The sequence below is a fragment of the Rosa chinensis genome, chromosome 5 (genome assembly GCF_002994745.2).
Source record: "Rosa chinensis cultivar Old Blush chromosome 5, RchiOBHm-V2, whole genome shotgun sequence".
NCBI lineage: Eukaryota > Viridiplantae > Streptophyta > Magnoliopsida > Rosales > Rosaceae > Rosa > Rosa chinensis.
Genome location: NC_037092.1, coordinates 36,283,791 through 36,389,362, shown reverse-complemented (window position 1 = coordinate 36,389,362; position 105,572 = coordinate 36,283,791). Strand labels below are relative to the sequence as shown.

General features: G+C 37.6%; 8 protein-coding genes, 1 long non-coding RNA gene and 1 pseudogene across 22 annotated transcripts; 5 read left to right on the top strand and 5 right to left on the bottom strand.

Annotated features, from left to right (window-relative positions):
- Window positions 1–14,865: 14,865 nt before the first annotated feature.
- On the bottom strand, window positions 14,866–20,971 carry LOC112201633 (trigger factor-like protein TIG, Chloroplastic). The gene is made up of 13 exons (XM_024342537.2): window positions 20,646–20,971; window positions 20,478–20,561; window positions 20,250–20,378; window positions 19,916–20,004; window positions 19,542–19,725; window positions 18,758–18,848; window positions 18,514–18,668; window positions 17,952–18,044; window positions 17,766–17,858; window positions 15,962–16,042; window positions 15,689–15,838; window positions 15,439–15,534; window positions 14,866–15,220 (listed from the first exon to the last, which is right to left on the bottom strand). The coding sequence occupies exons 1-13, from the start codon at window positions 20,907–20,909 to the stop codon at window positions 15,143–15,145; spliced, it is 1,587 nt and encodes a 528-aa protein (XP_024198305.1). The 5' UTR covers window positions 20,910–20,971; the 3' UTR covers window positions 14,866–15,142.
- LOC112201634 (40S ribosomal protein S25-3-like) lies at window positions 16,049–17,110 on the top strand. The gene has a single exon (XM_024342538.2). The coding sequence runs from the start codon at window positions 16,621–16,623 to the stop codon at window positions 16,942–16,944; it is 324 nt and encodes a 107-aa protein (XP_024198306.1). The 5' UTR covers window positions 16,049–16,620; the 3' UTR covers window positions 16,945–17,110.
- A 3,450-nt stretch (window positions 20,972–24,421) lies between the features above and the next one.
- LOC112165557 lies at window positions 24,422–26,677 on the top strand. Its single transcript, XM_024302110.2, has 3 exons — window positions 24,422–24,763; window positions 25,310–25,465; window positions 26,239–26,677. The coding sequence occupies exons 1-3, from the start codon at window positions 24,482–24,484 to the stop codon at window positions 26,389–26,391; spliced, it is 591 nt and encodes a 196-aa protein (XP_024157878.1). The 5' UTR covers window positions 24,422–24,481; the 3' UTR covers window positions 26,392–26,677.
- Window positions 26,678–27,712: 1,035 nt separating this feature from the next.
- On the bottom strand, window positions 27,713–30,962 carry LOC112167635 (grpE protein homolog 2, mitochondrial). Of its 5 annotated transcripts, none has more exons than XM_040507422.1 (6): window positions 30,682–30,962; window positions 29,739–29,991; window positions 29,497–29,636; window positions 29,194–29,361; window positions 28,724–28,852; window positions 27,713–28,082 (listed from the first exon to the last, which is right to left on the bottom strand). In XM_040507422.1, the coding sequence occupies exons 1-6, from the start codon at window positions 30,817–30,819 to the stop codon at window positions 27,984–27,986; spliced, it is 927 nt and encodes a 308-aa protein (XP_040363356.1). In that variant the 5' UTR covers window positions 30,820–30,962; the 3' UTR covers window positions 27,713–27,983. The 5 variants fall into 5 exon arrangements, with proteins under 5 accessions (XP_040363356.1, XP_024160446.1, XP_024160444.1 ...); XM_024304678.2 differs by having other exon boundaries at window positions 29,497–29,690; window positions 29,796–29,991; window positions 30,682–30,961; XM_024304676.2 differs by having other exon boundaries at window positions 29,497–29,702; window positions 29,796–29,991; window positions 30,682–30,960.
- A 399-nt stretch (window positions 30,963–31,361) lies between these two features.
- Window positions 31,362–35,349, bottom strand: LOC112168364. Of its 2 annotated transcripts, none has more exons than XM_024305485.2 (5): window positions 35,049–35,349; window positions 33,724–34,422; window positions 33,510–33,641; window positions 33,303–33,408; window positions 31,362–32,306 (listed from the first exon to the last, which is right to left on the bottom strand). In XM_024305485.2, exons 2-5 carry the CDS (start codon window positions 34,411–34,413, stop codon window positions 31,531–31,533), a joined length of 1,704 nt encoding a protein of 567 aa, XP_024161253.1. In that variant the 5' UTR covers window positions 34,414–34,422; window positions 35,049–35,349; the 3' UTR covers window positions 31,362–31,530. The 2 variants fall into 2 exon arrangements, with proteins under 2 accessions (XP_024161253.1, XP_024161254.1); XM_024305486.2 differs by having other exon boundaries at window positions 33,306–33,408.
- Window positions 35,350–35,528: 179 nt separating this feature from the next.
- On the bottom strand, window positions 35,529–39,267 carry LOC121049493 (MATH domain and coiled-coil domain-containing protein At3g58270-like). Its single transcript, XM_040507005.1, has 4 exons — window positions 38,983–39,267; window positions 38,021–38,821; window positions 37,665–37,822; window positions 35,529–36,575 (listed from the first exon to the last, which is right to left on the bottom strand). The coding sequence occupies exons 1-4, from the start codon at window positions 38,988–38,990 to the stop codon at window positions 35,734–35,736; spliced, it is 1,809 nt and encodes a 602-aa protein (XP_040362939.1). The 5' UTR covers window positions 38,991–39,267; the 3' UTR covers window positions 35,529–35,733.
- A 1,539-nt stretch (window positions 39,268–40,806) lies between these two features.
- On the top strand, window positions 40,807–45,829 carry LOC112167794. Of its 2 annotated transcripts, XR_002923943.2 has the most exons (4): window positions 40,807–41,045; window positions 41,174–41,273; window positions 41,363–41,546; window positions 41,662–45,829. It is a non-coding gene; the product is annotated as an uncharacterized LOC112167794 (long non-coding RNA). The 2 variants fall into 2 exon arrangements; XR_005799315.1 differs by having other exon boundaries at window positions 41,174–41,546.
- Window positions 45,830–48,665: 2,836 nt separating this feature from the next.
- LOC112167024 lies at window positions 48,666–51,557 on the bottom strand. 2 transcript variants are annotated; one of them, XM_024303978.2, is made up of 5 exons: window positions 51,403–51,557; window positions 50,562–51,146; window positions 50,262–50,435; window positions 50,016–50,173; window positions 48,666–49,064 (listed from the first exon to the last, which is right to left on the bottom strand). In XM_024303978.2, the coding sequence occupies exons 1-5, from the start codon at window positions 51,408–51,410 to the stop codon at window positions 48,856–48,858; spliced, it is 1,134 nt and encodes a 377-aa protein (XP_024159746.1). In that variant the 5' UTR covers window positions 51,411–51,557; the 3' UTR covers window positions 48,666–48,855. The 2 variants fall into 2 exon arrangements, with proteins under 2 accessions (XP_024159746.1, XP_024159747.1); XM_024303979.2 differs by having other exon boundaries at window positions 50,262–50,432.
- A 2,291-nt stretch (window positions 51,558–53,848) lies between these two features.
- On the top strand, window positions 53,849–104,945 carry LOC112167022 (ankyrin repeat-containing protein At5g02620). 7 transcript variants are annotated; one of them, XM_040505519.1, is made up of 7 exons: window positions 53,849–54,356; window positions 54,459–55,045; window positions 55,232–55,427; window positions 66,673–67,146; window positions 67,247–67,402; window positions 67,488–67,936; window positions 68,108–68,896. In XM_040505519.1, the coding sequence occupies exons 3-7, from the start codon at window positions 55,274–55,276 to the stop codon at window positions 68,720–68,722; spliced, it is 1,848 nt and encodes a 615-aa protein (XP_040361453.1). In that variant the 5' UTR covers window positions 53,849–54,356; window positions 54,459–55,045; window positions 55,232–55,273; the 3' UTR covers window positions 68,723–68,896. The 7 variants fall into 7 exon arrangements, with proteins under 7 accessions (XP_040361453.1, XP_040361456.1, XP_040361455.1 ...); XM_040505522.1 differs by lacking the exons at window positions 67,247–67,402; window positions 67,488–67,936; window positions 68,108–68,896 and adding exons at window positions 103,364–103,519; window positions 103,612–104,051; window positions 104,217–104,931 and having other exon boundaries at window positions 53,849–55,045; XM_040505521.1 differs by lacking the exons at window positions 67,247–67,402; window positions 67,488–67,936; window positions 68,108–68,896 and adding exons at window positions 103,364–103,519; window positions 103,603–104,051; window positions 104,217–104,931 and having other exon boundaries at window positions 53,849–55,045.
- LOC112203730 lies at window positions 81,813–88,790 on the top strand (annotated as a pseudogene).
- Window positions 104,946–105,572: the final 627 nt, after the last annotated feature.

The window sequence follows — 105,572 nt, the reverse complement described above, 5'->3', positions numbered from 1 at the left end:
ACCATATTTGAGACTTCCCAAAGTCTCCGGAATACTTCCACGATCGATATGTCCAAACCACAAGTCGATTGGATGCTCGGATCCTCACGGATCGAATAAATCGACCGGTATGAAACCGTAAAAATCATAACAAATCCATACGAACTCCAAAATTTGCATATTATATATCGAAACGCTCGTATAAATGAGTAGAACATATATAATACCAAAAACAGTTCCTTACATAGCCGAAACATAGCCGGAACTCCGCCACAGGAGGTGGCGCACCGCTGCCGGCCAAAATTCAATATTTCACAAAACTCCCAACATCAAAGATGTTCATCTCAGCATGCTTGTGAATTTTCATAACTAGCTCGAAGTCAGAAAACAAGCATAAAGGGTCGAAAACTACCTTACAAGCCGTGGATTACTGTTCAATTCGAGTTGAACCAAGTTTCACGTGAATCGATCCAAACAACCACCAAGGATCGATTAAGGAGGTTGTTGCGAGCTCCCCAAGCTAAGTTTGAAGCCCCACCGACGTCGGAGATCGGAGAACCGATCGGGTTCGATTTCTCCAAAAAGTCGTCGCCTTGCTGCACTTCCTCCGCCGAAAATCACCGCTAGAGGCTGCCACAGAGATGACCGCACAAGGGAGGCGAATCGTTCTGTGCATATTTCAAGGCCGGAGGTCGCCCGAGAATGGAGTTCCGACCGGGTCGAAATATCGGGTTCGGGTTGGGTCGATCAAGGGTGAGGAGAGAGAACGGAGTGTTTTTCTGATTTTTCTGGAAAGGCAAAAGTAAAATAGAAATAGTAAATTTCCAAAAGTGGAAACTCCTATTTATAGAACTTTCCCAAAACTTCCGCAGACCATAACTTTTTTATATGAACTCCGATTGACGCGAACCACATGTCCACGAACTGGAATCGACGCGCTCTACAAATTTTGTGAATGAAGTTTTCAGAGAATCCCATCGTAAAAAAAGTCAACCTTGAACCCCCCCTTAAAGTCATACTTTTCGAATAAAAATTTGTCCGAAACACTTCCGCTCCATTCACGAGCCACGAAACCATCTAATAACTATAAATTAGATTCTGGAAAATCCTCGGAAAATAAATACGAATTTCCGGGGCATCACAAGCAAGCAATGCTAGTGTCGTTTACCCTAAAGCGGAGAGCGGACGATTTGATGTGACATTCGAGTTGGTGTCTCCGGATCGGAGGTCACCTGGTGGTGTTGACAGTGTGGTGATATCGCTAGGATCCATTGCGTTGATAACGGATCGGTTGGATCTGATCTGGTTGGGGCAATTTAGACCCGATCTAGGTAGGGGAGCAATTCTTCCAACGTAATGGGGATGACGGTGGGATGACTCGAGATCGCACAATGTTAAGTAGGAGGCAATGGTGAGGTTGCCGGTGGTGGAATGACAAGGGTGGCGCAAGCAGGATAGGGGCGATGTGTATAAACACTGCAGAAACCTAGACTTGGGCTTGGTGGTATTTGGGCATGAGCTTGGGCTCTGAACCCATGCTATTTTTCTTTCTTAATTTACTATCTTTTACTTTTAGTTAGATGTGACTTTATGGCGGCAATAAGTTCCTACCATTTTTGGATAGGGCAACATGGGCATTGTCCTGAGACTGCACACTCAATGTGTTTTATTTGGCCTAGCGAGGCGACGAGTTATTTACTTGATCAAATGGATATAACCTCCTAGTGACAAGATGAAACAGAGCATCACTAGATTAATTTTCATGTAATAACATAGTAGGAAAGTTGTGCTATTTGTAATAAGGCTTCTTCGTGATTGAGTTATTTTTAAATTATGTCACCGTTTTGTTAAAGCAAATAAAGTAACCAGTCGAACACTCTTGGGTAATTGGTGCATGTTAGAGTATCTTTAGCAGACTCTATTTTAGCTCCTCAGCTATTTTGGAGAGTCTGTTTAGCTTTTTATATATTTTAGCAGCTGCACCAGACTCCTAAGTGACTTCTATTATAACTTTTAGCTATCTCGCTCCAAAATATAGAGAGTGAGATGAGGCTCTCTATAATTTAGAACATTCATTTTAAATTATTTTATGTAATTTATAAATATATTTAAACTATTTAATATTCTTTTAAAAAAATAATATAAATTCAAAACTAGCTAAAATAGAGAGCACTGATGCACATGTATTTCTAAAGTGGCTAGCCAAAATGATTTTTAGTTACTTTAACTAAAATTTGACTCAAAAATGGCTAGCATTGCTAAAGATGCTCTTAGAATACATAAATTTTGTGGAGACTCCTGATATTATTTCACAATGTATTCTTGATGCTTATTATAATATGGGGTTCAGGCTCTATGTCTTTCTTTGTATTTTATAGTTTGGTTGATCAGTGTTTGAAGGCAGCCGTACCAGCCCTATTTCAAAAAAAAAAAATATATATATATATATATATATATAATGGTATTAATTTTTTGAGGACTTTAAATGTGGATTTAACAATACTTTTGACTTCATCAAAGTGCTTAACATCACCAAAATTTTAATTTCTTAGTTTTTGTTAGAGAAATCAAGCATAATTAAGAAGGACGACATTGGTCATATTTTATCTTCAATATGAGTGATCCATCCCCATACGTAGTAACACAAGAAGCAGATATGATATTAGCCTATTGAAATTTTTGACGCAATTATAATTATAATATGTGTAAGAAAATAAAATTAGTTAATTATAATAGATAATAAAATGCCTACAATGCGTACAAATCGTGATTACGACATTTGGACTATTAACCAAAACTTTATTGACACTGCAGAAGTACGCGTCCATTGTTAATAGTTGATACCGATCGTTGATACTGATAGTTGATACCACCTACAGACTCGGACAAGAGCTAATTATCTGTCTCTCTGTCTCATGCTCAAGCACCAAACCTCTCCAAGTCCTCCACTTCCTCCATTTTCACCACGCCCTCCAATTCTTTTGTACATCAACAAACTAAAATCTCTCATGTCTTTTGTATTGTTTGATTTTGCAATGCCATGCATCACATCCTCATCGTACATATTCTTTTATACGTACCAAATGCTTGACATTAGTGAAAAACTAGTACTTGTTAGTCAAAACCTCAATGTCTTTGGAAGCTATATATGGGCGATATTCCACTTCTTACTTTCTTAGCACTATGCTTGCGTAATTAGAATGTGTGTGTATTCAATTTGATAAGTAATTTCGTACAGATTAAGGGAAGAAACTGACCATTTGTTAGTGTTGCCGTGGGCCGGAGATTGACGTGCACTTGCATCAACATGCATGGATGAGTGATTACATCAAATACAATTTTTGATTATTTTTTTTAAAAAAGGATTGATTAAAAATATTAAGAATTGAAATCATCTTATAAATATTGGGTCACTTATACTGTCAGTACATAAAAAAATTTATAATTGCCAAAACATCATAAGAGAATAGAATAACAATAAATGCAAAACAGAAAACTAGACAGAGGCTTTGAGAATGTCATTTCTACGTTGTCTTACAACACAATAATGAAATGAGCTAGTTGCCTAGTTGAGTTTTGAGTGAGGTTAATGTACGTGTCGCACCTCTCCTATATAGATGCATCACTTTACTTATTTTCTTCATGAGAGATCAGTTTATTCTCACATTCTCCCCTTTTTGTTTTTATTTTAATAGTTGTTCATAATGATACAATGACATACATCACAGGAATTTTTTATTAGCATATAAATCTTTTCAATTACAAAATAAAAATTAAAGAATATAAAGAGCCACCCCTAATAAGAGTATGAGCAGCTTGAAAACAAAACACGATCGATTAAGAATAAATAGTTTGGCTTGTAGATAAAACATATAGGTGTTGAATTTACAAAAAAAGTCTCCGCAGAAATTAATAATAAACTATTAACTTACAAATCAAATATATATATATATATATATATTTTTTTTTTTTCATTTTGTTTGAGATGGAATTCTCCAATCTCCAACGTCATCGTCCCTCACGGAGATATCATGTAGCGAAACAACTGGCAACGACATATGTTTGGTTTCTAAATTATCTTTCACGGGTTTGATTTGTTCAAAATATACAAAGGGTTTGGTTCCTTTAGTTGCTTAATTAATTACTTAGGTTGACTATGCATGGTTTTGTTTGATAATAATCATAATATATTGAAAATCAAGGTTTGAGACTTTGAGTAGTATTGAAGTTGAATCCCCTTTGGACATATAGTTTCACTTCAATGATGATTATGATTGGGCCAAATAAAAACAAGAGCTTTGTAGGGTTTTGCTTCATGTGGCTTGGACAGGGAATATATGGGACTTGTTTGGGTGAATTGTACATGACAAAAATTTTCATGTGCTCTTTGGACGATTCTGTTATTACATGCTTTGAGCTTTTTTTATTTTTATTTTCATTTTGATTTTTGATTTTTAGAGTTGAATAATACATTAAAAAGCAATAAGCATGCATGTTTAGCATTTAGCTCTTGAATTCTAGATGCAATTCAAAATCTTAGATCTAAATGTAAAACTTAAAACGGTGAATTTGATGATGTTGCACATAAGTTTGTACACTTGCTTCACCCCGAGCTTGCCATCACCAACTTAATTTGTATGATAAAATTCTTGTTGCAACATTTTCTCATTTTATCAAAAAAAAAATAATTTCTCACGGAGTGTGCTTCTTATATTCCGTGGGAACATTGAAGTTTCATTCAGAGATAACGAAAGGCAGTTGCTGTGAGTCTCATTCATGGAAGTGATTGATGACCTCCACTCTCCAGTTATATTAAACACGATGTCCAGAGTTGTTTAGTCCCAGCAAGAATTTGTTCGGTCTCTGCAACATTTGGTGTTCCTAATTATTGCTACAAAACATTTTTGCGGAAAGTAGTTGCTGCAATGTATGATGTAGAGTAGGTCCAAACCAGAGCTCCATAAGTAAAAACACATTGCTGTCATCCACATGCCAAGGTACAATCTTATCATCACCTGTATGACCTTTCTAGGCACAATGTGACTTGCAAGTTGCCATGTGTTTGACCTTGACAAGAGGTTTGGTAACACATGCCTTGTCGTTTTAATCAATGTTATGGAAGTTAAAACACAAGTTCTTCGTACATGAATGTATTTATATATTAAGTAGATTTAGATTGGTATAAAAGTTGACTACTTCGATACGGAAGTGGAGTAGTATTGTAGGTATATTGGACTATTACCATTCAATGCATGATTTCCCATTCTCACAAGGAAACCGGAGCTTCAAGGAAACAAAGAGGAAGTTAAGATCAAGCAGAATTGATTCACTGATCTTAAGTTTAATATGGCATTCATTCCAAATCATGTTGCATAATTTAAATTGATTTACATGTCTATTAAATTGATTTGGTGTATTTTACATTAAAGACGCTTTGCATGCATAACAAATAAATAGGAAACATTGATTTCAGTTTTGATATCTTTCCATATCTATCTTATTTGATGATTAAAGAAAAGATTTGTTTGAGGGGGAGTTTTCCTCCCTTATAAAAGGTTTCGAAACTGATACTTGTAATTGAGTTTTTTTTCTTTTACATAAAATTGTTCACTCTTGAACCATTAGGTTTTGTTAAAACCATTTTTCTGAAAATTCTCATTACTTGTTCCTTGTTTCTCTTGCATAGTCTATCACGTTCATAATTCTTTCTCAAAGATCAGTGAGACGTTGAGAACAAGGAAGATCAGTTGATTGATTAGAATTGATAGATTGATAATCAAGCAAACGTTAGATCAGTTGTAAATCAAGTTAGCATTTGTTGCTAAGTGAATGTGTTTGTTATGAACAACACAACTTGTATACTGTAAACTTATTTGATTCAAATTGGATTTTTTTTCGTGTTGGCTACGTTAAAAGCCACGCAGTGAAGTTTCCTCAGTGGAGAGGTTTACACTGCGTTAGCAATTTCTGTGTCCTTCTTAATACAGTGATTTCTTAGTTAAGTTGTTCTATTGATTATAACTCAATATTGTTCTGTTTGGTATTTTCATTTGGCATCAGAGCGGGTTCTAGAATATTCTAGTAGATCGCAGGGACGATGGAACAACATCGAGATAGGGCTGCTGGTGGATCTGTTAATAGTCCTCCATGGTTTGATGGAGGATGTGAAAAGTACACTCAATGGAAGATATACATGAAATCATACTTGTATGCGCAAGATGAACATGTATGGAACATTGTAGAAAATGGCTGGAAGACACCAATAATTCCAGCTAAAGGTGAGGGCTTATCAGTCTCTATTCCTAAGCCACGGAAGGACTGGACTGACGTAGAAGTACGTGATCTTCAAGCTGACTTCAAAGCAAAAAATAGCATTTTCACTGCTCTCTCTGAACGTGAAAAGCTGAGGATTAGTCACTGCGACACTGCAAAACAAGCTTGGGATCTACTGCAGACTACATATGAAGGAAACAAAAAGGTACGTGCACAAAAACTGCAAGGTCTGATATATGAATTTGAAACTATGACCATGGAAGATGATGAAACAGTGGATGACTTCCACGGTAGAATTCTAAAGATTACTGGTCAATGTCGTAGTCTAGGTGCCCCTTTTGATGAAGATAAGGTTGTAAAGAAAATACTTAGAGCCTTACCAGAAAAGTTTCACTCTAAAGTCACTAGTATTGAGGATTCTTTTGACATTGATGAATACCCTTTGGATGAACTCATTGGAAATCTAAAAACTTATGAACTAAGACTAAAACCTGAAAAGAAATCCAAAAGTGTGGCTTTCAAGGCTGTAAAAGGGAAAGAAGAGGAAGATGAACCACTTGATCTTGCTCTTCTAACCAAAGAGTTCAAAAAGTTCCTTAGAAATAAATCCTCCTCTCAAAATTCCAATGCTCCCAGGAAAAATTTTGTTAACAATGATAACAACATTAAGGGGAACTTTAGAGCAAATAAATCTGGAAAAATAAAATGCTATGAATGTGGTGGCTCTAGCCATATTTCTACTGATTGTGGTAACAGGAAGCATGGAAATAGCAACAATAAATCCCTCCTCTCGACATGGAGTGATGATGAACATCAGGAGGTCGAAAATGTTGCCTTCGTGTCGTCTCTTTCACTTGAATCTGAAAGTGATGAAGAATTCTCATATGATGAGACTAATGTCCGCTGCAAACAACTCTATAAAGCGTCAAAAGCCACATTAATCAAAAATGCAGGTTTGGAAGATGAAATTGTGATGCTAAAGGCTAAGAATGAGAAGTTGAAGCTTATATGGAGGACTTCTCAAAACACTTGGGAACAAGAAAGGAATAAACTCATAGAAGAGCTGCAGAACTCACAAAGTGACAAAAGTTCGCAGACTTGGAAGATACAATGTGCTGAACTGAAAAACAAAATCAAGATTCTTGAACTTGAGGTAAAAGGACAACATGCTCTAAACTTAAATCTGCTAACTGAAAATGAATCATTGCAGAAAGAGCTGAAGTCCACTCAAGAGAAGTTCACAAAGTTTGAGATAAGCTCTGCAACAGCATCTAGGTTGTTCAGCTCCGGAAAAGCCCACCATGATACATTCGGACTTGGATATTTTGGAGAAAGCTCCAAAGGCACACACTTTGTGAGAGAGTCAAATTCAGAAGTGAAGAAAAGTGATCCAATCAACCAAGTCATCAAGGACACTATCACAAAGGTTGACAAGGAACCAAAACCTTCTCAGAATATCACTTAGGTAAGGATGAATCAGATGCTTTCGACTGATCATAACAGGTACGCAACTTTTAAGTCTTTTATTCCTACTTGTCATTACTGTGGTAAATTAGGACATATCAGACCGAGATGTAATGAGAGACATAAGTCAGTTCCATCTAGTGAGGAAAATCTATCTGTAAAATCTTTACATTGTGAGCTTAAAGAGCAGAAAGATCTTATCAACAAATTGGCTAACCTGATTACTAAAGCAAACATGGAAAATAGAGATAAACCTGTCTGGATTAGAAAGGATTTGAAAAATCATCATTCTAATTACTCTGATTCTACTGACTCTATTAGTGATATCTGTCTTATGACAAGTATAAGTACAGATAATCCTTCAACATATATTGAGGCAACCTGCCTGGTAGCACTCACTGCATTGGCAGACAAGCGAAGGAATTTCTGGTATGTGGACAGTGGTTGCTCCAGACACATGACTAGAGATAAAGCTTGGTTCAACTCGTTCGAAGATGAAAACACGACTGGTTCAGTTACCTTTGGTGATGGAAGAAAAGCCAAAATTCTCGTACGAGGAACAGTCAATACTCCTGGAATTCCTAATCTAAAAAATGTTTTGTATGTTGAGGGTTTAACTGCCAATCTAATAAGTGTCGGTCACTTGGCTGATGATTATGAAGAAGTTTGGTTCAACAAGCAAAGATGTGTGATTCTTGATAAAAAGGGAGAAAATATTATGAGAGGTAAGAGATCTTCAGATAATTGTTATCACATTCAATCTAATGAACCTCTAAATGTACAGGATTGCTTGTCTATGAGATCTGCCGAAGAAACCTTCAAAATATGGCACAGAAGATTGGGACATGTAAACTATCAGGATCTACTCAAATTATCCACTAAGCAGTGTGTCAGAGGTCTACCAACACTAAGTGGTAAAACTGACAAGATATGTGGAGGATGCAAAACCGGAAAGCAAGCCAGATCTCCTCATAAAATAATAAACTCTGCCACTACCACAAGAGTATTGGAACTGCTGCATATGGACCTTATGGGACCAGCTCAAACAGAAAGCATTGGAGGTAAGAAATACATACTTGTGATAGTTGATGACTTCTCCAGGTACACTTGGGTTAATTTCCTAAAAGACAAAGCTGAAACTTTTGAATCATTCAAGGGTTTAAACCAAAGAATGATAATTGAAAAACAGTCCACAAACATGTGCTTAGTAAGAGTAAGGTCAGATAATGGAACTGAGTTTAAAAATGCTGCTTATGCTAACTACTTTCATGAGTTAGGTATTTCCCATGAGTTTTCAGCCCCTATCACTCCACAGCAAAATGGAATAGTTGAGCGCAAAAATAGAGTGTTGTTAGACATGGCAAGGGTAATGCTGCATTCTGCTGGTCTAAGCTCGAACTTCTGAGCTGAGGCAATCAGTACTGCATGTTACACCATCAATAGAGTCTTTTTGAGACCTGGAACTGACTAAACAGCTTATGAGCTGTGGAAAGGTAAGAAACCAAACATAAACCACCTTCGTGTGTTCGAAGCCCTTGCTACATATTAAGAGATCGAGAGCAACTCGGAAAATTTGATGCTCGAAGTGATGATGGTATCTTCCTTGGATATTCTATTAATAGTCAGGCATATAGAGTCTATAACAAACGAACTAGGATTGTTATGGAGTCTATTAATGTGTCTATTGATGATTACTACATTAGACAAGAGGAAACTTTACAGAAATATCACCTACTCTCAGATCAGAATCAGAAGACACATCAACTACTGATAAACAGGAAGAGAATGCTGACAACATCTACGAGCCAGCCCCTCAAGTGAAAAGAGGGTTCAAGCAAGTCCAAAAAGATCATTCTCGTCAAGATATTCTTGGACAAATCTCAGATGGTCTCAAAACCCGAAGCCAAACTGCTCCACAGGTAAGTGTAGATGAGGTAAGTCGAGGTAATGCTTTACTTTGTTATATCACAGAAAATCAAATAGCGATGAATGTCATATCTCAGTGTGGGTTTGTTTCCCTAATTGAAGCAAAGAACATCAAGGAAGCTCTACTAGATGATGATTGGATTAGTGCTATGCAGGAAGAATTAAATCAATTCACTAGGAATGATGTGTGGTACTTAGTACCAAGACCTAGAAACTGTAATATAATAGGCACTAAGTGGATTTTCAGAAATAAAAGTGATGAAAAAGGGAATGTCATCAGAAACAAAGCTAGACTAGTGGCACAAGGTTATTCACAGATTGAAGGTCTCGATTTTGATGAAACTTTTGCCCATGTTGCAAGATTAGAATCAGTGAGATTGCTTTTGTCTGTTGCTTGTCACCTAAGATTCAAACTGTTTCAAATGGATGTCAAAACTGCCTTTCTGAATGGTGTGTTGCAGGAAGAAGTCTATGTGGAACAACCTCAAGGTTTCAAAGATCCACATAATCTGAATCATGTTTATAGACTCAAGAAAGCCTTGTATGGTTTAAAGCAGGCTCCACGAGCCTGGTATGAAAGGCTATCCACCCATCTGGTGGAAAAAGGGTACTCAAGAGGATCAATTGATAAAACATTCTTTGTAAAACATGTGAAAAATGATCTTATCATAGCTCAGGTGTATGTTGATGACATTGTCTTTGGCTCTACGTCTAAATATCTTGTCAATGAATTTCAATCGGTCATGGAAAGTGAATTTGAAATGAGCATGTGTGGTGAGCTAACCTTTTTCCTTGGATTGCAAGTAAAGCAACTTGATGCAGGTATCTTTCTCTCTTAAACCAAATATGCTGAGAATCTCATCAAGAAATTTGGACTTGAATCTAAGAAAGTGGTTACAAATCCCATGAGCACCACTACAAAACTGAGCGAGGATCCAAATGGAAAATCAATCGACTCCACTCTCTATAGAAGCATGATTGGAAGCTTACTGTATCTAACTGCTAGTAGACCTGATATTTCATATAGTGTGGGAGTGTGTGCTCGATTTCAAGCAAATCCCAAAGAATCACACTTAGAAGCCGTCAAAAGAATCATCCGATATATCTCAGGTACAATTAACTGCGGCATTTTTTATACCTTTGACACTAACGTGGAAATTGCAGGCTATTCTGATGCTGACTGGGGTGGAAACTTAAAAGATAGAAAAAGCACTTCTGGAGGTTGTTTCTTCATTGGGAACAATCTTGTTGCTTGGCACAGCAAGAAACAAAACTGCATTTCTCTATCTATTGCTGAAGATGAATATGTCGCAGCTGGGAGTTGCTGCACACTAATGCTCTGGATGAAGCAAATGCTTCATGATTATGGCATCTCTCAAGGTAAGTTGTCTATTTTCTGTGATAATACAAGTGCTATCAACATCACAAAAAATTCTGTTCAACACTCTCGAACAAACCACATTGATCTTCGCTATCACTTTATTAGAGATTTGGTTGAGCAGAATATACTTGAGTTAAGTTTTGTGCCCACTGAAAGTCAACTTGCAGATTTGTTTACTAAGCCTCTTGACACTGCTAGGTTTGAGATGTTAAGAAATGCTTTGGGGATATGTTCTAAGTATTAAGGCACTCTAATGTCTGTCCACTGTTGAAAGAGAACATTGTGATCTTAGTGTACCTTGACCACTGTCATTAGTAACTTGTACATATATTCAGTTATTTCCATTGTTGTCATGTCTTATTCTAGACAAAAAATTGCGTACTCATGTTTAGTATCTTATTCAGTTAATTCTCATATGCACTTTCACTTATGGCCTATGTGGTGGCATGCTCCTTATTTACTGTCAAAAGAGATTCTGTGAAATAGGCAAACTGCTTAAAATGCTCAAATGATTCATTCCCTCTTCTCAAAGTAATCAGGTCCTAGTTGTGGTGAACTTTCTAGGATTTGTAAGAAACGAGAATGGATAATTCTATACCATCTCTCCTAGTAATCAGGCCTTATTTGTGGTGAACTTTCTAAGGTTTGCAAGAAACGAGTTGGTGAGTGATGTTTGCACGTAAAATAAAACTTGCAGACAACTACTCGAGACTCTCTCCATGGAGCATCCTTGTTATGTTTAGTACCCTAAGAACATCTGTTCTGGGAGTTGTTGAGAGTCTTGTTACATGAGTTCTAATTGTCACTAAATAAAAGAGGTCTATGACTCAAATACAACACGTGCTTGGGAACAATGTCTCCTACTCCTTCTAAGGAGATATCATGAGCTTAATTCACATGTTTAGTTCTCTTACTTCACTCCTTCTCTATTTCACTAAACTTGTTTCTAAGCCCCATATACTGGTTCTACTCACTTTTATCACAGGTTTACTCCCTAAGGTCTGAATATGAGTACCAATTCATTTTGTTGATAGAATACATCATACTTCGTGCTCTGAACTATATTCCTTTCACTACTTGATTTGTGCTCTCTGTGATTAAACTATGCTCTATTTTCTCTCTTCGATATGACAACTGTATTCATTGCCTTGATACTTAGCAAAGGAAACGATCGTGTGATATAATTGCAGATTATGGGAATATTTTTGTCTCTTCGTTTCCTTCCTTGTTTGCCATCTGGTTGCACTTAAATTCCTTATTGATTAAGCCTAAGTTGAGGGGGAGTAATAATTTGCATGCGTGTATCTCAGAGAACTAAATTGTCATAATCCTCTTCTCTTTGAGACGCTATCCCAATCGGTGCGTTCTTTGGTTTTCCCTAAACCTACTGCTTCAATATATATAGCATCTCTTGTCTCCCACGGATTTTACTCTTGGTTGTCTCTGTGTGCAGGCTCTTTCCACAACTGTTTCTATCAACATGGTTCGCACAAAGATCACTACTCGCCTTGGTGGACACCGGCGACTTCCTCCTCTAGAGGAAGGCCGTCAGGCCTCTGCGCGGGCTGGCATTCTCCATCCTGGCATGCACCGTGACCGAAGTCGCACTCCTCCTCCTCCTCGTCGATCTCCATCCCCTGATCCCTCTCGCTCCTCCTCTCTTCGGGATGCTATCCTAGTGGCTGAATGGAGAATAGCCTGTCTCACAACTGACATGGATGACATGCACTCTCTCCTCGTTCGCACCAACCATACTCTCAGGGAAGTCCTCAAGGAAATTCGAAACATGCAGCGCCACCCTCTAGGGTTTGACGCTCCTGGTCCGTCCATGGACACTGAGGAGTATTAGGACACAGTGACCAAACTGCTGGAGGAGTTTGATGTTCCTTCCCATTCAAAAGGGGAGAAGTAATTTCCATCTTCTTATTTTCTGTTTTTGCATTTAAATTTTTCATGAACAATAGTTGCTTTGGTTTTGGGTTTGTAAGTGCATAAGCACAGATATTTTTGGGATGCCTTTTCTTTGTTATTAAGTAATTTTATTAAAAGGATGGAAATTGATTCCTTAATCCAAGTAGCACCCTTTGTTTAGTGATTAGTGATTATCTGTGAAAACTAACATGCAGGACAAAAAGATGGAAAATCATGTGTTGAATGGGAATGCCCAAAGGGGGAGATTGTAGGTATATTGGACTATTACCATTCAATGCATGATTTCCCATTCTCACAAGGAAACCGGAGCTTCAAGGAAACAAAGAGGAAGTTAAGATCAAGCAGAATTGATTCACTGATCTTAAGTTTAATATGGCATTCATTCCAAATCATGTTGCATAATTTAAATTGATTTACATGTCTATTAAATTGATTTGGTGTATTTTACATTAAAGACGTTTTGCATGCGTAACAAATAAATAGGAAACATTGATTTCAGTTTTGATATCTTTCCATATCTATCTTATTTGATGATTAAAGAAAAGATTTGTTTGAGGGGGAGTTTTCCTCCCTTATAAAAGGTTTCGAAACTGATACTTGTAATTGAGTTTTTTTTCTTTTACATAAAATTGTTCACTCTTGAACCATTAGGTTTTGTTAAAACCATTTTTCTGAAAACTCTCATTACTTGTTCCTTGTTTCTCTTGCATAGTCTATCACGTTCATAATTCTTTCTCAAAGATCAGTGAGACTTTGAGAACAAGGAAGATCAGTTGATTGATTAGAATTGATAGATTGATAATCAAGCAAACGTTAGATCAGTTGTAAATCAAGTTAGCATTTGTTGCTAAGTGAATGTGTTTGTTATGAACAACACAACTTGTATACTGTAAACTTATTTAATTCATATTGGATTGTTTTTTTCGTGTTGGCTACGTTAAAAGCTACGCAGTGAAGTTTCCTCAGTGGAGAGGTTTACACTGCGTTAGCAATTTTTGTGTCCTTCTTAATACAGTGATTTCTTAGTTAAGTTGTTCTATTGATTATAACTCAATATTGTTCTGTTTGGTATTTTCAAGTATCAATTAGTTTACTAATGCATGAAACCAATCTATCTCTGCATCAAATCAGTCTCCTTGATATATCAATACACCCTAAAACTATAGAAAGTCTCAAGTCTGTAAAGAAGCAGCCACAATGATATTAGAGAACAAGGAGTATGAAACAAAACTCTGTCAATTTCAATAACATTCAAGGGTGAATCAACTATTTATTGAGCAATGTTTGTGTTAGAAGGGGTGTAGTGTGTAGCAAATAAATAACAAAGTTGTGTAGCCAAACAATGGTGAACACTATAAGGGGAGAGTCCCCTGACCGCAAGACATGACGGGCTCTTATCTCTTTTTGATGAAAATAAAAGAACTCGGAAAAGTCGGGTTAGGCGCCGTTTGGGATTATTTCGCTTTTAAAAAAAAAAATCAGCTTTTGTTCAAAATTTTAGATTTTATTGTGTTTGGTAAATAAATAAAAGCAGTTTTAATTGAAAGTTATATGTCACTGACAACAGATTTTAGAAGCAGCCTAGAGATCGTTTTTAGAAGCTGCTGTGGATCAAAACACATTTTGCAGTTGTTTTATATACTGACAGCACTTTTAAAAATATTATTTACCAAACACAAAACTGTTTTAATTCACAGCTGATTATTCTCATAACACAACATCAACAGTTTTTTTTTTTAAGTCACAGCAATTCCAAACTAGCCCTTAGTTTGGAGAATGAAAATTGATTCAATTGGGTGTGTTCTCAGTTGCATACACCTTGCAGCTGCATGGAGGATTGCAGTTATCGTATATATTATAACTCTCTGTATTTGCTTATTTTGATGATTTTTTTTTTTTGTACAAAGCAATTGAGAACTTCAAAGCTGGGCATTCTATTGAATAGGATTGAGTTTATAAAGTAACTTCTTGATGTTTCAACATCGCAGTGGTTTCGTTTATCAAACAAACAAAAACAAAGGTAAAGGCTCTAAACCCAAGAAACCAGGAAAAAATAGGCATGCTTCAAACTTTGTCAGCTCTCCCGAAACGTCACTAAACATATGAGTAGCCTCCTGTACCATCGTGCCCAAAACTTTGGAACCTACCAGGCTACCACGCGGATGCAGACATGCTTTCTCCACTCTGTCATCTAGTTATGTACTGAATCTCTGTATGTTCTCTTAACCATTCAAGCACCTTTGCTCCCTCTAAAATTTCTTGGACCTGCACAAATATTGGAAGAGATGCTGTAATTGTCACTAATCAAATACTAGTAAAGAACAATAATGGAAAACTGCTCCTAGTATATTCGGCAGAAGTCAAAACACTGAAGAACCGGTCCAAATAAAGTAAAGCAGAGCAAGTCCAAGTGGTGAGACAGAGTGGGAGATTCGGAAATTAGGTCCAAGGCAATTGAAACTTAAAATATGGCATATGCTAACCTGTCCCTTAACACGTTCCTCATCATAATCCTGTTTTTGACGTTTGAATTCAGCAATGGAATTTTCGACCTCTTTCACAAGATCGTCGGTTGAGAACTGCAAAAGCAACAAACCACATTTTATTTGTGAATGAGTGATAGGTTTGCAGTTAAATATGTAAATTTCGAAAGACCGTGCTATGAAGCATATTACAAAAAGGCTCCAGACAGAAAAATCTTGATAGTTAATCTGATCATACAAATTTATATACCTGCAACTTTTCCCGTTTAAATATGTCTCCGACAGCCATACCCTGTTTTATCATATTCATGATATTCTCCTTCTGGTGTAGAAGGTACTCATCCACTGCCTTCTTACCTGACAGTGTAGCCAATTGCTCTTCATTTAATTTTACATTTGCCTGCGCAAACACAACAACCAAAAGATGAAAGATTATAATAGAGAAATACACACAAATTCATGCCAACTCATACATGCACAATTCAATCCGCAATACCAAATAAAAGTACATGGTATCTACTACCTGTATCTCTAAAAGTTTGCCTCCATAAAGCTGCCTGCCTTGTTCCTCAAACAAGGATTGAGGAATATCAACCTCTACCATCTGCAAGCAACAAGACACAGTTACTACAAAAGAAGTTTCCTGTATCAGGGAGAAATTTAAAACTTTTGACATGCCAACAGGCCCAACACTTAAAAAAATGTCTTAATAGGCGTACATATGTATCTCCTTTGTGGATTCAATAGAAAGATAAGGAATTAGTTTATGTTGTACATATGTATTGCTGTCTTATAATATGTTTGCTAAATAAGAATTAATATTAGTGAGCAGAATACAGGATTCACTAGCTGCTCTCACCTCCATTACCCTCTCTCTTTGTGCCTAGCGATTCTTAAATATGGAGTAGAGTTCGAGTCTACCAAGTACAAGGGGTAATAATACTTAAGAGGTGCTTTGACTGATGATATCCTTGTAGGATCAACTTCCTACTTGCTGGAAAAAAAAAAAAAAAAATCTCCCAATTGGTGTAGGCTTTCTATGCTTATTGTTTAGTTGCATATTGCAATACATGCATAGACTGCTATAACTAGGACGCAGTGGTGCAGCGACAAAGACATATAGATACCAAACGAACAGAGAGCAATAGAGAATAATCTGAGAGTTTGAGAGAAAATTCTTCAATGCCTCTGAAGAAGGAAAATGCTCCCCAAGCCTCATTGAAGCCCACCAAGAAGAAGAACAAGAAGAACAAGAAGAAGTGGAGCAAAGGAAAGCAACTAGAGAAGGCCAACAGCATGGTGCTCTTTGACCAGGCCACCTACGACAAGCTCCTGTTTGAGGTTCCCAAGTTCAAGCTCAACATACCATTCATTCTATCCGATAGTCTCAGGATCACTGGGTCTCTGGCAAGGAGAGCAACCAAGGAGTTGATGGCTCGTGGCTCAATCAGGATGGTGTCTGCTCATGTGAACCGGCAGATCTACACCAGGGCAACCAACTCCTAAATCTCCCCTTTGACTTTATGAACATGGTTTTTATTTACTGTTATGTCGTTTTAGGATTTAAATTAGCTTGGCCTAACTTTCTAAAAGGGATTTCTAGGCTATATCTGTTTCTAATGGAGTTAGTTTCTACTTGTACATGCATTACTTTTTTTGGCATTCTAAATTTTTTTTTTTTAAAAAAAAAAAACGACAACAACAACAACAACAGAATTAACTGTCTAATATTTACCAGCTGGAAGCTAGCTGCAAAGAAACATTGTTGTACACAAACTCAAGATACATATTTTGTGGATCTTGAGATAATAACTTGGGTTTGCAGTCAATTAAGCCTTGATTTTGAAAAATATCCAGAAGGACTCAAGTTTTGATTGAAAAGTCATTCCAATGTAATCAAGTTTTGTTCGAAAATTGAAATAATTAATTTAGTCCTCGGTGAATATGTACATTTTAAAAATAAGAAACCAAACACGGCTATTTCTACTTTAGCTCTTCCCTTAGCCATCTTCCGATATTGCACCGCAATGTAACTACGTTAAGATGGCTGGAAGAAAAAGAAAAAAAAAAGGTACAACGAACAATGGCACAAAGGTACACACACATCCACCACGTCACAAAAGATACTGTGCTTAACAGTCTACTAACTTGTCAAACCTTTAGGGTCCTACTCCAGTCAACTTAAGGTTTATGCTTATGTGTATATCAAACACTTTAACTGTATGCGCGCTCCCACAGATGAAAAGGGTATGCACTGCCTTGTTTGAAAAGGTAAAGACCAACAAAAGGTTGCAAAAATTGAATATAATCTTAGAAATTAAAATCACCTTGCAAAGCTGATCTAGAATGGCATTATCTGCTGCTTGCTCTCTAGCTGTTTGCTCTACTTCCTGGCATTTTTGCAAGAGTGATTCCTTGACCTACAGATGTGCAGAAAATTTCATTCATATTTGAACACAGTACAATTTGAAGCAGCAGTCCAGAGAGAGTATTCAAAAGTTCATAGAGGCCACCTGTTCCAGGGTGGTGCATCCAGGAAGAAGCTTAGGAGCAAGGGAGTCATCCAATTCGGGTAAATCTCTGTAAAATAACTCCTTGCATTCAACCTAAAGGAGACCCAAAAAGAAACAAAAAGTTTATTTAGTATCTTTGATGCATAAAACATCTTCTCAAGATAATTGTGTAGCCTGTTACAAAAAGTCAAAAACTTAAAAGCTGTTGCATAGCGACTGGGTACCTGGACGGTGGCAATTGAATGAAGTCAATTTTTAGTGTATTAAGAGTATAAAACACTATTACACCTTTTTCAAACTCATCAAATTTAAGAAAAATGACCTTAACTTTATTCTGGAAAAAAATCCAGACGAAAATAAATTACATAATAAATTCAATGAAAAGACTTGCTTAAACTTCAACTATTGATTAATCATATTTCGATTTAACTGAGCTGAGCTGGACGGTTAAAAGAAGAAAACAGTGATAAGTTCTTTCTTAAAGACATGCAGATGCCTATTGTTTCTTATGATGTTCTTTTGGTGAACAAAATGCAGGTCCTTAATACAGAAAAGCACTCACATTGAATTGAGCATGAATTCCTCGGAGATTTTCCTGTGCCCATGATTCAGGAAATACAAGAGGAAAAGACTTTGTTTCACCTCGTTGAATTCCAATTATCGAATCAAGGAAACCGGGAATTAGTTCATCACCATCTTCTGTATCAAAATGATAACCTGCAAGTAGAAATTAGAGTTGAGATATCCCTCTGCAAGAGTAATTCACATTAAAACAGAAGGGGAGAAACAGAAGAATCTTGACAAACCTTTACTCTCTGCAGATGGAATATTTTGAACATTTGATTCGTCTTGATTTATTGTTGTTGCAGATATATCAAGGACAACAAGATCGCCAACCTGTAGGAGTATTTGCTTTGTTTGTTACAAACATCCTACAACTTGCTGAAGAAGATTTTCTAATGCAAGTATATTTGTTTCTTTTGAAAATTCAACAAAAACTCAATGAATATTATTCTTTAATCCAAGTGAGATCAGCAACATTATATGGAAGTATCTGAATATATTTCAAGTAGGACTTCCACTGCATCTCAGAAGATGCAGTCGAAAACTACTCAGATGTGGTTAATAATCTTCTAAATCTCTTCTCTGTTGGACAAATAAAGCTTATGTAGTATAGGGAGTGTCCATTTATTTGGACAATTGAAATACATATATAAAAATTTAATGACCTATCATTTGAAGATTTAATCATCAGAACAAATCCCTACAAGCCCAACCTACCACTGTAAAGTAGTATGTAACTGATACACATAAGATTTATTAACTGATTCCCTGATGTTGCGTGATCAGCTTCCGAGTATCTCAAGTATGACATGAATCCCATAAAGAAACTTGAGCAACATATGCTAATCTAACTGTTTTCATGCAATCTTGGACAAAATTTACTCCAAGAGTAGTCCTTTAAGGTGCATATCACATGAACGTGCAAAATAGTGCCAATCATGAATATTACCCGAAGAAAAGAAAAAACAAAAAAGAGAGGAGAGCATATCCATATTTGAATATTTGAGTAACTTGAACATTAGTTACCTGTAGTCCTCTGTCAGTTACAATTCTTAAAGCCCCTAGGGACTTGTGACGGCGTCTTAATTCTTGTTCAGAAACCTTTTGAGCATCTATGTCACTGTCTATCTCAACGGCGACCTTCAAATTCTTGTATCCATTCTCAGGAATCCATTTCACTTCTGGTGCTACATCAACAATCACATCATATCTGGAGCACAAGATGAACTAGTGAGTATGATCAATCTAATCGAACATGAAGACGAATACTGGTCAAAATGATCCAATTAAACATGCCTCCCCTTTCTTAAATGTGAGTATGTCATGATATTTTGAGGTGGAACTAAGTACGAATATCAAAAAAGTGAAACAGTGACTTAAAACATGTCTCTTTTAAGAACCTGAGAGAGGTGCCAGAAGAATAGGCCTGCTCTAGCTCAGAAAATTTGGTCAGAATGCTGACTGAGTCTGTCAAAGCCGTGCCGGTCATCTGTAAAACAAGAGCAGGCCAACCTTCAATTGAGAACTCTAGAATCTTAAGAGGGGTTTTACTAGAAACATGTAGCAGATGTTGCAACATTATAACTCTTAAATTCTTAATCCATTCCCAATAAGCTAAATATTAAATAACATTACTTGACAACACTACTAAGCAATCAAATACCCACATTAACTCGCAATTACAAAAATCTAAGCAACCAAAATAAAAATATTTACTATGAACTTAAAACATACTGAAGACATGGCATGTGGAAGGGTCCTCCTCAGAATAGACTCAATGGCAGCCTTGTCTACACTTTTCTTCCCTACATAACTCACAAGAATACTCTCCGGCACCCTCTTTCCAGGCCGGAACCCCGGAACCTGAGCACATTAAACCCATATAAATAAACAAACTCACAATTCAACTTTCTTTCCTGACAAGCTAGTTCAAAACCATGAGAAATGAAATAGAGGCAGAACCTTTGCTTGCTTCGTGAACTCGACTATAACCTTTTTGTAACAGTCATCGCAGACCTCCGGCGGCACTTGTATGCTCAACTTCACCTGCATTCAGATCACATAGACGAGTGCTAAGTATTTAACCAAAAAAACAAAAAGATGAGAGTTTGGGAAATTGAGCAAAGTTACTCTGGAATTGGGTTGTTGGGTCTCTGTGACGCTGATGTCGGCCGGAAGTTGGTCTATCTCGGAGGTGGTAGCGGTGGAAGAAGAGGACGAGACCGCGAATTGGAGAGGGTGGAATTGGCGGGAAAGAGAGGGGGGTCTGCGAGAAGTGTAGAGTTGGAGAGAAGAAGGGTTTTTGGGGAGAAGAAGGGAGGGTGAGGAGCGTGATGGGTTTGAGTTGAGGACCGCTGTGGAGCCACCATTGATGGCAGTGAGGCAGAGCTCCATTGCTTCCCTTTGTTGTTTTTGCTTGCACTGGAATGCAGAGCAAAGACTGAAGCTCAGAGCCTGGCAGTTTTAGCTGCAAAGATAGAGGGCAAAACGGGGATTATCCAACAAAAGGAAAAACATGCGGCGTCGTTTTGCTCCGGTAATGTTGGGCTCACTCCTTCAACAGCTCTTGTTCGGGTTCACTTTCATGCTCTCTTTCTTGCACTAATCGATTAATTTTCACTCTCCTCTTCGACCCCTCTTACCTTCTTCTTCGTCTATCTACTATAATTTGTTTTATTAAAGGTGATTTGTTTATGGGTTGTAATCTTCACTATTTTTTGCATAGTTCATCAAGGCTTGATTAATTGTTAATCATCAGTTGGTTCTCCTATGTTCTTTTTCATCTCCACCAATCAGGCTTCTTCTAGTGTTCTTCTTTCTTCTGTTGTTATTCTTTCTTATTAATACTTCTTTTTTTTATCGTAGTCCTTAGTCATAGGAGCACCAAACATGGGTCATATATTAGTATAGCATAAGTTAGGTTAGAAGAGTCCAGGACTGTTATAGAAATTAAGGTGAAGCATGATAATCTTGTGAAACAAACTTGCCCTATGAGTGTTTGAATTCTTTTGTCCAAGCACATTGTTACAAATTTTTTTGTTGAAGCAGTTTCTATCAAAAGCAGTTTTGTTAGAAACATAGAGATTTTATTACCTTGTAGTTGATAATGTTTCCTAGTTTCTTGTCGTGCATTTAATTATCTTACATGATACTCCTCACTCTAGGAGTCATCATGGGCTGGGCTAGGGCCGGCTCTACCCTAAATTTTAGGGCTTAGGGTCGGGCCGGACCTAGTCAAAGTCAACAAAATTTAGAGCCGGGTAGGGTCGGGTCGGGGCTTAAATATGCCAACCTTTACCCACCCGAAAGGCCCGAGCCACTAAGGCCAAAAGGGCAGGGTCGGGTCGGCCTTCCGAATAGAGCCAAATAGGGTCGAAATGGGCCTAAAATGGCCTTAATTTGTTTAACAAAAAGAAATATATTATTTCCTTTTATTTTTTATCTCAAAATGTGGCTCAATGGTTATATAGGTAATATAAGACTCATTGTTTTTTGTTGATCATATTTAATATATATATATATATATATATATATTGGAATTAACTTATAAATTATGACATTTATAAATATTAGTTAAGATGGTTATATTCAATTAACTATCTCTCTAAATCTCCCAAAATTAATTGTTGTTTAACAAAGGAAACAAAAATTAAAGAAAATAAAGTTTAGGAAATCAATTACAAAAATTAGGGGTGGGCGCGGTTCGGTTTGAGGCCCAAACCGCTTTTTTTCGGTTGATCTATATATCAAACCGCAACCGCATTACAAAAGGGTTGAACCGATTATTTTGGTTACACCATTTTTCAGTGCGGTGCGGGTCGGTTTCGGTTTGGAGCGATTTATTAATTTCAACTAGAAAGAGAGAGCCAAAATTAGGTTTATTTGTACCTAACGATTTCAATAAGGCATAAATAAATTTTGAATGCATTTAGAGTCCACACAAATCGGCAAATATCACCCAAATATCAAGCAACTTGCAGAAAGACCATAGCAACTTATTACACACACACACACACACATATATGTATATATCAATGATCAATCAAACATAGCAACTTATTACAAACCGAGAACTTAATCAAAAATGGATTTCTTTTATATTGAAAACCAACATTTCCATCAATAAAGAAATAATAAATAAATAAAATATAATTAAAATAAATTAGGTGTGGGTCGGTTTAAATCGGGCGGTTTATGACCCGAAACCGCAACCAAACCGCTTTTATACGGTTCGGTGTGATCATAAAACGAAACCGTTTTAGTTCGGTGCGGTTACCGAACCGTTTTTTCGGTGCGGTTCGGGTCGGTAACCCCATTTTCGGTTCAAAATGCCCACCCCTACAAAAAATAAATAAGTTGTATGTTATAGACTAAAGAGAAACATATTTAAAAAATAGAAAATTATTAGGGCTTAATTGGGCGGGCTTAAAGGGTCGGGCCGGGCTAGGCTGTAGGGTAGGTCCGGCCTTCATTTGCATGACCCTACCCTACCCTATTTGAGAAAGGGTAAGGCCGGCCCGCCCTAATGCAAGGGCCGGGCGGGCTTAGAGCGGATTTAGAGCCGAATGGCTAAATGATGAGGCCTACCTCACTCCATGGTATGATACCTTTCATGAATCAATTATCTTGATGTGACAATCATTTGATTCATTTATATCCTCCTACCTATTCACGCATGAAGACCATCGTATATATATATTTGACTTTGGTTGTCGGTGCTATAGGAGTACAAAAGTTTCAAGTTTTATACATTGATTTACTTCTTCTAAGAAGCACTTCATAAAGAGTATCAAAAAGAGTTTATGTAACTCAGAAACTCATTTTTATAATTTTTTGCAATTGTTAAAATTAGACAATATAATTGAAGGTATTTCTACTGAGATTTGATCTAAAATCTTTCTGTTTCTTTAACTTTTCTCATTCTTTTTACACTTCTAGTCTCTTTGCAAATAGTATGTAGTTCTACTATGCTAAGAATTGAAATTATGAATAATAAAAATTAACTATTTACCCTTGAATATAGATGATGAATTCTAGCCGTAATAAATGCTTAAAATCATAAATTTAAGATATGGACTTATCACGCTCAGTCAGAAAAGAAATTTTTTTTATACTATTCACATTAAAAGTAAAAGTGAAACGATAAAAGTTAAAAAGATAAATATGAGTAAAAATGGCACAAATGAAAACATGAAAATAACTTGGAATGTTTTATCATTCCCTAATCCAAAGTGGAGTTTTTCATCATTTCCCTATAAATCATTATGTGCATTTGATGTTGGGGTTGAAAAGAGTATACTATCGAAATCCAATCAATGTTAAACTATAAGACACAATACTAAACGGTGCAGGTTGATTTTGATATGTTTAGTTCCTTCTAACATCTCAAGTATTTATGATACATTTTTTTTTTAATGGTCATACATTTTACTTCTGATAATGTAGACAACAATTTGCACATACATATGGATTTGCATCATACTAAAACTACTTATAGTCCCGGTTCTTTTCGAATGATCTCAATACTTCATCAGACATGCAACATAAATGCCATAAAGGATCATGCAATTCTCATACAATAAAAATGTGTAAAATTTTTGTGTCCACTTCATAAACAAAAACACACTGATGGAAATGATGTTAGACCAAAGATTGTCCAATCTATAATTTTTCTTATCTGGAATACAATTTTTTTTTTTTTTTTTTTTTTAACATTTTCGTCGAATTTTATTAACGTGACAATATTTAAATGATAATTCCCTTTTTCACACCAACAGCGAGTCCTGCATTGATGTGTTGAGCATTAAAAGGGTAAGCGGTGCGTTTCGTCCCAGGAGCTAAACGGCGTCGTCGCGTTCTTTACCAAACAAACTATGCTTTTAAACCTTGAGAATAGTCACTCACTTCTTCACTCTACACAAAACCCAAAAGCTGAGAGAGCAGAAAAGCGAAGAGAGCACTAGAAGATGGAGGGAGCCGGGTCCAGACTGAGCCGAGCGTCCTCCAGGTACGGCCCAACAACCACCGTCTTCAGCGGCCCCGTCAGGAGGTGGAAGAAGAAGTGGGTCCACGTGCCGCCGTCACCGTCCTCCTTCAGCTCTCGCTCCCAATCCAACGCCCGAAACAACGACAACAGCTCTCGCCTCCTCCTTTGCCGCTGGACCCCAATTTCTTCTGCACCTAACTCCGCAGCCGCCGAGCCCGGCTCCGGCGACGAGCGGCCCCGCCGGAAGTTCCGCTACACGCCTGTAAGTGAAGTAGCATAGGTATCTGTGTGTTTGTATTCACTGTATATGAAGGTCAGAGTAGTTAGGGTTTATGGAAATTTAGGGTTTTGTTGCAGAAGTGATTAAATTATGTGGATTTCTTTGTAATTTGAAGTTTTGTATACTGTACACTTTGAGCTTGTACTTTGTTAGTCAGATTTTTTTTTTTATAATAATAATTTAAAAAAAAAAAAAAATTGTCTGCTTATATTCATTTAGGTTTGAATTGCATCTGTTAGGTTTGAAGTTTCTGTTCTTTGTTAGGTATGAATTGTATCAGTTCCAATTTTGATTTGTATGAACACTTGCGAAATCTTTCAGAGCTAAAGAAATTTGATAGAAATAACGAATTCAGGACAAACACTTATGCTTTTGACTTTGAGAGATGTCGAGAATAGAAAAGATGCTTCAGGGTTGGGCTTTGCTTGAGATTTTGACTTTGAAGGATGAAAACTGCTGCTTGAGATTCCAAGTTACTTTGTTTTGTCATTATCAGCAGGGCTTATCTGCTTATGATTCATTGTGTAGGTTGTTTTGCTAGAGGAGCAGAGGAAGGCGGTTGAGAAAAGGATTGAGGACATGGAGGATGCGGAGAACGCTAGTGAGGGAGACCAATCTACTGTGCTGAGTGATAAGATGTATGGGAAGTCAAACGCTGATCAATTCAAGGAGCAAGAAGCTGAGGTAAGACCTTTAAACTCCTACTCAACTATCATTTGCATTTGTGCTTTTTGTTTGTGGTGTAGACTCTGCATTCCTCTGTGTTTAGGAACTGCTGTGGCCCCTCCCTGTCCAATAGCATCTTATAGGGTTATTGGTCACAGCTATTTAATTCATTCTATTTGAACCCAAAATACACTTGGTTCCCACGAAATTTCTATTTCCTCATTGTCAAATGTGAAATGTCAACCAATTGGAAAATTGTCTGAATATTTAACTTGGTGCTAGAACCTAGGGAACCATTGTGCTTCAACCAAATTCTTGATCTTATGGTCATAGCTCTGCAACACCCGCCCGCCGAAAAAAAAAAAAAATCATGTCAAATTTCCTTGCAATTCATGGGCATATGAACTTTATTACCATGACTCTTGCACACTGATCAGCTTCTTTTTACTGTTCTGAAAGAGAAAATAAAGTTCAGTTAGTTGATACTGTTGTTTGCTGTGAAATATACAGTTGAGTACTTGAGTCTTGAGTTATTAGATTCAATATTTTTTTCTAGTATGCTATTTTAAGTCTATGTATTTACTGCAAGTATGTTAGGTTATAAGGGAACTCTGGAAACTAACAGCATTTGCAATGATAATCACTTGTAGAAATGTGAAAATTAAATTTTCTTTTGTCGTGTTCTCCATCCAGTGGATAAGTTCTTTGGTGCTTGAGTTGTAATAGATTGAAATTTTGTAATATCATTAACAATGCTGGAAGTTATTAAACATATTTTGTCTGCATTGCAGGAATTGGATAATAATGGTTCACAGGCCTCAAGTATAAACAATCTGAATTTAGATCTGGGCTTGCAAGGTCACAGTGCCAACCTGGAATTAATGAACAAAATGAAAGAGGCTCAGACGAAAACTGCAAGCTCAGGTGGGTTTTGGTTGCAGTGATGTGTAGCATTTGTCAAGACAAAGCTAGAGAGGCCTAGAAAGTAAGGTAGTAACATGAAGTCAACACCCACTGTGGATGTCGTGTGTTTTCTATATTAGTCTGATACTACTTATGATGTATGTAACTAAGCATTAGGATGGATTCTGTAGGGTTAGTAAGGATTAGTAAGGACCAAGTGCTATGTTGTGGTAGTACATAATGAAATAGCAGCTGATGTTTGACTGTTTGTATAATGATTAGTGAGTTGAGCTGTGGGCACTTCTTTGTAAGGGGTCACAATTCCTGTTTCTGGGTGTGTTTCCAACGGACACCTAAAACCAAATTAAGAGAAGAACATAACATCTAGTTTGTCACATTAACCTTGAAACAATAATTTTCTCAAACCTTTTGCTGCATCACGTCAGTCAAAACCTTTTTTCTTTCTTTTCCGGCGGGCAGTTCAAATGGTTGTGCTAAGTGTCTAACCATTCAGAGCAGAATGAAAATTGATCCTGCCGCACGATAGAGCTTTCGGGTCACTGATATAACCATTTCGACCATAACCAAAGTTGATTTACTTGCGAGCTGATGGAGCTAGTTGGGGAAGTCAATTTGGTCAGGCTGGACCTGGGTTGTAGAGTGCTCTAAAATCAAGGAAAGAGGATAAGATTTTTTTTTTTTTGACTTTGTCAAGTGAAACTCAAAGGCTTCCTATGCCTAAGATAAACCCTTTTAGCACATGTGAAATGCTTCAACTATGTATTGCAGCACAATGCTTGTCCACTTTGACAGCTTCGGGGTTCGAACCTAGGTTGGAGAGCACACTCAATTAGGCAAGAACCACTAGGCCACTTGCAGTGGTTGGAAAGAGGATAAGATAGAAATTCTTGCTATTAGAGATGGGGCACAATATCACAATCACATATCGTTACATTAATATCAATTAGAGATGTAGTTTGGCCACGTCCCTTACTGTCGTTTACTACAATGACCAAAGACGTTACATTAATATTACAAGATAAGATCACGCGTTCTTTACGGGGTCGGGGGGTCCTTCTCTATGTAGTCGTTTTCTACAATGACCAATGACGTTGCATTAATATTACAAGATAGAATGCGTGTAAGAAATGACTTGTCCCTTCGTTTTGCTCACTTTCCATGCATGATTGTTGGCTTGTTGCTCATCATTTGGAAAAATAAAGCGCTCCATGACATGGTTTCCAGCCAAAGCTTCAATTTGCTTCCAGTGACGCACAAAATAAGTTTGCAGACCCTTGGCTCAGAGCAAGCACCAGCATCCATATTTATTAAGGTACTGCAATGGAGCCAAGAGTTGGGTGTATGAACTAACACCATGCTCCATGTAATCAGGCCATAATAGAACTAGAACTACTTACAAGCAAGGCACAGATAGGTCCCTAATGATCTGTCATTCAGAGACTCAAAACTCATACAAAACATGGAAAAACAACTTCACTGGAAATAAAGTTGGACCTCAAGTCATGGAATAACATTAAATCTCATTCAAGTTTCTTGAACCCATGGAAAAATTTGGTCATGTAATTCAGTACACTGGAATGCCGTAGTGAAATCTGTTATAGCAGCAAAAACTTCAATTGCCAGCATCTTCCTCAGTTGCATTGTTTTCCGCTTCTTGAGTTACACCAACGTCAGCCGGCCTAATAACTCGATCATGTAGCATGTATCCAGGCTGCAATACACAAATGCAGGAAGGTCTTTATTCATGTTCTTAATGCTATAAGTCACAAGATCAGTAAATCAAACCATAAAATGAATTCTTCCCACAGGTTTGAATTAAAACCCCACATTGTTGAACAGAAGGAAAAAAAAGGTAGGATTATTTGATGAAAGATTGCAGAAGCCATTTGGGATTGGGGGCATCCTTATGGCAGTAACACGTATGCAAACAATTAATGGTCCTTGTCATTCACATGGGTCTTTCTCAATTGCAATATAATCCATATATAAAAAACCAGAACCAATACTTGGTTTTGTAAAATCCAAAAGCAAAGGTGCAAAAGCGTCGCAAAAACCTGTTATCTGGTAATTAATCTATAATGCCTTTACATTTCTGACAAAATCAAAATCATACTTTTTGATTTTTTTTTCCTAGTATTTATGTAAGTGAAGATAAACAGACTGCTTATGCAATTCTAAATTTCTTCATGTCAAGATGTCCAAATGCTCAATCAAATCTCAGCACATAAACTGTGTCCCCAAGGCTTGCACACTGATAAGTAAATTATACTATTGATGCCAAGCAGTGGTAAAACAGTAAATCTCTTTCTGACATGTATAAACATACAAAAAAATTTATTACATTAAGCATACCTTGAGAACTTGAGCAACAGTGCCAGGAGGCTTGGAAGGATCTGATATTTGGAACATTGCATTATGCCTATGTGGGTCAAATGGTTCATTTGTAGGATCATATTTTTCAACACCGTACTTTTTGAACACCTGAAATGAGATTAATTGTGTTAAGAGTACTGGAGGTAATACCAGTCAGTGTAAAAAAAACCATAACTTGATACACCAGTAGTTGCAACGTGGCATGTGAAATATAAATTTGAACTTTTAAGAATGAGCCTAACTGACAACATAGGTGTTCATATATGAGATGAATGAAAAAGATCATGTATCTAATTTTATGTTTTGAATGATTATGTGAGACAACCAACCATATTATATAACATCCAACAAACACAAGTATCTACAAGCGAGTACAAGCTGTTTATGGCCAACTTATTCAGTCAACATTTCTGGGTGAGTGATTAGAATTCCTGATAAGAAAAGCTTACCTCTGAAAGTTGTTTCTCAGTCATTTCAACTCCCTCAAGAAGAGTTTTCAGAAGTGGCAGTGTTCCAGTCGAATCCTTAGACTGATCAATTTTTGCGAAACCGGTTTTGGTAACTGAAGCAGCTCTACCCAAATTGTCTGCAACATCTAGTAAACTCTTTGCAAAATTCTGCATTATAATTCCAAGCACTTGTCAGAATATAACTTCAGATTTTTTTTTTGTTTGTTTGTTGGAACTGTGAATAGAAATTGTCCTACGAGAATTATGTAAATACAAACACAACAACTTGAATCTGAGGACGACCTGTATGGAAAACTTTTTCGTATTCTCTGCTTCGCGCCTTGTTCTATCCATGACATTTTCCATTTCTGCATAACTGCGGAGGACTTTCTCTTGCATCTTCTCAATCTCTTTATGCTTTTGTTTCAGAAGTTCTTCCTTCTCTGTGAGAAGTTTCACCAGATCCTCAGTAGACAAGTCACCATCTGAATCTGAATCTGAATCTGAATCTGAATCAGAATCAGAAAATGCAGTTCGTTTAGTACCTCCTCTTAGAGTACGTTGTCTCCTAACATTGGTAGACTGGGAATCTGGAATAGAACCTGATTCTTTGGTTTGATCAGCCACTTTTGTATCCCCACTATCAGAAACTTTAGCATCACTCTTCTCAGCACCTCCATTTCCAACCCTTTCAGAAGGCTCCGGAGATGCAGATGAAGAGAATCCGAATAGTTGAGATATAGATATAGAAGAACTGGAGGCTGAATGATGCAACAGTGACACCTGACTCGGAATCAACTGTTATTTGAGTAAATAATGAAAATAAACATAAACTTAATGAGTAAATGTGCATCCATCATGTCCTTACACTCTCAAAAGAAACAAACTTATAGAGATTGACAAAAAATCCAACATCTTTGAGTAAAGTGAAAAGATTGAAGATCAAAGCTAATAACCAACGAACTTTATATCATAGGAAAAATAAAATTACAGATAACCCCATCACGGCTTAAAGTTGACAGTGGATATTATGGTTTGCAACATAAAAGTCCTGGGTGAAATTTTAACCAAGCAGACACATGAGCCTTCAATCATCATTTGAAGCAAGGTTAGCTTATGCCAAGGACACAATAAATTACTTTATTTTTATTTTTTGTAGACCAGGCTACCGTAATGATTAACATACCAAATATTTTAGAACTCTATCAAACAAACCCAAGATTCAAAATCTAAAAATACGAAGTCCCAGACAGCCAATTGAAGAATTGCCATACGATCCAACACAATTATTATCCAAAATTTGTTGGACACAAAACCAAAACTTTCTCAACTAAACCAATGAGTAGCAGTAAACCACATCTTCAAGAGTGCGAGAAATCGAAATCGGAGTTCATAAAGCATAGGAAATTGGTAAAATTTGCAGAAAGGCCTTAAACCCTAGCAAAACCCTAGTGAGGAAACAAGCAAAATTAGGGGGGGTATTGGCACCTTATTGGGCAAGTCCTGAATCAGAGGCTGCGGCTGATTGGAAATGATTGGGAATCGGTGATTGGGTAGAGCGGCGAAGGACACCGTGCTCCTGGGGATGGCCCTCGAAGCGCGAGCTAAAACCCTAGACACGAACATGGCTGAGGAGGAGAAACTGCAGGGGCAAAATGGGAATATGGAATTATTGGGGTTTCTAGAGAGATTTGATGGGGGGGTGCTCAGGGCTTTAGGTGGGGGAGAGACAAGAGAAGTGTACTTGTGCTTGGAGAGAAAGAAAACCACAGGCGTGACCGAAAAGTTTGTGGGTGACTGCTGCCGGTGGTGTTTAAGTTTACCAAAATGCCCCGCTATGCAGATATAACTCTATCGAATTAGGAGGGTATTTTCGTCTAAACACCAAGTTGGTTTTAGGAAGATATTTTTTTTATATATATTTTTTTCAGTTGGGGTTTTAGGAAGATAGGTTTCCCTTGGGTTTAGAAACCTCGGGTTATCTGAACGAAGTTGGTTTAAAATGTTGTCCGCACAAAGACGATGTCGTTTGAACCATACACACAGATGTATCTTTGGAAGAGACTTCATATCAAATTCACAGAAGAAAGAAAGAACACAGAGAGCTGAACTTAAAAAGGCATCAAAAGAGACAAAAGAAGAACTCTCAGCACCCAGAAAACACAAGAGCAGAGAATTGCAGCAAGCTCATATATACAAAATGTTACAAGAATAATGTAAACACACGTCGGTTTGAACCATTTCATAAGCTTAAAACATATCCTGATGAAACTATGCCTTAACTTGCTTATCCCCCACTATTGGTAGCAAAAGAAAAAAAGAAAAGAAAATGATAGTCTATGATGAAGGCTCACCCCTTCCATAGCCTAGCTCACATTCAAGCAACTCTTCAGCATCAGCTACTTTTCTTTGTGCTTCCTCAAAATTTACCTCAACCGAAGCGAGCTCAGCCTTGAGCCTTTTCCTTTGAGCGTCCAAAGCGTTCATTTCCTCCCTCATTTGCCTTGCTCTTTCCACATGATTCTTCATACGCAAGGATGTTTCAAAATCTGTCTTCAGCCAGCTCAAGTCAAATCTGAAGACCTCAAGCTCTGCCCATAACTTTCTCAGCTCTCGACAAGTCTCCTCTGTAATATCCTTGGGCTTTCTAGTCTTTAGAAAGTAGAGCAGTCGACCCAAAGTTGTGAATGCCCATTGAGTGAACTGTTCCCCTCTGTTCTGCTGGCATTCAACCAGGGAAGGGTACAAGGAACAAACTTCCTCCAGCAATGGAACAAAGGCTTTGTCGACTTTACCAAAGCCTCTGAAATCTGCGGTTTCATCACTTGGTAAGGAGCTCAAAAAAGGCTCTTCCTTGACAACTGGAGACTCAGCGCGGCTATCTAGAGGCTCGGCAATCATTGGCAGTTCTGCACCTAAGGGCTGCACAGGTGCAGAACTGCCATTTTCGTTTACTAGGGCTGTCATCTCAGCCTTAGGGACTGCAACAGTTGCTTCAATGACACAGGTATCGTCCACAAGATACCCTTTTTGTTGGTCATTAAGCATCCTAAGTGGAATTAACGAGGTGAAGCCACAAGCGCTGTCATTTTTGTCAAATACATGTACTGTTTCTGCAAAATCAAAATACCAATGATCACAAAAAGACTAATTAAGATAGCTCTCCCAAGGTACAAAACAATAAGTAATAGGAGAAGCAAATTCTGGAACTTTGCATCAGTACCAATAGTGAACTCAATTAAATGTTTCATTGATAAACATTGACCACAATAAACGAATGCATAAACTATCAACTATATTTCGTAATGAATATTACCTATAACAAACAATGACATATTGCGCAATGAATATACACTGACAAACAATTCCCTTAAGCAGAACCGAATACACTGCCAGTTGCAGCATCACGGTTCCTTATACACCAATTAATTCAAACATCATAGATTATACATGTCTTATTTATTTTCAATGAATCAAAATCAATTAACACCAACACGCTTCCCACTGTGATCAGATACATATACCTTATTTTGGAACGTGCACGTACCATCTACTTCTACTCTAATTAATTATTAAACGTATGTATTTCACAATAAATAATTAAATGTACTAACTAACAATTTCCTTAACCTGAAGTCCTGAACCCAATAAAAGTGCCTCAAAAAGTAACAGCTCAAACTTGGCACACAACAGGGTATCCAGTCGCAGCATCTCAGCCTTCTTAGACAGCATCTAATTGAAAAAGTATGGCTTATGCACGCCCTTTCGATGGATATAACATCCGCAACTAGACATGCATATGAGGGATTTAATTTATGTTATGACAACTAATACCAGCAAGCTCTGTCGTAATCAGATATACCCTGTTATATCGGAACACAGACTTACCACTCTAATTCTACTCTAAACAAAACATTCTCTTATATGGCACGTACAATTTTTCTATTTTGTATCACATTTCTTTTTCCATTTTCTACATCTTATGTGGGTAAAAATTTCAGTAAGCATAGAGCAAGCAGTCAAGCATTAATTTGGAAACACACAGAACATATTTTGCAGTAAATGCAATACCAAATAAAAGCAAAGCATCCATAACAGGAGAAAACAACCACTTGTTTCACTTGATTCTGCTTCTGCTGCTCCTTTGTTTCTTCCTTTTATAATATGTAATGTCACTGCAAGGTCTTCCACTGTCACTTTTTGGTCAAACATTTCCTGTTTTTAATCAAACAAAGTATACACAACGTTAAAGACTAGAACAATATATTTCTAAACGGACTTCTTATTGCAAATTAATTTTTTTTTTCTTTCTTTACCTCTATCTGCACATTGGTTAGTTTCACCATTTCTTTGTGCAGCTCGACAAGTGACCATTTTATAAATGTGGGCGTCGCTCTTTCATGTCTTTTGATTACTCCCCCAATATTTGTCTTGTCAGCTAACCAATACTGTTACATAACAATGAAAAAAACATTAATTTTGATAGCCAAAATCTGCTGATATGTTAATAAACCAGTAGTGCCTACTTACCATGATTAGTGGCAAACAACCTGACAAAGCGACATCTTTCTCTTGCTGCTTCTTACTTAGACCATTATGCAGATGGTCTAATATCAAGCTTGCCCATGAATATTGTCGCCAAGAAGTCCAGTCGGTGCAAACTTCTACCAACTTCCAGGACAATGTATAACCTGAGGTGCAGAACAAGAATGATATGAATAGATTCATGACGATCAGACTTGCGACATCGATTGGGACTTGTTTCTTCGGGTCTTTCAAAGCTTCTTTGAGTGCATTGTCGACCATGACCTTTGTTACTTTCTTTGCATCAGCAAAGTACTTGTCAATTATCCCATTGTTCTTTGGCTTTTGGTGGTGCTTATTGAGCGGGAATGCCACTCCTTGCAATCTCACTCCAAGACATGTTGCCACATCTTCAGCTGTTATTTTGTGTATGGTTTGATCTAACACAAACCCTTGCTTTTTGGTGTCATACGCCATGACCATCCTCAAAATGTCTTCATCTACTTTCTTGCATTCACTATCTTCTAAAAATTGAAGATGGAACACCTTAATAATATCCCAGAATGGTGACGATGTCAACATCATTATGGCATCAGGACTGATTACCTTCCTGTATGTCTTCATCTTCTCATTGAATGACTGCAGACTAGCTCTGTACTGTGGAAGTCTGTCTCTCTGTTCATTTCCTTCAGCCATCTTTGCTTACTGCAAGTAATTAGAGAAAAGAGTGAGAAAAGATAACATACAAAAAACTACTGTTAAGGAATATGAAAGCTATTGGCTATGGCCAAAGACTACAAAAGCTACTGACAGAGATTAGGGAAGATATTGTCAGGAACCATAAAGGCTACTCGCCTACTCCCATAAAACAATTGTCAAGAGTATAGTAATAATTATGAAACAATAACCTGAAATCTACCAAGCATTATCAAAACTATTGCAAAGCAATATTCATGAAACAACAAGATATCTACACACATAGGGAAGCTACTGAGAAACAAAATAAAAGCTACTTCCATGAAATTGGATGGCTACTGTGACAGAATATAAAAGCATCATGACATGGTCACTCTCATGTCATGATGTCTAACAGTACGCACAGTATACAAGAGGGGATGATGTTAGGGCAGGCAGGAAGCTGATTTAGGAGAATCGAAAGAGAAAGAAGGGAAGCAGTTACTAGTTGGATTTATATGTAAACCAAAGTAGACTGGGAGATATGACATATTAGCATGAAACTCCACTAAAACCCTAAAATCCGAGATAGTCAATAGTCAATAGCCACTGCTAACCAATTGGCTACTGTGAGATTTGAAAGAATAGATGCTTACTGCGTCGAATTGATCGAAAATTTGAGTTGCGGCGCTGGATTTCTTCTCTTCAAATTGTCGCCGATCCTTGAAATTGATTCCAGCGCATTGAGAGTGAGAGAGACAGCCAGAGCCAGAGCAGAGAGAGAGCGCCGGCGACGAGAGTGAGAGTAAAAGATAAAAACTTTGCCGTTAAGGCCTTACAAAAGATTAAAACTTTTGGTGGCCCCTTATGTAATGTAACACCCAAAAGGGTTGGGTTATAAAGGAACCAGAGACCAAGTAGCTTGTCCATTCTCAAGCCAGGAAGCACAATGGCTGAAGGTGCTACACTATGAACATCAAAAGATGGAGTTTAATCCAGAATATTAACATGATTGACTTCCACAAGAAATACCAACAGGTGGTTATCAAATAAAGACAACAGTGACTACAGAAATTGAGATATGAAAGATAAAGAAGCAGAGTGGAATGACCTTTAGCCCTGACACCATGCAGAGGTTCAGAAATGAATAATAATACTACAACAATCTTACTCAATGATAAGTTGTACAACCCCAAGCCATTAGAAAGGTTACAAGTAGTTAGAAAATTAATAAGAACTAACTGGAGAAACTAAAACTAGATAGATATATGCTGCCTATAAACTAATTGGACTCCTGAGAATTATGTGAGAGTTCTCATAATTCCGAATTCCACAGGACAGCTAACCCCCATAACCTAGCTCCTTATCCATGTCCATCTCCTCAATACCTTCAGCCTTTTCCAAATCTCTTCTTGCTACCTCGAGCTTAGCCATTAGCCTCTTGTTTTCAATCTCCAAATCAACCACATCCTTTCTCAATATCTTTACTTGTCCTGCCCTTTTGACCAACTTATTCATATGCAAAGCTCTTTGAACATGAGGCTTCAGCCAAGCCAAGTCAAATTTGAAGATCTGGAGCTCTTTCCATAGAAGTTCTAGGTCTGTACAGACATCATCTGTCATATCCTTAACCTTCTTAGTTTTCAAAAAATGTAGAACTCGGCCCAAGGCAGTGAATGCCCACTCGATAAACATGGGACTTTGCTTCATTTGGCATTCAATGAGAGAAGAGTGACATGAACAAACTTCATCTAACAGCGGAACAAAAGCTTCTTGTATTTTGGCTAAACCCCTGAAATCCATGAGCTCATCAGCTGATGTGGAGGACACAACCTCAGATTCCTTGGCAATGGAAATGTTAGGAAGCTCGGTGCAAATTTGTTCAGAACTTGCTGCATTGTGGTAGTTGGCAGGCACCTGTTCACAACTTGGTGTCTCCCATCTTGTGAAAAAGTCTGGAACATTCACAGGCTGCACATTTGAAGGTCCCTGCCCCTCTTTTTCCTTCCTGAAGGGCTCCACAGGTGCAAAAATTCCATGGTCTTGTAAAATTGCAACCTTGGCTTCAATTATACATATGTCATTCACAATGTACCCATTACCATGGTCATAAAATTGACTTAGAGGAACTAATGATTTGAAGCCACAGTCCCTCTCACAAGCATTGAACACATGTACAATCTCTGCAGATAAAAACATGAAAGGACATTAAAAGAAAATAGCATTAATCCAAAAAGGGATTATAATAAAGACCAAACACTAATCTTGTCAGCTATCAAATGGACCTCATACACTAATCTCAGTAGCTAAGTAAACGTACCAAAAACAGCAAACCACAATATAATACGAAAAGTTCTCCAACTTTTCTAAAGTATTTAGTTGCAGCAACTCAACCTTCTTATACTCCATTTTAACTGAAGAAATATATATATATATATATATATATATATATATATATTACTATCTTGCATCCTATCCATTTTAATGGATCAAATCAGATATATCAAAAATATGATACAAAACAAGCAACCAGACATGCAGATGAAGGAAATCCCTTAAATATTGACAGTGAATATCAGCAAGCTTCTGTTGTCATAGTTGGCCAATAAGTTTATTAGTCCACAACAATTTTAACAGTGAAATAGGTTTCATTAACATGATTGAACCACCTATCCGCAAGTACAATTGAATGGAGATGTAATATTAAGACCGTTAACGCAGTCAGTGAATTTACACTATTATCTCCAAGAGAAAAATGCTAGATGCCTTTTGAATCTGAGAAACCATGTCTTTCTTGAGTCTTCCTATAAGGGAAATATGAAAAAAAATGGAAACAAAATTAACAATATGACAATTTGAAGTTCTATTATTCCTTCAACTTAGACTTCCCTTCATATTTAACACTACTCTACTTCTCTCTAACTAATCGCTTTTCCACTTCAAAAAAAAAAAAAATTCCATACTTCTATTTTTCTTTTCTCCATCTTTTGTACAGTTTTACATTTTACAGTTACTGCAACTAAATCTCATGGACTAGGGTCAGCAGAAAAGTTGATAACAAATGGTGAAATTAAGAATTTAAACAAGTGTAGAAGGCAGTCAGTCACACATATATTGTCATCATGTAGTCATTCATTATTTTGTAGTAAGGCTGAGAGCACATCAAAGCAAATCCTCCAAAAGAGGATGCAGGAATTCACTATTTCCTTTTACAGCATTCTGTAAAACTTCAAGACAACAGATACAAATAAGAGAAAGAGAATAGAATGTACCCTTTGTTATTGACTTGCTGCACTGAAGTTGATCAACTAAGGTTAAGCTGAATTTGGCATATCTAGACCACCCAAGTGGCAATGCCCTAGTATCTGACATATCCAAATACACCGACAAGTAGTCCTCCTTGTTTCCCTTTGGATAGATAACGATCCGCCTGACAAAACCAACCAGGGCAAGTTAAAAAACCACAAGATATCACAAAGCAATAGAATGTTTTAAGTATGCGAATGCTAGCGAGTATTTTAGAATAACATTTAATCACAGATGATGAAAGCAAGCTAAAAAACCACAACAGATCACAAAGCAGAGAATTTTTTAAAGTCTGCGAATGCTAGGAGATACTTAAAAGTACCATTCAAGATCACCGATGATGAAAGGCTCTGAGTAATGCTTGAAGGTGTCCAGTCTAGAGAAAGTGTCAATTCTCCATGTGAATATCACAGATTCACGATCCTCTTTCACTTTCCGATTCTTCATTCTACGAGCCTTCTGAATCAGTTTACGCACCCTTTGATTCTTCCTCCTAGTATCCCTTTGAATCATTCTATCAGCCTCCTGATTCTTCACGTTACGAGCAGCAACAGACCCTGGCGGAGCTACACTGCACTCATCGTGAACCAAAAATGGGGCACACGCCGGAGGGGGAACGTCAAAATAGTGGCATCCAAGCTTCATACTAAGCCCCAAATTGGCTAGAAAAATGGCGCCACAGTTTCGTTCCGCGGATACACACCCTAGCGAACATTTCCAGTTTTGGTCAAGAAGCTCCTGGCAGCTTTTAACCAACTGAAACAGAGAGTGGTTCTGGTGCACCACTTGATTCATTACGACAGTTAAAGCCACATTTGAGTCACATTCCACCCCAAGAGGAGCCCACCCAGATTTCCAAGCAAGCTCCAAGCCTCTATACAAAGCCCAAAGCTTTGCCTCAATAACTCTACCAGTTGCCAAATTTTCTGCAAACCCAGCTACCCATTCTCCCTTTTCATTTCTAATCACACCTCCTCCTCCTATGCTCCCAGATCCGATTCCCCGACTCCCAGCTACATTAAGCCTATACCTCTTGGCCTCTAATTTAGGACCCAAACACTTCCATCCATGGTGGGGAGACCTCCAGGAACAGTCCAACTGCTCCTCAAAGTTACATTTCCCACTGTTACAATTAAAGAAGTAGACCCATAAACTTAGATAAATAATCAAAGGCAATGCAACACACAAAATTCTCAGATTTAAAATCTATTCACTTCTAAAACCCTATTCTTTAAAATTCAAAATTTCAAATTACAGAATCAAACCCATTAGAGAGAAACGTACCTTTCCATTGACGAGTCCAACAAGGAAGAGAGCAACAGAGACCACGGTGCCCTAACTCAAACAGAGAGGAAAGTGGAGAATAGAGGCCAAAACCTAAAGAGGGAGTTCAATTTCTACTATGTTGAAGGGATTAAAGACAGTGTAGTGTACTGAGTACTGACTCATGCCTTTATGCGATTGAATTTCACGCACCCACCATTGGAGCGTGCTGCTTTTGTTGGAGTGGTTGTGCGGAGTTGCAGGAGATATTTCATTATGGGTTGTTGGTCTGTTTTGGGGAGGTTTCTTTAATGGCTCTGGGTTTTGGCAGTGACTGCTTCTTTCCTATTTTGTGAAGAAGACCAAGGTGGTGGTCTCCTGTTCTGGCGCGGAGATTATTTTGCATTTCAATTCTATCCTGGCCGTTAGTTGATCTTACAAATTCTGACCGAATTAATGACGCGTGTCCCGTTATATCTCATCTTTATACGCTTCAGGAAAGCAATTACTTTTTTTTTTTTTTTTTCCTTCCCGTCACGCGCCACTACTCTCCTAGCAGGTCGAACTCTAAATTGGGTTGCAAGACCTATGCCACAAGAATCATCACATCAAGCACAACAACTTTTCTAACTATCATGAAGTCAAATTCTAATGATGAATGACGAAGTGGTGTTAGGGCATCTCCAAGAGACTAGCTATTTCAATAAAAAGTTATAAATTTGGCTAATTTGAGATAGTTTAGCACTCCAGCAGAATAGTTATATGAAAGTCAAATTTAGCTTTTGCTAAAATCTCTAGCTAAATTTAGCTAGGGAGGAGAGAGAAAATAACGAAAAGCTAAACACTCCATGTTCAATTTTTTTAGTTTAGCTAACACTGCTGGAGGAAAAGCTAGAAATTTACTACCTAAATTTAACTTTTAGATGATTTAGCTAAAAAGATAGCTTTTACTGTTGGAGATGCCCAGTGGTTAGAGCACCCACTACCTATGTACGAAGACATGGGTTCGAGTCACCATGGGAGCAGGATTGAAACCCTTTGATCCTCTTATAAAAATAAAAAATTAAAAAAAATTCTCCCCTTCGATTCGTTGTGTACGGTGGATAACAAGGTGCAAGGCTTATATTGTTGGAAATATGTCTCAAAGATGAAGAGAATAGAACCGGTTTCACGATCTGAGGTGGCCAGGAAGTTCCGACAGCAAAGCTGCGTTTTCTGGGCAATTTTGAGAAGTTTCACGAAATGGAAAGGTCAGATCTGCCATTTACAGAAATAGGATTTCAGCAAAATTATAAAATTGCCACTCACTTTAAACTTTTATAACGTTATATCTCCGATTTTTGCATGCCACATGTCTACGAATTAGGTTAAACGTCTTGTTTGGGTCCCACTAAATGTTCGAAAAGAAGGTAAAAAGTAAAGATAGTTGTCATAAGCCTACCAGTAAGAAATCTTGATTCTTGAATGTGAGCCGGAAATATTTAAGGAGTTAAATTGAAATTGTTCAAGATTTAATTTGTAATCTCAATAAGTGTTAAGGACACTTGGAAATTTTTTTCTGAATTTTCAAGGAAATGAAATCTTCAATTTAAAGGTTCGATAATAAAGTACATGACATGATGAGTTCGTAGAAATTTTCGTGGAATTTTTCGGACATCGGAACTATTTATTTTGAAATTTCGGAAGTTTGGAAATTAAGGAAATGTATTTTAATTAAAGGAAATTCAAGCAATTAAATCGGGAGCGTTGATCTCTACCACTGCTTCGTCCTGACAGTCCACTGAGCCTATAAGTTTGCTGAGATTAGATCAAATGGTTTAGATCACTCCAGAAATATCAGTGCTGGCAACCTGTTTCTCGGACCAACGACCCACCAAGGAGACCGGATGGTATCTCGTCCGTCCGGCTACTTCTCGGCGGCATACCACCGGCGTTAGGACCGCCTTGACGTCACGACCAAGATCGTGGCCTGGGTTTCCACCGATAGGCTCCGACGAAGTCAATCCGAAGCTGAGAAGTTTCTTTGGTTCCGGCGGTTTTCTTAAGTTTTCCGGCGACTTCAGTCGCCGATGATGACATGCAAGGTAAGGAAATAAGTCTTCTCGTTGAGCTCTATGCCTTTATATATTTATTTTTTGATTTTGGTTGAGTTCTGAACGAATTGATCATATATTTCGTGTCGGGCTTCGTCGGAGTTCACAACTCATAGCAGGTGTCTCTTGTTCTCACGGGTTAAAGAAGAAACTTAAACCTCTCCAGTTTGATTGAAAGAGTCATATATGGAGAATCGTTTGAGACTGCTTCGAGTTAAGGTAAACCATTATCGGCACATTCTTGTGATTTTGAAGTTGGGTCGTCAATCTTGGAAACTAACTGCCTTGTTGTTAATTGAATGGTGGAGTTTGGAGGAAAACGCAGAAATACGAAGGGAATGGGATCCAGAAGCTTGAGGTTGAAGAGAAGTGGGAACCTATATTTTTAGGCTCTGCTCGTCGATTATTAATGAAGGTAATAGTCTCAAAGAAGTGCACTGGTTTGGGATGTTGTTAACCGGACAAATGAAAGTTTGGTATTTGACTATCCAGGTATGTGTAGTGGTCACCTGATGATATATTTGAAGTTGGTTAAAATGATTTTTGGCTTGTTTATTGGTTTCAAGAGGCAGAATTAGAATGTAAAAGTTGGATCACCTCTGTGCAGATTTCACATGAAAGGTTGCTGCAAGTTGTTACATACTTTGGGTTTTGGACAGAAAACTGAATAATAAAAGGTAATTGTGAAACCACAACCTTGGAATTGTGTATCGTACTTTGGTTGTCCATAAAGAGTTGGATGGATTATGTTAATTGTAATGGTTGGTTGTGTTCAGTGTTTATGTGGGAAACAAGAATAAATGTTTGGATTTGGTTATATAGAAAGCGAAATACGGGTGTGTACAGGAGGTTTTGAATATGTGGGTTTGATGTTTATTGTGAATGACTTGGCATAATTAGTTCCTTTAATTGTTAAGTTGAAGTCATTGAAAGAATTATGTTGTGATAGAATTAAAACTTGGTCTATTGAAGTTGACGTACTAGTCATTGAGAATGACAATAAAATGGAAGTAATTGTGTGTACTGAGCCATGACAAGTTGAATAAGTTCACAAAAGTTAGCATTCATGATTGGTCATGGGAGGTTTGCGACCTTGTATACGACTTGCCTTGGAGTTTAATTTGAGCAGTATATCAGATTTGGTGGGACTTGATTACCATGAATGATTAAATGATGTTGTTGGTCATCAATTTGAATTCTTATTGCATTGGTATAAAGAAATAAATATTTTCCTGGTTGAACTTTAATTTGGGGTATGAAGGTCATGAATTGAAAGGTAATCATAGAAATATTGAAGATACTTCACCCAATAAGAAATGAGTTCACTTTCAGAATGAATTAGTCAAATGGATTTGATATTGGTGAGTGTTATTGAACAGAATTTTATATTAACACTTGAATAGTAGACTAGGACTCCAGTTACCCGAAACGTGAAAGATGGCGGTGTTTGCCTAGGAGAGCGAATGGAACCAAATCTATGATATCTAGGTATGGGATTATGGACTCACCTCAGTAACTTTTATGCATATATTTTAAGGAAATTATTGATGCATGAAAGATGTATTTCGATTTTTCTATGAGTTACTGTTTGATGACCTGAGAGTGAGAGGAGCATAGCTACTTCCGTGGGCTTCGATCCCCTAAACCTCCGAAGGGGCTGCATGGACTGAAGAGTGTCTGACATCCTTTTAGGTGTGGTACTGCTTCTAGGTGATACGGCGTAAGTGGACACTCTCGCTACACCTTGCTTGTGTAAACTATATAAATCGCGGTAAGGTTGTAGTTGGCATAGTGATTATTCATCAGGTTTGTTTTATTCTTCTGGGCCCTACTATATTTTTTTATAAACGAACTACGGTTTGTGGTTTCGAACATTTTTATCATATGCATCGTTTTTCACTTACTTTGCCGGCACTATTGTTTAATTGTTTTTACACCTAGCTCGGGTAGAGTCTTCTTGAGCAGCGAGGATGAAAGTTCATCCCTACAATAGTTTGTGGATGCAGGTACTGTGTACGAAGACGGGACAGTTGGACGACGCTAAATGTGGCTTAATTACCATGTACTTCAATTGTGTCATTGACGGAGTTAGATCCGAGTGACAGGTTTTCTTATTTTCTCTATTTTCGCAAAATTTGTTTATCAAGTTTATGATTGTTTGTAAAATACTACTTTTGTATATTTCTTGGACTTTGGCCTTGAACCGGACGATCATTCGATAATTGTTTTGAAATGACTTGTATTTGTTTTCTTTAAAGGATTTCTGATGGTTTTATAGTTTTCACCTCACTTAAACAAATGCTTTTGAGCTCAAGTTTTCCTAATGGATTTACCCAAGTACTTTTAGCTTCTTTCTTTTTGCCTTGCGGGTTCTTAGGATTTGAGCTAAGAAATTCTTAGCTTAGGTTCTAAGGATACGCGACACTGTAATGTACTCGTTTTGATGGGGTCCAAATCGGGGCGTTACATTGAACAATATCATTCTCAGCATCCAATAATATTGTGCGAAGCTTAGAGATATTGGCATCTTTTGAGCTCTGATGATAATCTTTATGACCGTAAAATGAATAGGCAATCCATTGAAGATCAAAGTCACTATATCTTCATCAAGAATATAAACTCCAGCCATAGAAAGTTGATCTCTAAAGGTTTTAATACGTTCCTTTTACTTGTCAATACTATCGTTACCTTTTTGAATTTTCTACATAGAGGTCCTTGAGCTCAAAAGCTTTATATGTCGAAAGTCTCCCATATCTCTCCTCAAGAAAAAACCAAACATCTTTTTACTCCCACAATGAATGAAAAAGCATTAGATGACATAGTATCATTTAGTAAAGTAATCAAAGCAGAGTCATTCTTCCTCCAGTCCTTATACTCTTGTGTAAGCTCAGGATAATACTGGTCTCTGTTGTGATTTTGTATAGTGGAGAACAAGGCATAGAAACATGCATATATCCCACTAGATCACAGCGTACTAGTATTGACTCTACCTATATGTCTCATTTACAATTTTCAAAAGCAATACAGTTATATATGGAATTCAAATCTAAACTAGATAAGCTTATCAAAACTATTAAAGCACATAGAATGATGACCACTGGTTCTCAAAATAACATGATATAACGTTGAGTGATATAACGTTGAGTTTTTTGAGAATTTATGAAACATGATTATGGATTTAAATTATGGATTTTCGTTAATCTCACGTAATTATATTAGTAAATTGAGAAATCTTATTAAATTTTGTAATCGCATTGATTAATATTGATTAATGTTTTTGAGTGTGGTTGGAAATCGTACTAATACTGTGGTTCAAGATTATTTATTTTTATGCTATATTTTTGGGGAAGTATTTATTTTGGTTTTCGAATTTGTTTTCTTCACTATACTTTGGTATATTTTACTGCTTGCTAGTTTATTGCTCCCCCTTATAATAACTTGTGGGTTGCAGTTGAGCCTTTAGCCTGGGAGGATATTACTAGAGCCTAGGAGGCTCTCTTTTCTATATGGCGACTCTTCCTTTCTCATACTATACTTGTACGCTTAACCAACGAGGCTGGTTCATTTTTATGAGATTGCTAGTTTCAAAGACATTTTTCATGAACTGTTGCATGCATTGGTTTTTAAGAAAGATCTAAATGCGGGAAAGTATTAAAGAATTCTTCCTTTTTTATTCTTTTTCCTGAATAATTATTTGTGTCCATTCACGCTTACATTTTTGCATCCTTTCCCCTAGGTCTTTTGGTTTCAAATGCCCAGTTTGCAAAGTTGCTGTTCAGCTTTAGGACTAGGGGCTTAGCACCACCACTACCATCTTTCATTCGTAGGTTACATGTTAACCTACTTGATGTAATTTCTTTTATTTCTTTTAAAATGCTCTGATAAGCATGGGATGCTAATTATTAGATTTTTGTAAAATATAGGCTTATAAACCAACTTTAGAATTTTAGACTTGAATGTTGTATATGGTAGTATTAATCGTCGATTTGGATTTGTATTGATGTTTGTTGATCTTGTTTGGAGTTGGTTGTGATGCAGAGTAGGTTGGCTCTAGGAGATAAGGGTAGATGTGTTTAGAAGTGTAGATTTTGTTTCTTTTACAGGTTTGGGCTGTCCACTTTTAAGAAAACTTCTGTTGAATTTTTGATAGAATTTTCTCGAAAAGTGGGCCCACAGTGCCACCTCGGATTTCAGGGTGAATTTCGGGACGGGTCATGTCATCTGCATTCCTTAGATAACGAGTTTTAAAGTCACTCACCCCATTGAGAGGCTACTTAAACTTAGAAACCTACATACGACTAAGACTTGAACTACTGACATTCTACTCCTTCTCCACATCAGGTATGTGTCTTGTTTGTTTTTAGTATGATCTAACTAGCATGCCTTTGGTTTTCGTGTTTATGTACTTGTAATTATAAGTGATTATTTAGAACTAGATCACATGCGGCAACTCTTTGGGGCTAATTGTTGATGTCACTGGTAAAAATTCTGCTATGTTCCTTTTATATGAAGGCTTTCGGTTTATCACAACAATGTGGGCTTAGAAGTGGAGAGGCCCAAATCAAACAAAGTTGAAAATCTTTCATCTTATCAGTACTGTAGGTTATCACAACAATGTGGGCAAAGAAATGGAGAGATCCAGATCAAACAAAGTTGAAGATCCTTCCCCTTATTAGTACTGTGGGTTTTGCAATTTTTTTATTATTTATTTATTAATTTTTATTAAATAAAGTACACTCCTATTATTATTTTGCTGATTCTTAATTGAGCACAAAGTCTCTGATACCAAATATAAGTTTTTAGTCTAACATGCATGCATAAGTATGTTGCACTCAAGTTTAAGAACACAAACTTACCTGGTGCAGAGCTTAGAAGTGTCGACCGCTGAAGTTGGATTGTAGGCCAACGTTGATGGGTATTATGCTTGACCTTTTTGGGGTGGTTTACCTTTTTTGGGCAATGGTTGAGATTTTTGGGCCTAACTCTTAGTGTGAGAGGAAGTGGATTGCCCAGTGGGTTTGGGCTTAATGTTTAGGGTAGCTTTTAGCCTACATTTTATGAAGTGTTTTTACACTTGCTTAAAGAAGATCCAAAAGAGATGAAAATTTCACTTAAAAATTAAGTTCTCTCTCTCTGTGTTAAGGTTCCCTTTCACTCTGGTTTTCTTCTCCGTCCGGCGGCACGTCCTAGCGACGTTGTCGTCGGACGGGACCGTTTGGTTAGCGGCTTTTGTGGCTGCTATGTTGGTTGGTGGTGAGGCCTTGGATCTGGATTCCGAGTTAAGGATGGGGAAGGTTCGTTCTGATGACCGGAAGCGAGTTTTGAGTCGATGGTGGCGGATGGGGTTGAAAGGGAGATGCAGGCGCCCTACACTGCTACACAACACCGAGGCTCGATGGAGTAGTGGGCGGCGCGGTGAAGGGAAGATGGGATCGGCGGTCTTTCTACCTTGGGGAGATCGATCCGATCTAAGTCGATCTGTGGTGCCATATCAGATCTGGTATATGGCCAACGATGGTCGGCATCTCAGGTCCGGCGAGCCACGTGGCTTTCACAGCGGTGCTTTGACGGCGGTGAGGTCTCAATGGGCGAATGGGGGTGGTCGAGAGACGATGGGGATGCAGCAGGAGATCGCTTGGGCCGGGTGGGGCCTTCCCACATTCTTGGACGGATCCTGGGCCTGGGTTCTTGTGCTGGGCCCAATCTGGGCTGGGTTGCTTTTTAGCTATTTTATTTTTTTAATTATAGTTTATTGTCTGCTTTCAATAAGTTCCGAACATTACATGATTTGGAGATGTGGGCGTTGTCCCGGCCTGCGCACCTTGCGTGCCATGTCTGCTCTAGGTAGGCAGCGAGTTCTTTGTTTTGTCAAATGGTCGCAGCCTCCTAGTGGCAGAATGAAACTTAGTGTCACCGGGTTATATTTCCGGTGGCAACATACTGGGAAAGTTGATAGTATTAGTAATTTATGGCTCTGTGTGAGCATTGTCTTTCCGGTTTGTCACCACAATTGTAAAGCGATTGGAGTAGCTTATAGTGCACTCTTCGCTAAATGGTGCTTATTAGAATACATTTTCTTAGGTGAGACGCCTGTTATTATCTCAGGTGATTCTCTGTGTGATTATTGTCATTTGGGGTTAAGGCACTATGTCCCCCTCATGTATTCTATGGTTTCATTAGTGGATAAGGTGTAAGGGCACTTGCACTGCCCTCCTTTCTTTCAAAAAAAAGAAGATCCAAAAGCACCACAAATTGCATGCATTGATGAAGAAATTCTCGACTAATTTTAATGTTGTGTAAGAAGACTAGTCATAGTCTTGTAGGCTCACTGAATAAGTGAGTACCATTGTACTAATGGATGATATTAATTTTCCCTTAACTACTTAGCCACTAATTTATGATGCGACTATATAGAGATTTATTTTATGTGCCGTTCTGACTTTAGAATTAATAATATCTCTTTAAAAAAAGAAGAAGTAAGCACGTCCTACCTCTGTGCATTTTAATAAGGGGTGATTCTATTCACACCTCCCAATTTGCTATTTAGACCTACCTAAATTTTTGTCAAAATTTAATTCCTATTTTACCCCTTTTTATAACTTGGAAAAAAAAAACTGAATACAATGAAAATGCAAGAGTCATCTTTAAGAACAATCTTTCCCTTTGCGATATTTCTTAGCCAATTGACAAATATAAACGACCTGCCTAACCCAATCATAGTCTGGTGATTAATCTTGGCATGATGCTGCATAATGTAACATGGCAATCTAACTATAATTAGCAATGGAAGTGATGTAGAGAGAGGAACGACAGTCGTCATAAATTTAGAATCCATTGTTTTCTTTTCACTATTACCCACTAAGGATCTGTAATTTGTTATTTCTTTTTGGTTACACATCCATTAAATTTTCAATTTATTTTTTTCTTTTCCTTCTATGAGTTCCCTCCCTATGAAAATATTTTCTGAATAGGTAGTATGAATTATAGAGATTAAGCTTTAAATTTGATAACAATGTTCATATATTCCTTCCTCCCCTCTCTGTATATAGTTTCTTACCACATGAAGATCAAAGAATTAAATTGATGTTGAAAATTTTGCAGTAGTTCAAAACTGGAAGATAGTGAGTTGGGAATTTGATGCTCAATATTTGTAGAAGTGCTCCTAATGGCCAATGCTAAGTTGGCAAAGGCTATTTTTCTCATTCATTCTTGATCTGACATCAAAGGAACTGGAAGTATATCGGCATGTCATAGGAGGTATAATAAGTAAAATACAAATAAGGGCGAAATAAGAAGTATGGTTAAAAAAATTGGGATGAGAGGTCCAAAGTGCAAATTAAGAGGTCTAACTAGAACCACCCGATAAAAGTTTTCATTGTTCCCAAAAAATAAAAAAACCCAAGTCAAAATGAGCAACATACTGATTTAGTTGTCTAGATATATGAATTGAGTAAACTTACTTATGTACCGTTCTGACTTTATCAATCTAATATACTTTTATCTCTTAAAAAAAAAAAATTAAATTTACATTTTGTGGAGAAATTTTTCCTTCCTACAGTAGAAAAAGTGTTGGATACTTGGATGTCCATTTTGACACCATTTTAACGGCAATTAGACCAAAAATGGACGGCGGTACTACTATATTGACTGCTTTTTTCAAGTACTACATTGATTACTTTACGAATCTATCTACCAAACCAGTCGCAGCGTAACTGCATAAGGTTTATGTATGTCCAATCACTCGTTAGGACAACCTTTAGTTTTATATATATATTTTTTGACTATTCATTATGCTTCTCTCCTATGAAGAAGTAGCCTCCATAGATGCAGAAATGCTGGAACTCGGGTCTTCTAAAATCTTTGCTTCAGCCTTACGGACTCCAACCTCGGCTTCAATGATACATGTATCATTCACAAGAAACCCATTTCTTTGGTCACGGAGAAGAATTAGAGGGGCTAATGATTGGAATCCAAATTCACTCTCACGAATACTGAATACATGTACAGTTCCTGCAAATTAGGGTATCAAAGAACAAAAAAACATTAATCAAGAAGCATATCTCTTCATGAGGTAAATCAGAAATTATAAAAATAACAAAGCTAGTTCAGTTGAAATACTTCAATCATGACTACAGAAGAATGAATTTGCTTTGAGTTTTGACAGTCAATACAGTTGATACCAGTAAGCTTCTGTTGTCAAAAGTGGTCAGTAACTTGCTATTTTAAAACAATTTTAGTACAACATTTTTCATTAACAGAAGTAAACCATCAATATAGAAATACTGCAAATAGAAAAGGAATCTAAAGTAAGACCGCAAACCCATCTATAAATTTACACTATATTCAGTTAATCAGCACACAATAAAATAAAATAAAGAGAGCTGTTATATTTTCTGGTGTATCAAGAAAAATATAAGAAAAATTGTAGAAAAAGAAAACATTAAGATTGTCAGGGATTTGGGAAATGGTCATTCCTCGAGTGTTACCTAGAAGGGAGGCATCATATAAGAGCAAAGCAAACGAACAAAAGTTTCTATACATTTATTTTTGATGAAAAAAAGTAAGAGAAGTTTCTATTTTCTCCAAAAGGGATCTCCTTCATGATAGGTACCACTTTCTTCTTCTCCAATCGGTCATATGTCTAGACCAAACAAGAAAACAAATTCCACTCTTTTCTCAAACTAGTGCTCTATTTGAGAAAATATACATAATTGCTATTACAGGGGCTCAGAAGACTATCATTTCATAACAAAGTAGAAACTAAATTTTTAAAACTGTAATAAGAAATAATCATTTTTTTGCAGTAAGCGTGACTGTGTGAGACAAAATCAAAGCACAATGTCCATAAAAGGATGCAACAAACACCATCACAGCCAACAAATTAGCATTACCATAAATGACTAGACAAGTAAGAAAAAACACAGGCATAAATGTATAACAAAACAAATAGAAAATAAGTACCTTTTGTGAATGACTTGCTGTGATCAACTTGATTAACCATGGTTAAGCTGAATCGGGCATATCTAGACCACCCATAAGGTAATTCTGAAGAATCTGGAACTTCCAAATACACTGACAGATGGTTTGTGTTGTTTCCCCTTGGATAAATAAGGATCCGCCTGACCAAACCAAGCAAGGGGATACTATAACATAGCACATAGTATAAAACTCTGGGCATATCAAATAGTGGTAAATACTTGAAAATACCATTTAAAATCACCGATGATGAAAACCTCAGAGTAATGCTTCAAGTTCAACTCAGAGAAGTTGTCGATTTTCCATCTGAAAGTCATAGATGCAAGATCCTCCCTTTCCTGACTCTCCTCCATTTTCTGACTGTCCCCTGTTTTTGGACTCTGACTCTGACTCGCCATTCCCCTTCTATAGTTTTAATAAGTAAATAACATGTCACCATAACACCAAAAATCACATGATAGAAACTATCTCAGAAGATAACTCTCAAAACCTAGAAACGAGGCCAAAAAACAAACCTGAGCTAAAACAAACCTGTATTGCATGGCTCTAGGAGTAACCAACCGGGGTCGAGTGAACCCACTCTGATCCTCAGCTAGCAAAGGGATACAATGAGGAGGTGGATCAGTAAAATAGTGGCAGCCTGGCTCCATTGTAAGCCCATGTCTGGCTAAAGAATCAGCTACACAGTTCTGTTCTCTATACACATGACGCAGAGAATATCTCCAGTTTTGATTAAGGAGAGCCTGGCAGCTCCTAATCAAGTCAAACTGCGGGTGACTATGGTCCACCTCAATTTCATTCACCATAAACTGTATAGTCTTTATCGCATCGGTTTCCACTTCAAGAGGAAACCATCCAGAATTCCAAGCATATACCAAGCCAGTATGTAACGCCGAAAGCTCAGCATCAATCACTTTGCCCTTTCCGAAATTTGCCGCAAATCCTCCAACCCATTGACCGTATTCATTTCGGATGACACCACCTCCTCCTATCCTCTTATGCACTGTCCCATCCACGTTAAGTTTGTACCAGCCTTTAGGAGGACAGATCCAGGATAAGAACACCTGCTCCTTAGTCTTATAATCTTCGAAAAGTTTCAGTTTCTGATTTTTCTTTCTGTTGGGAGTGATCAAGATTCAATTGTGAAGCTAAATTAGGCAATGCAGTATATAAACAGAACAGAAAGAAAAAAAAAATTCTAAAATTCTAACCCATCAAAGATCAAGATAGCAGGCTTCACAGTACTGTTGCTAAATTAGATTACACAGTAGAGATGAACATAAATTAAAATAAAAAAAAATAAAAAAAAAGTAAAAGCCAAACCCCTCAAAGTTGAAACCAAGAATTGAAATTAGAGGTCAGAGAGACTTACTTTCCCATCGAAGATTCTGAGCAAGAAGAGAGATTGCAGGCTCCGTTGAACAGAGGAAAGTGGAGACTCGAACTACCTCTTTTCACTGTGAGTGTGGAAACTGTGCAGGTTTCTTTGCGCCGATTTCAACCTCCAATTTGGGCGTGTGCTATATTTATGGGAACTTTCTTCGTTAGCCTGTCTTCTTTAACAAGGAGAACCGTTGTTCCCGTGCGGGCCTTCGCTCGCTCACTTGGGCCTAGTCTGCTTCTCTTTCGCCTATGGGCTTGATGGAAGTTCTATTGACAAAAAAGACTGGCAAAGTTTCCGTCGGTTCGGTTTGGTGCAGTTTGGCCATATATGGGGTTTTGCTTTTGGGCCTAGTGAATCGAAATAAAACCTAAGAGAACGTTGTGATGTCGATCAGCTTGGTCAAACAATTAATGCTTAATAACCCTATTTTTGTTCACTACAAGCTTTAAAGGGAAAGAGAGTTATCAGATCGTACACTTGAGAAACTTTCTGTTAGATGTGCCAAGTATATTATTTTAGGCTTTAGGTCCAAAATTCAGAAAAATCTGTCATCATTATGATGTCGATCGGCTTAATAACCCTATTTTTGTTTACTACAAGCTTCAAAGGGCAAAGTTGTTATCGGAACGAACACTCGAGAAACTTTCCTTTAGATGTGCCAAGTACATTTTTTTAGGCTTTGCATCTTAAATTTGAAAAAATCCGTCATTATTATGATGTCGATTAGCTCGGTCAAACGATTATGGCTTAATAATCCTATTTTTGCTCACTACAAGTTTCAAAAGGCAAGAGTTTCATCTGATTGTACACTTGTGAAACTTTCCTTCAGATGTGCCAAGTATATTATTTTAGGTTTCGGGTCTAAAATTTGAAAAAATCCTTCATCATTATGATGTCAACTCAATAACCTTTTTTTTTTGTTCACTCCAAGCTTCAATGGGTAAGAGCACTTTCGGATTGTACCCTTGATACACTGACCATTAGGTGTGCCAAGAACATTATTTTAGGCTTTGGATTCAAAATTCAGAAAATTCCGTTATAGTTCTGATGTCGATCCCCTCGGTCAACCAGTTAATGCTTAATAATATTATTTTTGTTCATACAAGCTTCAAAAAGCAAAGGCGTCATCAGAACTTACACTCAAGAAACCTTCTGTTAGATATGCCAAGTACATTATTTTAGGCTTCGGATCCAAAATTTAGAAAAATCTGTCATCGTTATGATATCAATCGGCTTGGTCAAATGATTAAGGCTTAATAACCCTATTTTTGTTCACTACAAGCTTCAAATGACAAGAGCGTCATTGGATCACACACTTGAGAAACCTTCCGTTGGATGTGCCGACTACATTATTTTAGGCTTTGGATCCAAAATTCAAAAAAATCCGTCCTTGTTATGATGTCGATCAGCTCGGTCAAATAATTAAGGCTCATTAACCCTATTTTTGTTCACTACATGCTTCAAAGGGTAATGGCATCATCGGAGCGTACACTTGAGAGACCGACCTTTAGATGTTACAAGTACATTATTTTAGGCTTCGGAATCAAAATTCAAACAATTCCGTCTTAGTTATGATTTTGATCCACTCGGTCAACCAATTAATGCTAAATAACCCTATTTTTGTTCACTACATGCTTCAAAGGGAAAGAGCGTCATTAGATCGTACACTTGAGACCTCGACCATTAGATATGCCAAGGACATTATTTTAGTCTTCGGGATCAAAATTCAGAAAATTCCGTCATAATTATGATATTGATTCGCTCGGTTAACCGATTAAGGCTTAATAACCCTATTTTTGTTCGATACAAGCTTCAAATGAAAATGTCATCATTGGATTGAACACTTCAGAAACTATGCGTTAGATGTGACAAGTACATCATTTAAGACTTTGGGTTCAAAATTCAGACTATTTTGTCATAGATATGTCTTCAATCCACTCAGACTTAAGAACCATATTTTTTCACTACAAGCTTCAAAGGGTAAGGGCGTCATGAGACACTGTCCGTTAGATGTGAGAGTTATATATTATTTTATGGTTATAATCCAAAGTTCTTCCAATTTCATTTATATTTTGACTTTGTTCCACTTGGTCAGCCAATTAAGAGATTTTTACTTTTTTCTATTAACTCCTCATTTCAAATGGCTAAACCATTAATGAATACATGGCTCGAGCCACGATATTAAAGTACGCATTACATTGAGTCTGTGAGAATTTTTGAAATTTTTTTTAGACATCCGAGTTATTTATTATGATTTTTAGAAGTTTCAGAATTATAAAAATTGTTTATTTATTATATTATCAAAAAATAAAAATTATTTATTAGAAAATAATTTTAAAGTGGTGCAATCTGAACCCTTCAATCTCCACCGTTTGATCTGAATCGTTAATCTAAATTTTTTTTTTTGAAACCTATTGTCGAATCTTGTCGACCCTCAGACCAAAAAAACAGAGAGAGAGAGAGGATAATCTTCTCGACCCGGACACCCACGAGGATGACCCGACCGGAAATCTGTCTTCAGACTACGTTACGGCGGCGCAGCTGGCCCGTTCAACTCGCCTTATCAACGCCGACCTCTCTTATTGCTTGGTTCGGCCCATCTTGGAACGAGGAAGGAGAATCAAAGCTCCATAGCTTCCGGCTTTCCTACTGTTTTAGGCAATTTCCAGCGATTCCGGCGACAATTAGCCATGCATGAGATAAGTAACTTGGTCTAATCATCGAGGTCTACATCTTCATATAGTTAGTTTTCATTTTAGGTTAAGTTTTGAAGATTTGGGTGTTTGGGATTTCCGGCCACCGCCGATTCCCTGTTTTTGCTTCTTCTTCGGTCCAATTTGCTTCTGAATTGTGCATTGCAACAAGAAATTGCAATTTGGAATCAGTGAAAGGGGTGGAACGGTGTCTCCTCCGCCGCACCCCCTCGCGCGACCTCCGCCACCGTACTTTAATTTCTTTGTTTCGATTGAGTTTCAGAATAATAAGTTTTTGGGTTGTTGATTTTTTCGTTGCGTTGAATTTTGGGTTGTTGGTTTCAATGGCAGATTTCGGGGGCCGAGAGAGATGTGCATAACCAGATGCAGTTAGATAACCGCGCGTGTTGGTCACTCGCGGAATTACGGCTTGGTGCAGGCGGACTTTGGTGACCACAGAATACTCTTTGTGCAGCAGCTAGTCAAGCTAGTCAATGGATCTAATTATCAGTGCGGGCCCTATGGAGTGAGGATTGATGTAGGAAATTTCCTACCAATTTCCCCAGATCGTGACTTTCAACCTGGTCATCGAGTACAGCGGTTCGTTTGTCTTTCATTATTATAGTGGTGGGTTGCTCCATCTGAGACTGAGAGGTCACCTATTATTCACACTTTTGAGTCTCGGGAAGACAGGTCGCCGAGGACTACTTTTTCCATGGCTGTGAGGTTTCAGTGATTATCTCACCACAAGTTTATTTCGTACTGGTCCGTTCATGTCTTAAGAGTTTTCTAGTTGATAGTGGATTACAAAACCAGCTAGCTACCCCTATAGCATATACGCATTAGAGAAGATATGCATAGTTAGCTCCATATACTATACTGGTACTCCATATTTTGGTGACGGCCGCGCCTATATCCGCTTCAAGTTTCCACAGCAGGTACAAGTGAACTTTGGTATTTGACTATTTGTAAGCATCAATTACTCTCTCCCCCTCTCCCCCTCCCCCTCCTCCAGTATAACTGCAATCTTGTAGTGGGAAACAAAATGTTAAAGCTAGCGCTTAATCAACCCAGTCGGCAGTATCCACTGATTATATATCTTTTTTCCCCTTTTTTCATCGCAGGTGCATGCTTGTATCTTTACACAATTTCTTCAACTTGGAACCATGTCTATCCCACAAACACAACATGTATCACCCGCAGCAACCGGCGATTCAGCAACTGGAATAGGCAACCAATCAGCAGACATCACCATCGACATGTCAGCTGATTCGGCTCAACCTAACAGACCTTTGTCTTATTTACTAGTACATACAATGAGTAAGTGCCATCTCTAATCTCTCTTCCATTTAAATTAGGGATAATTCCTGTTTACACAAAAATCAAATGTATTGTGCCAACTTGCACCAACAAGTTTGTATTGTGTCCATTTACACAAATCTTAGGAGAAAAGACCTATAGGGGTAGTCTTTTCTAACCTAGTGCTTAATATGTCATATGCTGACTTTTGGGTTTAACCTTTACTTTTCCTTAAAAAAAAAAAAAAACTGTTCACACTTTTGAGAAAAACAAGACTAGCCTTCAACATGCCCAAGTTTTTCACTTAACAGCTCCCTGCCTAACCGTTATTTTAACAGGCGGAATCACTGCTGCTTGTTTATATCTTAAGCTGAGTCAGATTTTCTTAAGAAATAGAAAGTCTAAGCCTAAAAATAGTACAGGAATAAGGCAGAAACAGATTAAGTACTAAACCCTTAAACTTAAAATAACGACAAGGTGGATGAGCAATCTGAAAATATTTATTCAAACATAATTACAGACTAAGATTTCAGAGCCTCATTCTCAGGAAAACAGCTAAGAAGCTGCTTTAGCTATCCATAAGAATGATTACAGATACTTACTTGTAATGGAAGTATACTACTAGACAGGAAGGAGGAGCGCAATCTTATTATGGCTTTCTTTCTTGAGAGAAGATTCTTCTGCTCAATTTTCAAATGCCTTACAAATGATCCTAAGGCTCCTTATAGAGGGAGCCGAACTCAAACTGGAATTCAAAACATAAAAATGTACAGAACAACTCCGTGATTTTTTTGCTTTCGTAAGTGCTCTTGATGATGGAGGTCGGATAGGGAAAAGCATATTCATTTAGGTGAAATGTTTTTCATCTTTCTTTTTGAAAAGCAAAAGCAGCTATTTGGGAAAAGTCCGAAGTTGCTTTTGGTGTTTTCTACACTTGTTGCTTCACATGTTCTCGTCTGTTTCTGAATTGTGGCTAAGGACGAACGAGTTGTTATCCATCCGGGTCCTTCGGGCAATTGTTGCATTTTCTTCGACATCTGTATCTACATACATCTTGTAGTGGTTGTCTTTTTCAAGCTTTTCAACCTACTGTAAGCATGCCAGAGTCGAATTTATTTCCTTTCTCGTGAGAGATAGGAAGAGGTCACTGCTGATTACGTCAGGATGATTGTAGGCAGTGATTATTATTTTCTCTCCTGCTGCCAGAAATGTGTTTTCTGTATCTGCTTTGATGATTTTCTTGATATATTCTAGGGACATGGCCTTCATCCATGGAATGCTTGAGTTTGGCTGGCCATTGTATCCAACACAGGCGGGCTGCAGATACCTCCTTTGGATAATTCTTACATAATGATAAGGAGAAATATATTCAACCTCACCATTTGCCTTCTGAATCCATTCCGGCTGAGTGGATCTGAACTTCAGTCGAATGGTGCAGTCATTTTTTTCTAACATTTTTGACTGTGTTGACGATGATAGGGGGCAGGCCCTTGAGATCATCATTCGTTTTGGTCCATAGATTATGGACAAAATCATTTTCAACAAAACAAAGGTTGTGTTTTTGAGGATGTTCACTCTGAACATTAACTCTATACCTTCCAACATAAGGTCCTGCAACAATGAAGAGAGTTAAAGGGATGCAGTCTTTTGAATTATGACTTTCAATCAGATTATGGAATTCAAACAAATCTGATTCTTTTAATGTTATGATTGGAACTCTAGCACTTTCTGGATTTTCAAGATAGTGAAATTTTTCACTCCGAACAGCACTCTGCTGTATGTGCACTTCTTCATGCTGTGGTTTAGCATTTTCATGGAGTTCTTCAGTTAATGCGAACAGAGCTGGGAACATTATACCACTGTTTCTTTCTTGAAAGGCAAATAAGAGATTATCGAGGATTGCCTTTTGGTGGTAAGCTAGCCTCCTGCCAGTTCTGAACACAGGATCAGCAAAAGTTCTTAATTCATAATTAAAAAGATTTATAACTCCAGTTGGAGTTGGTTTGCTTTTTGGTAAAGTAACAGCCGTCAACGGTCTTGATGAGCCTTTACCGTCTGCCGTTTGAGATGGGCTAGCCAATCATTTACCTTGGGATTGATTAGTTGTGGTCAGTCCTTTAGGACTTAGCGGGAATCTTTGAGGATTTTTTTCTCTGGGATCCTCAGCAGTTTCATGTTCTTTCCCAGTTCTTCTGCTTCTGGGATTGCAACCTTCGTCGTCATCTTTTTGGCTGAACATTGCCATTTCTCTAGTTAAGGCGTTTGAAAGATAATTCTTGTTTCCTGCAATTAATTCAACATTATAATTATATTGGTTAAGAAATAATTGCCAGTTTGCTAGTCTTCCTCTATCAGCAGCTTTATCAAGTTTAAAATTTTTGAAATTCTTTACTCTAGCACAATCGGTGCGAACAGCAAAGGGTTTTCCAAGAAAAGCTGGAGAATTTAAAATTGTTTTCTTGACAGCCAGAATTCATTTTCCCCTGTGGGATAATTTTGTTCTACAGGGCTGAACTTGCCAATACAAAATTTGCAGATCTTTTCAATGTTAGTTCCAGGCATTTTTGCCAGGACAACACCGGACTAGTAATTATCACTCGCATATGTCTGGGGGATAATTTCATCATTTTCCTCTAGTTGTTGTAGAGGATGGAGATTTTTGCAAAGATTTTTTATCTGCTTCACAATTTTTTCATCATCTTCTGTGAAGTTCCATTTCCTTTTGGAACTTGTTTTAGGAGATAACATTGCTGTTAGTCCTGAGATTTTGAGAATGAAATCTCTCTCATAATTGATAACTCCTAAGAATCTCTCTAGACTCTTAGCATCAGGAATTTTATCTGAGAATTTCCAGATTTTCTCGAGAATGTGTGGTTGGAGTTTTATTACTCCATTCTTGATGTTTATTCCTAGGAAATCAACTTCATCGAGGATAAAGAAGATTTTCTTTTCTCCTAGGATGATTCCATGCTGAACTATCAGCTTTACTACCTCATAAAAGTGTTTCATGTGTTCTTCTCTATTTTTGGAGAAGACAAGTATGTCATCAATATAGACGACGCAGAATTCAGCAACATGTTTGAAGATGTCATCCATCTTTCTCTGGAAGATGGAAGGGGCTTGTTTTAGGCCAAAGGGCATTACTAACAATTCGTAATGTCCTTGTGGTGTTCCAAATGCAGTGAGATGAACACTATCTGGATGCATCTTGACTTGCTAAAAACCCGACTTTGCATCGAATTTTGAAAAGACTTTAGCTCCTCTGAGCTGGTTGATCAGGACTCTTACCTGAGCAATTTGATAACCGTCTTTCACGGTCTTCTTATTGACATCTCTGTAGTCAATTACCATTCTAGGCTTCCTCTGAGGTTTTCTGCATGATTTCTCACGTAGAATGCTGGAGCATGGTGAGGGCTAGTGGAAGGTTGAATTAATCTCTTGTTCAGGAGATCTTCAATATCTTTTCTGAATTCTTTTTTATTTTCCTCTTTATACTAAGGAATTGCTTTGACATGACAGATAATATTCATATCATGTAATCTCAATTCACAGACCACTGGGTCTTTTTCCCAAAATTTTTGGGAATCTACATCGACATTTTGTTCGAGTAGTTTCTTGATTTTATCAAGAGTAGGAATTTTCTGAGACTCAAGCTTATTCTGAAAGTGCTTGAGGTTATGTTCATGGATGAAACTAGCTTCTTCCTCTTCACTAGTTTCTTCTTCTTCTTCAGAAGATTCTTCAACAAGTATTTCTTGTTGTTGTTTGATTTGGAGTATGGTTTCGAATTTGGGCTTGTAGGGATCACCACTATTCTGTTGCGATCTCTGATATTGTGCAGTAAAGTTTGGACCTGTAACACTTTTTGCTTGTGTAAGTCTGTCTGCCCAGAACACTCATTCTCCTTTTCTGAAGTTTATCGCTTCTTTATCCTGGATGAATCTTTGTTGGAGAATAAAATCATTTTCCAACAAGAAATCTGATCCTTGGCCTTCAGATTGCTAAACGTTGTGGATGATAAATGTTCCTCCACCAATGGTGATATGAACATTTTTTGCTACTTTGTTCATTGTAAGGTGGCTTCCGTCAAACGTGACACCAGTTGCTGTTCTTTTCTTATCTTCTTTCCAGAGTTCTTCTGGAATTGCAAATCTTTTTGCAACAGTGAATCCCGATCCATTGTCTACAAATGCATGTAGATGATTTTTCTTGTGATCAGGGAATTTTAGTCCAATCTCTGTATAGTTGCTGTATCTACTAGTAGAAACGTCTTTCGATTGTTGAAGCTCATTTTCTTGAGCTTGTTCCTGTGGTATGAATGGTTTGCATTCTTCTGAAATAATTTATGGTGGTTCAACCAGTTTAGGGGTCGTCAACGGGCTGGGCCGGGCCGGGCCGGGCCTTGCCATATTTTTAAATAATTGCGGGCCGCGCCGGGCCGGGCTTTATTAAAAATCAAAGGATCCAAGCCCGTCCATATAAAGCGGGCCTTGCGGGCTTTTTCGGGCCGGGCCGGGCTTGGCCTTGCGGGCTTTTTTGGGCCGGGCCTTGCGGGCTTTATTTATAAATAAATATTTAAAGACACAAGTTTTTTTTTTTAATCAAGCTTTGGAAATTCAATGGATAATGATCAAATACAACCAAAGATAATAGATCTATATAACTATATTGTACCAAAAAAATCTATATTTATATATAGATACTAATTTATTGATAAATAAATTTTTAAAGACACTAATTTTTTATAAACCTATATTTATATATCATACACTCCAAAGAGCAACCCCTGTCAATTCAAAGAAAATGGAAAAACCGACCGTTGGATGAGTTTATTACAATAAATTATGAGTATGGTAAAAAATTTAGCCAATTTCACCATATTTTAGAATCCGATCGGATTGGTCAACCGTAGTCACTTATATGTTTTATTGTTTGACCGATGGCGTGGCAACCGCGAAACGTGCTTATTTTTTCACATCACGTTTGTATATATTCCATTGATGGATGTGCGTGGACATAAGATAAAAAAAATTAATTTTAATTACAAACACATTGGTGTATACCAATTTTATTCCTTTAGTTGTATGACTTATATATTGCATTTAAATTGTTTAGGTTCATTCTAAAGCAACCATGAAGTAGAAAATGAATTCGGAGAAATCAACCGCTCGATGGAGAGATTGTAATGTTTTATGGTGATTGTAGAAAATCTAGCCAATTTCGTTATTGTTTCGAATTCGATCAACTAGGTCAAACGTAGTTACTCTTATAAACCTATATTTATATATCATACACTCCAAAGAGCAACCCCTATCAATTCAAAGAAAATGAAAAAACCGACCGTTGGATGAGTTCATTACAATAAATTATGAGTGTGGTAAAAAATTTAGCCAATTTCACCATATTTTCGAATCCGATCGGATTGGTCAACCGTAGTCACTTATATGTTTTATTGGTTGACCGATGGCGTGGCAACCGCGAAACGTGCTTATTTTTTCACATCACGTTTGTATATATTCCATCGATGGATGTACGTGGACATAAGATAAAAAAAATTAATTTTAATTACAAACACATTGGTGTATACCAATTTTATTCCTTTAGTTGTATAACTTATACATTGCATTTAAATTGTTTAGGTTCATTCTAAAGCAACCATGAAGTAGAAAATGAATTCGGAGAAACCAACCGCTCGATGGAGAGATTGTAATGTTTTATGGTGATTGTAGAAAATCTAGCCAATTTCGTTATTGTTTCGAATTCGATCAATTAGGTCAAACTTAGTTACTCTTATAAACCTATATTTATATATCATACACTCCAAAGAGCAACCCCTATCAATTCAAAGAAAATGGAAAAACCGACCGTTGGATGAGTTTATTACAATAAATTATGCGTGTGGTTAAAAATTTAGTCAATTTCACCATAGTTTTGAACCCGATCTAATTGGTCAACCGATTACCGATATGTAAAATATATATATATATGCACATATTCTATATAGAATAATAGAAGTATAAGAACTTCCACACACACACACACACACACACATATATATATATATATATATATATATATCTCTATATATATTATTATATTATATATATAAACACACACATATATAAATATATATACATATATATAAACACACACACACACATATATATATCTCTATATATATATTATATATATAAACAAACACACACACACATATATATATATATATATATATATATCTCTATATATATATCCTCTATATAAACACACACACACACACACACACACACACACACACATATATATATATATATATATCTCTATATATATATATATATTATATATATAAACACTCACACATATATAAATATATATATATACATATATATAAACACACACACATATATAAATATATATATACATATATATAAAGACACACACACACACACACACATATATATATATATATATCTCTATATATATATTATATATATAAACACACACACATATATAAATATATATATACATATATATAAACACACACACATATATAAATATATATACATATATATATAAACACACACACACACACACACACACACACATATATATATATATAAACACACACAAATATATATATATCTATGTGTGTGTGTGTATATATATTTATAAACACACACACACATAACTACAAATATATATATATATATAAATATTTTAAGGGCTTTTACGGGCCGGGCCTAGCGGGCCTTTGGCGGGCCGGGCCTACAGGCCGGGCCGGGTTTTTGCTGGCTTTAGGCGGGCCGGCCCTCGGCCCACCAAGGCGGGCTTTTGCGGGTTTTTTGACGGGCCGGGCCGGGCTAAAAGCCCTCCGGGCCGGCGGGCCTCCATCGGCCCACTTGATCCGCGGGCTTTTTGATGAGGCCTAAACCAGTTCTATATTTTCATCGACTTTTTCTTCATTGACATTTTCTTCCTTTCTTTTTGAGGAAGATAGTTCCATGATTTCTTGGAACAAAGCGCTTCAAAATATTCTTCATATTCTTGTTCTACCAATTGGCTGATAAGACCATTCTTGGTTTTTCTCCTTGCTTCAGCTATGAAGCATTCTTTGTGATAAGTCTTTTTTGACTCCTCACAAAACATAGGAAGTCCATTCTTTTCGTGACATAGGCAGTAGTCACAAACGAATGTACCACGGTTCACCTGATAAGAAGACATTAGAGTTTCTGTCTTACTTTCTTTCCAGTTTTTGACTTTAAGAACATTCATCTGTCTAGATTCTAAGTATTCAACTTCAGAATCTGTTACAGAATCAGATGATTCTTCTTCTTCAGACCAGGCAGAGTAGACTGACCTGTCATCTTCTTCATCATCAGAATAGGCTATTTCGTAGCCCTTCATGTTTGCTGTTTCTACTGTGGGCTTATATTCTTCAAATAGAGCTTTAGTAGATCTTTTACCCTTTTCCGGGTATTCATTGGCATAGTGCCATTCAGCTTTACATAACCAGCATCTACAAGCTTTCTTGTTTGGCTGTTTATTTTGATGGTTGCCTTGGTAATTCTTCTTTTTCTTGAAGAATTTCCTTTGAGGATCTTCATCCTGTTGTTTCTTGAAGTTGGAACTCTTCTTGAATTTCCAATCTCTTTTCTTGTTACTCTTTCTGAATTTTTTAGAGTAATATTTTTCTTTTCTTTTGCTGTGGAACTTGGATTCATGACATCCTCAGTTGGTTGGCATATCCAGTATTCCATAATAGAAATTTTCAAAACTCCTTTGAGTTGTTTCTTGGCCATCTTTGCTTTAAGATTGGTTTTGCATTGTTCTTTTAGTAATTGCCCAATTCTATCGGCAATACCCCCAACTGAAAATCTTTCAATTGGTTTTTTAGCTATGCTTTCTCTCACAGCTGTTCTCCATGGTTCAGGGAGTTTTCTGTGCAACAGGTTGACTAGATCAGTATTCTCTAGTTCACCAATCGTACAGTAGTATTCTTGAAATTCATTCAAGTATTCTTCAAAATATCTCATGTCACATATTTTGAGAGCATTGATATTTGATTTGGCCGTTTCTTTAGCATTCTCACTTAAATTTGAGAGATCTCCACATAACTGATTGTACAGGGGTACTGCAAAATCGTATGGAGATTTCGAATTTTTGATTTCCTCTAGCCAGTCTTTTCCTCTGGCAGTCTCTTTGAAAGAGAAGTAATATTTTTTTGCTACTTCGGTGAGAGTAGTTTCGTAATACACCTAAAGATCTGGTGCTTCAAATTTCCCATGGGTAAGAGCAGAAGCCATCATCAGGCTATGAACCCATTGGTCAAGAGTTTTTCTCTTGTCTAGAGCTTTGTCTAGATTTAACCAGATACCATGAGAAGAAATTGGTACTCGGGGTATATTGTCCTCTTAGACAAATCTTTGAGAATTTCTTTCTCCATTTTTTCCTGTAGGGGCTTTCTGTATAGGGAGTTTTATTTTTCCCTTTTCTCTTATGATGAAAGTTTTGGAGTTTTCTCCTTCTTCCATCTCAATATCCTGATAGGGAAAGAGTTTTCTTTCCTTTCCTGGTTTGAAAATTTTCATTTCTTCGATTAGTTTTTCTAATCGTTCAGGATTTTCGCAAGATTCTGCTTCATCATAGAGCTTTTGTGCTCCAAGCATATTAACTGGTCTGTTCAGATCAGTTTCTAATTCTTCTTCAGTGATAGGCTCAGTTGGTTTTTCAACAGAGAATTTAGTAACACTTACACTAGCTTCTTCTTTTGTGCTGTAGTTTCTTTTGAGAAGATTTTTGTTTATCCTGATATTTTCAGGACAGACGTCACTTTTCCTGTGATCGTCGAATTTGAGACTGATATCTCAAGTCTTTCTGCTTTCATATATTGCCGCTTTGGCATTTTTCGTGGTTTTTTCGGACCGGATAATTTCCATTCAATAGGGAAAGTTACTTCGTTCTAAGTAACTTTGTGAATTTGTTGTGAATGGTTCTTCTGACTGGTGAGGAACCCAGTAGTAAGACCTGAGATATTAGATATCCTCGTCTTGGGTTCTACTGTGGTGCTAATCAGTTTATAGTATATTCTATATACTATTGCAAGTTCTTGCATATCCTTTTTCATAGATATGTCATCTGTCTTGACTCTCAGTCTTAGACAGTGGGCTGCATCTTTCAAGCTGGTTGAGAAATTAGGGAAGCAGTTGAAATAGGCTACTTGATTGCTTGCATAAAGATGTTTCAAGTGTTCCCAACAGACTAGCTTGAAAATTTGTTAGCCTATTGTCCTGTAAGACAAATAAAACGGTATAAACTTCTCGGGCAAGAAGTTTTATGCCTACTTGAACTGCTCCAATATGCATAAATTGATAATTTTTTGTTCTTGCTCTGGCAACTTGTTCAGGAGTGATCATTAAGAGATCGATTTCTCCTGTTGTAGAGGGGGTTGTAAATTCCAATAATTTGAAATGATGGCTATCCAACAAGTCAAATTTTCCCCTTTTGTAGATTTGTTTAAAATCTAACTTTGGAATTGGGGAGTTTTTTACCTCCTGTTCAATTTCGTTGAATTCAAATTCTTCAGCATTTAGGAGTTGTGCTCCTTTCTTTTTCCCGAAGATGCTCATCATCTTGACATCTCTTTTTTCTTTCGGGTCTTCATACCAAATACTAGTATGGTTCTAGAAAAATCATGTTTGGAACATGATTTATCTCTGGTCTTTCTAATGGTTTGAATCCATTAGTTTTCTTTGTTTTTACTGTAGACACTTTCTTGTCTTTCAGTATATTTTTCATAGAATCCAGCGTTTTTTGCTGTTCATTGATGTTTCTACTAACAGTTGTTCCTTGATATAATCTATTTTGTTTTCTAGTTTTTCTAATTGGTAGATTATAGCAGGTAGTTTTTCTAGATGATCTTGACATCTAGCCAATTCTTTCTGCAGGTTCTGATGTTTCTCATCAGAGGATATAAGTAGAGAATTCAACTTCTCTAATATTAATTCAGACATTGTCCTCATTGGGGATTCCCTTTTTGAGCTTTTTGCAAGCTCTGATACCAGTGATTTGCGGATCTAACCAATGCTCAAATAATCAAGAGGTTTTTGTTCCTCTTAGTATATGAGAGATTTTCAATATTCTGCTCAACTTTATAGATTCTTGTTTGAATTCTAAAGATGATATCCCAGTAATCGGGACTATCTCTTTTAAGACTTGCTCTAAAGTCTTTCAATTTTCTCAACTTTTCTCTTTCTATCTTCAATTCTTTGCTCGTAATTTTACAGATAGCAATTAGCTCTAGTCTGTCAACGATCGAAATTATGAATAGTAAATTTAACTGCTTTCCTTTGAATGTAGAGGATGAAGTTTAGCTGCAATTATAGTTTAGACAAATAAATTCAAGATGAGCCCACCACGCTTTATAAAAAAAAAGTAATGATATTAATAATGTAAGATAAAGGAAAAGGATGATGGAGAGGGGTATTAGAGGGATGAATAGTGAGCGGTTTTGAAAAGTAGGGAGAAAAAGTGGAAAGTTTTGTGTGAGTGGGGATAAAAATAAATTGGTGCGGTGTATGAGAAGTATAATGCTAGATTTGGGGTGTATGAGAATTTACCCTTTAAATTATTCATAGTGATCTCCATCTACTATACAATTAATTTCTTAATTAATACGTAAAAGTATAAACACAATATTAAGTGGTAGATTGACCAGCTCCATGCACCGCGCGCTGGTCTAGGCAGCGATCTGGTCCATTGTATTGACGTTTAATTGCAAGGTACTCCCATGAATCTACCCATCTAATAGTGTGTGTGTGCGTGGAGGATCAAGAGAAGAGGTTCTTAAACTTTTAAAGTGATGATGTTTTTATTTTTAGCATGTATTGTAATAATCACACTATTCATTCTGTAGTTACCTACACACATGAATCCTACAAAAAATTAACCAAATCAAAAAACGTTTAACCATTTGATTAGCATAATGTTCGTTTTAATTTTATCAAACGGATGACATTTGTTTACAAACTTTTGAGTGATCAAGTGATCATGGATTTGGTTGATTTTTTGTAGACACAATTCTTGCATAGGAATATGAAGGATTAACAGTTGAAATCATTGAATTAGATTATATACTAGTGTAAAATAGTGAAAATCCTCAAATACTTAAAGTAAGGATGTTCTCTCTTGATCCTCCCTATATATATATATATATATATATATTATCCATATAAGCAACTTAATTTTTCTCCATATGATTAAACCCCAACAGGAGAAGAATACCTTAAGACATGTGTTTCCCTCTATAAGCATGCACTAAAAGGGGATTGGGAAGCGGCGGAACGAATCTTGAGAAAGGATACTATACTTCTGAGAGCAAGCATATCTAGAGGATATGAAACAGTCCTTCACGTTGCAGCAGGAACAAGCCATATTCACTTTGTGGAGAAACTGGTCAGCATGATGGAAGTAGAAGACTTGGCACTGCAGGACATAAATGGAAACACTGCCCTGTGCATTGCTGCTGCGGCTGGATCTCTAGACATTGTCAAGATTTTGATACAAAAGAACAAGTCTTTGCTAACAATTAGAGGCGGTAAAAATATGGCACCAGCTTATATGGCTGCTGTGTTAGGACAGTCCGAAATGGCATGTTACCTGTTGGAGAAAACCGAAAGTAAAATGATGTTGGAGAGAACCGACCGAGAAAACTTGTTCTTTTCTTGCATCAACAATTGTTTGTACGGTAGGTATACTAAAGTTGCGATATGGGTACAGAAAGGACTCGAAATTTTCAAAATGTCAAAATTGCATTCTTAATTTCTCTGTGTAATTGAAATTTGCAGATTTGGCCTTTCAGTTGCTAGATGCTGATAAATCATTAGCGAAGGCACGTACTAGTTCACAGAAAAATAAAACAGCCTTGCATATCCTGGCTCGAAGACCTTCAGCATTGGGCGGCAGCCAAAGTCCACCAATGTGGACTAGACTCATTAATGCATGTGAGTGAATTCTTCAAAAAAAATTGTATTGAGCTTCTTTACTATTGACCACGTTGCTTATGTGCTTCAAACTTTTCATCTCAAGTCCTCCCAAGTTTGAAGTTCGAATGCAAAAGAAAGTTGAGAGAAGCGAATGGAGCCATTCAACTAGTCCAGCACCTCTGGGAAGAAATCTTGAGAGATGAGCATGATGACGTGATGAGGTTTATCAAATATCCTTCAAATTTATTATTTGACGCAGCGGAATTAGGGAATTATGAGTTTTTGGCAATGCTTATGAGCTCTTACCCCGAGTTAGTATGGGAAACTGATGAAAAAAATCGGACCATAATCCATGTCGCAGTTCTGCATCGTCACACAAGTATCTTCAATCTAGTGCATGAAATAGGCTCAATCAAAGATGTCATTGTGACATATGAAGATGATCAAGGTAACAACATTGTGCATATGGCTGCAAAATTAGCACCTCAAAATCAATTGAATCTCGTGTCAGGCGTAGCATTTCAAATGCATCGAGAGTTGGTATGGTTTGAGGTACTTCTCATGCTCGATGTTTTAATAATGATCATCTAGGTAAAATTGAGGTAATAATTGCATATGTGCCATATGCAAGTACACTAAGAAAACTCTACTAATCGGATCATTTCATATCTTCACATTCATTCATTGGTTAATTACTGTTCTTTATATATCTTGATGTGGCAGGAAGTCAAAAAGATTGTCCAACCTCAATTCATCGAGATGGAAAATGATGAAGGAAAGACACCTCAAGAATTATTTACTGAAGAGCATACAGTGTTAATGCGTGAAGGAGAAAAATGGATGAAGGACACTGCAACTTCATGCATGCTCATTGCGACTATTATCGCAACCGTTGTATTTTCAGCTGCATTTAGCATACCGGGTGGCACAGATGATCATACTGGAAAACCAAACCTTTTGAAACAGAAAACTTTTCTAGACTTTACCATAGCTGACGAATTAGCACTCTTTTCCTCTTCAACTGCAATGTTGCTGTTCTTGTTCATCCTTACCTCGCGGTATGCAGAAAATGATTTCCTCAAGTCCTTACCCTTGAAGTTGATGGCAGGACTCACTTGCCTCTTCATATCTATAGCATCGATGATGATGGCATTCAGCACCGCCTTCTATCTATCTTGTCAATACGAATCAAAATGGGTTTCAAATTTTACATTTTTATTTGCGTTTGTCCCAATTGCTTTGTTTGCGTTTATGAAATTCCCTCTTGTGTCTGACATGTCCTCTTCTATATTTTGCTCAAGTCTACTATTTCAGCCGTGGAAACACATGCTCTACTAGAAGTCGGGTTGAATGCTGTAGAATAATTTGGTCACAGCTACAATAATGATGTATATATATGTATTCTAGCTAGCATATGGAGTTGTAATTAGATTGATCATCGCATTTTGTTCTATGAATGCATAAATGGATGAACATGTTGTACAAAGTGAAATGCAATCTTTGTGACAAAAACAAATTCTACTGTCCACCAAGGAGCTCTTTAATAAGGTCATCCAACCAACAGTTCTTGTATCTTCTAAAATCTTAGCTTTGGCCTTATGAAGTAAGACCTTGGCTTCAAGGATACATATATCATTTACAAGACACCCATTACCATGGTCAGAAAGCCAACTGAGAGGAACTAAAAATTTGAAGCCACAATCACTGTCACAAGCTGTTTCTACTGAAGAATACTGTAACTAAGATAAGAAGCATGATAGGGAGAGAGGGAGAGAGATGACACCGGATGTATAGTGGTTCACCTTGTACTTGGGATAAGGCTACGTCCACTTAGATATTTTACTATGAGTGAGGTCAGGTGACCTTTGTAGTGATACAAGTGTGGGGATCATGGATCCATCCCTTCCAAGAAGGGGAGGACTTCCTCTTATAGCTAAAGGAAGTCCCCATCTATTCTATATTTTCGATGTGGGACAATAATACATATATTGCTTCTCTTGAAGCCTCTTGGAGGGTGGTCTCCCTACGAGGTACCGGCTGACCTCTATCATAGCGAGGTAGCTCGGGTGTCGGACTACCGGATGCATGTCGTAGGCGGGACTAGCCATGTCGCGGGGCCCACCTAAGAGGTCGTTGCTTATGCTTGGAGGTATGTGATATAGGTGGTATGTACAAGTCCCCCAAGTCCCCGAATAAGAGGCGCTTCTTGGTTGGGGAGTTTAAATGTGATGCCGCCAAGTATGAGTGATGACCTTGTTGAACGCCATACCCATACTAGTTCCCCAACTCTGTAAGTAAGAAGGGACTCTACGGGTATGTTGGTGCGGGGCCCTCATCAAGCTAGTACCTGCAAATAAGATGAGTGCACAAAAAGCATATTGATTGCGCTAAGGGCAATCGAAGTGACATTTGAGTCAAATGGCATCAAGGTGCATGAACGTTTATATGAGATGCATGTTACGCATTGTGTGTATGCACATGCGACGTATAAGTTGAAAATGTATGGTTATGATAGTATAACGAAGTGCATATGATGCAAAGATGTGTGATGAACACGATGACACATACGTAATGATATGTATATGTTGTATGCACGTGATGCACATGTGTTAGGATCAGGAGTGTTGTTACTCGCCGAGTCCCCCAAGTCACGTAGTTAGTAAAACGGGAATTCGGAGGTGAGGCTAAGAATGAAGCTCCGGTATCGAAGTTACGTGTCATACTAGCGAGATTATGGCAAGACCATGATAGTCCCCCGAGTATGAGTGTAAGAATTGCGCTTGCTCAAACTGAGCGAGCAGTAGGTTGTGTGAATTAGGTCTTATGGTCCTATTAATGGGATGTAAAAGAAATTTAATTGTTGCGGTCAACAATAGGTGAAAAATTTCAATATTTCCATTAATAGACCATAGCAAGAAAAGTATGAGCGTGAAGCTCAATGATAGTCCTGGTCGGGTACTACCTCCACTTGTGATAAGTGGTATGAATAAGTCCCCCAAGTATAGAGAATGCTCGGGAGGTGAGATGACTCAAAAGCAAAGGATTGGACCTTCGCTTACCCCGCCTCCGGTACCAAGTGGGGGTTTTCTGAGGGCTTGAGCCTATGGTACCCGATAGGGTAGAATGAGGATTTGGGTCTCTGATACCCGAAAGGGTAGATTGAGGACTAGAGCCTCTGATATCCGGAAGGGTAAATTGAGGGCTTGACGCCTCTAGTACCCGATAGGGTAGAGTGAGGGCTTGATGCCTCTCGTACTCGATGGGGTAGCATGAGGGCTTGATGCCTCTCGTACCCGATGGGGTAGCATGAGGGCTTGATGCCTCTCGTACCCGATGGGGTAGAATCAGAGATTGAGCCTTGTAACCCCGTTAGGGTATCCAGTAGCTTTCGCCTCCGGTACCCGGTGGCGTGGCCCCGGGTAGAATGATGGCATTGGCCTTGTAACCCCGTTGGGGTATCGCGCTCGGGGCGAGGATTTGTGTAATGACATGACCTTGACTTACCCCTCGGGGGTACCGCGCTCGGGGCGAGGATTTATGAGATGCATGTTGCATTTATTTTTGTGAGTGTCACATGTGTATATGTAGCAATTTAATTGGATTGCAATTAAATTAAAGCTTGACATTAATACATAGTCGTAATAGATATGATATCGAGACTATCACATATCGTAGGCATGCTTAGATTATAGAAACCGTTGTTTGAAGCAAGTAAATAATTGCATTAGCTCAAATTTAAAAGTGTAAATGAGAACTTATCTTTTGCCGATTGGGGAGGTTGAAAATATCAAACCATGTTGGAGTCGTCCAAGTATAACGCTCAATGTAATCGACAAATGATCGTTGATAGTTTACTTGGCCTTGTATGCACAAGAAGATGCCCGGTTTAGAGTGATTTTGCTTTCTCCAAAGGCAAAACAGAATAAGTGATTAGCAACTTATATGATATAATTTAATTTTGATGAATCACGTATATTGTGCTTGTATGCTCTGATATGGTATGAGAGGCATATTGACAATTTTAGATCCATTTAAATAGCATAAAGGATTGAATTGCCCCTGTAAGTATGGAAATGATTATTCTTGACACGAGAAGCCTAAATGATCATGGTAAAAGGAAATTAGGAATTGATTGTATAACAAAAATCATGGTTGGTGCATGACATATACTGATCACAAGTTCACAACTATTGCATGGCAATAGTAATCATGGATAGCCATGACAAGGCAAGGCAAGTAGCAATAATTATCCGGTAAAGTTGAAGAAGTAATGTAGAAATTGAGGTTGAGTTTGTATTGTGTGGTCAGAGAGACCATATATGAGTGAAGTAGATGTGCTTAATTGTCAAGTCAATATGTAGGGATCCAATTATTGATATAGTAAACAATTGTGAGTGCACAGTACATATAATTGTGCATATGATTGTTCATATATATGATATAGGGCAGACATCAATTATGGTGCAAGAATAAGTAGCAGACATATTTAGAATTGTCGCATGCATGATTTGCATGGCAATGCGAGTTGGAATATGGCTGACCATGTTATCATGTGATACACATGGCTGCTTATGATAGCATCAAAGGTGGTATTGACAGCTAAGTTTAACAACATATGCGTGTAGGAAAAAGAATATAACCAAGTGGCTCAAGTAGAAGGCAAGCACAATCAAGTATTGATATGCATGTGCCAGGCACCGGTTCGTGCCACAAATTGTAGATGAGTTCGAAGAACAATATATATATACGAACACACCAAGCATTGAGCTTTATGAGTTTAAGGGACTTATCTGGATCATAGATCGTTAGATTGTCCGAGAATGTGCTCTATCGTGGTAGCAGAAGCCTTGGACAGAGAGGGCCGACTAGGTTGACAGAAGCTGATGGGAAGGAGCTGCTGCATATGGGATGCCCGGTTTAGATATGCAGGTGGCTGCACGGGTTCTGTCTAATTTATTTATTTATTTATTTTTTTTTGAAACCCCGGACGTGTCTGATTCCCGGAGAGTAGTGGGTGAAGGAGGCCAGCAGATACCGGTGATGGCAGGGGTACCGGTGAAGGCAAGAGCCCTGCAGATGAAGTTGTGATGGCCAATGAGGTGTTCCAAACCAGTCCCGGACGGATTGGGTGTCCAAACAAGTCCCCCGGTGCCGAGAGTTTGTTTTATTTTTATTTTTGAGATACCGCTGAGTATGCATTAAGCAAAGTACCGATGAAACCACCACGCTGAAGTTCTCGCAAAGTACCGATGCCGAGTGGCAGAATTGATGCCGGGAGGGGTGTTCCGCTGAGACTCGTGGTTAGTTACCGGGCGGGAGCTAGCCGTGGGGTGATGGAGTTACCGGTGAGTCACCGAAAGATGCTTCTGAGATTGATACCAGTGCCGAGATCGAGACTGAGTGGTGGGTCGCCGGAAGATCATCGCTGCTCGAAAGAGGCACCGGGAAGTTGGGGTGCTGGAAGCATTCAAGTTGGGTCACGGAGAGGTAGAGGTTACCAGGATTCAAATTTGGTTCCATTCTGGCAAGTCACCGAGAATGGAGGATGTTGCCGAAGACATGGATGGGTGATGCCGGTGAAGAGACGAATGCATCGGTCTCCGGGGTTGGTTACTGGTATGCGGACGAGTTGAGAAGCTTGGCTACTTGCAGCGGTGACCGTCACCGAGATGTTGATGACCTTCCGGAGGATTAGAAATCAAAGAGGTCCCGGACGGTGCGGGTATCCAAAGTGACGGATAGATGGTTCGTTGACCAAGGTAGTGATGAGGATATTGGAAGAGGACCAAAAGTGGGGTCTTCTCAAAGAGTCCCGGTCGGGAACTTTTTGAAAGTGGACCTTGGCTGTAGAAGTAAGGGTACGGGGTCCTGTGCGTACCCGCCTGCTCATGAGTCCCGGAGAAGGCTCGGGAGTGGAGGTACCGCTGACTTGTGAAAGTACCGGAGGCTTAGGGATGGAGGTACCGCTGACTTGTGAAAGTACCGGAGGCTTAGGGAGGGCGAGGGGTGTCCGGCATGTACCTATGTACCCGATGACCTTTGGTACCCGTACATGACTCGTTGTACCCATCCATGACTCTTGCTCAAGGTTGGAGGCTCGTTACCCAAACTTAGGGACCCTCCTTCTAGCGCCAATGTTTCTACTGAAGAATACAGTAACTAAGATAAGAAGCATGATAGGGAGAGAGGGAGAGAGATGACACCGGATGTATAGTGGTTCACCTTGCACTTGGGGTAAGGCTACGTCCACTTAGATATTTTACTATGAGTGAGGTCAAGTGACCTTTGTAGTGATACACGTGTGGGGATCATGGATCCATCCCTTCCAAGAAGGGGAGGACTTCCTCTTATAGCTAAAGGAAGTCCCCATCTATTCTATATTCTCGATGTGGGACAATAATACATATATTGCTTCTCTTGAAGCCTCTTGGAGGGTGGTCTCCCTACGAGGTACCGGCCGACCTCCACCATAGCGAGGTAGCTCGGGTGTCGGACTACCGGATGCATGTCGTAGGCGGGACTAGCCATGTCGCGGGGCCTACCTAAGAGGTCATTGCTTATGCTTGGCGATATGTGATATAGGTGGTATGTACACAAGCATTGAACACAAGTACAGCATCTGCAAATCAAAATAAAATATCACCAAAAAAAAGAAGAAAAAAGAAGCAACCCGGATGCAGATGACTTTGCCAACAAGCTTCAAGTTGCTTATATCCAAAAAGCTTTCACTGTGCAACAGTCATAGTAAAAGTGAACGATCAATCTGCAGACTAGAAGTCATGGGAGGATATGTTGTTGGAATTTAATTAGAATATTTCAAAATACCAGCTATATTTGAAACCTCTATTGGATTAATTGCAGATGGTAATAGTCATTAACTCTCTTTGATTGTGATTGACAACAAGATTTCATCAGTTTACTCATATACCCTTATTTGGTCAAAATCTGCAATTATGGTGGTTCATTCCTTATTTGCTTTATTCCGTTTTGATTTACTCATCAATGTCAAGATATATATTGCCTTTCTGTTACATAAGTTACAGAGTATAAATGTCATTCCTAATTAGACGTTTTGATTCTTCCTAATCAGTGTCATAATATTCCTTTCGGTTACATGAGTTACATAACTTAATTGCTATTATTAAATTGTCATTGCATTGATCATTCCTGCCATATATATAATCCCTAACTTTCCAGATTGAAACACACAAGAAAACTCCATCCTTTGTTTCCTTTCCGAGCTAAAATTTCTCATGTGTTTCTTTTAATTATCCTACTCCACCAAAAGAAAGTTTTCAAGTTGTTCGATACGATCCAAGTATTGTGAGTGTACACTTACAACGATCGAGGTTGTTGTACCCTGGAGGGTAGGCCGTCAACACTTGCTACACTGAGATATAATCTCCGAAGGGTGGACATCTACTCTTAAGGGCAGTGTACCACACGCCTCAACCTACAAGTTCTCAAAGCATCATCCATCTCCCGAATTTCCAACATATGTGACACTACATTAACTGGGAACCCATTCCATGAATGTACACTATGTTTCATTTGCAGTAAAAAATTAAAAGGAAGAATAGAAAGCAATGTATTTTTTGTGAGTGCCTGCTTGGTTACTTTGAGGAATTGAAGGAAAAATATAGAAAAGAAAAATAACATAATGTGAACTGCCCTTTTGAGTCTCAAAATTTTTTGATAGTATGTAACATAAAATCAGACAAACAAAATGAACAATAAGATAAGATAATGTCTGAGTTCTATAATTCTCTGTAAAAGAAACATCCCCCATATTTGAAAGTCAATTTATTGTTCTAGTTCCTCTCTAATCGCTTGTCCAGACCAAAAAGAAAAAACAAAACTGTAACTTTTCAGATCCAGACCAAAGGAAAAAAAAAAAAAAAACTTCCTTTCTTCACCTAGCCGTATTACATAGAAGGTTTAAAATCATCGCTACAATGAAGACCCACAGCCTACGGTCAACAGACTGTCACTTGATAACAGAGTGTTGGTTGTGAAAATATAAAAATATCTAGAAGATACTGATGCAGGTAAGTCCTCTGGATGCCCCTGCATAAGTTGGGCAAATAATCATACAAGATCTCATTCTTATGCAGCTACTGTCAGACAGAACGACACCCAAACCCCAATAACAGTATGCAAGAATCACTAGTTCCATTTAATAAATTAGACTATTTTCCACATAACGACTGGAGAAACCATAAATGTAACATGGAAAAATGGAAAACAAAGTACTGTGTGTTATTGATTAGCTGGGTGAAGTTGATTAACCACTGTCAAGCTGAACTGTGCACGTCTAGACCATACCTGAAGCAAATTTGAAGCATCCGGGACATCCAAATATGGTGACAAGCAATCAATAACATTCCCCTTCAGATACAGAAGGATCCGCCTAACCAAACTAGTCAAGTCCAAAACCATAACATATGTCAGAAAGTATATAAATTTAAAGAGTGTCACTAGTAGTAGATGCTCCAAATTACCATTTAGATTTGCTGACAACGAAAATATCAGAGTAATGCTTGGATGTGGTATCCAACATAGAGAAGTTGTCAATTTTCCTTGTGAATGTCACAGGTGGAAGATCATCCCCTTCCTCAGCTTTCACCTTCTTCATGCTACGAACATAACGATTCTTCAATCTATACGACTTTGGAATCAATATACCAGCATTATGATTCTTCAATTTATAATGAGAAATCAACCTAGTTGGAGCAACCATAGACTGATCGTCAACTAAACTAAGTTTACAAGGAGTGAGGGGTGCTAAAACAAACCTGTATTGCATGGCTCTAGGAGTAACAAACCGGGGTCGAGCGAACCCACTCCGATCCTCAGCTAGCAAAGGGGTACAATGAGGAGCTGGATCAAAACCCTTGCACAACCTTCACCAAACTAATTAAAACAGAGAGCAGCTGAGGTAGAGAGAGGAAGGGCAATGCCAACTAGAAATATCAATGGAGCTTTGCTTTTTCTTTAGGCCTTTTAAACCGAAACAAAACTTATATGATATTTTTAGGGGTTTTTTACTTCAACAGTGTCTGAACTCTTCGAGGACTTTTAAAATGATACCTGAACTTTCAAAATTATCAATGTGATACCTGAACTCATTTTTTCGCATCAACCTCGTACTTGCGGTCGATTTCCGTCACAGAACCGTTAACTATGACCACGTGCCCAGCACGTGAGGCACTTAATGAGGTTAAAAGACTAATTTACCCTCAAAAGTATATACTTCAACAGTGTCTGAAATTTTCGAGGACTTTTGAAATGATATCTGAATTTTCAAAGTTATCAATGTGATATCCCCGCTGGATAAAATTTCTTCTTTCGGAGTGATAACCATATCATAATTCAACTTTTGACTCATTTTTTTGTATCAACGTCGTATCTGCAATCGATTTCCGTCACAGAACCGATAACTATGACCACGTGCCCAACACGTGAGGCACAAAATAAGGGTAAAAATGACCTTTCCCACTTCCTTTAGTTCTTCACGTGTCCCGTCGTACCTTCAGTTCTTCTTCTCCATTTCTATTTCCTTTTTCATCTGCAAAATGCAATCAAATGGGATGATGAAATTTCCTAATAAAATGCAAAACCCAAAGCAAAACTTGAATCCAATTCTCTAATGGACAGACACGGCCGGGGACTTCATATCGTCGGAGTTCTCTAAGCACAACTTGGTCGATGACTTTGCTTCTCTGAATTAATTGCAGGCCGGAGCGGTGTAGACGGTTTCATGACTCTTGGCCTCCAGATCTGAGACTTGGAATTTACCTAAGATTTCAGACATAGGGATTAGAGAGAGAGAGAGAGAGAGAGAGAATTTGGCCAGCGGCAATCAAGACCTTCTTGTGCAGCTTGCCGGAGATATGACGGAGGCAGGCCATGCCGTCGTGGCACTCGGCTTCCTCACCCCAACTAACATCACAGCATAAGTTCATGAATTTCAAAACTAGTCCGTGTCTTTGTAATTATTGAATCGAAATCTGCAAAAGTGAAGGAGACTGAGAGTCTCTCTCTTTCTCTCTCTGCAACTCTCTTTCTCTCTCTCAACAGCGGCGAAAAGGCGAAGGATGGTGATGATGGGAGAAAACCCAAAACTGATTTTTCCGCGACTGCGTGTCTGTGTATAACTATATCTATATGTATATGATTTATCGAACAATGGGGCAATGATCATTTCACTGATTCCATCTTCTAATCAATTTGTCCAAAAAAGAACCGGCCTTTGGTTATTCGCGGTTGTAATATCAGTACTTAGTGGGACCCTCAGATGAGGTACTCCAGCGAGGCAATCAGCGACGGTCGGGGTGGGTGAGGAACAATCTGAGGGTTTTACGGCGACAGACGGGGCATTGAGAGTCGAGGAGCTTAAATTTTTGCAAGGTAGCCATATCGATCTAGCTGAGTTCAATGTGGTTGTAGTCAGGTAGTGCTTGGAAAGGGTTGGGTGGTTGAGAGAGAAGGTGAGATTTGATTTGCGGCCATGGCTTCCAATCGGAGGGGACAAATAAGAGGGAAGCAGACGTCGAAAAAGAAAAACAAGAAAGAAAAAAAGAAAGAAAGAAAGCAAAAAAATTAAAAAACAATACTTTTGAGGGTAAATTAGTCTTTTAACCTCATTTAGTGCCTCACGTGGTTATAGTTAACGGTTCTATGACGGAAATCAACTGCAGGTAGAGGTGGCGAACGAGCCACTAAGCACGGGCCCAGCACGGCCCAAGCCCGTTAGTGGCGCGGCACGATCCGATCACGTTAGAATAATGGGTTGGGTTGGGCCTAAGAATATTGGCCCATTGGTCCGGCCCGAGCACGACATATTGTGGGCCGGCCCATTACAAACACAAAATTTCATTTTGTTTTTTAAAATATTAAAAAAATACATTGATGAGATTTGAACATGAGACATTTTTATTTAAAATCTCATGACAATTCCATCAATGCTTTCTTTTATATTGTCAAAATAATGAAACAAAACATTATATCCTTATTTTTACATAAGTATTTTTTCTAAATATTAAATATATGTTTATTAATAAAGACTAATCTCATAATAATACAACTATAGAATGAAGGAAAGAATAATAGATACTAAATCTTCATTATATTAATAAAGATTAATCTCACAATAATATACTAAAAACAATATATTTTGAGTTTTTTTTTCTTTCTTTCTATTAGTGGAATATAAAAAATTATTAGAAATCTAATCTTAAAAAGCTAAGATTAAGAAAAACGTTGTAGAATTTAATTTATTTTAATTTTCTAAATAGTTAAATAAAATTAATTTTTATTTGTTCAAATTAAGATTTTAAAATCGTGCTTTATAGTGGGTAGGCACGAGCATGGCCCGTTACTGACCCGGTACGATATGGGCTCGGGCCATGGGCCGGGCCGGGCTTAATGTTTAAGTAAATGGGCCGGCACGATAATAAATGGGCCGGCCCAAGCACGGCACGAAGCACGACTAGGCCCGCTTAAAATGGGCCGGGCCGAGCCGTTTGCCACCTCTAACTGCAGGTACGACATTGATACAAAAAAATGAGTCCAGGTATCACATTGATAACTTTGAAAGTTCAGGTATCATTTCAAAAGTCCTCGAAGAGTTCAGACACTGTTGAAGTAAAAACTCGTGAAGAACTAAAGGAAGTGGGAAAGGTCATTTTTACCCTTATATTGTGCCTCACGTGCTGGGCACGTGGTCATAGTTAACGGTTCTGTGACGGAAATCGACCACAAGTACGACGTTGATACAAAAAAATGAGTTCAGGTATCAGTTATTATGGGAACTTTCTTCGTTAGTTTGTCTTCTCTAGCAAGGGTAAAGGACTTGGGCCTAGTCTGTTTCTCTTTCGCCCATGGGCTTGATGGAAGTTCTATTGACAAAAAAAGACTGGCAAACCCATGTTGGTTTGTTGGTTCGATTTGGTGTGGTTTTGCCATTTTTGGGGTTTTGCTTTGGGGTCTGGTGAATCTAAATAAAACATGAGATAATAAAATTCATACTCCTTATTTGTAATCCTCACCTTTTTACTTATAATAAGTAAAACTTTGGTCTCTAATCTCCATCTACAATAATAATGTATATGTATATGTATTCTATCTAGCATATGGAGTTGTAATTAATGATCAATCATCTCTTTTGTACATTCAATGCATAATGGGATGAATATTTTGTGCAACGTTGAATGCAATCTTTGTGACTAATAAATTCTAGTGTGTTCTCAGGGTCATTTAGATTCTTAAACATCATAATGATTGTATTGATCGAATCATTGCGTGCACTGTACATTTTAGTCTTGCATAAAGCAAAACAAATTAAATAATATAACAAAAGTTATGCAAAACAAATGGAAGAATATAACAAAAGAAAACAGGACAAGTTAGAGCAGCCGTGCCATTATCGAAAACACAAAAAGAAAGAAAAATTTAGAAATTGACATCTTTGTGGATGATCCACCATGTTAAGAAAGATTCGTACCTCCCCAATTAACTTAATAAAAGTTAAAGTGCCAATAAAAAAAAATTCCAAACAAGATATTTTGGAGACATGAGTAATGAGTTGCAAAGAATATTAAAAGAAAGTAGAGGCCAGATAAAGTCTTTTCTTTGACTCCCAAGTCTCCCTCTAATTATTTTTACCATGCTAGGGCCACCATCTTTTTATATGATCTTGTGGCGCATAAACCTCACCATCGTCGATTGAATGATGATGTCCAGATAAATGGGATTTAATATCGACCATTTTAAATTTCATGAAAATATATTGGAGATTTTTTAGTGAATGCATTAGCTATATTCCCAGTATCTTTTCTGAATAGAGAGGAACAAAAGGAACGTACTGCATCTGCTAGGAAATTATACTAGTTGTGAATGCTGCTAGTGCCAGACAAGCTAGCCACTCGTAGCTAGTAAAATGGAGGGTACCTAGTTCTCTACTATATATAACAGGGTCATCGATCGATGATATAGATTCGCTTCTTGTTGATCATGGAGTAGCTAGCTTAGAAGGTTACTCTAGCTTACAAGCTTGCTAGACCTTTACCATTGAGTTTGAGAAATGAAGAAACAATTACTGTTTCTCTTTCGATTATAAAAAACGAACAACATACATAAGAAGTATATAGAACATTAAAGCATGCACGATTGAGATTCGATTCATGTATAATCCTAATAAAAAACTAAGAGTGCAAAATAATTAGGCCACGTTTGATTCGCGGAAAATAAGCATTAGAAAATGAAACTTGTTCCTTTCTTGTGTTTGAGATGCAAAAGGAAAGAAAACCATTTCTTAAAGGAAGAAGGAAAATAAGAGGGAAAGTGGTTCATTCCAAACTTCAAATAAATCATTTTCTCTCATTCTTTCATTGCATTTATTACTCATACTTTATTATTTTATTGCATTATTTACAAACATTTTAGCAACTTTTCTGATAATTTTCCTTACTAATACAAACAACGGAATGAAAAATTCTTAGAAAATTTCATTTCCTTTACCATGATCAGAAAGACTAAAAAATTACTTTCCTTCCTGTGAAACAAGACTTTAACTCTGCAAAGCAATCGATCTTTTACGCACTTTTGAGCTCCTCCCTCCTTTAATTGGTTTTGGTTAATGTGTCATTCTAAACTACTTTATGACCACCAGTGTACAGAAAGAATCTGGAAGCCAGAATAAGTGCTCCAACTCGATCGATCTTTGTGCAGTCGTATCATTAGAATATTATCGCTTTTGATAGATCTATGCAGCTAGTATCTGGGATATATCTGTATGTACATACACATCGGGTTTCAATTGCGTCCTCAGAGTTTGGGAAGATTCATGGATGTATTTTTTACAACTAATTATTAGAGCACGTATTAGTATTTCTACTCTATGAGGGATTGAGGGCCCTTTTATGTAGTGAGTATTGATGTAGGAAATTGCCTACCAATTTCCCTAGCTCGTGACTTTCAACTTGGTCGTCGAGTACTTTACCCTAGCTCGATCTTGGCCGGTGACTAAAAACTAAAAAATAGGGATCGATATCGTTTGGCTTTCACTCATAATATTGGGTTCCTCCATCTGAGACTGAGAGTGGCCGCCTATTACTTACACTTGAGTCTCGAACTCTCGATCAGTCAAGTTGCCAAAGACCACTTTTTCCATGGCCGTGGTGGGGTTTCAGTGATTCTCTCACGATATGTTTATTTCGTACTGGTCAGAGATTACATCTCTGATCTCTTTCCTGTTTCCCTGTTGATAATATAGGTCCATTCATGTCTTAGAGTTTTCCACTATCAACTAGGTTACAAAACTAGCTAGTTACCCCTGTTGCCCTGTAGCATATAAGCATTAGAGAAGATACGTATATTTAGCTCCATATACTGTAATGGGATTTTGGTGACGGCCCCCTATATATATCCACTTCAAATTTCCACACAAGGTACAAGTGACCTTTGGTATCTGTAAGCATCAATAACTCCGCCTCCTCCTCCTCCTCCTTCTTCAGTATTACCGCAATCTTTTAGTGGGAAACAATAATCAACCGAGTTTGCAGTCTACTTATTATATTCATTTTCTTTCCCTTTATTCATTTCAGGTGCATGCACATGCTTGTATTCAGGGACGTAGCTATGCCTAGGGCTACTTGAACTGTAGTTCAAGGGAAAATTTGGGCCAAAAGTTGCCAAGTAGGGGTATAGCCCAAATAAATAAATAAAATTATACTAATGCTTTAGGTCGACATACTCTCAGACCTAAGACCACAGGCTGCAGCCACTTCGCCTTCCAGTTGCTAGTCCGCGACTGCTTCAGTCCTTCAGCAGCTTAGTCTCGCCACCAAGCCACTTCCACCAATCCAAGCGGCCAAGCTTGAGCCAGCTCTACCGCCACCGAGCCACCTGCACTGTGATTCCTTCAATCCTTTGCTACTGCTAGTTTTGCTACTCTGCTTGCCAGAATCTCGGGTAAAAACGAATGTCTTCGTACCCTTTAATGAATAGAAGGACTAAATGATTGATTACCCATATTATTTGAGACTTTGACTCTTTGTTTTTGATCTTTTGTGTGAGTTTTGGACTTTGGTTGATCTGAGATTTCTAGTTTGTGGGTTGTTGACGGGTTTGATTATTTTATCACTTTATGATGTTTGATTGTTTGATTTCACTGATTTGGTTTACATAAATGAATAGATTACCAAATGTTTCTTTCTAATGCCTGCGTACGTAGATGAATCCAATCAAATATTGATTACATATATATAAAAACGGAGATTTTGACATAACATACAAGTATGTCAATATGTTAGGTTAATAATTGGGTTACTGATTTCCATCTTGCTTGTCAATTGTCATGTTTGTGAGAAGTTCTCGTAGATAGTATTGATAATGATTCAAGTTGATTGCTGAATTTGAAGTTAATGGACCTTGTAGGGTATGATTCAGTTAGATTTATCATTGTAATTTTTAATTTACGGGATTTTGGTTTTATGTTCCCCCCACATTGTATGTTTTTAACAATAAAGACGTAAGGATGAGCCTCTCACTGGGTTCCAAACCTCAAAAAAAAAAAAAAAAGTTCTTTGCAAAATTTTTGTATAGCTAAAATTAACCCAACCCTCCAAGGATTCCTGGCTACATCCCTGCTTGTATCTTTACACAATTTGTTCAATTAGGAACCATGTCTATCCCACAAGCATAACATATATCACCTTCCACAGCTAGCGGCGATTCAGCAACTGTGATAGACAACCAATTCGCAGACATCGCCTTCGACATTTCAGCTTATCATTTATCTCAACCTAACAGACCTTCGTCTTATTTACTAGAACATACAAAGAGTAAGTGCTATCACTTATCTCTCATCCATTTACGTATTCATAGTGATATCCATCTACTGTATAATGAATTTCTTGATTAGTACATAAAAGTATAAATACAATATGAAGTGGCTGACCAAACTCTTTAATGTTGGCAAGTTTATCTGTTATAGTGAAAACTGGTTTCTGGGTCGCTTGAAAACCACCTCCAGCGCTCAGAACGACTGGAAAAGTGGTGGTTTTTGACTTCGACCGGATCCTAATCGATGATGATAGTGATAGTGATGGGGAAAAGGTATCAAACACATGTCTCCAACAGTCACTCAACAGACACCATAAATAAGGAATAGCAAACTCGTAAAGAAGGGTATAGGGGAACTTTTGATCAGAGTTGTATGGTGTGGAATCACGCCCAAAATCTCCTCCCCTTTGTCTGAGTTAATGAAGATTAGGCCCAGCAAACTTCGAAGGACTGAAAGTCCTAGGAAGTATGCTGTTGTGACCTCCAAGCAGCTCTTCTCTATGTTTAGGGCAGTAAATTAGTGTGCAATTTTAGTAAAGGCTTGGCAAGATGTGGGTGGCGTGGGAGCTAGAAAAGGATGAGTTTCGGAAGAAGAGATTCCGGCAATGATCGGTGGATTTGTTAAGGTATTCGGTATAAGGAATAGGAGTTGAGAAGGTAGAAGAGTAAGGATGGATTTGGGAGAGAAGAAGCATGGCAGAAAAGAGAAGATCTTTATACGATCAAGCATGATAAGTCTGAATCTACATGGAGGTAATGGAGTTTATGGGTTTGGGAATCTAACGGGAGAATTGCTTGGTTGTTTACTTGTTTAATGGTTAGCTTGTGTTGCCCCTCCCCCTTCACAACAACTATAACTCTTCATTTATAGAGTGGTGATAGCTTAGGTCAGTTGTCATGATTACAATTCCAAGAGTCTTGTCTCTATGTTCCCAAGAATTCTGCTGATATGATCCCAGGAATCCTGCTACTGTGATCCCAGGATTCTCGCTGTTGTTGTGATTCTAAGATTTTGCTGCTGGGACAAGAGAGGTCATTGTTTTGTCTTGGTTTAAAGGTATAGATTTGGTATTTGTGTAAGGGAAAATGGTCCGTACGGTACCCGAAATTTTCTTCCTTATAACTTTTGGTGCCTGAACTTAAAAAAATATCAATACAGTACCTGAGGTTATTTGCGCGACCGAGGATTGGTACATATGGCCGTTACCTCCGTTACGACATCCGCCAGCTGGCAATTTTTGAAGGACATTTTCGTGAATTCATATTTTAATCCTCACTAATCCCAGCCATGTCCCCACTCCATAGATTAACCCATCTTCTCATCTTCTTTCTCTTCAAACCCATCCAGACCTCGTTGTCAATCCCAACCAGTTTCGAACCAATGCCGCCACAGCACCCACCACCCCTAAATCTTCCCCAATCTTAACCCTAATTCCCAAATCCCAAGCTCATTGATTTCATCAATCAGAAATAGAAAGAAGAATAGGAATGAAAAAAAAAAAAGAGAGAAAGAAACCCAATTCCAATAAAAAAATATCTTTCAAGCTCCATACTTTTGCCTCAGATTGAGTGATAGAGAGTTGGAGAGCAATGACCCTCGTGGCTGCAGAGCCTACATGCCACAGCGATTGCAGCACCAGGAGCTTATGAGCTAGTACAGGATGCTGTTGACGTTCAATTCAAAGCCAATCATTACCAAGTTAACCATAATTGCTGGGGAGAGCCAATAATCACCAATCTGACCTTGAAACTCTAGGGAGAGTGATTTCCACTAGGTGAAGCTTTATAAGGTTAAGGAGGAAGATGATTCGAAGTCAGGCTTAGACTAGTGATGGGTTAGTGGGTCGGATTGTGTTGAAGGAGTGGAAATTAAGAATGAAGGTGATAATGGATCAGTGGATGAGAAAGGGAGAGTTGGAGGATGAGGGTGGTGGGGTTGAGGACTGTTCCGATACAGTGGCTGAAGACCCACTAGAGAAAAGCTGGGTCTGAAGCTTAGGGTGTTGGGTTTTCATGGTGTTTGTCTATGATGTTGATCTGAGAGAGAGAGAGAGAGAGAGAGAGAGAGAGAGAGAGAGAGAGAGAGAGAGAGAGAGAGAGAGAGAGAGAGAGAGAGAGAGAGAGAGAGAGAGAGAGAGCAGAAGAAGAAGATGGTTATGGCGGCCTCCAGAACTTTGTTTGTGAAAGTTCCAATCTTTTCTCTGAATCTTTGGGTGTAAATTTGTAATAGGTTTGGTTTGATTTCAATTGGAATTTGCTAAACCTTAGGAATTTCATGAATTTAATCAGGATGATTGTTTAGATTTGTTTCTTAGAATCTGGGAGCTGGGTTTAATTTTTCATCCACTATTGCAATTTCATTGTTTAATAATTTAAATAAAGGAAGTTTGGAGACTTATGGTTCTTTAAGGATTGAATGTCTCCAGATAACCTTGCCTCACAATCTGTCATTATCCTTTTCATTTACTTATTCATGAGAGAGAGAGAGAGAGAGAGAGAGAGAGAGAGAGAGAGAGAGAGAGAGAGAGACTTAAGGTCCCTGTTCCTTCTTCTGGATTTTATCTATAGAGATGATTTGCAGAAAGAGAGAGGAAGATGAACAGACATAAAAATTGAGTTTAAGATTTTATAAAAAAAAAAAAAAAAAAAAGAGTACAGACATGAATAGCCGAAAATGCTCTTCAAAAATTGTCAGTTGGCAGATGCCGTAAGGGAGGTAACGACCATATGTATCAATCTTCGGTCGGGCAAAGAATCTCAGGTACCGTATTGATATTTTTTTAAGTTTAGGTACCAAAAGTTATAAGAAGTAAAAGTTCAGGTACCGTACGGATCATTTTCCCTTTGTGTAAAAGGATGTGGTATAGTATTTGAGATGTATGGTTTTTAAGTAAAATGGCTTGGTGTTGGGTAAAAGAAGTGCTGCTATGATTAGGGATTTTTAGGTTCTTTCTTCTTCACTTACCTATAATCAGAATTGGGCTATTAGGCTTGAATTTCGGTCCCCAAGTCCAAAATTACCAACAAGCCTAAAACTAATTATAGGCCTCATGCATTTCCGTTACCTTCTACGCCACACCCGTTCTTGCAAGCCCCAAGTGCCTGAATGTGGCTGGGGTCCACATGCGTGGCATGATGATTGTCGGTATAATTTGCTTATTGGGCTTGAGATATGAATTTGGACTGGTAGCTGGATTTTTGGGCATCAACAAAGGGGAAATCCATGCTGCAAAATAAACTGATATTATTCATAAACCATAAGCTCCCTAAGAACGATTACAATACCTATATTTATAGGGTTCACACTGCTTGGATAATAAATAGATTTAAACTAAACTAGAAAGATAATTAAAAGTAAATCCTAAATTAGATGCAAAAAAGTTGCCCTAAAAATGTCTAGAGCCTAAAAATGTCTAGACAATAATTATCAACAATTACAAATCTACAATTAAATGATAAATGATGCATTTGATATTGCCACATATGCTCCTGCATCAGACTCCCCTGATTGGAAAGGATTTGCAAGGATTTGCCTTCGAATTCGAGTCATTGGTTGAAGAAAATCCTAACAGAGTCTTCCTTGCTTCAAGTACTTTGTTGAATCTTTAACTTGTAATTGAATCCTTCCTTTCCAAACAAATAGATATTTGGAATAAATGCTTAATCTTGACTCCATAAATTTTCTCTCCGACATTAACTTCACAATCCCAAATTTTTTTTCACCATCCTTTATCTGATTAACAAGATTAACTAATTCTTTGGGAATATGCATAATGAATGCATTAACTCCAACAAAATCAACAAATTTACACTCAATATATTTCCACAATATTGGCTTGGTTGCGTCTTTATTGTCGTCTTCATCATCATCACAATTTCTAGTAATTGGAATACAATCATTTTTCCTTTGGTCCTCTACACCCCCATCACAAACTTCAGAATCTTCATAACAATCATACTTTGGTGGTTTATCAAAACTCATGAAACTATTTTTTTCTTTTTCTAAAAATACTTTCCCTACAAATGGAAAATTAAAGATAGTGGACTTACAATTGGAATAGTTGAAAGCACCATGTCCTCTTCATTCGACTCACATAGCAAAGCACAATTATGAATAGGGCTAACGCATATCTTCCAGTCGGAACCATCACCAAATTGGTAGAAAGTTTCGATGCGATTAACAAGTTGATGATAGGTGGTAACGTCTCTCTCCCCGTCGGAATTCTTACGACCCCGTCATCGAGCTTCGATGCGATCGACATGTACCTCAAGTTGCTGAAGCATCCTTTTGATTTAAGCCATGTTGTTGATGTCACGACCCTCCATTCGGAAACCTTCCCTTCTTCGCCCAACCTGAGACATGAATCCACCAAGCTCTTTCCTAAGCTTTGGTACCAAATTGACGGGGAAAGGGTATCGAACACAGGTACACAGGTCTCCAGCAGTCACTAGAAATAAGGAATAGCAAACTCGTAAATAAGGGCAAATCCATAATGCAAAATAAACTGATATTGTTCATAAACCATAAGCTCCTTAAGAACAATTACAATACCCATATTTATAGGGCTCACACTGCTTGGATAAAAAGTAGATTTAAACTGAATTGGAAAGATAATTAAAAGTAAATCCTAAATTAGATGAAAAAAAGATGCCCTAAAAATGTCTAGAGCCTAAAAAATCTAAACAGTAATTATCAACAATTACAAATATATAATTATTAAATGATAAATGATGCATTTGATATTGTCACATATGCTCCTGCATTTTATAGATGGGTGGTGATGGAGATGGGTCTCAACCAACTCTTCAATGTCCTTCGTTCTACTATGCCATGGAACTCACTCATGGATAGAATGATGATGGAGCTCCATTTGCAAGGAAAGACTACTGATCGAGGACATTAAAGAGTACCTCAAAAGAACTCCAATGCATCCACAAGTAGCTGCAGCTATTAAGTCAGCTCATGCTTCGGGATGTGACTTAAAGATAATTAGTGATGCAAATCAGTTTTTCATTGAGTCAATCTTGGAATGTTGTGGCCTGTTGGTATGCTTCTCACAGATCATCACAAACCCAACATCTGTAGATGGGGATGGAAGACTGAGAATCTTTCCTTACCATGATCCAGTCTCATCTTCTCATGGTTGCAATCTTTGCCCTTCAAATATGTGCAAGGGTCCGGTGATTGACCAATTTTTAGCTTCTAGCTGCTTCTGAAAATGGGAGGAAGAGATACATCTACCTTGGAGATGGGAGAAACTACGATTTTTGCCCAACTCTGAAACTAGTAGAGGGAGACCATGTAATACCAAGGAAGGACTGTCCTCTATGGGATTGCATTTGCAGCAATTACTCACTGATAAAGAATCATGTTGTTAGAAACATTGTGTATATCTCACTGATAAAGAATGGACAGTTGGACACTACTTGGATTTCTAAAAAAGAAAAAGAAAAAAGAAATGAAGTGGTAGACCGACCTGCTCCATGCACCGCTGGTCTAGGCATGCAGCGACGTAGTCCATTGTATATTTGTATTGGCGTTTGCAAAGTACTCCCATAAACCTACCCATTTAATATTAATATATGTATCAGTTATTTTATATATATTCTTCATATAAGCAACTTAATTAGTTTCCATATGATTAAACCCCAAACAGGAGAAGAATACCTTAAGACATGTGTACACAGTTCTGTTGTATTGTTCTATACATGCTGTAGAGAATATCTCCAGTTTTTAGAGCAAGTTCGCCCCGTTGGGTCAATAGATTTGGGTCACTAGGTCAAGATACTGTTCACTATCACTGGACATGTGTTTTCACCCGTTCTGTTTCTTGACCGGTCAGTTTCTGGTCATTAAATTTTTTATTAATTTATTTATTGTAAAATTAAAATATAGGTGATGTAAATAGATGGAAGGAATGGACATTATGGATAACCTATCAAGTAATATTTATGTAGAGTAAATAAAAAAAAAAATCACTGCATTTTTTTTATAAACTATTTTGTGTTGTTAAGTTATTTTATTCATTGTTTTTTTGTTCCTTAAATTGTTATGCATGACAAATTATAAAATTAGAAGGAAAGAACAAAACTAGTTTGATTTAATAGATAAGTATAAATAAAGGGAAATCAACAACATAAATTTTCGTGTTGGAGCAGTTGGCCATGAAATGTGCATGCATTCATGGTTATTGGGTTTCGAACCCTCACAATAACATGATACCGATGAACATGTTCTTATTAGAGCAACTCCAACAGCTTCCCAATAATTTCTGTATAATAGGGAAGCAAAAGTCAAAGATTTAGCATCTTTTTCTTCTCCAACTCCAACAGATTCTCTATTTTACAGCAATCTCTAAAATCTCCATATTCTTCCTTAAATTTTAGAGATTGCTGTAAATATAGGGAATTTGGTTTTCTCTTTCCTCACTTTCTCTAAAATAGAGATAATTATAGGGAATCTGTTGGAACAAAAGAGGCTCATTTTTCCCTAAAGTAGAGAAAAATCAAAATATGGAAAAGCTGTTGGAGTTGCTCTTAAGCCTGGTAGCTCCTAATCAAGTCAAACTGAGGGTGATTATGGTCCACCTCAATTTCATTCACCTCTGGATTTTTTAGTGAATTTAATCAATTTTTGCATTTTTTAGTTAAATGGGTCGCATTGTTAACCCTTAAATGAATCATTTTGTCAAACACGATGCAACCTATTTATTAAATAGGTTAAGCAGGTTGGAAACGGGTAACCCGTTTAATAAATAAGTTGGGTTTGAGTTTAAATTTTTGACACGATTATTAAATTGGTTGGGTTTGGGTTTGTATCTTGTGACACGACAAATATTTTGACCCCACACGACCCATTGACAGCCCTACAAGCCAGTATGTAACATAGAAAGCTCCACATCAATGGCTGCAAATCCTCTCCTCCCACCTATTGCCTGTATTCATTTCGGATGACACCACCTCCTTCTATCCTCTTATGCACTGTGCCATCCACATTTAGTTTGTACCAGCCCTTATGGGGGAAGCTCCAGGATAAGAACACATGCCCTTAGTCTTATAATTTTCCAAAAGTTTCAGTTTCTGATTTTTCTTTCTATTGGGAGTGATCAATTGTGAAGCTAAATTAGGCAATGCAGTACATTTAACATAGCTGAAAAAAAAAAACCCTATAATTCTAACCCATCAAAGTTCAAAATAGAGAATCAACATAACAGGTTTCACAGTACGGTTGCTAAATTAGATTACGCAGTAGAGATGAACATAATTTAAAAAAAGTAAAACCCCAACCCCCATTGTTGAAACTAAGAGAATCAGAATTAGAGGTCAGAGAGATTTCTCTATTACCCAAACCATAAACAATCTGATAATTTGATTTGTAATTATGAAAATAGAATGAATAACATAGGATTTGATTCTTGATGAATTTATTAATTAACATAAGTGCAAGAAGTCATTCCATGGTTAGTACGCAACCATGTAAGTAAAGGGAAGTCATTCCATGGTTGGTACGCAACCATGTAAGTAAAGGGAAATATGAAAGGAAGAACGAAGAAGGAACTTGACGAGAAATCCCAATTTTTTTTATTTTTTTTTCTAGAGTTAACGGCAAGTTAACTAGGGTTTAGATGAAAAATAAAAAATTAGTGGAATAGTGATGTGTCAATTGTCAGGACCCTTAGATTAGACAGAGAGTCAAAATTTTATGAAATTGACGTAAATTCACAACTTCCTCACTTTAGAGGAGTTAACTATAGGTTGCTGCTATTGCCACCCTACCATTTTCTTTGTTCACCCGACTTGCTCATTACATCCTACATTTTAATTTTAATTATTAAATTTACTTATTTAACCAATTTCTCCTTCCAAGAATATCCTTATAGGATATATCCAATTAAAAAATAAATATTGTCAGCGAAAATTTCTCATTTAATTTATACTCATAAAAAAAAAATTTATTAAAGTTTCCTAATAAAATCATAATCTGATTTACTCCCATTTTTTTTTTTTAATTTCAATGTTCTCTATTTCAATCTATGTAAAAAGAATTTTAAATTTACAACTATGATCAATGAAGAAGAGATTGATTTTTTTTCTTCGTGTTTTAAATTTTTACTTTCGGTGTTCAGAAAGAATATTGCAAAGATTTTGATGAAGTTAAATGTAATAATTTTATGAATTGAATAACGAATTAACGATGAGGAGGCAACAAAAAGACAAAAAAATAATAATAAATTCAAATTTGAGTGGAAAAGATAAAGATTAGTGTTATCCAATGAGAAATTAAGTACTCTTTATATTTAATTAATTACTTATATATTTATTTTTTCTTACATATTTGAATTTTAGAAAATTAGTGTACTTATTAGTCATTTTGCACTTGGATAATATAGTCTTTCAATAATTCAAATGTTTGTAGGATGAACTAAAAAAATGGTAGGGTGGCAATCGCGGCACCCTAATTATATTGGCGAATCAATAATCCATTGTCTCATTACCATGAAAAACACAATTATGTACAAATGAAATAATCGAATTATTATTAAAAGTAAAAATTTATTGATATTTAACTCTGAACCTAATTTGAAATCCTTCCTTGTTTCTTGATAATATTGATTAATTATAGTACCATTTCCATTAGTTACACCATCGAAATTCTAACCGTTACCCCACTTTTCGGAATAGCCGGAGTAGTATGTCCAATTTCAAGGATGTTGACTGACAGGACCCGCCCCCAGATTTCACCCTGAAATCCGAAGTGGCCCTGTGGGGTCCACCTTAGAAGAAATTTTTCTAAAATTTTGGCAAAACTTCCCCTAAAATAGACTACCCAAAACCTGGAGAAATGAAATTTACACTTCTAAATCACTCATCCTCATTCTCCTGGAGCCACCATGCTCCCCAAATCACAACATCATCCAATTTACATAACACAAAACGCAACTTGAATAACATTAATCCCATAGGTAATCAGAGTAGTTCTAATGGAAAGGTAAACAAGGAAAACCTAATTCAAAGGCAAAAGCGGAAACCATGCTGTTGACTATGCCTCAACTCCATGTACGCCCGACCTCAACTAATTTGGCCTGCAAACTTGGCATTTGAAACCGAAGGGCCCAGGGGAAAAATATTGAAAAACACGTTAGTGTGAATGGACAAAAATAAATAATCAAGATAATTTAAATGAAGCAACTTGAATACTTTCCCACTTATTTAAATTTATAAAACCTCGATGCATGCAACGTTTGTAAATTTTTATTTCTTAAAATAAAGAAACTGGAAACTGTAAATCAATCCCGCTGAGTATCGTATCATCGGACTAGACCCCGCTAGCCCAGAAATAATAGGATATGGGGAAGAAATATCACCATACGGGTAAATGAGCTCCTTAGGCTCTACCTACCCTCGACTGCCACTCACACATAGATTGTGTTAGGAGGAGAACTAATAACCTCGACTACCACTCACGTGAGGAGGAGAATCCTCGAGTGCCACTCACAAACACAAAGTAAGTGAGGAGGAGACAATAACCGAACTACCCGAGTATGGTGAGGTAAACAATCGAAAACTAGTAAATCCATAAGGCTTCCCCACATTTCTCACAAGAAAATAAATATAATCTAATGACGTGACCCCGCACGCCAAATATTCTCAAAATCATTACCGAGATAAATCAAAATTAATCTCCGAAGGTCAAATCATAAATCCAAAATCATCATTAAGGCATTCCCAATGCCAAAACCAAAGGTCAATAAATAAATAAGAAAAATATATCTCCAACGAAATCCCATTTTGAAAATCTTTCAGAAATCTTAAATAGACGAATAGAAATATATTTAATTCCGAAAACCACCTCGGAGAATAATTCATTGAATATCAATAGCAATCATAAGTTCAAATCCGAGCATAGAAAACTCACGTTCGGAAAACATGATGGAGAATCCAATCAAAATTCCAAATAATATCCGAAACTAAATAATATGCTCAAAGAATAAAATGATAGTTAAATAAAGCATTAGTTAAAGAAACAGCGCATGCATCATTGTTTAAAACAAAAGTCCACTCACAGTACTATTTAGGTGATCACGCATACGATGACAGGACCCGACCCGAATTTCACCCTGAAATCCGAGGTGGCCCTGTGGGGCCCACCTTAGGGATAACTCTACCAAAAATTCGGCAGAGTCACCTCTAAAATGGACTACCCAAAAACCTGTAAAACACACATAAAACACTTCAAGCAAACCAACCTTATACTCCTGGAGCCACCCTGCTCCCAATTACCAACAACTCAACTTTCACAAAACACAAAACTCAAAAGTACTAATCCCAAAGGTTATCAGAGCAATACTACTATACACAGGGATATAAAAAGAAGAGTAAAGGATCAAGCGATCCTACACTGCGGAAGTAGTGACAACTATGCCTTAAATGTCATGTACGCCCGACCTCCACTAATTCGCCTGCAAACTGGGCATTAGAAACCAAAAGGCCCAGGGGAAAGTAGACGAAAAACGTTAGCGTGAGTGGACAAAAATAAACAATTTAAAAGAAAAAGGATTTCATACTTTCCCACATTTATTTCATTAAAAATCGATGCATGCAACAATTAGAAAAACACATTTAGCTTTAAATCCAAGAAGTCCAAAACGATAAATCGACTAGCCTCGCTAGTCACCACATTCGAAAAATACATCGTAAAACCGAAATCTCGTTTTTCAAGAAGATAAGACCAGCCCCGCTGGCTACAGTGAAAATCGGACTAGCCCCGCTAGTCAAGCAACGATAAAATATGGGGAAGAAGTTTCACCATACGAAAGAAGGGAGCCTCCCAGGCTCGGGTCAGAGTGTCCTACACTCTGGAGCATCCCATGCTCTGCTCTTACTCACCCACGAACACATAGTAAGCAGGGAGGAGTACTAATAGGCTAGCTAGCAATAAATATGACGACCCAGGTATGGTGGGTTAAAATCATACGAAAATCAAAAAACAGTAAGGCTTCCCCATAAGTCCCGCGAATAAAGAAAACACAGGTACGATTCCCAATCGTACCCGGAAATTCTCGTAGAAAGTCACATAAATCAACAGCTGTCCCACACGCTAAAAGAATAATTAGATTATCAACAAGGCATTCCCAATGCCAAAACCAAAAGTCGATAAATAAATAGGAAATCACTTCATCGAAATCCCATTTCGAAAATTTTTCCAAAAGTCTCGAATCAACGAACAGAAATATACTTAATTCCGGAAATCACCTCGGAAAAATAACTAGTCGAAATTCAACATAAATTATAAATTCGAATCCGAGCACAACAAATTAATATCCGAAATTCACAACCGATAAAAATCATAATTACTTCATGAAAATCATTATTGAAAGCAAATCCACGAGATAAATCGAAATCAAATTCCAAAATCAATTCATATGCTCGGAAAATAATATGTTAATTAAATAAAGCATTAATTCAAGAAAATAAACGCATGCATCATTATTTAAAACAAAAGTCCACTCACAGTACTATTGGGCGACCACACAAACGAGTTCTTTCATTTAACCGTAGCTTTCGGCATTGCCCTGTACACAATTATATTTCCGTAAACGGCAATCCGATAAAATAATTATGAACCTAAACGAAACCTGAAAATCCCTATCTCCATTACTTCTCAAATTCAACCCAAATCTCTCCCACAACACCAATTCCTCAATTAACATATTCCACAATGAAAACGAGGGAAATCCGACGGTCGAATTTCCAACAATTCAATCACAAAACTTCAAACTTCGGAAATTCACAAATAATTCCAAACTCCTCCATAATTCACCAAACTTCACATACAAGCTCTACAACATATATACAATTTAATGGGCAAAAAACCGAAATTAAAACACTGCCCTACACGCCTCCACGCGCCGCCATCAGTGGCAGCGCGTGGGCCCCACGTGCCACCGTCAACCACCTCCAATGGCCACCAAAATTTGGCAGCACCATCTACTCAACAAATCCAACCTCTTTCTCAACTACAACAAGTTCCAATTTTACTTGGAAGAGCTCCAATTTGGCTGGTGAAAAATTTCCAGAAATTCCAAGAACCCTAGAAATTGAAATTGTTAATTCGACCTCTACACTGCAAATTGAAATAAAAGACCTTAGGGGAAATGATCTATATCAAAAACCGAACCTTCGACGCCAATTTGGTGGCCGGAGATTGCCGGAATCGGAAAATATCGGCGTTGACTCAAAACTGCTACAGTGACCGTTCTCTTCTTCTCGTTGCTGCACCTTCCACAGTTCATATCAAGCTACAAAATAAACCCAGAAATGAAGAGAAGGAAGAGAGCTTTCCAACGACATCTTATATATCAAAATCCGTCGCCGGATGGAGGAGTTATGGCCGGAAGAAGGTGAAGAGGTCGGAGAGGAAGGGAGAGGGCTCGGTAAGTTTCCGAAAATGGAAACTTACCACAGTAATTCGGCTATTTATAGAAAATTATAATGAACAGTAACTGTAGTATTTTGGCCATAACTTTCGCATATGAACTCCGATTTTTACGTACCACATATGCACGCGCTCGGTTTAACGTCCTCTACAACTTTCATGAAGAACATTTTCTCAAATTTTGACCCGAACAAAAAGTCATATTTTAGGGCCCCCTAAAAGTACTGAAACGACAGTAAAAGTGAAAGTAAATGTCGTTTACCGTCCTAATGATTAGTAAATCGGTGAATTTAGGTTCGGGACGTAACATACGAGTTCATTCGTCGAGCAATAGCTCGGTACATCACCCTATACACAATTATATTATGTGAATAACTATTCAACAATTAAATACGTTCTCCAAAATAAAATCCTCATAAATCAACTCTCCACTTCTTCTCGGATTTAACCCATATTTTAAGGAATTTAAAGATTCCAAGGTAGAACCGAGAGATATCCGCCGGTCAGATTCTCGTAAGTCGATAATTAAATTCTAAATTACGGAAATTGATAATCAACGCAAAACTTCTCCAATTTTCAACCAAATTCACATCTACATGTTCTACAACAATTATAGGATTTAAATCGGCTAAAAACAGGAATTAAAAACCTGCCCTACGCGCCTCCACACGCCGGAGGCCACCTCCACCTCTGGCCACCAAATTTCAGCCACAACATCTACTCAACAAGCCTAACACTTTTCTCAACTACAACAAGTTCCAATTTTACCTTGAAGTGCTCTGATTTGGCCAATGAAAAATTTCCAGAAATTTCAAAACCCTAGAATTGGGTTTTTGCTTGATTCTTCCTCTACAATGCAAATCGATGCTTGAAGCTTGAGGGGAAATGATCATGGGCTCAAGGCGCTTCCATTAGACCTGGCTTGGTGGCTAGAGATGGCCGGAATCGAAAGAATTTCCGGAAAACCCCAATCTGCTACAGTTTTCTTCAAGCCGTCGATTCCCACTTTTCTGACCAAATTTCTGTGACCCACTGCTGCTAGCATGTGGAGGAGGATGAGGCACGCCAGTGATGACCTGTGACTCGTCCCCAGGTGGCCGGACAACGGGGAATTGAGAGGAAGATGGAGGCTGAAAGGGAAAGAGGGAGAGCTCGGGGGAAAGAGAGAGAACGGGTGGGTTTCCGGATTTGGAAACCTACCACAGTAAAATTCCTATATATATATATTTATCATGAACAGTAAGTTTCATTTTTCACTTACAACTTTCGCATACGAACTCCGATTTTTACATACCACATATGCACGCGCTCGGTTTAACGTCCTCTACAACTTTTGTGAAGAAAATTTTCTCAAATTTTGACCCAAAATGAAGTCAACTTTTAGGGCCACTAAAAGTATCGAAACAAAGTAAAAAGTGAAAATAGTTGTCGTTTACCGTCCAGATGACTAGTACACAGGTACATTAAAATACGGAACGTTACATTGACTGAATCCCTCAGAGGATTAGGTTTTATCTTGTCATTTGAGATTGATCTCCATATTTATTATCAGTCTCCAACAATTATTAAATTATTTTTCAAGTCATGTCCGTGGAGTTTAATGGAGCCGTTGATGTTTTTTTTTTTGAAAGAAAACCTCAAGGTACTTTATTAATGATTTAAATGGTTACAATCATGGAGTAGTACAGCAGCAATGCAACTAGGAGAATGAGTGAGCCAAGTCTCATTCTGATGTGCTTCAAAACCAATACTAGCAAGGCGATGAGCCACTTTGTTACAGCTCCGAGGAGCATACTGGATTTGCACCTCCGGCATGCTATGTACGTTATAGCATTTGAATAGATATCATCTATAATACTGCCTAACTCAGTGAGTGCAGCATCCTTGTATGCAATATCTTGGACTGCAGCTGGAAAACGTTGATGTTTGAAATAGACATATGGCTGGAAAACGCTTCCTCCTTACCATGCGTAGTCATTGGAGGGTGGAGACTAAATAAAAACATGAAGTTTTAGATTGGGACTCGAGCGATAAGTAACTAGATCACTATAACCTCGGAAAGAAACTGTATAGTTTTTCCACCAATGTATATCTCTCTGACTAATAATTTCTAACTCATCTATGAAGAGTACGAACTCTCCTCTCCTGTCCTACAGGACGGCTCACCTGCGGGACATGAATTAAGGGACAAAACCGGACAAAATGCTGGCAGCCGTTTGATTTTAAATGAATTGATCTTACGGATAAAACATCAAATCATTTAAAACCCAATTTTCTTTTACTCATTACCCAATCTCGTATCTTTGGCCACAGAGCCTCTTTATCTCTATCTTCTTCCTCCTTCATGCCTCATCTTTATCCCCTCTCTGCTCACGGTTCACTTGCTCTAAAACTCATTAGTGCCTCATGAAGATTTAGAACAACTCATCAGTTCATATATATACATAACCAATTACATAAAGCATGTTTTAGAACAACTAAAACACCTATTACCTTCCATGACGTCAAAAAATCTAGAGCTTTTACAGAATCTACACTTGTAGGTGCTCCTTGTGTATGTCCTCATCCAAAACTTGGTGCATACTGGTAAGCAGGCACCTTCTAACAACTCCGTACCTTGCATTCTGCCAAAGAGTCTGGAGCTTTACAGATCCAAAGAGGCAGTGTTTGAGTAAGGTACTTTCAGGAGGGAGATGATTTTTAAATGGGAGTAAAAATCCCGCGTGGAAAATCCCTTGTTTGGTAAACAAAACAAGGAGAGACTTAAATTACCGAGATTTTAAGAGCGGACCATTAGATGGGATATGTAATAACACAACTCCCTCCCTTGAGTTCCGCATCAACAGGCGTGATTTTGAAATTCCAGAACGCGAAGAACGAAGACTACCAAATGTCTCGATTTCGCGCTCTCTCTTCTTCTTGCGTCGTTGGTTTCCATGTTCGATCTCCACCTTGGGCTTTCATTTATCTTTGTATTCTAGGGTTTGATCATTGAGTTTTGGATCTTTTCATTTCTAATTTGATCGATCCATGGTTAGGTGTTATGCTTTATAATACTTCATCTGTGTATATGGTTTTGTTATCCAATTTGATCTGATTGGCCTGCTGGGTTGTACTTCTTTCATTTGATGGATTGTTTGTGGTTGTTTGCGTGTTCTTTAGAGTGTGTTTGGATGAGGGAAAATATGATGGAATTTAATTGAAAGTGAGGATTTCATAATTCCTACAAACTAATTCCCTCGTTTGGCATTATCAAACTGGAAATTTTAAATTTCTCTATGGAAAAAAAATGAAGAAATTCATCAATTAAATTCCCCACTTCAATTTCCACCAAAATAGGTGTCATTTACGAATTCCCTTGCAGTATTCAATTTTCATTTCCAAAACAAGGTTTTTTTCTATTTTATTTTTTTATTTGTTTTAAACTTTCTTAATTTATTACACATTTGAAATCCTAAATGGTTACAACCAAACAACAGAAATTGCAATTAATGGAATTTTAGATTGATGAATTTAAAGATTCCATCATTTATAAATTCCTATGGATTTCATAATTTTCTCATCCAAACGCACCAAAATTGTTAAGGAGTTTTTGTTGGTTGAATGCAAATTTGTGTTTATAATTTTGGCTTTATTTAGTTGTTGGATTTTATTTTTGGATAAACTGGGAATCTGTTGTAACATTTTTCCCTAGTTTCACCAGTATGAGCAACAGGAGAAACCCAATAACACGGTTGTAGATCCTCAACCGATGAAGGGCTAGTAGGCTCGGTGCAATTTTTTTTTTCAAAACTTGGTGCATCCTGGCAGGCAGGCATCTCCTTGCATGTAGTCAAAAATTCTGGAGCTTTTGCAGAATCCATATCAGGTCCCTGTTCATCTCTATAGCATCCATGATGATAACTTTCAGCGCTGCCTTCTCTATATTTTGTCAAAATGAATCAAGATAGGTTTCAGATTTTACATTTTTTGCATTTGTCCCAGCCGACATGTCCTCTTCTATATTTTGGTCAAGTTATTTCAGCCATAAAAACACATGCCTTACTAGAAAGTCTGGCTGAATGCTCAATGCTGTACATATTCGACTTATAATAAGTAATCATTTGGTCTCTAATCTCTATCTACAATAATGATGTATATGTACATATGTATATGTATATCTAGGTAGCATATGGAGTTGTAATGAATGATTGATCATCTCTTTTGTAAGTTCAATGCGTAAATGGATGAATATTTTGTGCAACGTTAAATGCAATTTTTGTGACAAGAGCAAATTATAGTGTGTTCTAAATCAGGGTCATTTGGATTCTTAAACATCATAATGATCAAAGTAAATGCAACTTGAACATCAATTTGGTCTAAATTGTATATATTAATCGAATCATTGTGTGCGGTGTGCATTTTAGTCTAGCATCAAGAAAAAACAAATTAAAGAATAGAACAAAAGAAAACAGGACAAATTAGTGTAGCTGTAGCCATGCCATGATCGAAAACACAAAAAGAAAGAAAAATTTAGAAATGGACATCTTGGTGGAAGATTACCCAAGAAAAGAGTAGATTCGAAGCCCCCAACTAACCTAAAGATTAAAGTGCCGAGAACAAAAAAATTCCGAGCAAGATATTTTGGAGGAAGACAACTAGCTAGGAAAGTAAGCAAAGAGAAGTCGCAAAGAACATCAAAAGAAAGTAGAGGCCAGATTAAAAGACTTTGACTCCCAAGTCTCCCTCTAATTATTTACCTGCTAGGGCTACCCTCATGATCACGTGGGCCGTAAAACTCACCATGATACGAATCATGATGTCCAGATACATGGGATTTCATCAAACATTTTATTTTCATGAAAATATGTTGGAGATTTTTTAGTGAATATTTATCTTTTCTGATTTAGATAGAAACATGCAAAAGGAACGTACTGGATCTGCTAGGAAATTCTTTGCTTGTTGTGCATGCTGCTAGTGCCTAGACAAGCTAGCCACCGGTAGCTAGTAAAAGAGAGGATACCTAGTTTTCTCCTATATATGAACAGGATGATCGATCGATGATAGAGATTCGTTTCTTGTTGCTGATGGAGTAGCTAGGTTAGAAGGTTACTCTAGCTTTCAAGCTTGATAGACCTTTACCATTGAGTTTCAGATTTGAAGGAACTGTTTCTCTTTGGAGTATAAAAAACGAACTACATACATAAAAAGTATGTAGAACATTAAAACATTCACGATTGAGATTCGATTCATGTATAATCCTAATAAAAAACTAAGAGTGCAGAACAATGAACTCTGCAAAGCAATCGACCTTTTGACGCACTATTGAGCTCCTCCCTCCTTTAATTGGTTTTGGTTAATGTCGTTCCAAACTACTTTATGATCACTAGTGTACACAAAGAATCTGGAAGCCAGAATAAGTGCTCAAACTTGATTGATTTTTACGCAGTCATATCATTAGAATTTATCTGCTTTTGATAGATTTATGCGGGAAATTCTAGTGTAGTGGTGGGTATCTCATACCCACATTTACAAAAGTGAGAACAAATTTTGTTGTCAAAATTGTAATTTGAGTCCTTCTTGTGTAATCTTAGTTCTAATAATGGTAATTACATCTCTTGCGACATTTTACAAGTTTTTGAACAAATTCGTTGTCAATGTTGTAATCTTAGTTCTAATAATGGTAATTACACCTCTTACGACATTTTTACAAGCTTTTGAATAAATTCGTTGTCAATGTTGTAATTTTTGTTTAACTATATATAAATAGTGTAAATGAATATGGTAACTTTTGTTCTCAATGTTGTAATTTTAGTTCAAATACTTGTAAATTTTTGTTCAAATAGTTGTAAATGAGGGTATCTCATACCCACTAGTACACTAGCTTGTCTCGATTTATGCAGCTAGTATCTGGGATTTGTCTGCATATACATACATATCCGGTTTCAGTTGCGTCCTCAGAGTTTAGGAAGTCATGGATCTATGAGGGCCCTTACATGGAGTGAGGGTTGATGTAGGAAATTTCCTAGCAATTTCCCTAGCTCGTGACTTTCAACAGAGTCGTCGAGTACTTTACCCTAGCTCGATCTTGGCGGTTGACTAAAAACAGGGATCGTTTGTCTTTCATTCTTATAATGGCAGGTTCCTCCATCTCACACTGAGAGTGGCCTGTTATTGACACTTTTTCCATGGCGGTGGGGTTTCAGTGATTCTCTCACCACAAGTTTATTTCGTACTGGTCCATTCGTACTGATACTCCATATCTTGGTGACGGCCGCGCCCGCTTCGACGCTAGGTACAAGTGAACTCCATTCACACAGGTACTCCATATTTTGGTGCCGGTCGCGCCCCCTAAATATCCGCTTCAAGTTTCCATTCTGTACAAGGGAGCTTTGGTATTTGTAACTTGTAACTTGTAAGCATCAAGAACTCACTCTCTCTCTCTCTCCCCCCTCCTCCCCGTCTCCTCCTCCACCTCCTTCTTCAGTATAATTGCAATCTTGTAGTGGGAAACAAATGTTATAGCTAGCGCTTAATCAGCCGAGTCTGCAGTCCACTTACTATATTTCTTTCCTTCTCCTTTTTTCGTTTCAGGTGCATGCTTATATCTTTACACAATTTGTTCAATCAGGAACCATGTCTATCCCACAAGCACAACATGTATCACCTTCCGGGATTCAATTAACCACAGCTAGCAGCGATTCAGCAACTAGGATGGACAACCAATCCGCAGACATCGCCATTGACATTTCTGCTGATTATTCTGCTCAACCTAACAGACCTTCGTCTTATTTATTAGAACATACAAAGAGTAAGTGCCATCTTTAATCTCTCTTCCATTTAAGTTAAGTCATAGTGATATCCATCTAGTGTACAAGTAATTTCTTAAGTAGAGTATGTAAAAGTATAAATACAATATTAAGCGGTAGATCGACTGGCTCCATGCACCGCTGGTCTAGGCAGCGAGCTGGTCCATTGTATTGATGTTTGCAAGGACTCCCATAAGTCCCATCTAATATTAATATACGTATAAGTTATTATATATATATATATATATATATATATATATATATTCTCCATATATATGTGCAACTTCATTACTCTCCATATGATTAAACCCCAAACAGGAGAAGAATACCTTAAGACATGTGTTGCCCTCTATAAGTATGCACTAAAAGGTGATTGGGAAGCCGCTGAACTAATCTTGAAAAAGGATAGAAGCAAACTTCCACGAGCTAGCATATCTAGAAGATATGAAACAGTCCTTCACGTTGCAGCAAGAACAAGCCATATTCACTTTGTGGAGAAACTGGTCAGCATGATGGAAGTAGAAGACTTGGCACTGCAGGACATAGATGGAAACACTGCCTTATGCATTGCCGCTGCGGCTGGATCTCTAGACATTGTCCAGATTTTAATACAAAAGAACAAGTCTTTGCTAACAATTAGAGGCGGTAAAGATATGGCACCGGCCTATATGGCTGCTGTGTCAGGACAGTCTGAAATGGCATGTTACCTGTACTACGAAAGTAAAAAGATGTTGGAGAAAACCGACCGAGAAAACTTTTTTTTTTCTTGCATCAACAATTGTCTATACGGTAGGTATACTAAAGTTCATCCTTCTCTATACATGCATTTGAACATTTATGGGTACAGAAAGGAATCGAAATTTTCAAAATGTCAAAATTGCATTCTTAATTTCTGTGTAAAAATTTCAGATTTGGCCTTTCAGTTGCTAGATGCTGATAAAGCATTAGCGAAGGCACGTACTAGTTCGCAGAAAAATAAAACAGCCTTGCATATCCTGGCTCGAAGACCTTCAGCATTTCGTGGCAGCCAAATTCCACCAATGTGGCCTAGACTCATTAACTCATGTGAGTGAATTCTTCAAAAATTAGTATTTAGCTTCATTACTGTTGACCACGCAGCTTATGTTCTTCAAACTTTTCATCTCAAGTCCTCCCAGGTTTGAAGTTCGCATGCAAAAGAAAGTTGAGAGAAGCTAATGGAGCCCTTCAACTAGTCCACCGCCTCTGGGAAGAAATCTTGAGAGATGAGTATGATGACGTGATGAGGCTGATCAAATATCCTTCAAATTTATTCTTTGACGCAGCAGAATTAGGGAATTATGAGTTTCTGGCAGCGCTTATGAGCTCTTATCCTGATTTAGTATGGGAAACTGATGAAAAAAATCGAACCATAATCCACATCGCAGTTCTGCATCGTCACGCAAGTATCTTCAATCTAGTGCATGAAATAGGCTCAATCAAAGATGTCATCGTGACATACAAAGATGTTCAGGGTAACAACATTGTGCATATGGCTGCAAAATTAGCACCTCAAAATCAATTGAATCTCGTGTCAGGCATAGCTCTTCAAATGCATCGAGAGTTGGTATGGTTTGAGGTACTTCTCATGCTTGATGTTTTAATAATGATCATCTAGGTAAAAACGAGGTAATAATTGCATATATGCAAGTACACTAAGAAAACCATACTAATTCGATCATTTCATATTTTCACATTCATTCCTTGATTAATTACTGTTCTTTATATATCTCTGATGTGGCAGGAAGTCAAAAAGATCGTCCAACCTCAATACATCGAGATGGAAAACGACAAAGGAAAAACACCTCAAGAATTATTTACAGAAGAGCATACGGTGTTAATGCGTCAAGGAGAAAAATGGATGAAGGGCACAGCAACTTCATGCATGCTCGTTGCGACTATTATCGCAACCGTTGTGTTCTCAGTTGCATTTAGCATACCGAGTGGCACAGATGATCATATTGGAAAACCAAACCTTTTGAAACAGAAAGCCTTTCTAGACTTTACCATAGCTGACGAAGTAGCACTCTTTTCCTCTTCAACTGCAATGTTGATGTTCTTGTTCATCCTTACCTCGCGGTATGCAGAAAATGATTTCCGAAAGTCCTTACCCTTGAAGTTGATGGCAGGACTCACTAGCCTCGTCATATCTATAGCATCAATGATGATGGCTTTCAGCACTACCTTCTATCTATCTTGTCAATACGAATCAAAATGGGTTTCAAATTTTACATTTTTATTTGCATTTCTCCCAATTGCTTTGTTTGTGCTTATGAAATTTCCTCTTGTGTCCGACATGTCCTCTTCTATATTTTGCTCAAGTCTACTATTTCAGCCGTAGAAACACATGCTCTACTAGATGTGGAGCTGAATGCTGTACAATAATTTGGTTACTAGCAGCTACAATAATGTACATATATGTATTCTAGCTAGCATATGGAGTTGTAATTTGATTGATCATCGTATTTTGTACTATGTATGCATAAATGGATGAACATGTTGTACAAAGTTAAATGGAATCTTTGTGACAAAAACAAGTTCTAGAGTCCACCAAGGAGCTCTTTAAGGTCATCTGACCAACTGTTCTTTATCTTCTAAAATCTTAGCTTTAGCCTTATGAGGTACGACCTTGGCTTCAAGGATGCATGTATCACTTGCAAGATACTCATTACCATGATCAGAAAGCCAACTGAGAGGAACTAAACATTTGAAGCCACAGTCACTGTCACAAGCATTGAACACATGTACAGTATCTGCAAATCAAAATAAAATAACACAAAAAATAATAATAATAAAAAAAATGAAGAAACCAGGCATGCAAATGACTTTGCCAACAAGCTTCAAGTTGCTTATATCCAAAAAACTTTCAAAGGAGTGAACGATTAATCTGCAAACTGGAAGTCATGGGAGGATATGTGATACTAAATTAACTGGGAACCCAATCCATCAATGTCCACTATGTTTCATTTTCAGGAAGAAATTAAAAGGAAGAATAGAGCAATGTTTTGTTTGTGATTGCCTGCTTGGTTACCCTGAGGAATTGAAGAAAAACTATAGTAAAAAAAAAAAAAAAAAAAAAAAAAACCTAATGTGAAATGCC

Excerpts from the sequence above, each read along its gene's own strand:
- LOC112201634 (XM_024342538.2), top strand. The coding sequence starts at position 16,621 with ATGCCTCTGAAGAAGGAAAATGCTCCCCAAGCCTCATTGAAGCCCACC.
- LOC112201633 (XM_024342537.2), bottom strand. The coding sequence starts at position 20,909 with ATGGAGCTCTGCCTCACTGCCATCAATGGTGGCTCCACAGCGGTCCTC. Across the intron at positions 18,849-19,541 it reads TAACTGACAGAGGACTACAG|GTTGGCGATCTTGTTGTCCT; the intron begins GTAACTAATGTT and ends ATACTCCTACAG. Across the intron at positions 18,045-18,513 it reads GAATTCATGCTCAATTCAAT|GTTGAATGCAAGGAGTTATT; the intron begins GTGAGTGCTTTT and ends GGTCTCCTTTAG.
- LOC112165557 (XM_024302110.2), top strand. The coding sequence starts at position 24,482 with ATGGAGGGAGCCGGGTCCAGACTGAGCCGAGCGTCCTCCAGGTACGGC. Across the intron at positions 24,764-25,309 it reads GGAAGTTCCGCTACACGCCT|GTTGTTTTGCTAGAGGAGCA; the intron begins GTAAGTGAAGTA and ends TTCATTGTGTAG. Across the intron at positions 25,466-26,238 it reads TCAAGGAGCAAGAAGCTGAG|GAATTGGATAATAATGGTTC; the intron begins GTAAGACCTTTA and ends TCTGCATTGCAG.
- LOC112167635 (XM_024304676.2), bottom strand. The coding sequence starts at position 30,819 with ATGTTCGTGTCTAGGGTTTTAGCTCGCGCTTCGAGGGCCATCCCCAGG. Across the intron at positions 29,992-30,681 it reads TTCAGGACTTGCCCAATAAG|TTGATTCCGAGTCAGGTGTC; the intron begins GTGCCAATACCC and ends CTCAAATAACAG. Across the intron at positions 28,083-28,723 it reads CTGTTGCTCAAGTTCTCAAG|CCTGGATACATGCTACATGA; the intron begins GTATGCTTAATG and ends TGTGTATTGCAG.
- LOC112168364 (XM_024305485.2), bottom strand. The coding sequence starts at position 34,413 with ATGGCTGAAGGAAATGAACAGAGAGACAGACTTCCACAGTACAGAGCT. Across the intron at positions 33,642-33,723 it reads GTTGTTTGCCACTAATCATG|TATTGGTTAGCTGACAAGAC; the intron begins GTAAGTAGGCAC and ends GTTATGTAACAG. Across the intron at positions 33,409-33,509 it reads TAACCAATGTGCAGATAGAG|GAAATGTTTGACCAAAAAGT; the intron begins GTAAAGAAAGAA and ends GATTAAAAACAG.
- LOC121049493 (XM_040507005.1), bottom strand. Across the intron at positions 37,823-38,020 it reads ATCATCGGTGATCTTGAATG|GCGGATCGTTATCTATCCAA; the intron begins GTACTTTTAAGT and ends TGGTTTTGTCAG. Across the intron at positions 36,576-37,664 it reads CAGCAAGTCAATAACAAAGG|AGATTGTACATGTGTTCAAT; the intron begins GTACATTCTATT and ends TTTTATCTGCAG.
- LOC112167024 (XM_024303978.2), bottom strand. Across the intron at positions 50,436-50,561 it reads CCTAGAGCCATGCAATACAG|AAGGGGAATGGCGAGTCAGA; the intron begins GTTTGTTTTAGC and ends TTAAAACTATAG. Across the intron at positions 50,174-50,261 it reads ATCATCGGTGATTTTAAATG|GCGGATCCTTATTTATCCAA; the intron begins GTATTTTCAAGT and ends TGGTTTGGTCAG.
- LOC112167022 (XM_040505519.1), top strand. The coding sequence starts at position 55,274 with ATGTCTATCCCACAAACACAACATGTATCACCCGCAGCAACCGGCGAT. Across the intron at positions 67,147-67,246 it reads CATCAACAATTGTTTGTACG|ATTTGGCCTTTCAGTTGCTA; the intron begins GTAGGTATACTA and ends TGAAATTTGCAG. Across the intron at positions 67,403-67,487 it reads GACTAGACTCATTAATGCAT|TCCTCCCAAGTTTGAAGTTC; the intron begins GTGAGTGAATTC and ends TTTCATCTCAAG.